The 144179-nt window shown below is 41.8% G+C and overlaps 6 protein-coding genes across 37 annotated transcripts in view; 2 read left to right on the forward strand and 4 right to left on the reverse strand.

The window, feature by feature from the left end:
* Positions 1 to 5159, reverse strand: part of insrb (insulin receptor b) — a 182239-nt gene extending 177080 nt beyond the window's left edge. For both annotated transcript variants that reach the window (XM_036978849.1, XM_036978848.1), the window contains exon 1: positions 3961 to 5159. In XM_036978849.1, the coding sequence (XP_036834744.1) occupies positions 3961 to 4039 (79 nt within the window). In that variant the 5' untranslated portion in view covers positions 4040 to 5159. The remainder of the gene's footprint in view (positions 1 to 3960) is intronic.
* A 12992-nt stretch (positions 5160 to 18151) lies between these two features.
* LOC118964735 (salivary glue protein Sgs-3-like) lies at positions 18152 to 20932 on the forward strand. The gene is made up of 2 exons (XM_036979083.1): positions 18152 to 18473; positions 20352 to 20932. The coding sequence occupies exons 1-2, from the start codon at positions 18152 to 18154 to the stop codon at positions 20930 to 20932; spliced, it is 903 nt and encodes a 300-aa protein (XP_036834978.1).
* Positions 20933 to 33183: 12251 nt separating this feature from the next.
* Positions 33184 to 45260, reverse strand: use1 (unconventional SNARE in the ER 1 homolog (S. cerevisiae)). Its single transcript, XM_021604762.2, has 8 exons — positions 44988 to 45260; positions 44131 to 44180; positions 40205 to 40283; positions 39873 to 40022; positions 39716 to 39731; positions 39596 to 39626; positions 39293 to 39455; positions 33184 to 34191 (listed from the first exon to the last, which is right to left on the reverse strand). Exons 1-8 carry the CDS (start codon positions 45087 to 45089, stop codon positions 34009 to 34011), a joined length of 774 nt encoding a protein of 257 aa, XP_021460437.1. The 5' UTR covers positions 45090 to 45260; the 3' UTR covers positions 33184 to 34008.
* A 322-nt stretch (positions 45261 to 45582) lies between these two features.
* LOC110524842 (uncharacterized protein YGR130C) lies at positions 45583 to 95265 on the reverse strand. Of its 22 annotated transcripts, none has more exons than XM_036978851.1 (14): positions 95069 to 95265; positions 94628 to 94900; positions 52917 to 53222; positions 52085 to 52132; positions 51908 to 51964; positions 50804 to 50851; positions 50627 to 50683; positions 49516 to 49572; positions 47989 to 48036; positions 47812 to 47868; positions 46860 to 46916; positions 46533 to 46580; positions 46343 to 46399; positions 45583 to 46069 (listed from the first exon to the last, which is right to left on the reverse strand). In XM_036978851.1, the coding sequence occupies exons 1-14, from the start codon at positions 95124 to 95126 to the stop codon at positions 45918 to 45920; spliced, it is 1323 nt and encodes a 440-aa protein (XP_036834746.1). In that variant the 5' UTR covers positions 95127 to 95265; the 3' UTR covers positions 45583 to 45917. The 22 variants fall into 22 exon arrangements, with proteins under 22 accessions (XP_036834746.1, XP_036834745.1, XP_036834747.1 ...); XM_036978850.1 differs by having other exon boundaries at positions 45583 to 46072; XM_036978852.1 differs by lacking the exon at positions 50804 to 50851 and having other exon boundaries at positions 45583 to 46072.
* A 3170-nt stretch (positions 95266 to 98435) lies between these two features.
* On the reverse strand, positions 98436 to 102657 carry si:dkeyp-82a1.6 (torsin-1A-interacting protein 2). 3 transcript variants are annotated; one of them, XR_002473667.2, is made up of 9 exons: positions 102434 to 102656; positions 101892 to 101990; positions 101611 to 101790; positions 100958 to 101119; positions 100712 to 100855; positions 100514 to 100636; positions 100370 to 100420; positions 99195 to 100239; positions 98436 to 99163 (listed from the first exon to the last, which is right to left on the reverse strand). XR_002473667.2 is itself a non-coding variant. In XM_021604800.2 (8 exons), the coding sequence occupies exons 1-8, from the start codon at positions 102501 to 102503 to the stop codon at positions 99440 to 99442; spliced, it is 1626 nt and encodes a 541-aa protein (XP_021460475.2). In that variant the 5' UTR covers positions 102504 to 102657; the 3' UTR covers positions 98436 to 99439. The 3 variants fall into 3 exon arrangements, 2 of the variants coding, with proteins under 2 accessions (XP_021460475.2, XP_021460474.2); XM_021604800.2 differs by having other exon boundaries at positions 98436 to 100239; positions 101892 to 101987; positions 102434 to 102657; XM_021604799.2 differs by having other exon boundaries at positions 98436 to 100239.
* A 12722-nt stretch (positions 102658 to 115379) lies between these two features.
* LOC110524846 (midasin) overlaps positions 115380 to 144179 on the forward strand; it is a 58282-nt gene continuing 29482 nt past the window's right edge. For 3 of the 8 annotated variants that reach the window (XM_036978872.1, XM_036978873.1, XM_036978877.1), the window contains exons 1-6: positions 115380 to 115502; positions 120934 to 121188; positions 127547 to 127801; positions 132688 to 132942; positions 137596 to 137850; positions 140856 to 141110. In XM_036978872.1, coding sequence (XP_036834767.1) covers positions 120972 to 121188; positions 127547 to 127801; positions 132688 to 132942; positions 137596 to 137850; positions 140856 to 141110 — 1237 coding nt within the window. In that variant the 5' untranslated portion in view covers positions 115380 to 115502; positions 120934 to 120971. The remainder of the gene's footprint in view (positions 115503 to 120933; positions 121189 to 127546; positions 127802 to 132687; positions 132943 to 137595; positions 137851 to 140855; positions 141111 to 144179) is intronic. The other 5 variants (XM_036978874.1, XM_036978875.1, XM_036978876.1 and 2 more) reach the window with 5 other exon arrangements.

Genomic DNA, 144179 nt, shown 5'->3' on the forward strand with positions numbered 1-144179 from the left:
CAGCATATTGCGCCAGAAAAACACACTATATTGTGTTATCGTTCAGACCCTTATGCACCTCGGTGTGGTTTAGATATCGATACACAATCTCTTCTGCATCAGAATTATGAGACAAATGACAATATAGACTACAGTAATATACATGCAACTACAGCTCAAAACATCCAGCTATTTTGTACTGTTTTTTTTGTGTTTCTTTTTTTTTACATTTAATGCCAAATATGGTCACTTCCCACAGAATTCAGTCAATCAGGAACAAAACAGCCCTTGACATATGCGCCAACCCCCCAGAAAGAGATAGCAGCCGTCCTCTAGCAGGGCCCCTCTCTGCAGAAGAAGCCGTTTTCTCTGCATACATGTGTAAAATACCCAGAAAAAAATATCCTTTGAACTATGGAGCAGTTTAAAGTGAGACAACAGTAATGGGATGAGGTTTTTGTCAAATAGCAGATACACCCCAACTGTCCCCGGTTTGGTTGTAACACAGAAAGAAAGAGGGCGCAACAGTAAAACAGAGAAGACTAAAAGTTAGAGACTACTTGTCAGATGCTTTGTTGGATCAGCAGAGAGATCCTTACTAGCCAAATGCTTGACATAACCTAAGCATGAGACACACCAAGACTGCCGATAGGTACTCAATCACAGTGAGAGGCGGTTCCTTCTCATGCTAGAACAAAAGCGGTACCTGATGTGTGACGACCCGATAGGTTTGTAGCTATCGCAATGCTCGTCTGTGGCCCAACAACTTGACTTTGAACCAATCAGAGAGCATGAACCTCAAACAAATAAAAAGGGGGGGGGGGGAATAGCATTTTCCCCATACATCCACGGATGAGCCAGTCACACTTCATATACACAATATAGCTAGCTGTACACAGACACAACAACAAAAAGACTTCATCCAAGATAGTTAACCACTGTTGCTAGTATTGACGTTATAATTCAATCACAATGGATTAGATAGCTTCCATGGAAGAGCTGCCATTGTTAGTGCAGTGTCCCTAACGTTAGCTAGCTGTCTAAACATTTGGCTATGGGCTGGCACTGTCAGTATGAGATAATGGAGAATGAATTAAATGGTTTCTTTGTTGTTATCTAGCTGTGGCCACCTGGCTGTTATCAACTAAATTAACAGAGATTGCTTAGACTCTAGACCATAAGCAATACGCATGGATATGCATTGCCAAACAACGCTACTGCCACCTTCTGGTTTGGAGTATTTTAAGAAGTGACTGACGACTTCCAAGGTCTTTGCTGTGTGAACACAAAAGAGATTTGACTGCCGACACTCTGTTAAGATGTGCTAAGTACTGTCGGGCAGGCAAACGTTTGACAATCGTGTGTGTGAGCTTTAAGTTTATCTAAATATAAAAAGAGAGACATTGAGATGTGTTCCCTTCATTGGGCCATCACAGTAATCCCTACTAGCCTAATGTTAACAAATGGACTCTTATGTTCTAGAATGTTCTAAAGTGGATATGTTAGTATTTATGTCTCGGCCTTGCGGAGAAGCAAACAGAGCATCGCTGGAACAGGGAAACCAGACTGGCCATGTTGAGTGCGGTTTACGGTACATTATTCAATCATTTAATTACACTGCAGTGTCAATGAACACCTGCGTTGCTGATAAGCTAAAATAAAACTTGGATCTATTTACGATGACCAACCAACCCACCCACCCCCCCCCCCCCCCCCCCCATCTACTCATTGGTTTTCACAAGCATATAAACCCACGTGAGTGATGAAAAATGAACAAAAGATTAATCAAAGTTAAAACTATGATTCTCCCATTTATCTATGGATTAATCGTCCTAGTAGAGAAAACCCAATTTTGTATGACTCCGGGTCAAAGGGTTAGGGTTATGACACTGAAGCTGATAGGACTCCAGGTCAAAGTTCGACAAATACCCAGCAACAAGAGGACAACATTCAGTCGAGGTAGATTAACAACCCAACAACCCAATGTTTTATCTCCCAGGACAAAATTGTTAGCCACAGCAAGCTAGCTAAAATGTCCATGAACATGTTTTTTGTTTCAAATCAACATACCAGGGTGTAACAGATAGCTATAGAGAAATGTGTAAAGATTGTAAGTTAGATATTTTCATGAGGTTACATTTTGGGTGTAGCACAACAACAAAAAACAATACCACAGCCAAGACTAAAAATAGCTACTTCAGATACACTTATCTAGGAAATATTCAATTTTACTAGAAAACTTTTGGGGAAAATATGTAGGGGGGGGGGGGGGGGGGGGGAGTCTGGTGAGGCACTTTATCTTGTACCATGTCATCATAATTGTGCATGGCTCCGAGTCATGCTAATAACATCTACTGAATGGAATGGTACATTTGACCACACTTATTTCACGGTTGTCTGGTAATCCACCTAATATGGTGTGCCTGTGTATGTTTTTTTTTTTACAAACATGTATTATTCTGGTGACTTCAGATGTTTAAAATGAAATAGTTCCAGTGAAGCTCGGAGTACAGTTAGCCATTAGCCAGCCTCTTTACATTATAAAGTAGGCCAAGTTCGCAGAGCAAAGGTAGTAAGTAACCTTAAATACAGCCTAAATACAACAGCAACAGTTGTAACGTTTTGTTTCTTCTTATTGTAATTACATAGTTGAGCAGTTCGATATATTGTTTTTATCCTGCAGTTCAATATTCAAACTATGCCATCTTTAGGATGAAACAACAACGTGTCACTTGTCACAGATTTTTAAAAAAATAAATAAAAAAAACATGTTGAAATAACATTTATTTAACTAGGCGAGCCAGTAAAGAACAAATTCTTATTTACAATCACGGCCTACCCCCGGCCAAAACGCTAACAACGCTGGGCCAATTGTGCATCGCCCTATGGGTCTCCCAATCACGGCTGGTTGAGATACGGTCTGGAATCGAACCAGGGTCTATAGTGACGCCTCCAGCACTGAGATGCAGTGCCTTAGACCGAGTGTGCCAAATACGGGAGCCCACTTAACTACAGGCATGGACTAAAGCCCAAAAGACTGCATTAAAGGACAGGATTATAGTGACATAAATATACGGTATGCTGTGAGAAATGTATTGAATCCTGAGCTGAAAAGGTTTGGATCAATACACAGGGAAAACGTACGACAGCTATGAAGGCACTACAGAGAGTGGGTTCTATATTTTTCTGCTGCAATAAAGCTAAAAGGATAGAGCCTGTATACTTTAAAAATGTAATGGTTGCACATGCCACCAAGATACGCCTCGTTTTTCAAACAAAGTGTATCATAAAACAAGAGATATAGTTAAAGGGTGCCTGGAATCTTGTTTTGTTTCCTCCATAGTAAACATCCTCACACTCACAGTAATTGTCCGACACATGGTGAGCGTGTGAATATGAACATTATTTCAGGCATTTCTTCTGAGAGATGGGCATAGTGTTTGTTATTAATCCTGCGTTTATGGTGATTTCATGGACCTTCATAACGTTGGCTAAATGTGTTTACATTTCCAGCTACAACGTGAGTGTGCGTAGCAAGTCGCCATGAAGGGGCCTACGCGTGCAAGCGAATTATACAATTTCCTGTTTAGATGTTCTGCAACAGACCACCCTAGTCCATATCAGGAGCTAATCTGGCCCTCGGGTTGACGCATCCATGACAGGCCTCAATAATATATTTTAAGAGTGGCCGTGGCTATTCTTTAATAACTTTGCTAACAAATATTTGTAAAAACACCATGGGACGCAAATGTGTTTACTATAATTTAGGCAAAAATCTCATGGTAAAATGGTCAAACAATCATATTGTTTCAGTGACCACTGCATTGAATCCCTCATTTAAATTAAAACCTATTTTTTTTCCATGGGAATAACAAACACATGAAATTCGGTGCCTACAATGATGGTAGGATGGGTGGTGTGTAGAGAGTGAGTCACATGAATCATTAACCAGTATTGCATTTAGAATATAGCTGTACTTACTTTCTCCATGTGTTAGCCCACCATGACACACCATGTAGATAAAAGTAACCAAAACAGCCGCTGAGGTCCCAAGCCGCATTGTGACTTCGATTGTTTTCTCTTATTTTTAGTGCATCCAAAAACGTGGGGGTTGTTTTGAAGATATCCAAAGTTTGTTTTAAAAAATGTGTTTCTAAGAAATGAAAACAAACAAATATTCAAAAAAAAGAGAGAGACGAGAACTAGTCCAGTTAGCCCCCCTTCAAAAGGGGCCGGGGGGGGGTCCAATGTGGTTGTAACGTTATCTTGATATCTTCCCAGCTAATTTTGGTGATTTTTGATTATCCCTGAAACAAATGACCACTAAATAACGTGATCTTGGGTTCTGGCGATACATTTGCGAATAAAAAGCTTCATTTTCTCCACAATTATAAGGGATAGGTCACTTTCATCTGTTCTATATAAAAAGTCTTCCGATTCGAGAAAAATAAATCCCACAGTGCAAACTAAACTAGTAAAGAGGAACACGTCGGGATACTAACTACGGGCTCATTCCACGACAAAAGAGGTTACAATGTTGAAAATACATGGAATTAGCTATGGGCGGTCGTGCTTTTGGTAAAACGCTCAGAGACCGTATTTTCATATAATAAAGCAAAAAAAATGTTTAAATGCTTAGTAATGTCGAAATATGTGTCCTCTTCTTTCCAAAAAAAAATCCCCAGTTGTTTTAGCCGAATGTCTATCAACCCAATAACCCAACTAGCTAACATGAACTAGTTATAGTAATGGGATCGAGTTGGCTATCTTGCTGTAATCCACAGGTCGCTGATTGAGTGGTTCATGCACCTCCCAAGTATTTCCCCTTCTTCGCAGTATCACAGCAAGACCACCTTTTAAGACGTGCGAATAAAAACATGAACACATCCCCAGGAACTCATTTGGATTCATGCAGGAAAAGGAAAAAACGCGGATAGCTTTTTCAACGACCTTCCTCTGAACTCCTTCAGTCACGCCACGACAAAAATGAAAACACCCATAAACAATAAACGTGATACAGCGAACGTTACTTTTAGCCATTAAACAAATAATATTCGCCGCTTCCAGCTCATAGCTTCGAAGTGTGGAAAAACTTCGATCCCCGTAAACGGTACCTCTTTCAGGTTCCCCCCTTTTCGTCTCTTTCTGTGTCTATCCACCAGTAAACAAGTACTGCCAGTCAGCTGGGGCAGATAGGGGACGTTGGAAAACACGGACTAGAGCTAGTGCGAGAACCGCTGGGTAGTGCGGATTGGAGTGTATTGCACTATACAAAGCCCATCCATGAGCCTAACAAAATTCTCTTTGTGTCACCCAACCAAAAATATTATTAGAACGACAAAAACGCAATCGTTCGGAGATGATAGACAATTTAAAATGAATGATTTGGAGTTATTTCTATTACTCCAGCCGGCACGTGTTCATAAAAATAAAAAAACATAAAAAAATGTTCATAGTAAATTGTAATTAAAAATCTTATCTGCCAAGTTGGCTTTAAAACTACCAGATAAAGTGATAGGCAGCAGATGCATCTTTAATTTATAATTTGTATCAATATTTATTCTAACTAATGATTTCCAAATTGCACAAATGAATTATAGTTTAATTTGTTTAAGTATAGTGTAGATTCAAAGTAATAATGGGATGGGTTTTTTTTAGCAGAGACTAGTATAAATAAATAGTCTTATCTCGACCCTGGAGGCAGGAAGGAAGCCTAGTATTGCCTTTAGCTTGGTACACAACAGTCCAGTCATTCAGTTTTGCATGACAAACACATCAGCATAACCCCAGTATTATCACCATGGATTTGACAACATTTTATGAGTGTGGGAGCTTGTTCATGATTAACATGGTGGTTGCATGCCTTGCATGCAGGACGTCTTTCTCTTCTGTGGTTGTTGTTTGAGGGCAAAGAAGTATTTCGAATCATCCAGGATCACATTTCGTCATCTTGTTGTTCAACCAAACCATTTGTCATGGTGGTGTTGTTCATTCAAATTGATCAATGACCAACATGTTAAATATACACCTTTTTTAAGTAATCCTCATCTCAGGAAATTACATTCAGGAAAATAAAGTACATGCACTTTTTGTTGTTGTTTCAGATTAATGCTCTCTGTGCCTGCAGCACTGCTTGTTCAGAGCGAGAGGCTGCTGCAGTACTTCTTCGTCCTCTCTCCAGCAACACACATACATGGAACATGAATTACATTGATTGGCCCTAAATCTTGAAATGTGAACACCACCACCCCCTTCCAAAAAAATAATTGAGGAGATACAGGATATATAACACATTTGTTATACCACCTTACAACACCTGTGCTGATTGGTGTTTAGTGCCCTGGTGTTTAGTACCCTAGTGTTTAGTGCCCTAGTGTTTAGTACCCTAGTGTTTAGTGCCCTAGTGTTTAGTACCCTAGTGTTTAGTATCCTAGTGTTTAGTGCCCTGGTGTTTAGTGCCCTGGTGTTTAGTGCCCTGGTGTTTAGTGCCCTAGTGTTTAGTGCCCTGGTGTTTAGTACCCTGGTGTTTAGTACCCTAGTGTTTAGTGCCCTGGTGTTTAGTACCTTGGTGTTTAGTACCCTGGTGTTTAGTACCCTAATGTTTAGTACCCTGGTGTTTAGTGCCCTGGTGTTTAGTGCCCTGGTGTTTAGTACCCTAGTGTTTAGTACCCTAGTGTTTAGTGCCCTGGTGTTTAGTACCCCATTGTTTAGTGCCCTGGTGTTTAGTGCCCTGGTGTTTAGTGCCCTGGTGTTTAGTACCCTAGTGTTTAGTGCCCTGGTGTTTAGTACCTTGGTGTTTAGTACCCTGGTGTTTAGTACCCTGGTGTTTAGAGCCCTGGTGTTTAGTGCCCTGGTGTTTAGTGCCCTGGTGTTTAGTGCCCCGGTGTTTACTACCCTGGTGTTTAGTACCCTAGTGTTTAGTGCCCTGGTGTTTAGTACCCTAGTGTTTAGTGCCCCAGTGTTTAGTGCCCCAGTGTTTAGTGCCCTGTTGTTTAGTGCCCTGTTGTTTAGTGCCCTGTTGTTTAGTGCCCTGGTGTTTAGTGCCCTGGTGTTTAGTGCCCTGGTGTTTAATGCCCTGGTGTTTAGTACCCTAGTGTTTAGTGCCCTGGTGTTTAGTGCCCTGGTGTTTAGTGCCCTGGTGTTTAGTACCCTAGTGTTTAGTACCCTAAAGTTTAGTACCCTAATGTTTAGTGCCCTAGTGTTTAGTACCCTAGTGTTTAGTACCCTAGTGTTTAGTGCCCTGGTGTTTAGTACCCCATTGTTTAGTGCCCTGGTGTTTAGTACCCTAGTGTTTAGTACCCTAGTGTTTAGTACCCTGGTGTTTAGTGCCCTGGTGTTTAGTGCCCTGGTGTTTAGTACCCTAGTGTTTAGTGCCCTGGCATTTAGTACCCTGGTGTTTAGTGCTTTAGTGTTTAGTGCCCTGGTGTTTAGTGTCCTGGTGTTTAGTGTCCCGGTGTTTAGTGCCCTGGTGTTTAGTGCCCTGGTGTTTAGTGCCCTGGTGTTTAGTGCCCTGGTGTTTAGTGCCCTGGTGTTTAGTGCCCTGGTGTTTAGTGCCCTGGTGTTTACTACTAAGGGGAAGGAAACAACTGGCAGTCAGTGGAATGTTGTGACTAAGGGGAAGGAAACAACTGGCAGTCAGTGGGATGTCGTGACTAAGGGGAAGGAAACAACTGGCAGTCAGTGGGATGTTGTGACTAAGGGGAAGGAAACAACTGGCAGTCAGTGGGATGTCGTGACTAAGGGGAAGGAAACAACTGGCAGTCAGTGGAATGTTGTGACTAAGGGGAAGGAAACAACTGGCAGTCAGTGGAATGTTGTAACTAAGGGGAAGGAAACAACTGGCAGTCAGTGGAATGTTGTGACTAAGGGGAAGGAAACAACTGGCAGTTAGTGGAATGTCGTGACTAAGGGGAAGGAAACAACTGGCAGTTAGTGGAATGAAAGGGGAAGGGAAGGAAAAGGAACAGAGAGTGAACGAGGACATTTAGGAATAGCTTTCACAAGGTCTGGAACGTCATGGATTTGAACACGGAAACCATGGAAACCTAAAAATACAGCAGCAGACAGTGCATCCGGAAAGTATTCAGACCCCTTGACATTATATAACATTTACATAAGTATTCAGACCCTTTATTCAGTACTTTGTTGAAGCACCTTTGGCAGCAATTACAGCCTCAAGTCTTCCTGGGTATAATGCTACAAGCTTGGCACACCTGTATTTGGGGAGTTTCTCCCATTCTTCTCTGCAGATCCTCTCAAGCTGTCAGGTTGGATGGGGAGCTTCGCTGCACAGCTATTTTCAGGTCTCTCCAGAGATGTTCGATCGGGTTCAAGTCCGGGCTCTGGCTGGGACACTCAAGGACATTCAGAGACTTGTCCCGAAGCCACTCCTGTGTTGTCTTGGCTGTGTGCTTAGGGTCGTTGCCCTGTTGGAAGGTGAACCTTTGCCCCAATCTTAGGTCCTGAGCGCTCTGGAGCACGTTTTCATCAAGGATCTCTCTGTACTTTGCTTCGTTCATCTTTCCCTCAATCCTGACTAGTCTCCCAGTCCCTGCCACTGAAAAACATCCCCACAGCATGATGCTGCCATCATAGTGCTTAACCGTAGGGATGGTGCCAGGTTTCCTCCAGACGTAACGCTTGGCATTCAGGCCAAAGAGTTCAATCTTGGTTTCATCAGACCAGAGAATCTTGTTTCTTTTGACAAACTCCAAGCAGGCTGTCGTGTGACTTTTACTGAGGAGTGGCTTCCGTCTTGCCACTCTACCATAAAGGCCTGATTGGTGGAGTGCTGCAGAGATGGTTGTCCTGGAAGTTTCTCCCATCTCCACAGAGGAACTCTGGATCTCTAACAGAGTGACCCTCGGGTTCTTCATCACCTCCCTGACCAAGACTCTTCTCTCCCGATTGCTCAGATTGGCCGGGCGGCCAGCTCTAGGAACCGTCTTGGTGGTTCCTAACTTCTTCCATTTAAGAATGATGGAGGCCACTGTGTTCTTGGGGACCTTCAATGCTGCAGAAATGTTTTGGTACCCTTCCCCAGATCTGTGCCTTGACACAATCCTGTCTCGGAGCTCTACGGACAATTCCTTCGACCTCATGGCTTGGTTTTTGCTCTGACATGCACTGTCAACTGTGGGACCTTATATAGACAGGTGTGTGCCTTTCCAAATCATGTCCAAACAATTGAATTTACCACAGGTGGACCAATCAAGTTGTAGAAACATCTCAAGAATGATCAATGGAAACAGGATGCACCGGAGCTCAATTTTGAGTCTCATAGCAAAGGGGCTGGATACTAATGTAAATAAGGTACTTCTGTTTTACATTTTTTATAAATTTGCGAACATTTCTACAAACATGTTTTCGCTTTGTCATTATGAGGTATTGTGATGTCATTATGGGGTATTGTGATGTCACTATGGGGTATTGTGATGTCATTATGGGGTATTGTGATGTCATTATGGGATATTGTGATGTCATTATGGGGTATTGTGATGTCACTATGGGGTATTGTTTGTAGATCGACAATGAAAAAAGTTTTTTAATCCATTTCGGAATAAGGCTGTAAGCTAACAAAATTTGGAAAAAGTCAAGGGGTCTGAATACTTTCCAAATCCACTGTACATGGCAAACAATAAGAAAACAGTCATGCATAATATGTTATTCCTATGCCTCAGACTCCTCTCGACTCGTGGCCTGGTTAGGGAGTTGGGACTCGTGGCCTGGTTAGGGAGTTGGGACCGAAGCTCCTCTCCTCTCGACTCGTGGCCTGGTTAGGGAGTTGGGACCGAAGCTCCTCTCCTCTCGACTCGTGGCCTGGTTAGGGAGTTGGGACCGGAGCTCCTCTCCTCTCGACTCGTGGCCTGGTTAGAGAGTTGGGTCTGGAGCGCATCAACTCTCGACTCGTGGCCTGGTTAGAGAGTTGGGACCGGAGCTCCTTTCCTCTCGACTCGTGGCCTGGTTAGGGAGTTGGGACTCGTGGCCTGGTTAGGGAGTTGGGACCGGAGCTCCTCTCCTCTCGACTCGTGGCCTGGTTAGGGAGTTGGGACTCGTGGCCTGGTTAGGGAGTTGGGACCGGAGCTCCTCTCCTCTCGACTCGTGGCCTGGTTAGGGAGTTGGGACCGGAGCTCCTCTCCTCTCGACTCGTGGCCTGGTTAGGGAGTTGGGACCGGAGCTCCTCTCCCCTCGACTCGTGGCCTGGTTAGGGAGTTGGGACTCGTGGCCTGGTTAGGGAGTTGGGACTCGTGGCCTGGTTAGGGAGTTGGGTCTGGAGTGCCTCTGTGGACTGTGATACGTCAGACCATGTGTTCTGATGGGAGGCTGGGATAGAGTTGTCCTGGTAACCTGACTACCTACCTGCAGCGCTGTTTCTGCAGCCTTTCCTTATGCTGCAGTGCAGTATCATTCTGGGTCAACAGGTGTCATGGGGGTGTCATTGAGGTCAGTCCCCACCCCAACACAGTTCCCCAGAAGGTGGGGATTCACATTTTTGGAGACCCCATACTACAAGAATCCTCACTCTGACCATCCACTGGGCTCACACACACACGCACACGCACACACACACACACGCACACGCACACGCACACGCACACACACACACACACACACACACACACACACACACACACACACACACACAGGGCTCCACCTCTGTCATCAGTCTCATCAGTGTGAGATAAGGAACACACACACACTCCCCAGCCCCGTTCCCCGAATCGCGTACACCGACCGTCTGCAAATTAAAGGATTAATATATTTGAATTGAGAGAAACGCTGCCCTTTGTTACAGTGGAAGGCAGTGTAATTAACCAGTAGCCAGGGGAGAGTGAGAGGCAGGAAGCTGAGCCCCTGTTTAGTGTCAGCCTCCATTCTGCCTCAGGGTGCTTCACAGAGGAGGGTCATCTGCAAAACAGACAAAACGCTCCAGGATGATCCTTTTTAAACTGCTCCCTCCATTAAGGGGGATGTACTCTTTGGCACTTGCTGTTCCCCGCTGTATAGACAGACTCAGAGTTAGACAAGGCAAACAGGGACACGTCTGTCAGTGTCTTTGTCACACGTGGCCATTCGCCAGAGTTATCTGGTTTATACCTATTAGTATCCTGGACCATAGAACATATCTATTAGTAGCCTGGACCATAGAACATATCTATTAGTAGCCTGGACCATAGAACATATCTATTAGTATCCTGGACCATAGAACATACCTATTAGTAGCCTGGACCATAGAACATATCTATTAGTATCCTGGACCATAGAACATATCTATTAGTATCCTGGACCATAGAACATATCTGTTAGTAGCCTGGACCATAGAACATATATATTAGTAGCCATAGAATAATCATCCCTATAGGAGTAGAGACTAGATATAATCATCCCTATAGGAGTAGAGACTAGATATAATCATCCCTATAGGAGTAGAGACTAGATATAATCATCCCTATAGGTGTAGAGACTAGATATAATCATCCCTATTGGAGTAGAGACTAGATATAATCATCCCTATAGGAGTAGGGACTATAAATAATCATCCCTATAGGAGTAGAGACTAGATATAATCACCCCTATAGGAGTTGAGACTAGAAATAATCACCCCTATAGGTGTAGAGACTAGATATAATCACCCCTATAGGAGTTGAGACTAGAAATAATCACCCCTATAGGAGTTGAGACTAGATATAATCATCCCTGTAGGTGTAGAGACTAGATATAATCATCCCTATAGTAGTAGAGACTAGATATAATCATCCCTGTAGGAGTAGGGACTATAAATAATCATCCCTATAGGAGTATAGACTAGATATATCATCCCTATAGGTGTAGAGACTAGATATAATCATCCCTATTGGAGTAGAGACTAGAAATAATCATCCCTATAGGAGTAGGGACTATAAATAATCATCCCTGTAGGAGTAGGGACTATAAATAATCATCCCTATAGGAGTATAGACTAGATATATCATCCCTGTAGGAGTAGGGACTATAAATAATCATCCCTATAGGAGTAGAGACTAGATATAATCATCCCTATAGGTGTAGAGACTAGATATAATCATCCCTATTGGAGTAGAGACTAGATATAATCATCCCTGTAGGAGTAGGGACTATAAATAATCATCCCTATAGGAGTATAGACTAGATATATCATCCCTATAGGTGTAGAGACTAGATATAATCATCCCTATTGGAGTAGAGACTAGATATAATCATCCCTATAGGAGTAGAGACTAGAAATAATCACCCCTATAGGAGTTGAGACTAGATATAATCATCCCTGTAGGTGTAGAGACTAGATATAATCATCCCTATAGTAGTAGAGACTAGATATAATCATCCCTGTAGGAGTAGGGACTATAAATAATCATCCCTATAGGAGTATAGACTAGATATATCATCCCTATAGGTGTAGAGACTAGATATAATCATCCCTATTGGAGTAGAGACTAGATATAATCATCCCTATAGGAGTAGAGACTAGAAATAATCACCCCTATAGGAGTTGAGACTAGATATAATCATCCCTGTAGGTGTAGAGACTAGATATAATCATCCCTATAGTAGTAGAGACTAGATTTAATCATCCCTGTAGGAGTAGGGACTATAAATAATCATCCCTATAGGAGTATAGACTAGATATATCATCCCTATAGGTGTAGAGACTAGATATAATCATCCCTATAGGAGTAGAGACTAGAAATAATCATCCCTATAGGAGTAGAGACTAGAAATAATCATCCCTATGGGTCGGAGGATAGAGGAAAATAAAACTTTGAAGACAACTTTAGCAAAGAGGCATAACCTGATTTCAGCCAAGTGTCTGTGTGGTGCCAGCAGACAAAAACACATTTCATAACCAGATAAATGTGTGTCTCCCTCTCAGACCAGGCCGACGTGTTGTAGACTCATCCTTCCATTCCTCAGACTCAGACGTGATAAGAAATCATATTGGATGGAGCTGGAGCCTGTTGGTTAACGAGAGAGAGAGAGAGAGAGAGAGAGAGAGAGAGAGAGAGAGAGAGAGAGAGAGAGAGAGAGAGAGAGAGAGAGAGAGAGAGAGAGAACGCACTGCAGAGACATTCTACTCACGTGGATCATCCGGCCACATGGCTGAAAACACAGGCAGCACACCATGTCCACGCTAGATATGCAGTCCACCCAGGATATCCCTGCGGTATATGCTACAGAATATTAAATACACCACACATTTGTTACACTGTCTTACACAAAAAGATACTATGTAGATACAATCTTTTGTTACACCTAATGGACTAGTTGCCGTCCTCGAAAATATCTTGCATAACAAAAGACAAGTGCTCAATTTGAGTTTATATCAATAACTTTGACTGCTGAGCACCTAAAATAGCATAGTTTCATGGTTTGGAAACTATGCCAGCAGGTGATGTCAAAGATGCTAGCAAAGACCCCCCCACCTCTCCACTCATCTCTCTCCCCCACCTCTCCACTCATCTCTCTCCCCCACCTCTCCACTCATCTCTCTCCCCCACCTCTCCACTCATATCTCTCCCCCACATCTCCACTCATCTCTCTCCCCCACCTCTCCACTCATCTCTCTCCCCCACCTCTCCATGCATCTCTGTGTACAGGTGCAGCTGTATGAGGGAGGAGGCTATGCCCACTGATCTACAGATGTGAGCCAGTTTCCTACAGCAGAAAAATGATCCTGCAGCAACAGGAAATTTGAATTATTATGTGGATTATAGTAAATTTATATTTTTGTAAGGGAAAATCAATTCTGAAAATTCAAAGTAGAAATTGTAAACTTCAGAATACTTTTTCTTCCCAATTTCAATCTTGTCTCATCGCTCCATCTCCCCAATGGGCTTGGGAGAGGCGAAGGTGGAGTCTTGTGTGTTCCCAAACCTTGACCCGCCTAACCTCGCTCCTTAACACTCCCCAGTTTAACCCGGAAGCCAGCCCCACCAATGTGTCGGAGGAAACACAGTTCAACTTTCAACCGGGGTCAGCTAGCAGGCGCCCGGCCCGCCACAAGGAGTCGCTAGAGCGCGATGAGCCAAGTAAAGTGCCCCGGTCAAACCCTCCCCTAAACCGGACGACGCTGGGCAAATTGTGCCTTTCTATGGGACTCCCGGCAACGGCCGGTTGTGGCACAGCCCGGGAATGAGCCCGGGTCTGTGGTAACGCCTCTAGCACTGCGATGCAGTGTTTTAAACCGCTGTGTCACTCAGGTGGCCCCTCAGAAGCCTTTTTAAACCTCAAATACACTACAGGTTTTACATTTCCCCTGCAACCGGGTGATCAAATTAAGTTTCTAGATCTGTATCTCTGGCTATATTCTCCTCCTCTCTCTCTCTCTCTGTATCTCTGGCTATATTCTCCTCTGCTGCACAGCAGGCTGGTGTCTGGTTACTCTCTCTCTCTCTGTATCTCTGGCTATATTCTCCTCTGCTGCACAGCAGGCTGGTGTCTGGTTACTCTCTCTCTCTGTATCTCTGGCTATATTCTCCTCTGCTGGTGTCTGGTTACTCTCTCTCTCTCTGTATCTCTGGCTGTATTCTCCTCTGCTGCACAGCAGGCTGGTGTCTGGTTACTCTCTCTCTCTCTCTGTATCTCTGGCTATATTCTCCTCTGCTGCACAGCAGGCTGGTGTCTGGTTACTCTCTCTCTCTGTATCTCTGGCTATATTCTCCTCCTCTCTCTCTCTCTCTGTATCTCTGGCTATATTCTCCTCTGCTGCACATCAGGCTGGTGTCTGGTTACTCTCTCTCTCTCTCTCTCTCTCTCTCTGCATCTCTCTCTCTCGCTCTCTCTGCATCTCTCTCTCTCTCTGCATTTCTCTCTCTCTGCATCTCTCTCTCTCTCTGCATCTCTCTCTCTATCTCTCTCTCTCTCCCTCTCCCTCTCTCTCTCTCTCTCTCTCTTGGGTGCTAGCATCAGGTGTATGTCTTATCTGGCTCAGACTGTGGGAGGAAGAGATATCTACATTCCTCTCTCTCTCTCTCTCTCTCTCTCTCTCGGGTGCTGGCATCAGGTGTACGTCTTATCTGGCTCAGACTGCGGAAGGAAGAGAGATCAGCGTTCCTCTCTCTATCTTATTCGCTTCAGTTTTTAATCAATAGCTCACTATGGTCTTTTCACATAGATATTACCATTCCTCTAACTCGGTTACCAAGCCATGTCAGTCTCACATGGAGTAAACAATGTCTCTATTTTATACATTTGACCTTTATGGACAGTAGGCGTCAGCAACTGTATGATACTACTCATTTATAATGGTTTGAGATAGACAGCTGTAGGACTGTTCAGCTCCTGTCTGGTGTCAGGGGTGAGCCAAGGTGAAGCAGACATCTTGTGGCAGACAGTGAACTACTGAACTACTTATCTGCAAGGAAGGAGTGTGATGAAAAATATTATCAAGCCTCTGAGAGGATGGCTAGGCTAAACCCTGCTGGAACATCTCTTCAGCACACATAATCCACTATGATATCTGTTCTATCTGCTCCTCTCAGATCCAGAAGTCTCCCTCTCTCCCTCTCTCCCTCTCTACCCTCTACCCTCTACCCTCTACCCTCTACCCTCTACCCTCCGTTTCCAAGGTTACAGTGTTTCCACTCCCTCCAAATAGCAGCTTGTGCTAAGAGGAGTATTTTCAGGTGAGCCGGTCGTGATTATGACAGGTTGGGTGCAATGTGTTAATTAATCTTTCTGTGGATCAAACTCAGGATCTGTGGATCCCCATACTGCCCATCTCTCTACTCTGCTTAACATTCCCTGTACTCTACATAATACCCAAACGTGTATGTATATACTGTACCCTATTGCATCATTATGTACAGTGCCTTGCGAAAGTATTCGGCCCCCTTGAACTTTGCGACCTTTTGCCACATTTCAGGCTTCAAACAAAGATATAAAACTGTATTTTTTTGTGAAGAATCAACAACAAGTGGGACACAATCATGAAGTGGAACGACATTTATTGGATATTTCAAACTTTTTTAACAAACAAAAACTGAAAAATTGGGCGTGCAAAATTATTCAGCCCCTTTACTTTCAGTGCAGCAAACTCTCTCCAGAAGTTCAGTGAGGATCTGTGAATGATCCAATGTTGACCTAAATGACTAATGATGATAAATACAATCCACCTGTGTGTAATCAAGTCTCCGTATAAATGCACCTGCACTGTGATAGTCTCAGAGGTCCGTCAAAAGCGCAGAGAGCATCATGAAGAACAAGGAACACACCAGGCAGGTCCGAGATACTGCTGTGAAGAAGTTTAAAGCCGGATTTGGATACAAAAAGATTTCCCAAGCTTTAAACATCCCAAGGAGCACTGTGCAAGCGATAATATTGAAATGGAAGGAGTATCAGACCACTGCAAATCTACCAAGACCTGGCCGTCCCTCTAAACTTTCAGCTCATACAAGGAGAAGACTGATCCAGAGATGCAGCCAAGAGGCCCATGATCACTCTGGATGAACTGCAGAGATCTACAGCTGAGGTGGGAGACTCTGTCCATAGGACAACAATCAGTCGTATATTGCACAAATCTGGCCTTTATGGAAGAGTGGCAAGAAGAAAGCCATTTCTTAAAGATATCCATAAAAAGTGTCGTTTAAAGTTTGCCACAAGCCACCTGGGAGACACACCAAACATGTGGAAGAAGGTGCTCTGGTCAGATGAAACCAAAATTGAACTTTTTGGCAACAATGCAAAACGTTATGTTTGGCGTAAAAGCAACACAGCTCATCACCCTGAACACACCATCCCCACTGTCAAACATGGTGGTGGCAGCATCACCTGCTTTTCTTCAGCAGGGACAGGGAAGATGGTTAAAATTGATGGGAAGATGGATGGAGCCAAATACAGGACCATTCTGGAAGAAAACCTGATGGAGTCTGCAAAAGACCTGAGACTGGGACAGAGATTTGTCTTCCAACAAGACAATGATCCAAAACATAAAGCAAAATCTACAATGGAATGGTTCAAAAATAAACATATCCAGGTGTTAGAATGGCCAAGTCAAAGTCCAGACCTGAATCCATTCGAGAATCTGTGGAAAGAACTGAAAACTGCTGTTCACAAATGCTCTCCATCCAACCTCACTGAGCTCGAGCTGTTTTGCAAGGAGGAATGGGAAAGAATTTCAGTCTCTCAATGTGCAAAACTGATAGAGACATACCCCAAGCGACTTACAGCTGTAATCGCAGCAAAAGGTGGCGCTACAAAGTATTAACTTAAGGGGGCTGAATAATTTTGCACGCTGACATGGAATTGTTATAAAAAAATATCTATAAAAAAATGATTTGATAAAATATTGAATTTGGCCTTTACTTCTATAGCCCAGAGAAACGCATTGAATAACACGTTCATAAATGGCAAAAAAAGACTATCTAGAATCTAGAAGATATAAGAAAACTTTTACACACAGTTAACCTCTTTTTTGGGTGGAACAAAACTACGTTCGTACTTCCATTCATTTTTTACAACCGGTACAGTTACCTTTAAACGAGTCCCGTGACACTTGTGGGGGTCGTAGAGCAGAACGGAGAACACCATCGTGTTTGTGAGAGTCTCGTCTTTTCACAGAGGGGTCATAATCATTTTTTTTGTTTGTGAGAAGACCGATTTTCAGGATGTCTCATGTTCTGACAAACAACCACCTTTCACCACAGACGTGGAAGTGCCACAAAGGTGGAGGAGGTGGATTGAGATGCAGCCAATGCAAAAAATAACACTAGTTTAAACTGACGGCTTTTTAATGTAGATTTAATGTAGATTTTTGTATTATGCTACTTAGATTGACACACCGGTGCGTCAATAGACTCGAGGGGGTTATTTACCCCTCGGCAGTCAGCACACCCCATTCTCCTCATGTTCAGTCTCATTAAAGTGTATTTACAACACTCTGAACAATCTTGAGTGTTTGAACAAGTGTACAAAACAGTATAGTTCATATACACCGAGTGGACAAAACATTAGGAACACCTGCTCTTTCCATGACATAGACACCAGGTGGAAGGTGTTCTTAATGTTTTGTACACTCAGTGTATAGAGGAGACTTTGTTTTAGTAATACCAGCTGTATTGTAGATTGTATGTAATGTATACAGACATGGGAAGCAGGGGACGCAGGGGACCTCATCAGCCAAATAAACAGTCAGAAGGTCAGGAAGGGGACTGTGTCCATGGTGAACCCCACCACCCACCCCTCCACCTCCAAATCTTCCAGCAACCCAGGGCCCCATTTCTTCCAGCCCCCCAGCCATCTACCCCTCCCCGCCCCCCCTCCCCCACCCATACAACTCCTCCAACCCCCAGGCCCTCATTCCTCCAGCCCCCCAGCCATCTACCCCCCCCCCCCCCCCCCACACCCATACAACTCCTCCAACCCACAGGCCCTCATTCCTCCAGCCCCCCACCCATCTACCCCCCCACACCCATACAACTCCTTCAAGCCCCAGGCCCTCATTCCTCCAACCCCCAGGCCCTCATTCCTCCAGCACACTTGCATACTCTTGCCTGCATCTAGCTGCTGCTATAGGGTGTAATCATTAGTTCAACAGTTGCAAACGAGAGTTTCTATTGGACAAATTCAAGTATGTTTATCTCCGTTTTGTTCCGTTTGCTTCTGTTTAAAAACCCTTTTTCCACTTGTGTTGATAGGAAGGATAGATATTTCCGTAGTTGGTAGACAACTTGTTTTTCTCCAAAGTGACCATCACCATTCAGACAGCCAGGGAGATGTGGTCGTTTGTTTAACTTGTCAATATCAAATCTGCTTTTCCAGTTGAAAATTAAACCTGTAACATTGTGAGTTTGTGATTAGAGATCGCAGAAGGGGAAAAACATTCTCAGGATTCCTACGACACTGGGACGTGACAATGACACCCTGTGTCCACTCGGGCCCGGGCCGGGCCTGGAAGATGTGCCTTGACAAGTCACCTACACTATCTGCTCCTCCATCTCTCTCTACCTTTTTTTCATGTTTCCCCTGTTCCCAGGGGGAGGAATGTCTCACTGGACTTAAGTCGTATTCTCTGGAACACTGCGGGACTAAATCGGAAAGCGGTACGACCAAATTGCTCCCTGTGGCTGTAAACTGTGTATGTGAGTATGTGTAGGAGGCGGCAGCATTGTATCAGTGTGTTTACAGTGGAAACTAGCCAAGCCCCCACACCACCACCACCACCACCCATCCTGAATGCATACAACAACACAACACAACGCCACATCCAAGGCGATAATTACGGCTGCTCTGTGTCCTTGTAAAGGGTCAGGTTGACAGTGATCTTAAAAAGGGACGACATTCTCTCTCCCACACAAAAAAAAATACAAAATTATAATATGGTATAAAATACTATAGTATTCACGGTAGTATTTACTGTAGTATTTACAGTAGTATTTACTGTAGTATTTACAGTTAACTATAGTTTAAATACTGTCGCAAAAGAATACTGTCGTATAAACTATAGTAATTAATACAGTGTTTTGCGGATCGTAGTATACTGTAGTATTTACTGTAATGTTTTTGCGGACATTACCGTAGTATTTACTGTAATGTTTTTGCGGACATTACCGTAGTATTTACTGTAATGTTTTTGCGGACATTACCGTAGTATTTACTGTAATGTTTTGCAGACAGATACTGTAGTACACTGTTGTATTTACTATAGTGTTTATGCAGACATTTCTGTAGTATTTAATAAAGTGTTTTTGTTTTATTATCTTTGACATAGAAGCGGAGGATATCTCCTCTAGGAAACCCCACTGGAGAAACACTAAAATAGCACCTTTTTCCATAACCTGTAAGTAAGTAAGTAAGTAAGTAGGTCTGCATTCTGAACAGAGAGTTCAGAGCTTCTGCTCTTCTCTATGACCTGTAAGTAAGTAAGTAAGTAGGTAGGTCTACATTCTGAACAGAGAGTTATAACCTGTAGGGAACACAATACGTGGTCTATACTTGGCGTGTAGTTTCTCACTTATGGGTGGCACAAATTACGATATGCGGGTGGGGAAAGGGCAGGGTATATGCAAATTAAAACCTGTATTATTTACTATAGTTTTCTGCAGTATACTACTGTTTACTCTAAAATTCTACATTACGTACTGTAGTATTCTATAGTAAACTGTAGTATTCTATAGTAAACTGTAGTATTCTATAGTAAACTGTAGTATTCTATAGTAAACTGTAGTATTTTATAGTAAACTGTAGTATTTTATAGTAAACTGTAGTATTCTATAGTAAACTGTAGTATTCTATAGTAAACTGTAGTATTTTTTTTCATGTCGGCTGTTAACCATCAATTACAGGGGGAACTAAGGCTCCACTAGTGCTGCCACTGTCGGACAAACTGTCAAACGTCGATTCATTTTATTTTCCTCCAGTCCCGGACCGAACCCTGTCAGAGAGGTGTTCCAGAGACAGCCAGGCGAGGTGTGTGTGGCCTGGACTCCTCAACCACAGCACCAAGCCCAACACCAGTACCAAGCACAGCACCAAGCCCAACACCAGTACCAAGCACAGCACCAAGCCCAGCACCAGCACCAAGCCCAGCACCAAGCCCAAAACCAGCACCAAGCCCAGCACTAAGCCCAGCACCAGCACCAAGCCCAGAACCAGCACCAAGCCCAACATCAGCACCAAGCCCAACACCAGTACCAACCACAGCGCCAAGCCCAGCACCAAGCTCAGCACCAGCACCAAGCCCAACACCAGCATCAAGCCCAACACCAAGCCCAGCACCAAGCCAAGCACCAAGCCCAGCACCAAGCCCAACACCAAGCCCAACACCAAGCCCAGCACCAAGCCCAACACCAAGCCCAGCACCAAGCCCAACCCCAGCGCCAAGTCCAACACCAAGCCCAGCACCAAGCCCAGCACCAGCACCAATCCCAGCACCAAGCCCAGCACCAAGCCCAGCACCAGCACCAATCCCATCTTCAGTCCCAGCCCAACCAGGAACTAGACCTCCAGCTGACCACAGCCCACTCTCAACCAGGAATCAGACCCCCAGCTGACCACAGCCCACTCTCAACCAGGAACCAGACCTCCAGCTGACCACAGCCCACTCTCAGACCCCCAGCTGACCACAGCCCACTTTCAACCAGGAACAAGACCCCCAGCTGACCACAGCCCACTCTCAGACCTCCAGCTGACCCCAGCCCACCAGGAAACAGACCTCCAGCTGACCACAGCCCAATCTCAACCAGGAAACAGACCTCTGCTCTGCTCCGCTCGCTTACCAAGAATAGGAGAGGAACTAACTGGGCCCATATTGTGTCTCCACATCCCAGAAGGACAATAAATAAATGAGTATGTTTATAATCTCACAGAGAGAACAATGAAGTTGGAGAGAGAGAGGGTCTCAACAGTGTGTTCAGTAAAGGGTCTCTGACTGTCAACAAACAGAAACCAGTAGTAGTCTATATGTCTACTGACACGATGAGGGCTGCCCTACAAGCAGCCGTGAGACTCAGCACTGCAAAAGCCAGCAGCTGCTATGAATAGACCTTTTAGAAAACATGGGAGAAAATAGCCCAAATTGGGACACGTGGTTTACGAGCGTCTGTATAAATAGTAAAAAAACACAATCAGATCCTAGTGAAAGACTAAACTTAGTGACCGGGACATGTGATATCTGCATCAGGGAAGGGAAGTGCTGGGACAGGACATGTGATATCTGCATCAGGGAAGGGAAGTGCTGGGACAGGACATGTGATATCTGCATCAGGGAAGGGAAGTGTTGTTCCCCTCGTTGACTAATGGGGGACAGGCATTTCTCACACGTCCTCTCTCCCTCAGCCTAGGTGACGTCCTCTCTCCCTCAGCCTAGGTGACGTCCTCTCTCCCTCAGCCTAGGTGACGTCCTCTCTCCGACAGCCTAGGTGACGTCCTCTCCCTCAGCCTAGGTGACGTCCTCTCCCTCAGCCTAGGTGACGTCCTCTCTCCCTCAGCCTAGGTGACGTCCTCTCTCCCTCAGCCTAGGTGACGTCCTCTCTCCCTCAGCCTAGGTGACGTCCTCTCTCCCTCAGCCTAGGTGACGTCCTCTCTCCCTCAGCCTAGGTGACGTCCTCTCTCCCTCAGCCTAGGTGACGTCCTCTCTCCCTCAGCCTAGGTGACGTCCTCTCTCCCTCAGCCTAGGTGACGTCCTCTCTCCCTCAGCCTAGGTGACGTCCTCTCTCCCTCAGCCTAGGTGACGTCCTCTCTCCCTCAGCCTAGGTGACGTCCTCTCTCCCTCAGCCTAGGTGACGTCCTCTCTCCCTCAGCCTAGGTGACGTCCTCTCTCCCTCAGCCTAGGTGACGTCCTCTCTCCCTCAGCCTAGGTGACGTCCTCTCTCCCTCAGCCTAGGTGACGTCCTCTCTCCCTCAGCCTAGGTGACGTCCTCTCCCTCAGCCTAGGTGACGTCCTCTCCCTCAGCCTAGGTGACGTCCTCTCCCTCAGCCTAGGTGACCTTATCTCTGACAGCCTAGGTGATGTCCTCTCCGACAGCCAAGGTGACGTCCTCTCTCTGACAGCCTAGGTGACGTCCTCTCTCTGACAGCCTAGGTGACGTCCTCTCTCTGACAGCCTAGGTGACGTCCTCTCCCTCAGCCTAGGTGACGTCTTCTCTCTGACAGCCAAGGTGACGTCCTCTCTCCCTCAGCCTAGGTGACTTCCTCTCTCCCTCAGCCTAGGTGACGTCCTCTCTCTGACAGCCTAGGTGACGTCCTCTCCCTCAGCCTAGGTGACGTCCTCTCCCTCAGCCTAGGTGACTTCCTCTCTCCCTCAGCCTAGGTGACGTCCTCTCTCTGACAGCCTAGGTGACGTCCTCTCCCTCAGCCTAGGTGACGTCCTCTCCCTCAGCCTAGGTGACGTCCTCTCTCTGACAGCCTAGGTGACGTCCTCTCCCTCAGCCTAGGTGACGTCCTCTCCCTCAGCCTAGGTGACGTCCTCTCCCTCAGCCTAGGTGACGTCCTCTCCCTCAGCCTAGGTGACGTTCTCTCTCTGACAGCCTAGGTGACGTCCTCTCTCTGACAGCCTATGTGACGTCCTCTCTCTGACAGCCTAGGTGACGTCCTCTCCCTCAGCCTAGGTGACGTCTTCTCTCTGACAGCCAAGGTGACGTCCTCTCTCCCTCAGCCTAGGTGACTTCCTCTCTCCCTCAGCCTAGGTGACGTCCTCTCTCTGACAGCCTAGGTGACGTCCTCTCTCCCTCAGCCTAGGTGATGTCCTCTCCCTCAGCCTAGTTGACGTCCTCTCTCTGACAGCCTAGGTGACGTCCTCTCCCTCAGCCTAGGTGACGTCCTCTCTCTGACAGCCTAGGTGACGTCCTCTCTCTGACAGCCTAAGTGACACATTCCTAACCATTTGTCGTTCCCGGTCGTTCCCGGTCGTACCCGGCCGTTCCCGGTCGTACCCGGACGTTCCCGGTCGTACCCGGCCGTTCCCGGTCGTACCCGGTCGTACCCAGTCGTACCCGGTCGTACCCGGTCGTACCCGGTCGTACCTGGTCGTACCCGTTCGTTCCCAGTCGTACCTAGTCGTACCCGTTCGTTCCCAGTCGTACCTGGTCGAACCCGTCTCTTTCTTCCTGTTCACTCAGATGGATTTTTTTCCCGCCGGCTCTGCCTGCAGTTCAAATCTGTGGTTGATTATCTGATAAGGGGAGTTAGTGAATCTACAATCCTTGCTGCTAGTTTTCCTCCCACGCAATTCAAATACAGACAATGACGGGAGAGAATGAATAACGGGAGAGAGAGAGAGAGAGAAAGAGAGAGAGAGAGGGGTAATATCTTTAAATAATGACTACATCCATAATAGACGTTTGAGTGTGTGATGATACCCTATAACAACCTCCCTCTCACTACAGAAATACAGATGGGATGCTACTGTCATCAAATACATTCATCACACAGTCGACTGCCTAGCATTCAATTGGCTTAAGAAATCCATGCTTTCATCATTGGAGAGTGGATGGAGTACCAGAGCTCCAGTCCAGTAAATGACTGGCAGTTAAATAAGTACAAATACGGGGCCTCCCGGGTGCTGCATCGCTAGCTGTGCTGCATCGCTAGCTCTGTCGCAACCGGCCGCGACCAGGAGGTCCGTGGGGCGATGCACAATTGGCCCAGCGTCTCCCGGGTTAGGGAGGGTTTGGCCGGTAGGGAAATCCTTGTCTCATCGCACACCAGCGACTCCTGTGGCGGGCCGGGCGCAGTGTGCGCTAACCAAGGTGGCCAGGTGCACGGTGTTTCCTCCGACACATTGGTGCGGCTGGCTTCCGGGTTGGATGCGCTGTGTTAAGAAGCAGTGCGGCTTGGTTGGGTTGTGTATCGGAGGACGCATGACTTTCAACCTTCGTCTCTCCCGAGCCCGTACGGGAGCTGTAGCGATGAGACAAGATAGTAGCTACTACAACAATTGGATACCACGAAATTGGGGAGAAAAAAGGGGTAAATAAAAAATAAGTACAAATATTGTCACATACACCAAATAGCTACAGTGAAATGTGGTGTTTTAACACGGTCAGTCATGGTATGAAGCAAATTAGGGTTAAGTGCCTTGCTCAAGAGCACATCAACATATTTTTTTTATCTTTTTATCTTTTTTATCTTATCTTTATCTCAAACCAGAGACCTTTCAGTTACTGGCCCAACACTCCCAATCTCTAGGCCACCTGCCGCCTCGTTACCATCATGTGCAATAGCTCACCCAGCCCTGGTCAGAGGGACTGTACACAGCTAACCTTCCTTCCTCCCAGGCAGCTGGAGAGAGAGAGATATTCACCCAGCCCTGGTCAGAGGGACTGTACAGCTAACCTTCCTTCCTCCCAGGCAGCTGGAGAGAGATATTCACTCAGCCCTGGTCAGAGGGACTGTACACCTTCCTTCCTCCCAGGCAGCTGGAGAGAGAGAGATATTCACCCAGCCCTGGTCAGAGGGACTGTACAGCTAACCTTCCTTCCTCCCAGGCAGCTGGAGAGAGATATTCACCCAGCCCTGGTCAGAGGGACTGTACACCTTCCTTCCTCCCAGGCAGCTGGAGAGAGAGATATTCACCCAGCCCTGGTCAGAGGGACTGTACACCTTCCTTCCTCCCAGGCAGCTGGAGAGAGAGAGATATTCACCCAGCCCTGGTCAGAGGGACTGTACACCTTCCTTCCTCCCAGGCAGCTGGAGAGAGAGATATTCACCCAGCCATGGTCAGAGAGACTGTACACCTTCCTTCCTCCCAGGCAGCTGGAGAGAGAGAGATATTCACTCAGCCCTGGTCAGAGGGACTGTACACCTTCCTTCCTCCCAGGCAGCTGGAGAGAGAGAGAGAGATTCACCCAGCCCTGGTCAGAGGGACTGTACACCTTCCTTCCTCCCAGGCAGCTAGAGAGAGAGATATTCACCCTCTCTCAGCCATCTCCCATATCTGAAGTGTTATTATATTTCACTATGAGAGATCAGAATAAAGGGAGAGAGAGAATGAGAGAACACGATAGAGAGCAGTATAGAGTGAGAGATAGAGAGAGAGAGAGAAAGGAGCGAGAGAGAGAGAGAGAGAAAGAGCGAGAGAGAGAAAGAGAGCAAGAGAGAGAGAGAAAGCAAGAGAGAGAGAAAGAGAGCGAGAGAGGGGGAGGGAGAAAGAGAGAGAGAAAGAGAGAGAGAGGGAGGGAGAAAGAGACAGAGAGAGAGAGAGAGAGAGAGAGAGAGAGAGGGGGGAGAGAGAGGGGGGGGGAGAGAGAGAGAGAGAGATAAGTGCTGAACCTCATCATCTACCTCTCTAAATGACAGTACTAGAGGGCAGCGTGACATTTACTGAGAAGGGTCATTTTTACAGAACACTGACATTTTCACACCGAGCTGTTTGGGAAACTGTACCAGAGAGCCAGAGCACTGTGCCCTGAGCTGAACCCATCCTGCCTGGCAGCGTGGCAGTGTTGCAGCGGTAGCTACGGCAACCTGCAAGGATATACCGTACACAAGGAAAGGCCATGCTCGAGCTCTTTTCCTCAGACGAGCAGCAACGGCTGTTTTTATCTCCATTTAACACTGTAGATACGACAATGGTTTCCTGCCACCTTCAACCCTGCTAAAATGGAGGATATACGGTCTCTTGGATCACTGTGTTCTGTTATGCTTTAACACAGAAAAGCTTGAGAGACTGCGATGCCAAAATATCTCATAGCTTTAAGTGGACCATACCTGAACGAATTCAACCAACAGTGATTCTTAAATGATTGACATGTTGTTTAAACATTTAAGTAACACAAGTTTGTAATGCAAAACAAAGGCTGTAGTAAAACGCAATGTTTATAACATTTTTTTTTTTAAACCTGGTATTACACACAAATACACTCTAGCCAGGTCCTTGAAGAAATCAGTAGAATTGGGAGCACAATTACCATACACTCAACTGTCCTCCATGACTGAAACCCTGCTGAGAGTGAACGGTGGAGGGAGGACTGTTTAAAAAATCCCAGCTACGGTACACTGTAAGGGCCATCTGTGCTCTCAGTATCACAGCCACAGCAGAGGGCCCAGAGCTGGATAAATCCATCCTCACAGACCAGAGGAGGCAGAGAGAGAGAGAGAGAGAGACACACCAGCAGAATAAATGACTTTGTAAAAAGGCAGACGGGCTTGATAATGAGCCTACTGACATTGCAGCCATTGATTTGTCTTCTTTTAAAGATGCCACAACGTAGGCCTATGAATGGACAGTTCAGTGCAGGTAGCTAAGAATCAAGTAATAAAAAAAATTAAAAACAAAAAAATGTAAAATGACATTATAAAAGATAATTGATTGCTACCTGACCAACCAGTCTTTTTTATAATCCTGTGTATCCTGTGTATCCTGTGTATGAGGGAACAGCTCGTCATCTCCCATCATAAAACACTTGATATGATCAGCTCAGTCAGAACATCAGGCTATCAGCACAGTTTTACAGTCCATGCAGTACAATGTAGTACTGTATTGACAGTCCAAGCCAAGGACAAAATGTAACCTATTGTAGTTTTGTTCTCCACTGCTGTTTTTTTCCCCTTGACATACCAAGTCCAGCATTCTCAAGGACGGACAAAACATCTGATGAATGACACCGACTCTGACCTTTGAAGAAAAAAAAGCCTTGGTAGAACAAACTGTTCTTTCAAGGATTCAGTCTTTTTTCCAATCTAGTGTAATTTTACTGACTGTACTAACTATGTCACAGTATATTCACAGCACCTGCTGGCCCCATGGATGTGTTCCTGCTCTCCCAATCCCAGTACACAGCCTCCTGCGTCAGCCATCGCTACACCTCAGCCTCCAGGCCCCTCCAGGGACCCACCATGCAGGCTTTAACCTCGAAAGGCTAAAAAGCAGGGGACCGAGAAATTAAACTCTCAGCCACATTGCTTTACCAAAGACAGATCTGAATCAGCTGGCGAGATTGCAGGGGACCCTTGTCAATGTCGCACAGGCTGAGGAATAGGGTGGATGCTTGAGACCTTAACCCACATGTTGACACTCTGGTGTGTGTGTGTGTGTGTGTGTGTGTGTGTGTGTGTGTGTGTGTATCCCAGTATCTCTACTTACACATTCATCTTCTGCACATCTACCATTCCAGTGTTTAATTGCTATATTGTAATTACTTCACCACCATGGCCTATTTATTGCCTTACCTCCCTTATCTTACCTCATTTGCACACACTGTATATAGACTTTTTCTACTGTATTATTGACTGTATGTTTTGTTCATTCCATGTGTAACTCTGTGTTGTTGTTTGTGTCGAACTGCTTTGCTTTATCTTGGCCAGGCCACAGTTGTTAATGAGAACTTGATCTCAACTAGCCTACCTGGTTAAATAAAGGTGTTCTCAACTGGCCTACCTGGTTAAATAAAGGTGTTCTCTCAACTAGCCTACCTGGCTAAATAAAGGTGTTCTCAACTAGCCTACCTGGTTAAATAAAGGTGTTCTCAACTTGCCTACCTGGTTAAATAAAGGTGTTCTCAACTAGCCTACCTGGCTAAATAAAGGTGTTCTCAACTAGCCTACCTGGTTAAATAAAGGTGTTCTCAACTTGCCTACCTGGTTAAATAAAGGTGTTCTCAACTAGCCTACCTGGTTAAATAAAGGTGTTCTCAACTAGCCTACCTGGTTAAATAAAGGTGTTCTCAACTAGCCTACCTGGTTAAATAAAGGTGTTCTCAACTTGCCTACCTGGTTAAATAAAGGTGTTCTCAACTTGCCTACCTGGTTAAATAAAGGTGAAATAAAAAAATAAAAAATAATAAAAAAAGACTACCCAGCTAACTAGCCAAGTCAGCTGCGTTCTTCTTTGCATGTGATTGGCTGTGGTTTTGGGGCAGCGAGGCAGACAGGGCTGACTGTCAGGCATCGTTCAGGGCTTAAATGCCACACGAGAGCATTGAGACCAACGCAGCCACAGGGCTCCTTGATGAATGAGGTGGTTATCGTGCATCTGGTACTTTTGATGATCTTCTGATCTTGACAAAACAACTTTTGTTATGTCGTTATCACAAGAAAATGATATTGTGACCTTGTCAAAACAACTTTTGTTATGTCGTTATCACGATAAAAATAAGTTGCGATAGACATAACGAGGGACATTCTATTTGGCTTCACATGTCCTCGATGGCCTTCCATAGCTGCTGAGAAACCACTATGAAACAAAAAAAAACGAAACAAAGATGACTCCTCCTGCCAGCCTCAGCAACACCGGTAGGCAGGGCACAGATTGGGATCGGTACCGGTACCAGTGCCCGGCAGTGTTTACCAGAGCCTATTGACCACCGGCTGCATTTCATAGGTAGGACTGCCAATGGTCCAATGGTTTGCAGGGCAACTAACATTACCTGTGAATCTTCAAGAGAGACTTGTGTGGTTCAGGCCAGAGCAGGTCTTCTAGCTTACAGGGGGGGGGGGGGGGGGGGGGGGGGGACCCAATAACTACACTGACCCAATAACAACACTGAACCAATAACAACACTGACCCAATAACAACACTGACCCAGTAACTACACTGACCCAATAACTACACTGACCCAATAACTACACTGACCCAGTAACAACACTGACCCAGTAACTACACTGACCCAGTAACAACACTGACCCAGTAACAACACTGAACCAATAACAACACTGACCAATAACAACACTGACCAATAACTACACTGACCCAGTAACTACACTGACCCAGTAACAACACTGACCCAGTAACAACACTGAACCAATAACAACACTGACCAATAACAACACTGACCAATAACTACACTGACCCAGTAACAACACTGACCCAGTAACAACACTCTAAAACTCAGCTAGAACTCATCCCTCTTCCACTCAGGGTGGCAGACGAGGGGAGAAAGCACAGCCTTTTAACTCCGTAGGCAATCCTAAACCCTCACTTCACTCGCTGTGCTGTAGCTCCAGCCAAGAAATACACTGAAAAGATTGGGTGTTCAAAAGCAACAGCATTGAGGAGGAAGGGAGATGCTTAACAACTTGTTCTTGTAGTCCAACTGTTAAAAGATCAACCCAATTAACAGCGTCTCCACCACAAACATCTGGAGTCGCAGGAGATGGACAGACGTGGTACTCAACGAACACAGACAGGAAACAGAGGTCAAACACACACTGCAGACTGAGGCCAAGGCAGTTATTAATTAAAATAGGACACTTTTATATAACAATGTTTCTGTCAGAACACGAAGTTCTCAACACTTTATTTTGAGCCCATCCCTATGGCAACTGTAGAATCTGTCTGCAAGAAGGGACCTAGTGGTGGAGGGAGGGAGGGAGGGACCTAGTGGTGGAGGGAGGGAGGGACCAAGTGGTGGAGGGAGGGAGGGACCTAGTGGTGGAGGGAGGGACCTAGTGGTGGAGGGAGGGACCTAGTGGTGGAGGGAGGGAGGGACCTAGTGGTGGAGGGAGGGAGGGACCTAGTGGTAGAGGGAGGGAGGGACCTAGTGGTGGAGGGAGGGAGGGACCTAGTGGTGGAGGGAGGGAGGGACCTAGTGGTGGAGGGAGGGAGGGACCTAGTGGTAGAGGGAGGGAGGGACCTAGTGGTGGAGGGAGGGAGGGACCTAGTGGTGGAGGGAGGGAGGGACCTAGTGGTAGAGGGAGGGAGGGACCTATTGGTAGAGGGGAGGGAGGGACCTAGTGGTGGAGGGAGGGAGGGACCTAGTGGTGGAGGGAGGGAGGGACCTAGTGGTAGAGGGGAGGGAGGGACCTAGTGGTAGAGGGAGGGAGGGACCTAGTGGTGGAGGGAGGGAGGGACCTAGTACTATTATACTGTAAATAAAAAGGGACTAGGACACTTTACACAATCAAACATCATCTGAACTTTTAAGGACTAATGTCATAACAATATGATCTCAGTTGGATGCCACCGTGATGACGTCAAGTGCCTTCATGTTGAAAATACCTCTTTTGGTCTCGTGGTAGCATTACATTCCTACTCTTCTGAGAATTAAAAATAACCACCAGGAGATCCCAGAATACTACAGCCCCACAGCCATCTGCTGCAGCAGGGTAGGGTAGGGCAGCAAGCCTGGACAAGTCAGCCAGCCCCCAGAATAGTCTCCTGTCCCAGTGACAACACCGGTGCGTTAAACACCGACACTGTGTCAGAGCCGGTGAATGACCTAGTGTTTTCCCTACCACATCTTTATTTGGGCAGCAGCCCAACCAGGCAAGGCCATCTCTCCCCCACTTTAAAGTATTTGAATATGATTGGTTTCAATTGGATATGTGGGTTCTTTGTGATCAGTCTACTGTATATAAAACCAAGGGGAAAACACTGCCCACAAAACAGTGTTTCTCTTGTGATTAACCATTGAGATTCAAGGAGGCCTGTGTTCCTAACAGTCCATTCTTCTATCTGGAATTGAGCGCGATCTGAATCCTCTACCTTGTTCTCTGAAGAGGGCACTTGGTCACCACCACCTTATGTAAGGATTCAAAAGCATGGGATTGGTGTAGGCATGGGCTAAAAAAAAATGGTTCCCAGTTCCCACCATATTTCCTTTCTCTCACCCCTTATCTTTTAATGCATACGGCAGACTGAAGGGTACAGACCGTCTTCAAAGAGCAGGGTGAAGGGTACAGACCGTCTTCAAAGAGAAGGGTGAAGGGTACAGACCGTCTTCAAAGAGAAGGGTGAAGGGTACAGACCATCTTCAAAGAGAAGGGTGAAGGGTACAGACCGTCTTCAAAGAGAAGGGTGAAGGGTACAGACCGTCTTCAAAGAGAAGGGTGAAGGGTACAGACCGTCTTCAAAGAGAAGGGTGAAGGGTACAGACCGTCTTCAAAGAGAAGGGTGAAGGGTACAGACCGTCTTCAAAGAGAAGGGTGAAGGGTACAGACCATCTTCAAAGATCAGGGTGAAGGGTACAGACCATCTTCAAAGATCAGGGTGAAGGGTACAGACCGTGTTCAAAGAGAAGGGTGAAGGGTACAGACCATCTTCAAAGAGAAGGGTGAAGGGTACAGACCGTCTTCAAAGATCAGGGTGAAGGGTACAGACCGTGTTCAAAGAGAAGGGTGAAGGGTACAGACCATCTTCAAAGAGAAGGGTGAAGGGTACAGACCGTCTTCAAAGAGAAGGGTGAAGGGTACAGACCGTCTTCAAAGAGAAGGGTGAAGGGTACAGACCGTCTTCAAAGAGAAGGGTGAAGGGTACAGACCGTCTTCAAAGAGAAGGGTGAAGGGTACAGACCGTCTTCAAAGAGAAGGGTGAAGGGTACAGACCGTCTTCAAAGAGAAGGGTGAAGAGTACAGACCGTCTTCAAAGAGAAGGGTGAAGGGTACAGACCGTCTTCAAAGAGAAGGGTGAAGGGTACAGACCGTCTTCAAAGAGAAGGGTGAAGGGTACAGACCGTCTTCAAAGAGAAGGGTGAAGGGTACAGACCGTCTTCAAAGAGAAGGGTGAAGGGTACAGACCGTCTTCAAAGAGAAGGGTGAAGGGTACAGACCGTCTTCAAAGAGAAGGGTGAAGGGTACAGACCGTCTTCAAAGAGAAGGGTGAAGGGTACAGACCGTCTTCAAAGAGAAGGGTGAAGGGTACAGACCGTCTTCAAGGAGAAGGGTGAAGGGTACAGACCGTCTTCAAAGAGAAGGGTGAAGAGTACAGACCGTGTTCAAAGAGAAGGGTGAAGGGTACAGACCGTCTTCAAAGAGAAGGGTGAAGGGTACAGACCGTCTTCAAAGAGAAGGGTACAGACCGTCTTCAAAGAGAAGGGTGAAGGGTACAGACCGTCTTCAAAGAGAAGGGTGAAGGGTACAGACCGTCTTCAAAGAGAAGGGTGAAGGGTACAGACCGTCTTCAAAGAGAAGGGTGAAGGGTACAGACCGTCTTCAAAGAGAAGGGTGAAGGGTACAGACCATCTTCAAAGAGCAGGGTGAAGGGTACAGACCGTCTTCAAAGAGAAGGGTGAAGGGTACAGACCGTCTTCAAAGAGAAGGGTGAAGGGTACAGACCATCTTCAAAGAGAAGGGTGAAGGGTACAGACCGTCTTCAAAGAGAAGGGTGAAGGGTACAGACCGTCTTCAAAGAGAAGGGTGAAGGGTACAGACCGTCTTCAAAGAGAAGGGTGAAGGGTACAGACCGTCTTCAAAGAGAAGGGTGAAGAGTACAGACCGTCTTCAAAGAGAAGGGTGAAGGGTACAGACCGTCTTCAAAGAGAAGGGTGAAGGGTACAGACCGTCTTCAAAGAGCAGGGTGAAGGGTACAGACCGTCTTCAAAGAGAAGGGTGAAGGGTACAGACCGTCTTCAAAGAGAAGGGTGAAGGGTACAGACCGTCTTCAAAGAGAAGGGTGAAGGGTACAGACCGTCTTCAAAGAGAAGGGTGAAGGGTACAGACCGTCTTCAAAGAGAAGGGTGAAGGGTACAGACCGTCTTCAAAGAGAAGGGTGAAGAGTACAGACCGTCTTCAAAGAGAAGGGTGAAGGGTACAGACCGTCTTCAAAGAGAAGGGTGAAGGGTACAGACCGTCTTCAAAGAGCAGGGTAATGAATTGGAATAGCAGCCCTACTCCCTCTTCCCAGGTCAAAGAGGTTGTTAGTAGCTGCTATGCAGAGAGAGCCTGCCACCTACTGGACTGTTCACAGCTGTAATTTCCCTTTCCTAGCATTACAGGGCACTAGTCAAACTACTGAACATACAGCTTCTTACAATGAGGCAAAGTGATCAGACTTCCTGAACAGAAAAAAATTATACATAACATAAAAGCTCAAATCTCTCCAGTTAAAAACATTTAATCACACAGTTCAACACAGACCACAGCGATAAAGGAGGGAGAAATTAGTTGGGAAGTAACACTCCTCCTTCCTAAGAGAGGGCCAATCATATTCTCAAATCAGGTCACCATAATGAATCAATCACTGTCACCCATTCATGCACATCAACAATGGCCAGATTCACACTATTACACTGAAAATTAACAATGAAAAAGGCATTGATGCAAGGGATTTTTTTAGGACCAAAGACCTTGTCAAGTGGTTAATTAATCAAATCAGACAAAATTAGAACATCTTACTTCCTTATATAGGACAGAATGCCTTAAATCTCCACTTGTTCCAAACATACAGATGACCAATGAGATTACTGATATTGTTTGCAGTCAATCAATGGTAACTTAATCTACGCGGTACAGACTGGGCCATGCTACTGTGTACTGCTGCCATACAGACATCCCTGGATTGAGATTAAGGCTCTTAGTCACATCCAATCTCCATCTGATTAGACTAGGCCCATCTCACTGTCCCTCACTCTAAATAAATATCTATATATATCTATCGCTAGCTATATTTGTGTGCATATTGGATACCCATAAAGGAGCAGGAGGAAGTTACCCCCTAGACAGTGATCTAAGGTCAATTGTACATTTCATTCCATCAAATAGGATTGGAGAAGCTGGTTGAAGGATGAGCTGATCGAAGATCTGTGCTTACTGGGCAACTTCTAACCCGGTTGGCGGTACGTATACACCTAGGCCTACATGTGAATATGTACAAGCAGCACAGCAGTTATTCTTCTATGCATGTCCAGTAGGTGTGCATCATCATCATCTGAGCTTGGGGAAGATCCTGATGAAGAGGATCATACTGATGAAAGTGAAGGAGACCAGGATGAGCATCAGCCACAGGGTCCAGTTGACAGACTTCTTGGTGTGCTGTTCCAAACGCTCCGACTCAACCTTCAGTTTCTCGAAGTTGGTGTCTGCCTGACGCATAGACTGGGTCAGGGTCTGAGTGAGAGAGGAGAAAAGCAGATAACTATTAGATCAGATCCTCAGCTGTGGCTGAAGGATAGCCTGGGTCAGAGAGACAGGATCCTATGAATATTTATACTGTGGCTGAAGGATAGACTGGATCAGGGTCAGAGAGACAGGATCCTATGAATATTTATACTGTGGCTGAAGGATAGACTGGGTCAGAGAGACAGGATCCTATGAATATTTATACTGTGGCTGAAGGATAGACTGGATCGGGGTCAGAGAGACAGGATCCTATGAATATTTATACTGTGGTTGAAGGATAGACTGGGTCAGGGTCAGAGAGAAAGGATCCTATGAATATTTCTGCTGTGGCTGAAGGATAGACTGGATCAGAGAGACAGGATCCTATGAATATTTATACTGTGGCTGAAGGATAGACTGGGTCAGAGAGACAGGATCCTATGAATATTTATACTGTGGCTGAAGGATAGACTGGGTCAGGGTCAGAGAGACAGGATCCTATGAATATTTCTGCTGTGGCTGAAGGATAGACTGGGTCAGGGTCAGAGAGACAGGATCCTATGAATATTTATACTGTGGCTGAAGGATAGCCTGGATCAGGGTCAGAGAGACAGGATCCTATGAATATTTATACTGTGGCTGAAGGATAGACTGGATCAGGGTCAGAGAGACAGGATCCTATGAATATTTCTGCTGTGGCTGAAGGATAGACTGGGTCAGAGAGACAGGATCCTATGAATATTTATACTGTGGCTGAAGGATAGACTGGGTCAGGGTCAGAAAGACAGGATCCTATGAATATTTATACTGTGGCTGAAGGATAGACTGGATCAGGGTCAGGGAGACAGGATCCTATGAATATTTATACTGTGGCTGAAGGATAGACTGGATCAGAGAGAGAGGATCCTATGAATATTTCTGCTGTGGCTGAAGGATAGACTGGATCAGGGTCAGAGAGACAGGATCCTATGAATATTTATACTGTGGCTGAAGGATAGACTGGGTCAGGGTCAGAGAGACAGGATCCTATGAATATTTATACTGTGGCTGAAGGATAGACTGGGTCAGGGTCAGAGAGACAGGATCCTATGAATATTTATACTGTGGCTGAAGGATAGACTGGATCAGAGAGACAGGATCCTATGAATATTTATACTGTGGCTGAAGGATAGACTGGGTCAGGGTCAGAGAGACAGGATCCTATGAATATTTATACTGTGGCTGAAGGATAGACTGGGTCAGGGAGACAGGATCCTATGAATATTTCTGCTGTGGCTGAAGGATAGACTGGGTCAGGGTCAGGGAGACAGGATCCTATGAATATTTATACTGTGGCTGAAGGATAGACTGGGTCAGAGAGACAGGATCCTATGAATATTTCTGCTGTGGCTGAAGGATAGACTGGATCAGGGTCAGAGAGACAGGATCCTATGAATATTTATACTGTGGCTGAAGGATAGACTGGATCAGGGTCAGAGAGACAGGATCCTATGAATATTTATACTGTGGCTGAAGGATAGACTGGATCAGGGTCAGAGAGACAGGATCCTATGAATATTTATAGTGTGGCTGAAGGATAGACTGGATCAGGGTCAGAGAGACAGGATCCTATGAATATTTATACTGTGGCTGAAGGATAGACTGGGTCAGAGAGACAGGATCCTATGAATATTTATACTGTGGCTGAAGGATAGACTGGATCAGGGTCAGAGAGACAGGATCCTATGAATATTTATACTGTGGCTGAAGGATAGACTGGGTCAGGGAGACAGGATCCTATGAATATTTATACTGTGGCTGAAGGATAGACTGGATCAGGGTCAGAGAGACAGGATCCTATGAATATTTATACTGTGGCTGAAGGATAGACTGGATCAGGGTCAGGGAGACAGGATCCTATGAATATTTATACTGTGGCTGAAGGATAGACTGGATCAGAGTCAGAGAGAAAGGATCCTATGAATATTTCTGCTGTGGCTGAAGGATAGACTGGATCAGAGAGACAGGATCCTATGAATATTTATACTGTGGCTGAAGGATAGACTGGGTCAGAGAGACAGGATCCTATGAATATTTATACTGTGGCTGAAGGATAGACTGGATCAGAGTCAGAGAGAAAGGATCCTATGAATATTTCTGCTGTGGCTGAAGGATAGACTGGATCAGAGAGACAGGATCCTATGAATATTTATACTGTGGCTGAAGGATAGACTGGGTCAGAGAGACAGGATCCTATGAATATTTATACTGTGGCTGAAGGATAGACTGGGTCAGGGTCAGAGAGACAGGATCCTATGAATATTTCTGCTGTGGCTGAAGGATAGACTGGGTCAGGGTCAGAGACACAGGATCCTATGAATATTTATACTGTGGCTGAAGGATAGACTGGGTCAGGGTCAGAGAGACAGGATCCTATGAATATTTATACTGTGGCTGAAGGATAGACTGGATCAGAGAGACAGGATCCTATGAATATTTATACTGTGGCTGAAGGATAGACTGGGTCAGGGTCAGAGAGACAGGATCCTATGAATATTTATACTGTGGCTGAAGGATAGACTGGGTCAGGGAGACAGGATCCTATGAATATTTCTGCTGTGGCTGAAGGATAGACTGGGTCAGGGTCAGGGAGACAGGATCCTATGAATATTTATACTGTGGCTGAAGGATAGACTGGGTCAGAGAGACAGGATCCTATGAATATTTCTGCTGTGGCTGAAGGATAGACTGGATCAGGGTCAGAGAGACAGGATCCTATGAATATTTATACTGTGGCTGAAGGATAGACTGGATCAGGGTCAGAGAGACAGGATCCTATGAATATTTATACTGTGGCTGAAGGATAGACTGGATCAGGGTCAGAGAGACAGGATCCTATGAATATTTATACTGTGGCTGAAGGATAGACTGGGTCAGAGAGACAGGATCCTATGAATATTTATACTGTGGCTGAAGGATAGACTGGGTCAGAGAGACAGGGTCCTATGAATATTTATACTGTGGCTGAAGGATAGACTGGATCAGGGTCAGAGAGACAGGATCCTATGAATATTTATACTGTGGCTGAAGGATAGACTGGGTCAGGGAGACAGGATCCTATGAATATTTATACTGTGGCTGAAGGATAGACTAGATCAGGGTCAGAGAGACAGGATCCTATGAATATTTATACTGTGGCTGAAGGATAGACTGGATCAGGGTCAGGGAGACAGGATCCTATGAATATTTATACTGTGGCTGAAGGATAGACTGGGTCAGAGAGACAGGATCCTATGAATATTTATACTGTGGCTGAAGGATAGACTGGATCAGAGTCAGAGAGACAGGATCCTATGAATATTTCTGCTGTGGCTGAAGGATAGACTGGATCAGGGTCAGAGAGACAGGATCCTATGAATATTTCTGCTGTGGCTGAAGGATAGACTGGATCAGGGTCAGAGAGACAGGATCCTATGAATATTTCTGCTGTGGCTGAAGGATAGACTGGATCAGGGTCAGAGACAGGATCCTATGAATATTTCTGCTGTGGCTGAAGGATAGACTGGGTCAGAGAGACAGGATCCTATGAATATTTATACCGTGGCTGAAGGATAGACTGGGTCAGAGAGACAGGATCCTATGAATATTTCTGCTGTGGCTGAAGGATAGACTGGATCAGGGTCAGGGAGACAGGATCCTATGAATATTTCTGCTGTGGCTGAAGGATAGACTGGGTCAGGGTCAGGGAGACAGGATCCTATGAATATTTATACTGTGGCTGAAGGATAGACTGGGTCAGGGTCAGGGAGACAGGATCCTATGAATATTTATACTGTGGCTGAAGGATAGACTGGATCAGGGTCAGGGAGACAGGATCCTATGAATATTTCTGCTGTGGCTGAAGGATAGACTGGGTCAGGGTGAACATAGACAACACTTCTTCTGTTAAACTTTTAAGGGGCTGTCGTCAAACACTTGCACTTTTCATAAGAGACTTCATTGGCCTTTGAAATGCATAGTGATGCATATTTTTTATCCAAAAATGGATTGAGCCTGAAAAGAATCCATCCTTCCATTTAGACTAGTGGAATTCCAGGCCTCATAGCAGCAGCTGTTAAATCATATATCCCACAAGTTGTTCAAACGCTTTAGTTCTGGAATGTTTCTTATGTAATACCGCCACCTTCTGGACGGACACCAAAACACTTTTCTGTCAACCAGAATAGAAGCTTATGTAATACCGCCACCTTCTGGACAGACACCAAAACCCTTTTCTGTCAACCAGAATAGAAGCTTATGTAATACCGCCACCTTCTGGACGGACACCAAAACCCTTTTCTGTCAACCAGAATAGAAGCTCTTGTTGAATTCCAAGGCTCATATAAATTATTAAGTAAGTCATATGGAAATAGCTTCAACTTGTTTTTCCTGATAAGTGTGGTCAAATTCTCGCCATATTGGATACACCTGTCCAATCCTTTGAGATCTACAGGAGTGTTAGGCGGCAGCGTTGGCCTAGTGGTTAGAGCGTTGGCCTAGCGGTTAGAGCGTTGGCCTAGCGGTTAGAGCGTTGGCCTAGTGGTTAGAGCGTTGGCCTAGTGGTTAGAGCGTTGGCCTAGTGGTTAGAGCGTTGGCCTAGTGGTTAGAGCGTTGGCCTAGTGGTTAGAGCGTTGGCCTAGTGGTTAGAGCGTTGGCCTAGTGGTTAGAGCGTTGGCCTAGTGGTTAGAGCGTTGGCCTAGTGGTTAGAGCGTTGGCCTAGTGGTTAGAGCGTTGGCCTAGTGGTTAGAGCGTTGGCCTAGTTACCGAAAGGTTGCAAGATCGAATCCCTCAAGCTGCCAAGTTAAAAATCTGTTGTTCTACCCCTGAACAAGGAATTTAACCCACTGTTCCTCGGAAGGCCGTCATTGAAAATAAGAATTTGTTCTTAACTGACTTGCCTAGTTAAAGGTTTAAAAAAATATATATAATTACCAAGTGTTAGGCGCTAAAACCCCAGGGGGATTATCCTCACTTTTCTAACTCTACAAGGGCAGAGAGAGTCTTCCTGTTGTCTGACCTGAGAATGAGGCTAAAAGGTGGAATTGTAATTCAGCATAGAAACTGTTCAAGCAGAGCTCGTCTTCTTCCACACCTGGTTGTCCTGTTTGATAATGTTCTGGGCCACCAGCGTGTTGTTCTTCAGGTTGCGCGCCAGGTTCAGCATGTCTTCAGCCAACTTTTCCTGTAGGTTGTGATGGTGCTGCAACACTGCATCCAGCTCGGCTGCTGACTGCCGTTCATCCAGAACCAAACCCCTTTCGAAGCGGAGAGGGAGGGATTGGTTTTATTGATTGATTTGATTGTGGGTATAAAAAAAAAAAAAACTGTATCGTACATTTGGTAAGTCGGGTTTCACATTTTAGAGCAGAGCGAGAGGAAATTAGGTTAATGTTACCTTCTGTTTCTCAAGTCTGTTTCCAAGTTTCCTGTTTAATTACAGAGAAAATAATTACACTTTAAAATGACGCTATTGTACATCGGAATATATTAAAATAAAATAAAAACGAGTGTTTACCTTTGTTCGACAGACCCTATAAAGAAACGCAATAAAACAGTTAGCAGAAATAGCCCTTTATAAAGAAGACCGATCATGTCCATTAAAACAAACTATAACATTTTCTAAGTAAAATACACACTATTGAGACCCATCCAACAGTATGAGGTTATCTTACAGTGCCTAACAGCTCGTTCCTCATCTCCCCTGTGCACCGGGCTTTGGTCTGCATGTGAACTGTCTTACTGGCTGGCATCCTCTCATTGGCTATGGTGGGGGTGCGTCCAGGAGCTAGGAACTGATTGGCCAGGGCTTTCTCTGTCCCCGACTATAAAAGAAGAACATAGGACAGGCCAGCGTCTCATTGGCTCAAGTGAAGAAAACATTAAAAACAAACTGGTGAGAAGAAAACGTTTCTATAATGTAATGCTAATGGCTTCAAACAGAATTTAAAAATCAGTTGTTTTAGCTACGTATCAGAATGAAATCCTTGAGGGTAATTATACTAACCAGTTTCTCTGCTTCTAGAAGTCCTTTCAAGAAGTCCACCTTCCGTGTGTAGTCTGTCATCACCTCTACTGTGGGTTTGCTGAAGGGAGAGATGGAAAATAATGAATTAATATTTGAAAACAACGATTGCCTCAGGAGGACATGAATTCGGCTAATACAGATCATTCGGAAAGTATTGAGTCCCTGATTCTTTCCACATTTTGTTACTTAACAGCCTTATTCTAAAAATGGTTTAAATAATCCACCCAATCGACACACGATACCCCATAATGGCAAAAGTGAAAACAGGTTGACAAACGTATTAAAAATAAACAGAATTACCTTATTTACCTAAGTATTCAGACCCTTTGCTATGAGACTTGAAATTGATCTCAGGTGCATCCTGTTTCCATTGATCATCCTTGAGATGTTTCTACAACTTGATTGGAGTCAACCTGTGGTAAATTCAATTGATTGGACATGATTTGGAAAGGCAAACACCCGTCTATATAAGGTCCCACAGTTGACAGTGCATGTCTTGGTTTTTGCTCTGTTGAAGGAATTGTCCGTAGAGCTCTGAGACAGGATAGTGTTGAGGCACAGATCTGGGGAAGGGTACCAAAAAAATGTCTGCCGCATTGAAGGTCCCCAAGAACACAGTGGCCTCCATCATTCTTAAATGGAAGAAGTTTGGAACCACAAAGACTCTTCCTAGAGCTGGCAGCCCGGCCAAACTGAGCAATCGGGGGAGAAGGGCCTTGGTCAGGGAGGTGACGAAGAACCCAACAGTCACTCTGACAGAGCTCCAGAGTTCCTCTGTGGAGATGGGAGAATCTTCCAGAAGGACAACCATCTTTGCAGCATTCCACCCAGCAGGCCTTTATGGTAGCGTGACCAGACAGAAGCCACTCCTCAGTAAAAAGGCCCCTAAAGCAGGGGTTCTTAAACTTTTTCAGCCTGGGACCCAAATTAAAAATGCTGTGTTTAGGAACATATGCAACTATACGTAAATATTGGTCCATATCATTGCCCTTATGCCTAAAACAAATGCAATATAGACAAAAACGAATAACGAAATTAAAATGGTCATATAAATATCTATTCATGTTTATTTTCCTCTCTTACGTATCTGTCTAGGTTGGAACTGTTGATGTTAAAATACAATACATCATTTTCATTCTGAACTGGAACAAACGGATTGATCACGTCACACAGATGCAGGCTCTTTGATGCAACACCAAGTAACAGTACAGATGAAAAATGATCAGGCCTACTGTACCTCTTACTGTAGAAATGATTGTCAAAAGCAAAGTCTAGTTTGGAACTGTTGCTGTTAAAATAGAAATCATAGGTTTTTATTCTGAACTGGAATAAACTGATTGATCCAGGCTGAATCACATCCGGACATGAGTCCCATAGGGCGGCGCACAATTATCCCAGTGTCGTCTAGGTTCGTCCGGGGCAGGCCGTCACTGTAAATAAGTATTTGTTCTTAACAGACTTGCCTAGTTAAATAAAAAAGGTTCAATTGAAATAAATATAAATATTTCAAAAGAACAAATCACATGGATGTAGATCAGAAAACACAAAACTCTCTCCTAATGAGAGGTGTGTGGCTGGTTCAAGTTGTCAACACGCATGTCTCTTCTGGGATCCGTTTTTGACAGTACAACACTGCTCAGCATTGAGACGGTTTCTGTACTTGTTTTTTTTTTCATTAAGTAACCCAGAGTTGAAAACCCTGACTGACATAGGTATGTGGGGCTGTACTGGACCAGGACATCTACTGCTTTCTCAGTCAGGCTGGTGACCGCTTCATGCTGTAGATGAGCAACCCAGAACTGCGTGTGTGTATGCCTCAAAAAGCATCTTGCTTCAATAAAAATGACGTATTTTAACAGCAACGGTTCCAACCTAGACTTGCTTTCAACAATAATTTCTACTGTAAAATGTAACTAGTTAGCTAACATTCGCCAAAGCAAGCTATTAGCTGTGTACAAGGCCAGGGGATTGTTTGAAAGAGAAACTCACATATACTACTATGAGATAGTACTCCCCTATTTCTGCTTACGTGACGATTGAGCTCAGTCAGAACGTGTTGCTAGCATGAGTCTATTTGGTGACGTCGGTGAGTGGGAATGACAAGTCCGTGGCTGACAGCGCATCATCTGCTGCTGAACCACAGCGCGTGTCACCGAGGGATCTTTAAAAAAATTTTTTTTAAAAACTCCTGGAAAAAAAGATCCGGTAAACCGCGTAGCACACGGGCATCTCCTTCTCCCACTCGCGCAGCTGCCAAACTGAGCAGAGACCGCTGCTAAGCAGAGCGCGCACTGAACAGAGACCTCTGGTAAGCAGAGAGCGCAATGAACAGAGACCGCTGGTAAGCAGAGAGCGCAATGAACAGAGACCGCTGGTAAGCAGAGCGCGCACTGAACAGAGACCTCTGGTAAGCAGAGCGCGCACTGAACAGAGACCTCTGGTAAGCAGAGCGCGCACTGGACAGAGACCTCTGGTAAGCAGAGCGCGCTCTGAACAGAGACCGCTGCTAAGCAGAGCGCGCACTGGACAGAGACCTCTGCTAAGCAGAGCGCGCACTGGACAGAGACCTCTGCTAAGCAGAGCGCGCACTGGACAGAGACCTCTGCTAAGCAGAGCGCGCACTGGACAGAGACCTCTGCTAAGCAGAGCGCGCACTGGACAGAGACCTCTGCTAAGCAGAGCGCGCACTGGACAGAGACCTCTGCTAAGCAGAGCGCGCACTGGACAGAGACCTCTGCTAAGCAGAGCGCGCACTGGACAGAGACCTCTGCTAAGCAGAGCGCGCACTGGACAGAGACCTCTGCTAAGCAGAGCGCGCACTGGACAGAGACCTCTGCTAAGCAGAGCGCGCACTGGACAGAGACCACAGTTGCACTTGGCCAAATCAATTCCAGTAATTCATTAAATAATTATACATTTACTCTGACACTTTGCGACCCATACTTTAAGAAATGCTGGCCTGAAGGACTCTCAGACAATGAGAAACAAGATTCTATTCTCTGGTCTGATATAAGCAAGAGGGAACTCTTTGGCATGAATGCCAAGTGTCACATCTGGAGGGAACATGGCATCATCCCTACGGTGAAGCATGGTGCTGGCGGAGTCATGCTGTGGGGATGTTTTCAGCCGCAGACAAGTCAGGATCGAGGGAAAGATGAATGGAGAAAAGTACAGAGAGCTCCTTTATGAAAACCTGCTTCAGAGGGCTCAGGACCTGAGACTGGCGCAAAGTTTCATCTTCCAACAGGACAACGACCCTAAGCATACAGTCAAGACAGAGAGACCCTTTATGAAAACCTTTGGGACAAGTCTCTGAATGTCCTTGAGTTGCACAGCCAGAGCCCAGAATTGAACATATCTGTCAAAGACCTGAAAATAGCTGTGCAGTGAAGCTCCCCTGATAGAGCTTGAGAGGATCTGCAGAGAAGAACGGGAGAAACTCCCCTAATTCTGGTGTCCCATTTTTTATTTGTGTAATTAGCAGAAAATTCTTAACCTGTTTTTGCTTTGTCATTATTTGAATACTGTGTGTAGATTGAGTGTGGAAAAAAAACAATTGAATCCATTTTAGAATAAGGCAGTAACATAACAAAATGTGAAAAAGTCAAGGGGCCTGAATACTTTCAGAATGCACTATAAGTTAAATGCAGCTCCCTTCAAGTACAAGCCTATCAATTATATATTTAAAAAAAATCATAAATCTGCATTATCATTAAAGCAGTTTATCTGACCGCTTGATTGAGGTGAAAGTATCACCTTTATATAAAATCTGAAACAATAAATCCATGTAAGATTTAGTTGAGAGAGAGGAGGTTTATTATGTAAGTATTAAGTAAATGCAAAGTCTGGCATTGCCCTGTTTTAAGAATGTTACTCATAGGTAAAAGGCCTCAGTTTAGATATACCTTGGACTTTTCCTCAAAGCCACCAACATCTCTTCAAGAGCACCAACATACTAGAAGAGAAAGAGCAAAAGTCAAGACCTACAGTTTGGTAGAGTCATAATAGGGATGGAATTTAGAGACACGACAATTTCCAAGCTTCTTAAAAGCATGGGGACACAGTTTGAGCAGCTATGCAGAAAACAACTAGTAAGCAAACGAAAAAAATATATATATTTTTTGCAAACGATGACAAAGGCAGACTATTGGGGGGGGGGGGGGGGGGTGTATCTGTTAGCGGTAACGTTAACTAGTTAGGCTTTTCTGAAAGGGGGGGTCAGCTGTAACGTTAGCTAGTTGCCATCAAAACATGACTGATTGGAAAGGCCTGAATGTAAATCTTCTAGCGAACACAAACAGATACAATTTAACCTGGGAAAATAAATGTAGCTTATAACTACTGTAGTTAGTTACACAACCTTGTCAAATGATCTAACGTTAGCTTGCCAACTTAACCTAGGTGTGAGATGATGATCATGGCTATCTACATACACCTTTCGCAAGATTCATTGACCTGTCGTATTTGGATTATAGCTGATTTAATAATATAAAATGGTGTAAATAAGTAATGTGCGCTTGCATTAGCTAATACTGTTAACTACTACGAAGAGCTACTGATTTGCTAGAAAATACAGTCAGTTGTAGTATAGTTAACCAACTTGCTCGTTCCAAGCTGCTGGCGACGTGGCTATCTAGCATGCTAACCCACTGACAAGCTAACGTAACGTTAGCAGACACTGTCAACATCATTTGACCGGACATTCGTTTCTCATCGACTGCGTTTGATGAAGGTTGCATTGGTCAACGTCTAAATGTCTTACCTTTTCCAACCTCCATTCCGTTTCCACTCGCTTCTCTGAAGCTATAGATTCGCAGCGGGACAATAATCGGATAAAATTTATTTCTAATCTAGACGAAGCCATGTTTGAATATGACAAGGTGTCGCAAAGATTTTCCGGAAGTAGTTCCGTTTCCACTAGTTACCACATATATATCGGAAACATTAATTAAAGTAAAAAATAAATTAAAAATGTAAGTTTACGGTTAGACATAAGGTTAACAGAGGGGTTTGGGTTTAACATATTTTAAACATTGAAATTATTGTTCTTCTGTGGATTTTTTTTAATGGCGATTTACCAGGATAAATTGTAGACATAGGCGGGGTTTATGAGTTTGTGTCTGTGGTAACTAGTGACGACCATTACAAAACCCCAGAAAAAAGGTTCCACATTTACCACGTTATGTCTTTAAAATAAAATCTTGAATATTTTGAGAAAAATTTTATCAAATATATTTACAATTACAATATATAAATCAAAATGTATTGACAACATTGTAATATATAACACATTGGTCTGTTTTACAAGAGAAACACAGTATACAGGCTGGCCTAAATAAACAGAAAAATCAAAAAAATCCTGTTTCTCAAGAGGTTTATTATGAACATATGATATTAATCAAACAGTATGCTTTATGTTAGTCACAATGTTTCTGTTTGACTGTTCTTCTTTGGCATTTTCCCAGTACATTATTATTTGTAGGATATATGTTTGCTTTAATTTTAATAGCTAGTTTAAAAATATATATATTTATACAGCAGGCATTACATGAGGAGATCAGATTCAGTATACATTACTTTTGACTTGTTATAGGAAGTTGCATGTAGGCAGGCTAGAGTCCTACATTGGCGTTTAACACATAGGAACAAAACAAAAACTTGAGAACATAAAATGAAGCTGATGTCATGGTGGTCAGCAGCCATCAGGATGGTTCTCGGGACCACTGGAAGGTGACTTGCATTTACTCCGTTTGATCAGGCAAACCAGGAAGCAGAAAATGGATAGGAATCCCACTATGGAGCCCAGTACAACCATGGCCGTGGTGGTGGAGCTGGAGGCCTCCACTGCTGGAGAACACAGTCAAACCATCATCACACTGATGAAGAGGTGGAAACTCAACCAACCCCTTGTCAAATCGGCTTTACTCAACACCATGTAGATAACTGGTCTTCTATTGAGTTTGAAAAGTCATGCATGATATATGAATAAGTAGCCTAATATTTACTTGAGTGATGAGTAGAATGTCTTACTATATATATATTTTTTATGGCATTCAGACCTCAATCTCATCCATTAAATATACTGTAGAACTGCCTGCTCAGATGTATCTATCTCACCTTGACCTTTGCCTTCTGTACTGACAGGTTCTGACGTTTGTGTTTCCATCTGTTCAGCTGACAAAGGAATAACAGCACAGTAAAAAAATAAGTAGGAAAAAATATTCTATTCGTTTTATCTTCAGTTTGAAATGTGGAGATGCCCAAAAGATGGCGTTCAATTCTATTACATTTTATATAACATACTCACGAGACATGGCAGTGCTTCTGGGATCATTATAGTCATCACCAGCATCACCTGATAACAACAAATCAACACAGTCAAACCATCATCACACTAATGAAGAGGTGGAAACTCAACCAACCCTTTGTCAAATTATCTTTACTCAAAACCATGTAGATCACTGGTCTTCTATTGAGTTTGAAAAGTCATGCATGTTATATGAATAAGTAGCCTAATATTTACTTGAGTGTTAAGTAGAATGTCTTACTATATATATTTTTTTATGGCATTCAGACCTCAATCTCCTCCATTAAATATACTGTAGAACTGCCTGCTCAGATTTATCTATCTCACCTTGACCTTTGCCTTCCGTACTGACAGGTTCTGACGTTTGTGTTTCCATCTGTTCAGCTGACAAAGGAATATCAGTACAGTAAAAAAATAAGTAGAATGTATTACTATCATTTTTAATGGCATTCAGACCTCAATCTCATTCATTAAATATCGAACTTCGTGCTCAGATTGATCTTCGTATTTCACATTGACCTCCGACAACATTATTTAACATTTCTGCATTTACATTTTAGTCATTTAGCAGAAGCACTTACGACTTACAGTAGTTAGGAAATACATTTTCTTACTTTTTTATACTGAGCAGGCAGTATTTAACAGATGAGATTGAGGTCTGAATGCCATTTAAAATTATAGTAATACATTCTACTTATCACTAAAATAAATATTAGGCTACTCAAGTCAAATCATGACGTCGGTGATCTTCAGGTCGCAACGTTGGAACTCCAGAATGATGGCAGAGTTTCCGACTCGGAATTTCGAGCTCGTATTTTTCAGAGTTACCACTTGTCTTGAACCCACTGAAGTCAAAAGTTGGAAATATCTGTGTTCACAGTTCCCAGTTGCTTTGAATGCAGCAAAGGTCAAACCATCATCAAAATTGCCATGTTCAAAACAACTGGGAACTCAGAACTCTCTGACTTTAGTGCCTTCAAAACAACTGGGAACTCAACTGGGAGCTCCGACAGGGAAAAATAGTTTTGAACGGTCTTCCAACTCGGAAACTCAGGCATGTTTCTAGAGCTCCCCTTGTCAAATTGGCTTTACACAACACCATGTAGATCACTGGTCTTTCATTGAGTTTGAAAAGTCATGCATGCTATATGAATAAGTAGCCTAATATTTACTTTAGTGATAAGTAGAATGTATTACTATCACTTTAAATGGCATTCAGACCTCAATCTCCTCCATTAACTATACTGTAGAACTGCCTGCTCAGATTTATCTATCTCACCTTGACCTTTGCCTTCCGTACTGACAGGTTCTGACGTTTGTGTTTCCATCTGTTCAGCTGACAAAGGAATAACAGTACAGTAAAAAAAATATTCTATTCGTTTTATCTTCAGTCTGAAATGTGGAGACGCCCAAAAGATGACATTCAATTCTATTACATTTTATATAACATACTCACGAGACATGGCAGTGCTTCTGGTATCATTATAGTCATCACCAGCCTCACCTGACAACAACAAATCAATCAACCGTCATCAAACTAATGAAGAGGTGGAAACTCATTTTGAATGGCATTCAGACCTCAATCTCATTCATTAAATATAGAACTTCGTGCTCAGATTGATCTACGTATCTCACATTGATTTTCACCTTCCTTATTTTAAATATCTGCATTTACATTTTAGTCATTTAGCAGAAGATCTTATCCAGAGCGACTTACAGTAGTTAGGAAATACATTTTCTTACTTTTTATACTGAGCAGGTAGTATTTAACGGATGAGATTGAGGTCTGAATGCCATTTAAAATTATAGTAATACATTCTACTTATCACTAAAATAAATATTAGGCTACTCATTAATATACCATGCATAACTTTGAAAAGTAAATTAAAAACCAGTGATCTACATGGTGTAGAGTAATGCCAATTTGACAAGGGGTTGGTTGATTTTCCATCTCTAAATCAGTAGATGCTTTCAAGACAACTGGAAAATCAACAAAAAAAACGAAGTCAAATCATGACGTCAGTGATATTCAGGTCGCAACGTTGGAACTCAGATCTGAACTTGACTGACTCAGACCTGAACATGACTGAGTTGTCATGAAAGTGTAACGGTGTAAATTTAGACCGTCCCCTCGCCCATACCCGGGCGCGAACCAGGGACCATCTGCACACATCAACAGTTACCCACGAAGCATCGTTTACCCATCGCTCCACAAAACCCGCGGCTCTTGCAGAGCAAGGGGAACTACTACTTCAAGGTCTCAGAGCAAGTGACGTCGCCGATTGAAACGCTATTTTAGCGCGGACCACCGCTAACTAAGCTAGCCGTTTCACATCCGTTACAAAAGCCCCATCGGAACTCTAAAATCTCTGACTTCCTACTTCACTGCCTTCAAGACAACTGGGAAATCCCCCAAAAAACAGGTCAAATCATGACTTCAGTGATCTTCAGGTCGGAAAGTAGGAACACTAGAAAGATGCCCGGAGTTTCCGACTTGGAATTCCAAGCTCATATTTATCAGAGTTACCAGTTGTCTTGAACCCACTGAAGTCAGAAGTTGGAGATATCTGTGTTCCCAGTTCCCAGTTGCATTGAATGCAGCAACAGTCGAACCATCATCAAAGTTGCCACATTCAAAACAACTGGCAACTCGGAACTCAGAACTCTCTGACTTTAGTGCCTTCAAAACAACTGGGAAAAAAAATGAGCTCCGACAGGGAAAAATAATTTTGAACGGTCATCCAACTCAGAAACTCAGGTATTTTTCTAGGGCTCCCCTTGTCAAATTGGCTTTACACAACACCATGTAGATCACTGGTCTTTCATTGAGTTTGAAAAGTCATGCATGCTATATGAATAAGTAGCCTAATATTTACTTGAGTGATGTGTAGAATGTATTACTATAATTTTAAATGGCATTCAGACCTCAATCTCCTCCATTAAATATACTGTAGAACTGCCTGCTCAGATTTATCTATCTCACCTTGACCTTTGCCTTCCGTACTGACAGGTTCTGACGTTTGTGTTTCCATCTGTTCAGCTGACAAACGAATATCAGTACAGTAAAAAAATAAGTAGAATGTATTACTATCATTTTTAATGGCATTCAAACCTCAATCTCATGCATTAAATATAGAACTTCGTGCTCAGATTGATCTTCGTATTTCACATTGACCTCCGACAACATTATTTAACATTTCTGCATTTACATTTTAGTCATTTAGCAGAAGCTCTTACGACTTACAGTAGTGAGGAAATACATTTTCTTACTTTTTTATACTGGCAGGCAGTATTTAACGGATGAGATTGAGGTCTGAACGGCATTTAAAATTATAGTAATACATTCTACTTATCACGAAAATAAATATTAGGCTACTCATTAATATACCATGCATAACTTTGAAAAGTAAATAAAAAAACAGTGATTTACATGGTATAGAGTAATGCCAATTTGACAAGGGGTTGGTTGATTTTCCATCTCTAAATCAGTAGCTGCTTTCAAGACAACTGGGAAATCAACAAAAAAAACGAAGTCAAATCATGACGTCAGTGATCTTCAGGTCGCAACGTTGGAACTCCAGAAAGATGGCAGAGTTTCCGACTCGGAATTTCGAGCTCGTATTTTTCAGAGTTACCACTTGTCTTGAACCCACTGAAGTAAAAAGTTGGAGATATCTGTGTTCAAAGTTCCCAGTTGCTTTGAATGCAGCAAAGGTCAAACCATCATCAAAATTGCCACGTTCAAAACAACTGGGAACTCAGAACTCTCTGACTTTAGTGCCTTCAAAACAACTGGGAACTCAGAAAAAAAAAACAGCTCCGACAGGGAAAAATAGTTTTGAACGGTCTTCCAACTCGGAAACTCAGGCATGTTTCTAGAGCTCCCCTTGTCAAATTGGCTTTACACAACACCATGTAGATCACTGGTCTTTCATTGAGTTTGAAAAGTAATGCATGCTATATGAATAAGTAGCCTAATATTTACTTGAGTGATAAGTAGAATGTCTTACTATATATTTTTTTATGGCATTCAGACCTCAATCTCCTCCATTAAATATACTGTAGAACTGCCTGCTCAGATTTATCTATCTCACCTTGACCTTTGCCTTCCGTACTGACAGGTTCTGACGTTTGTGTTTCCATCTGTTCAGCTGACAAAGGAATAACAGTACAGTAAAAAAAATATTCTATTCGTTTTATCTTCAGTCTGAAATGTGGAGACGCCCAAAAGATGACATTCAATTCTATTACATTTTATATAACATACTCACGAGACATGGCAGTGCTTCTGGTATCATTATAGTCATCACCAGCCTCACCTGACAACAACAAATCAATCAACCGTCATCACACTGATGAAGAGGTGGAAACTCATTTTGAATGGCATTCAGACCTCAATCTCATTCCTTAAATATAGAACTGCCTGCTCAGATTGATCTACGTATCTCACATTGATTTTCACCTTCCTTATTTTAAATATCTGCATTTACATTTTAGTCATTTAGCAGAAGATCTTATCCAGAGCGACTTACAGTAGTTAGGAAATACATTTTCTTACTTTTTATACTGAGCAGGTAGTATTTAACGGATGAGATTGAGGTCTGAATGCCATTTAAAATTATAGTAATACATTCTACTTATCACTAAAATAAATATTAGGCTACTCATTAATATACCATGCATAACTTTGAAAAGTAAATTAAAAACCAGTGATCTACATGGTGTAGAGTAATGCCAATTTGACAAGGGGTTGGTTGATTTTCCATCTCTAAATCAGTAGATGCTTTCAAGACAACTGGGAAATCAACAAAAAAAACGAAGTCAAATCATGACGTCAGTGATATTCAGGTCGCAACGTTGGAACTCCAGAAAGATGGCAGAGTTTCCGACTCGGAATTTCGAGCTCGTATTTTTCAGAGTTACCACTTGTCTTGAACCCACTGAAGTCAAAAGTTGGAGATATCTGTGTTCAAAGTTCCCAGTTGCTTTGAATGCAGCAAAGGTCAAACCATCATCAAAATTGCCACGTTCAAAACAACTGGGAACTCAGAACTCTCTGACTTTAGTGCCTTCAAAACAACTGGGAACTCAGAAAAAAAAAACAGCTCCGACAGGGAAAAATAGTTTTGAACGGTCTTCCAACTCGGAAACTCAGGCATGTTTCTAGAGCTCCCCTTGTCAAATTGGCTTTACACAACACCATGTAGATCACTGGTCTTTCATTGAGTTTGAAAAGTCATGCATGCTATATGAATAAGTAGCCTAATATTTACTTGAGTAGAATGTCTTACTATATATTTTTTTATGGCATTCAGACCTCAATCTCCTCCATTAAATATACTGTAGAACTGCCTGCTCAGATTTATCTATCTCACCTTGACCTTTGCCTTCTGTACTGACAGGTTCTGACGTTTGTGTTTCCATCTGTTCAGCTGACAAAGGAATAACAGTACAGTAAAAAAAATATTCTATTCGTTTTATCTTCAGTCTGAAATGTGGAGACGCCCAAAAGATGACGTTCAATTCTATTACATTTTATATAACATACTCACGAGACATGGCAGTGCTTCTGGTATCATTATAGTCATCACCAGCATCACCTGACAACAACAAATCAACACAGTCAAACCATCATCACACTGATGAAGAGGTGGAAACTCATTTTGAATGGCATTCAGACCTCAATCTCATTCCTTAAATATAGAACTGCCTGCTCAGATTGATCTACGTATTTCACATTGATTTTCACCTTCCTTATTTTAAATATCTGCATTTACATTTTAGTCATTTAGCAGAAGATCTTATCCAGAGCGACTTACAGTAGTTAGGAAATACATTTTCTTACTTTTTATACTGAGCAGGTAGTATTTAACGGATGAGATTGAGGTCTGAATGCCATTTAAAATTATAGTAATACATTCTACTTATCACTAAAGTAAATATTAGGCTTCAACTTACTTCATATAGCATGAATGACTTTTCAAACTCAAACTCTACTAACATAGAGCCTACTAACATAGAGCCTACTAACATAGTCTACTAACATAGAGCCTACTAACATAGAGTCTACTAACATAGAGCTTACTAACATTCAGCCTAATAACAAAGTCAACTAACATAGAGACTACTAACATAGAGTCAACTCACATAGAACCTGCTAACATAGAGTCTACTAACATAGAGTCTACTAACATAGAGTCTACTAACATAGAGCCTACTAACATAGAGCTTACTAACATTCAGCCTACTAACATAGAGCAAACAAACATAGAGTTAACTAACATAGAGTCTACTAACATAGAGCTGACTAACACAGAACCGACTAACATAGAGTCTACTGTATTAAATATACTGTATGAAATACCTCAAATTGAAACAACTTACCCTGGAAATGTATGGTAAGACGAGCCTTTTCAGTAAAGCTGTTAGGGCCAATAGTAAGATTGGTTTCACATTGATAATCTGTTTTGCTAGTGCCCATCTGATTCTTAGAAGACCACGTATGATCACAAAATCTGTCATCATTACAGTTTTTGGAGTGTTCTGTTTCAAGCCTCTCAAGGTGCAAGAGAAGCATCTCAACGTTGTCATATTCTCCGTGGTAAACGTTTGTCAGTGTGCATTTCACCTTAAAAGGTTGACCAGAGACAGGGTTCTCTGGCACTGTGGACAGGACAGGCACCGGGAAAGCTAGAGGAGTAGAGACCATGATAGATATCAGTTAAGGAGCATAGAGAATAAAGTATTTTAGCAGGTAGAGAAGAGAGTATCTGAGCCGATATGTTTTTTTAATTTTTTTATTTCACCTTTATTTAATGTACCTTTACCTTATGTAATCATTAAGGGGTAGAGAAGAGAGTATCTGAACCGATATGTAATCATTAAGGGGTAGAGAAGAGAGTATCTGAGCCGATATGTAATCATTAAGGGGTAGAGAAGAGAGTATCTGAGCCGATATGTAATCATTAAGGGGTAGAGAAGAGAGTATCTGAGCCGATATGTAATCATTAAGGGGTAGAGAAGAGAGTATCTGAGCCGATATGTAATCATTAAGGGGTAGAGAAGAGAGTATCTGAGCCGATATGTAATCATTAAGGGGTAGAGAAAAGAGTATCTGAGCCGATATGTAATCATTAAGGGGTAGAGAAGAGAGTAACTGAGCAGATATGTAATCATTAAGGGGTAGAGAAAAGAGTATCTGAGCCGATATGTAATCATTAAGGGGTAGAGAAGAGAGTATCTGAGCCGATATGTAATCATTAAGGGGTAGAGAAGAGAGTATCTGAGCCGATATGTAATCATTAAGGGGTAGAGAAGAGAGTATCTGAGCCGATATGTAATCATTAAGGGGTAGAGAAGAGAGTATCTGAGCCGATATGTAATCATCAAGGGGTAGAGAAGAGAGTATCTGAGCCGATATGTAATCATCAAGGGGTAGAGAAGAGAGTATCTGAGCCGATATGTAATCACCAAGGGGTAGAGAAGAGAGTATCTGAGCCGATATGTAATTATTAAGGGGTAGAGAAGAGAGTATCTGAGCCAATATGTAATCATTAAGGGGTAGAGAAGAGAGTATCTGAGCCGATGTGTAATCATTAAGGGGTAGAGAAGAGAGTAACTTTAACTAGCCAATATGTAATCATTAAGGGGTAGAGAAGAGAGTAACTTTAACTAGCTGATATGTAATCATTAAGGGGTAGAGAAGAGAGGATCTTTAACTAGCCGATATGTAATCATTAAGGGGTAGAGAAGAGAGTAACTTTAACTAGCCGATATGTAATCATTAAGGGATACAGAAGAGAGTAACTTTAACTAGCCGATATGTAATCATTAAGGGGTAGAGAAGAGTGTAACTGAGCCAATATGTAATCATCAAGGGGTAGAGAAGAGAGTATCTGAGCCGATATGTAATCATTAAGGGGTAGAGAAGAGAGTATCTGAGCCGATATGTAATCATTAAGGGGTAGAGAAGAGAGTAACTGAGCCGATATGTAATCATTAAGGGGTAGAGAAGAGAGTATCTGAGCCGATATGTAATCATTAAGGGGTAGAGAAGAGAGTATCTGAGCCGATATGTAATCATTAAGGGGTAGAGAAGAGAGTATCTGAGCCGATATGTAATCATTAAGGGGTAGAGAAGAGAGTATCTGAGCCGATATGTAATCATTAAGGGGTAGAGAAGAGAGTAACTGAGCCGATATGTAATCATTAAGGGGTAGAGAAGAGAGTATCTGAGCCGATATGTAATCATTAAGGGGTAGAGAAGAGAGTAACTGAGCAGATATGTAATCATTAAGTGGTAGAGAAAAGAGTATCTGAGCCGATATGTAATCATTAAGGGGTAGAGAAGAGAGTAACTGAGCAGATATGTAATCATTAAGGGGTAGAGAAAAGAGTATCTGAGCCGATATGTAATCATTAAGGGGTAGAGAAGAGAGTATCTGAGCCGATATGTAATCATTAAGGGGTAGAGAAGAGAGTATCTGAGCCGATATGTAATCATTAAGGGGTAGAGAAGAGAGTAACTTTAACTAGCTGATATGTAATCATTAAGGGGTAGAGAAGAGAGGATCTTTAACTAGCCAATATGTAATCATTAAGGGGTAGAGAAGAGAGTATGTGAGCCGATATGTAATCATTAAGGGGTAGAGAAGAGAGTATCTGAGCCGACATGTAATCATTAAGGGGTAGAGAAGAGAGTATCTGAGCCGATATGTAATCATTAAGGGGTAGAGAAGAGAGTATCTGAGCCGATATGTAATCATTAAGGGGTAGAGAAGAGAGTATCTGAGCCGATATGTAATCATTAAGGGGTAGCGAAGAGAGTAACTTTAACTAGCCGATATGTAATCATTAAGGGGTAGCGAAGAGAGTAACTTTAACTAGCCGATATGTAATCATTAAGGGGTAGAGAAGAGAGTAACTTTAACTAGCCGATATGTAATCATTAAGGGGTAGAGAAGAGAGTATCTGAGCCGATATGTAATCATTAAGGGGTAGAGAAGAGAGTAACTTTAACTAGCCGATATGTAATCATTAAGGGGTAGAGAAGAGAGTATCTGAGCCGATATGTAATCATTAAGGGGTAGAGAAGAGAGTATCTGAGCCGATATGTAATCATTAAGGGGTAGAGAAGAGAGTATCTGAGCCGATATGTAATCATTAAGGGGTAGAGAAGAGAGTAACTTTAACTAGCCGATATGTAATCATTAAGGGGTACAGAAGAGAGTAACTTTAACTAGCCGATATGTAATCATTAAGGGGTAGAGAAGAGAGTAACTTTAACTAGCCGAAATGTAATCATCAAGGGGTAGAGAAGAGAGTATCTGAGACGATATGTAATCATCAAGGGGTAGAGAAGAGAGTATCTGAGCCGATATGTAATCATTAAGGGGTAGAGAAGAGAGTATCTGAGCCGATATGTAATCATTAAGGGGTAGAGAAGAGAATAACTTTAACTAGCCGATATGTAATCATTAAGGGGTAGAGAAAAGAGTATCTGAGCCGATATGTAATCATTAAGCGGTAGAGAAGAGAGTAACTTTAACTAGCCGATATGTAATCATTAAGGGGTAGAGAAGAGAGTATCTGAGCCGATATGTAATCATTAAGGGGTAGAGAAGAGAGTAACTGTAACTAGCTGATATGTAATCATTAAGGCGTAGAGAAGAGAGTATCTGAGCCGATATGTAATCATTAAGGGGTAGAGAAGAGAGTATCTGAGCCGATATGTAATCATTAAGGGATAGAGAAGAGAGTATCTGAGCCGATATGTAATCATTAAGGGGTAGAGAAGAGAGTATCTGAGCCGATATGTAATCATTAAGGGGTAGAGAAGAGAGTATCTGAGCCAATATGTAATCATTAAGGGATAGAGAAGAGAGTATCTGAGCCGATATGTAATCATTAAGGGGTAGAGAAGAGAGTAACTTTAACTAGCCGATATGTAATCATTAAGGGGTACAGAAGAGAGTAACTTTAACTAGACGATATGTAATCATTAAGGGGTAGAGAAGAGAGCATCTGAGCCGATATGTAATCATTAAGGGGTAGAGAAGAGAGTAACTTTAACTAGCCGATATGTAATCATTAAGGGGTAGAGAAGAGAGTAACTTTAACTAGCCGATATTTAATCATTAAGGGGTAGAGAAGAGAGTATCTGAGCCGATATGTAATCATTAAGGGGTAGAGAAGAGAGTATCTGAGCCGATATGTAATCATTAAGGGGTAGAGAAGAGAGTATCTGAGCCGATATGTAATCATTAAGGGGTAGAGAAGAGAGTAACTTTAACTAGCCGATATGTAATCATTAAGGGGTACAGAAGAGAGTAACTTTAACTAGCCGATATGTAATCATTAAGGGGTAGAGAAGAGAGTAACTTTAACTAGCCGAAATGTAATCATCAAGGCGTAGAGAAGAGAGTATCTGAGCCGATATGTAATCATCAAGGGGTAGAGAAGAGAGTATCTGAGCCGATATGTAATCATTAAGGGGTAGAGAAGAGTGTATCTGAGCCGATATGTAATCATTAAGGGGTAGAGAAGAGAATAACTTTAACTAGCCGATATGTAATCATTAAGGGGTAGAGAAGAGAGTATCTGAGCCGATATGTAATCATTAAGCGGTAGAGAAGAGAGTAACTTTAACTAACCGATATGTAATCATTAAGGGGTAGAGAAGAGAGTATCTGAGCCGATATGTAATCATTAAGGGGTAGAGAAGAGAGTAACTTTAACTAGCTGATATGTAATCATTAAGGCGTAGAGAAGAGAGTATCTGAGCCGATATGTAATCATCAAGGGGTAGAGAAGAGAGTATCTGAGCCGATATGTAATCATTAAGGGGTAGAGAAGAGAGTATCTGAGCTGATATGTAATCATCAAGAGGTAGAGAAGAGAGTATCTGAGCCGATATGTAATCATTAAGGGGTAGAGAAGAGAGTATCTGAGCCGATATGTAATCATTAAGGGGTAGAGAAGAGAGTATCTGAGCCGATATGTAATCATTAAGGGGTAGAGAAGAGAGTAACTTTAACTAGCCGATATGTAATCATTAAGGGGTACAGAAGAGAGTAACTTTAACTAGCCGATATGTAATCATTAAGGGGTAGAGAAGAGAGTAACTTTAACTAGCCGAAATGTAATCATCAAGGGGTAGAGAAGAGAGTATCTGAGACGATATGTAATCATCAAGGGGTAGAGAAGAGAGTATCTGAGCCGATATGTAATCATTAAGGGGTAGAGAAGAGAGTATCTGAGCCGATATGTAATCATTAAGGGGTAGAGAAGAGAGTATCTGAGCCGATATGTAATCATTAAGGGGTAGAGAAGAGAGTAACTGTAACTAGCTGATATGTAATCATTAAGGCGTAGAGAAGAGAGTATCTGAGCCGATATGTAATCATTAAGGGGTAGAGAAGAGAGTATCTGAGCCGATATGTAATCATTAAGGGATAGAGAAGAGCGTATCTGAGCCGATATGTAATCATTAAGGGGTAGAGAAGAGAGTATCTGAGCCGATATGTAATCATTAAGGGGTAGAGAAGAGAGTATCTGAGCCGATATGTAATCATTAAGGGATAGAGAAGAGAGTATCTGAGCCGATATGTAATCATTAAGGGGTAGAGAAGAGAGTAACTTTAACTAGCCGATATGTAATCATTAAGGGGTACAGAAGAGAGTAACTTTAACTAGCCGATATGTAATCATTAAGGGGTAGAGAAGAGAGCATCTGAGCCGATATGTAATCATTAAGGGGTAGAGAAGAGAGTAACTTTAACTAGCCGATATGTAATCATTAAGGGGTAGAGAAGAGAGTAACTTTAACTAGCCGATATTTAATCATTAAGGGGTAGAGAAGAGAGTATCTGAGCCGATATGTAATCATTAAGGGGTAGAGAAGAGAGTATCTGAGCCGATATGTAATCATTAAGGGGTAGAGAAGAGAGTATCTGAGCCGATATGTAATCATTAAGGGGTAGAGAAGAGAGTAACTTTAACTAGCCGATATGTAATCATTAAGGGGTACAGAAGAGAGTAACTTTAACTAGCCGATATGTAATCATTAAGGGGTAGAGAAGAGAGTAACTTTAACTAGCCGAAATGTAATCATCAAGGCGTAGAGAAGAGAGTATCTGAGCCGATATGTAATCATCAAGGGGTAGAGAAGAGAGTATCTGAGCCGATATGTAATCATTAAGGGGTAGAGAAGAGTGTATCTGAGCCGATATGTAATCATTAAGGGGTAGAGAAGAGAATAACTTTAACTAGCCGATATGTAATCATTAAGGGGTAGAGAAGAGAGTATCTGAGCCGATATGTAATCATTAAGCGGTAGAGAAGAGAGTAACTTTAACTAACCGATATGTAATCATTAAGGGGTAGAGAAGAGAGTATCTGAGCCGATATGTAATCATTAAGGGGTAGAGAAGAGAGTAACTTTAACTAGCTGATATGTAATCATTAAGGCGTAGAGAAGAGAGTATCTGAGCCGATATGTAATCATCAAGGGGTAGAGAAGAGAGTATCTGAGCCGATATGTAATCATCAAGGGGTAGAGAAGAGAGTATCTGAGCTGATATGTAATCATCAAGAGGTAGAGAAGAGAGTATCTGAGCCGATATGTAATCATTAAGGGGTAGAGAAGAGAGTATCTGAGCCGATATGTAATCATTAAGGGGTAGAGAAGAGAGTATCTGAGCCGATATGTAATCATTAAGGGGTAGAGAAGAGAGTATCTGAGCCGATATGTAATCATTAAGGGGTAGAGAAGAGAGTATCTGAGCCGATATGTAATCATTAAGGGGTAGAGAAGAGAGTATCTGAGCCGATATGTAATCATTAAGGGGTAGAGAAGAGAGTAACTTTAACTAGCCGATATGCAATCATTAAGGGGTACAGAAGAGAGTAACTTTAACTAGCCGATATGTAATCATTAGGGGGTAGAGAAGAGAGTAACTTTAACTAGCCGAAATGTAATCATCAAGGGGTAGAGAAGAGAGTATCTGAGCCGATATGTAATCATCAAGGGGTAGAGAAGAGAGTATCTGAGCCGATATGTAATCATTAAGGGGTAGAGAAGAGAGTATCTGAGCCGATATGTAATCATTAAGGGGTAGAGAAGAGAGTATCTGAGCCGATATGTAATCATTAAGGGGTAGAGAAGAGAGTATCTGAGCCGATATGTAATCATTAAGGGGTAGAGAAGAGAGTAACTTTAACTAGCCGATATGTAATCATTAAGGGGTACAGAAGAGAGTAACTTTAACTAGCCGATATGTAATCATTAAGGGGTAGAGAAGAGAGTAACTTTAACTAGCCGAAATGTAATCATCAAGGCGTAGAGAAGAGAGTATCTGAGCCGATATGTAATCATCAAGGGGTAGAGAAGAGAGTATCTGAGCCGATATGTAATCATTAAGGGGTAGAGAAGAGTGTATCTGAGCCGATATGTAATCATTAAGGGGTAGAGAAGAGAATAACTTTAACTAGCCGATATGTAATCATTAAGGGGTAGAGAAGAGAGTATCTGAGCCGATATGTAATCATTAAGCGGTAGAGAAGAGAGTAACTTTAACTAACCGATATGTAATCATTAAGGGGTAGAGAAGAGAGTATCTGAGCCGATATGTAATCATTAAGGGGTAGAGAAGAGAGTAACTTTAACTAGCTGATATGTAATCATTAAGGCGTAGAGAAGAGAGTATCTGAGCCGATATGTAATCATCAAGGGGTAGAGAAGAGAGTATCTGAGCCGATATGTAATCATCAAGGGGTAGAGAAGAGAGTATCTGAGCTGATATGTAATCATCAAGAGGTAGAGAAGAGAGTATCTGAGCCGATATGTAATCATTAAGGGGTAGAGAAGAGAGTATCTGAGCCGATATGTAATCATTAAGGGGTAGAGAAGAGAGTATCTGAGCCGATATGTAATCATTAAGGGGTAGAGAAGAGAGTATCTGAGCCGATATGTAATCATTAAGGGGTAGAGAAGAGAGTATCTGAGCCGATATGTAATCATTAAGGGGTAGAGAAGAGAGTATCTGAGCCGATATGTAATCATTAAGGGGTAGAGAAGAGAGTAACTTTAACTAGCCGATATGTAATCATTAAGGGGTACAGAAGAGAGTAACTTTAACTAGCCGATATGTAATCATTAGGGGGTAGAGAAGAGAGTAACTTTAACTAGCCGAAATGTAATCATCAAGGGGTAGAGAAGAGAGTATCTGAGCCGATATGTAATCATCAAGGGGTAGAGAAGAGAGTATCTGAGCCGATATGTAATCATTAAGGGGTAGAGAAGAGAGTATCTGAGCCGATATGTAATCATTAAGGGGTAGAGAAGAGAATAACATTAACTAGCCGATATGTAATCATTAAGGGGTAGAGAAGAGAGTATCTGAGCCGATATGTAATCATTAAGGGGTAGAGAAGAGAGTAACTTTAACTAGCCGATATGTAATCATTAAGGGGTAGAGAAGAGAGTATCTGAGCCGATATGTAATCATTAAGGGGTAGAGAAGAGAGTAACTTTAACTAGCTGATATGTAATCATTAAGGCGTAGAGAAGAGAGTATCTGAGCCGATATGTAATCATCAAGGGGTAGAGAAGAGAGTATCTGAGCCGATATGTAATCATCAAGGGGTAGAGAAGAGAGTATCTGAGCTGATATGTAATCATCAAGAGGTAGAGAAGAGAGTATCTGAGCCGATATGTAATCCTTAAGGGGTAGAGAAGAGAGTATCTGAGCCGATATGTAATCATTAAGGGGTAGAGAAGAGAGTATCTGAGCCGATATGTAACCATTAAGGGGTAGAGAAGAGATTAACTTTAACTAGCCGATATGTAATCATTAAGGGGTAGAGAAGAGAGTATCTGAGCCGATATGTAATCATCAAGGGGTAGAGAAGAGAGCATCTGAGCCGATATGTAATCATCAAGGGGTAGAGAAGAGAGTATCTGAGCCGATATGTAATCATCAAGGGGTAGAGAAAAGAGTAACTTTAATTAGCCGATATGTAATCAATCATTAAGGGGTAGAGAAGAGAGTATCTGAGTCGATATGTAATCATTAAGAGGTAGAGAAGAGAGTAACTTTAACTAGCCGATATGTAATCATTAAGGGGTAGAGAAGAGATAATCATTAAGGGGTAGAGAAGAGAGTATCTGAGCCGATATGTAATCATCAAGGGGTAGAGAAGAGAGTATCTGAGCCGATATGTAATCATTAAGGGGTAGAGAAGAGTGTATCTGAGCCGATATGTAATCATTAAGGGGTAGAGAAGAGAATAACTTTAACTAGCCGATATGTAATCATTAAGGGGTAGAGAAGAGAGTATCTGAGCCGATATGTAATCATTAAGCGGTAGAGAAGAGAGTAACTTTAACTAACCAATATGTAATCATTAAGGGGTAGAGAAGAGAGTATCTGAGCCGATATGTAATCATTAAGGGGTAGAGAAGAGAGTATCTGAGCCGATATGTAATCATCAAGGGGTAGAGAAGAGAGTATCTGAGCTGATATGTAATCATCAAGAGGTAGAGAAGAGAGTATCTGAGCCGATATGTAATCATTAAGGGGTAGAGAAGAGAGTATCTGAGCCGATATGTAATCATTAAGGGGTAGAGAAGAGAGTATCTGAGCCGATATGTAATCATTAAGGGGTAGAGAAGAGAGTATCTGAGCCGATATGTAATCATTAAGGGGTAGAGAAGAGAGTATCTGAGCCGATATGTAATCATTAAGGGGTAGAGAAGAGAGTATCTGAGCCGATATGTAATCATTAAGGGGTAGAGAAGAGAGTAACTTTAACTAGACGATATGTAATCATTAAGGGGTACAGAAGAGAGTAACTTTAACTAGCCGAAATGTAATCATCAAGGGGTAGAGAAGAGAGTATCTGAGCCGATATGTAATCATCAAGGGGTAGAGAAGAGAGTATCTGAGCCGATATGTAATCATTAAGGGGTAGAGAAGAGAGTATCTGAGCCGATATGTAATCATTAAGGGGTAGAGAAGAGAATAACTTTAACTAGCCGATATGTAATCATTAAGGGGTAGAGAAGAGAGTATCTGAGCCGATATGTAATCATTAAGGGGTAGAGAAGACAGTAACTTTAACTAGCCGATATGTAATCATTAAGGGGTAGAGAAGAGAGTATCTGAGCCGATATGTAATCATTAAGGGGTAGAGAAGAGAGTAACTTTAACTAGCTGATATGTAATCATTAAGGGGTAGAAAAGAGAGTATCTGAGCCGATATGTAATCATCAAGGGGTAGAGAAGAGAGTATCTGAGCCGATATGTAATCATCAAGGGGTAGAGAAGAGAGTATCTGAGCTGATATGTAATCATCAAGAGGTAGAGAAGAGAGTATCTGAGCCGATATGTAATCCTTAAGGGGTAGAGAAGAGAGTATCTGAGCCGATATGTAATCATTAAGGGGTAGAGAAGAGAGTATCTGAGCCGATATGTAACCATTAAGGGGTAGAGAAGAGATTAACTTTAACTAGCCGATATGTAATCATTAAGGGGTAGAGAAGAGAGTATCTGAGCCGATATGTAATCATCAAGGGGTAGAGAAGAGAGTATCTGAGCCGATATGTAATCATCAAGGGGTAGAGAAGAGAGTATCTGAGCCGATATGTAATCATCAAGGGGTAGAGAAAAGAGTAACTTTAATTAGCCGATATGTAATCATTAAGGGGTAGAGAAGAGTGTATCTGAGCCGATATGTAATCATTAAGGGGTAGAGAAGAGAGTATCTGAGTCGATATGTAATCATTAAGGGGTAGAGAAGAGATAATCATTAAGGGGTAGAGAAGAGAGTATCTGAGCCGATATGTAATCATTAAGGGGTAGAGAAGAGAGTAACTTTAACTAGCCGATATGTAATCATTAAGGGGTAGAGAAGAGAGCTTCTGAGCCGATATGTAATAATTAAGGGGTACAGAAGAGAGTAACTTTAACTAGCCGATATGTAATCATTAAGGGGTAGAGAAGAGAACATCTGAGCCGATATGTAATCATTAAGGGGTAGAGAAGAGAGTAACTTTAACTAGCCAATATGTAATCATTAAGGGGTAGAGAAGAGAGTAACTTTAACCAGCCAATATGTAATCATTAAGGGGTAGAGAAGAGAGTATCTGAGCCGATATGTAATCATTAAGGGGTAGAGAAGAGAGTATCTGAGCCGATATGTAATCATTAAGGGGTAGAGAAGAGAGTATCTGAGCCGATATGTAATCATTAAGGGGTAGAGAAGAGAGTATCTGAGCCGATATGTAATCATTAAGGGGTAGAGAAGAGAGTAACTTTAACTAGCCGATATGTAATCATTAAGGGGTACAGAAGAGAGTAACTTTAACTAGCCGATATGTAATCATTAAGGGGTAGAGAAAAGAGCAACTTTAACTAGCCGAAATGTAATCATCAAGGGGTAGAGAAGAGAGTATCTGAGCCGATATGTAATCATTAAGGGGTAGAGAAGAGTGTATCTGAGCCGATATGTAATCATCAAGGGGTAGAGAAGAGAGTATCTGAGCTGATATGTAATCATTAAGGGGTAGAGAAGAGAGTATCTGAGCCGATATGTAATCATTAAGGGGTAGAGAAGAGAGTATCTGAGCCGATATGTAATCATTAAGGGGTAGAGAAGAGAGTATCTGAGCCGATATGTAATCATTAAGGGGTAGAGAAGAGAGTATCTGAGCAGATATGTAATCATTAAGGGGTAGAGAAGAGAGTATCTGAGCCGATATGTAATCATTAAGGGGTAGAGAAGAGAGTATCTGAGCCGATATGTAATCATTAAGGGGTAGAGAAGAGAGTATCTGAGCCGATATGTAATCATTAAGGGGTAGAGAAGAGAGTATCTGAGCAGATATGTAATCATTAAGGGGTAGAGAAGAGAGTATCTGAGCCGATATGTAATCATTAAGGGGTAGAGAAGAGAGTAACTTTAACTAGCCGATATGTAATCATTAATGGGTACAGAAGAGAGTAACTTTAACTAGCCGATATGTAATCATTAAGGGGTAGAGAAGAGAGCATCTGAGCCGATATGTAATCATTAAGGGGTAGAGAAGAGAGTAACTTTAACTAGCCAATATGTAATCATTAAGGGGTAGAGAAGAGAGTAACTTTAACTAGCCAATATGTAATCATTAAGGGGTAGAGAAGAGAGTATCTGAGCCGATATGTAATCATTAAGGGGTAGAGAAGAGAGTAACTTTAACTAGCCGATATGTAATCATTAAGGGGTAGAGAAGAGAGTATCTGAGCCGATATGTAATCATTAAGGGGTAGAGAAGAGAGTATCTGAGCCGATATGTAATCATTAAGGGGTAGAGAAGAGAGTATCTGAGCCGATATGTAATCATTAAGGGGTAGAGAAGAGAGTAACTTTAACTAGCCGATATGTAATCATTAAGGGGTACAGAAGAGAGTAACTTTAACTAGCCGATATGTAATCATTAAGGGGTAGAGAAGAGAGTAACTTTAACTAGCCGAAATGTAATCATCAAGGGGTAGAGAAGAGAGTATCTGAGCCGATATGTAATCATCAAGGGGTAGAGAAGAGAGTATCTGAGCCGATATGTAATCATTAAGGGGTAGAGAAGAGAGTAACTTTAACTAGCCGATATGTAATCATTAAGGGGTAGAGAAGAGAGTATCTGAGCCGATATGTAATCATTAAGGGGTAGAGAAGAGAGTAACTTTAACTAGCTGATATGTAATCATTAAGGCGTAGAGAAGAGAGTATCTGAGCCGATATGTAATCATTAAGGGGTAGAGAAGAGAGTATCTGAGCCGATATGTAATCATCAAGGGGTAGAGAAGAGAGTATCTGAGCTGATATGTAATCATCAAGAGGTAGAGAAGAGAGTATCTGAGCCGATATGTAATCATTAAGGGGTAGAGAAGAGAGTATCTGAGCCGATATGTAATCATTAAGGGGTAGAGAAGAGAGTATCTGAGCCGATATGTAATCATTAAGGGGTAGAGAAGAGAGTAACTTTAACTAGCCGATATGTAATCATCAAGGGGTAGAGAAGAGAGTATCTGAGCCGATATGTAACCATTAAGGGGTAGAGAAGAGATTAACTTTAACTAGCCGATATGTAATCATTAAGGGGTAGAGAAGAGAGTATCTGAGCCGATATGTAATCATCAAGGGGTAGAGAAGAGAGTATCTGAGCCGATATGTAATCATCAAGGGGTAGAGAAGAGAGTATCTGAGCCGATATGTAATCATCAAGGGGTAGAGAAAAGAGTAACTTTAATTAGCCGATATGTAATCATTAAGGGGTAGAGCAGAGAGTAACTTTAACTATCCGATATGTAATCATTAAGGGGTAGAGAAGAGAGTATCTGAGTCGATATGTAATCATTAAGGGGTAGAGAACAGAGTAACTTTAACTAGCCGATATGTAATCATTAAGGGGTAGAGAAGAGATAATCATTAAGGGGTAGAGAAGAGAGTATCTGAGCCGATATGTAATCATTAAGGGGTAGAGAAGAGAGTATCTGAGCCGATATGTAATCATTAAGGGGTAGAGAAGAGAGTAACTTTAACTAGCCGATATGTAATCATTAAGGGGTAGAGAAGAGATAATCATTAAGGGGTAGAGAAGAGAGTATCTGAGCCGATATGTAATCATTAAGGGGTAGAGAAGAGAGTATCTGAGCCGATATGTAATCATCAAGGGGTAGAGAAGAGAGTATCTGAGCCGATATGTAATCATCAAGGGGTAGAGAAGAGAGTATCTGAGCCGATATGTAATCATCAAGGGGTAGAGAAAAGATTAACTTTAATTAGCCGATATGTAATCATTAAGGGGTAGAGCAGAGAGTATCTGAGCCGATATGTAATCATTAAGGGGTAGAGAAGAGAGTAACTTTAACTAGCCGATATGTAATCATTAAGGGGTAGAGAAGAGAGTATCTGAGCCGATTTGTAACCATTAAGGGGTAGAGAAGAGATTAACTTTAACTAGCCGATATGTAATCATTAAGGGGTAGAGAAGAGAGTATCTGAGCCGATATGTAATCATTAAGGGGTAGAGAAGAGAGTATCTGAGCCGATATGTAATCATCAAGGGGTAGAGAAGAGAGTATCTGAGCCGATATGTAATCATCAAGGGGTAGAGAAGAGAGTATCTGAGCCGATATGTAATCATTAAGGGGTAGAGAAGAGAGTATCTGAGCCGATATGTAATCATTAAGGGGTAGAGAAGAGAGTAACTTTAACTAGCTGATATGTAATCATTAAGGGGTAGAGAAGAGAGTATCTGAGCCGATATGTAATCATTAAGCGGTAGAGAAGAGAGTAACTTTAACTAACCGATATGTAATCATTAAGGGGTAGAGAAGAGAGTATCTGAGCCGATATGTAATCATTAAGGGGTAGAGAAGAGAGTAACTTTAACTAGCTGATATGTAATCATTAAGGCGTAGAGAAGAGAGTATCTGAGCCGATATGTAATCATCAAGGGGTAGAGAAGAGAGTATCTGAGCCGATATGTAATCATTAAGGGGTAGAGAAGAGAGTATCTGAGCTGATATGTAATCATCAAGAGGTAGAGAAGAGAGTATCTGAGCCGATATGTAATCATTAAGGGGTAGAGAAGAGAGTATCTGAGCCGATATGTAATCATTAAGGGGTAGAGAAGAGAGTATCTGAGCCGATATGTAATCATTAAGGGGTAGAGAAGAGAGCAACTTTAACTAGCCGATATGTAATCATTAAGGGGTACAGAAGAGAGTAACTTTAACTAGCCGATATGTAATCATTAAGGGGTAGAGAAGAGAGTAACTTTAACTAGCCGAAATGTAATCATCAAGGGGTAGAGAAGAGAGTATCTGAGACGATATGTAATCATCAAGGGGTAGAGAAGAGAGTATCTGAGCCGATATGTAATCATTAAGGGGTAGAGAAGAGAGTATCTGAGCCGATATGTAATCATTAAGGGGTAGAGAAGAGAATAACTTTAACTAGCCGATATGTAATCATTAAGGGGTAGAGAAGAGAGTATCTGAGCCGATTTGTAACCATTAAGGGGTAGAGAAGAGATTAACTTTAACTAGCCGATATGTAATCATTAAGGGGTAGAGAAGAGAGTATCTGAGCCGATATGTAATCATTAAGGGGTAGAGAAGAGAGTATCTGAGCCGATATGTAATCATCAAGGGGTAGAGAAGAGAGTATCTGAGCCGATATGTAATCATCAAGGGGTAGAGAAGAGAGTATCTGAGCCGATATGTAATCATTAAGGGGTAGAGAAGAGAGTATCTGAGCCGATATGTAATCATTAAGGGGTAGAGAAGAGAGTAACTTTAACTAGCTGATATGTAATCATTAAGGGGTAGAGAAGAGAGTATCTGAGCCGATATGTAATCATTAAGCGGTAGAGAAGAGAGTAACTTTAACTAACCGATATGTAATCATTAAGGGGTAGAGAAGAGAGTATCTGAGCCGATATGTAATCATTAAGGGGTAGAGAAGAGAGTAACTTTAACTAGCTGATATGTAATCATTAAGGCGTAGAGAAGAGAGTATCTGAGCCGATATGTAATCATCAAGGGGTAGAGAAGAGAGTATCTGAGCCGATATGTAATCATTAAGGGGTAGAGAAGAGAGTATCTGAGCTGATATGTAATCATCAAGAGGTAGAGAAGAGAGTATCTGAGCCGATATGTAATCATTAAGGGGTAGAGAAGAGAGTATCTGAGCCGATATGTAATCATTAAGGGGTAGAGAAGAGAGTATCTGAGCCGATATGTAATCATTAAGGGGTAGAGAAGAGAGCAACTTTAACTAGCCGATATGTAATCATTAAGGGGTACAGAAGAGAGTAACTTTAACTAGCCGATATGTAATCATTAAGGGGTAGAGAAGAGAGTAACTTTAACTAGCCGAAATGTAATCATCAAGGGGTAGAGAAGAGAGTATCTGAGACGATATGTAATCATCAAGGGGTAGAGAAGAGAGTATCTGAGCCGATATGTAATCATTAAGGGGTAGAGAAGAGAGTATCTGAGCCGATATGTAATCATTAAGGGGTAGAGAAGAGAATAACTTTAACTAGCCGATATGTAATCATTAAGGGGTAGAGAAAAGAGTATCTGAGCCGATATGTAATCATTAAGCGGTAGAGAAGAGAGTAACTTTAACTAGCCGATATGTAATCATTAAGGGGTAGAGAAGAGAGTATTTGAGCCGATATGTAATCATTAAGGGGTAGAGAAGAGAGTAACTGTAACTAGCTGATATGTAATCATTAAGGCGTAGAGAAGAGAGTATCTGAGCCGATATGTAATCATTAAGGGGTAGAGAAGAGAGTATCTGAGCCGATATGTAATCATTAAGGGATAGAGAAGAGAGTATCTGAGCCGATATGTAATCATTAAGGGGTAGAGAAGAGAGTATCTGAGCCGATATGTAATCATTAAGGGGTAGAGAAGAGAGTATCTGAGCCGATATGTAATCATTAAGGGATAGAGAAGAGAGTATCTGAGCCGATATGTAATCATTAAGGGGTAGAGAAGAGAGTAACTTTAACTAGCCGATATGTAATCATTAAGGGGTACAGAAGAGAGTAACTTTAACTAGCCGATATGTAATCATTAAGGGGTAGAGAAGAGAGCATCTGAGCCGATATGTAATCATTAAGGGGTAGAGAAGAGAGTAACTTTAACTAGCCGATATGTAATCATTAAGGGGTAGAGAAGAGAGTAACTTTAACTAGCCGATATTTAATCATTAAGGGGTAGAGAAGAGAGTATCTGAGCCGATATGTAATCATTAAGGGGTAGAGAAGAGAGTAACTTTAACTAGCCGATATGTAATCATTAAGGGGTACAGAAGAGAGTAACTTTAACTAGCCGATATGTAATCATTAAGGGGTAGAGAAGAGAGTAACTTTAACTAGCCGAAATGTAATCATCAAGGGGTAGAGAAGAGAGTATCTGAGACGATATGTAATCATCAAGGGGTAGAGAAGAGAGTATCTGAGCCGATATGTAATCATTAAGGGGTAGAGAAGAGAGTATCTGAGCCGATATGTAATCATTAAGGGGTAGAGAAGAGAATAACTTTAACTAGCCGATATGTAATCATTAAGGGGTAGAGAAAAGAGTATCTGAGCCGATATGTAATCATTAAGCGGTAGAGAAGAGAGTAACTTTAACTAGCCGATATGTAATCATTAAGGGGTAGAGAAGAGAGTATCTGAGCCGATATGTAATCATTAAGGGGTAGAGAAGAGAGTAACTGTAACTAGCTGATATGTAATCATTAAGGCGTAGAGAAGAGAGTATCTGAGCCGATATGTAATCATTAAGGGGTAGAGAAGAGAGTATCTGAGCCGATATGTAATCATTAAGGGATAGAGAAGAGAGTATCTGAGCCGATATGTAATCATTAAGGGGTAGAGAAGAGAGTATCTAAGCCGATATGTAATCATTAAGGGGTAGAGAAGAGAGTATCTGAGCCGATATGTAATCATTAAGGGATAGAGAAGAGAGTATCTGAGCCGATATGTAATCATTAAGGGGTAGAGAAGAGAGTAACTTTAACTAGCCGATATGTAATCATTAAGGGGTACAGAAGAGAGTAACTTTAACTAGCCGATATGTAATCATTAAGGGGTAGAGAAGAGAGCATCTGAGCCGATATGTAATCATTAAGGGGTAGAGAAGAGAGTAACTTTAACTAGCCGATATGTAATCATTAAGGGGTAGAGAAGAGAGTAACTTTAACTAGCCGATATTTAATCATTAAGGGGTAGAGAAGAGAGTATCTGAGCCGATATGTAATCATTAAGGGGTAGAGAAGAGAGTATCTGAGCCGATATGTAATCATTAAGGGGTAGAGAAGAGAGTATCTGAGCCGATATGTAATCATTAAGGGGTAGAGAAGAGAGTAACTTTAACTAGCCGATATGTAATCATTAAGGGGTACAGAAGAGAGTAACTTTAACTAGCCGATATGTAATCATTAAGGGGTAGAGAAGAGAGTAACTTTAACTAGCCGAAATGTAATCATCAAGGCGTAGAGAAGAGAGTATCTGAGCCGATATGTAATCATCAAGGGGTAGAGAAGAGAGTATCTGAGCCGATATGTAATCATTAAGGGGTAGAGAAGAGTGTATCTGAGCCGATATGTAATCATTAAGGGTTAGAGAAGAGAATAACTTTAACTAGCCGATATGTAATCATTAAGGGGTAGAGAAGAGAGTATCTGAGCCGATATGTAATCATTAAGCGGTAGAGAAGAGAGTAACTTTAACTAACCGATATGTAATCATTAAGGGGTAGAGAAGAGAGTATCTGAGCCGATATGTAATCATTAAGGGGTAGAGAAGAGAGTAACTTTAACTAGCTGATATGTAATCATTAAGGCGTAGAGAAGAGAGTATCTGAGCCGATATGTAATCATCAAGGGGTAGAGAAGAGAGTATCTGAGCCGATATGTAATCATCAAGGGGTAGAGAAGAGAGTATCTGAGCTGATATGTAATCATCAAGAGGTAGAGAAGAGAGTATCTGAGCCGATATGTAATCATTAAGGGGTAGAGAAGAGAGTATCTGAGCCGATATGTAATCATTAAGGGGTAGAGAAGAGAGTATCTGAGCCGATATGTAATCATTAAGGGGTAGAGAAGAGAGTATCTGAGCCGATATGTAATCATTAAGGGGTAGAGAAGAGAGTATCTGAGCCGATATGTAATCATTAAGGGGTAGAGAAGAGAGTATCTGAGCCGATATGTAATCATTAAGGGGTAGAGAAGAGAGTAACTTTAACTAGCCGATATGTAATCATTAAGGGGTACAGAAGAGAGTAACTTTAACTAGCCGATATGTAATCATTAGGGGGTAGAGAAGAGAGTAACTTTAACTAGCCGAAATGTAATCATCAAGGGGTAGAGAAGAGAGTATCTGAGCCGATATGTAATCATCAAGGGGTAGAGAAGAGAGTATCTGAGCCGATATGTAATCATTAAGGGGTAGAGAAGAGAGTATCTGAGCCGATATGTAATCATTAAGGGGTAGAGAAGAGAGTATCTGAGCCGATATGTAATCATTAAGGGGTAGAGAAGAGAGCATCTGAGCCGATATGTAATCATTAAGGGGTAGAGAAGAGAGTAACTTTAACTAGCCGATATGTAATCATTAAGGGGTAGAGAAGAGAGTAACTTTAACTAGCCGATATTTAATCATTAAGGGGTAGAGAAGAGAGTATCTGAGCCGATATGTAATCATTAAGGGGTAGAGAAGAGAGTATCTGAGCCGATATGTAATCATTAAGGGGTAGAGAAGAGAGTATCTGAGCCGATATGTAATCATTAAGGGGTAGAGAAGAGAGTAACTTTAACTAGCCGATATGTAATCATTAAGGGGTACAGAAGAGAGTAACTTTAACTAGCCGATATGTAATCATTAAGGGGTAGAGAAGAGAGTAACTTTAACTAGCCGAAATGTAATCATCAAGGCGTAGAGAAGAGAGTATCTGAGCCGATATGTAATCATCAAGGGGTAGAGAAGAGAGTATCTGAGCCGATATGTAATCATTAAGGGGTAGAGAAGAGTGTATCTGAGCCGATATGTAATCATTAAGGGTTAGAGAAGAGAATAACTTTAACTAGCCGATATGTAATCATTAAGGGGTAGAGAAGAGAGTATCTGAGCCGATATGTAATCATTAAGCGGTAGAGAAGAGAGTAACTTTAACTAACCGATATGTAATCATTAAGGGGTAGAGAAGAGAGTATCTGAGCCGATATGTAATCATTAAGGGGTAGAGAAGAGAGTAACTTTAACTAGCTGATATGTAATCATTAAGACGTAGAGAAGAGAGTATCTGAGCCGATATGTAATCATCAAGGGGTAGAGAAGAGAGTATCTGAGCCGATATGTAATCATCAAGGGGTAGAGAAGAGAGTATCTGAGCAGATATGTAATCATCAAGAGGTAGAGAAGAGAGTATCTGAGCCGATATGTAATCATTAAGGGGTAGAGAAGAGAGTATCTGAGCCGATATGTAATCATTAAGGGGTAGAGAAGAGAGTATCTGAGCCGATATGTAATCATTAAGGGGTAGAGAAGAGAGTATCTGAGCCGATATGTAATCATTAAGGGGTAGAGAAGAGAGTATCTGAGCCGATATGTAATCATTAAGGGGTAGAGAAGAGAGTATCTGAGCCGATATGTAATCATTAAGGGGTAGAGAAGAGAGTAACTTTAACTAGCCGATATGTAATCATTAAGGGGTACAGAAGAGAGTAACTTTAACTAGCCGATATGTAATCATTAGGGGGTAGAGAAGAGAGTAACTTTAACTAGCCGAAATGTAATCATCAAGGGGTAGAGAAGAGAGTATCTGAGCCGATATGTAATCATCAAGGGGTAGAGAAGAGAGTATCTGAGCCGATATGTAATCATTAAGGGGTAGAGAAGAGAGTATCTGAGCCGATATGTAATCATTAAGGGGTAGAGAAGAGAGTATCTGAGCCGATATGTAATCATTAAGGGGTAGAGAAGAGAGCATCTGAGCCGATATGTAATCATTAAGGGGTAGAGAAGAGAGTAACTTTAACTAGCCGATATGTAATCATTAAGGGGTAGAGAAGAGAGTAACTTTAACTAGCCGATATTTAATCATTAAGGGGTAGAGAAGAGAGTATCTGAGCCGATATGTAATCATTAAGGGGTAGAGAAGAGAGTATCTGAGCCGATATGTAATCATTAAGGGGTAGAGAAGAGAGTATCTGAGCCGATATGTAATCATTAAGGGGTAGAGAAGAGAGTAACTTTAACTAGCCGATATGTAATCATTAAGGGGTACAGAAGAGAGTAACTTTAACTAGCCGATATGTAATCATTAAGGGGTAGAGAAGAGAGTAACTTTAACTAGCCGAAATGTAATCATCAAGGCGTAGAGAAGAGAGTATCTGAGCCGATATGTAATCATCAAGGGGTAGAGAAGAGAGTATCTGAGCCGATATGTAATCATTAAGGGGTAGAGAAGAGTGTATCTGAGCCGATATGTAATCATTAAGGGTTAGAGAAGAGAATAACTTTAACTAGCCGATATGTAATCATTAAGGGGTAGAGAAGAGAGTATCTGAGCCGATATGTAATCATTAAGCGGTAGAGAAGAGAGTAACTTTAACTAACCGATATGTAATCATTAAGGGGTAGAGAAGAGAGTATCTGAGCCGATATGTAATCATTAAGGGGTAGAGAAGAGAGTAACTTTAACTAGCTGATATGTAATCATTAAGGCGTAGAGAAGAGAGTATCTGAGCCGATATGTAATCATCAAGGGGTAGAGAAGAGAGTATCTGAGCCGATATGTAATCATCAAGGGGTAGAGAAGAGAGTATCTGAGCTGATATGTAATCATCAAGAGGTAGAGAAGAGAGTATCTGAGCCGATATGTAATCATTAAGGGGTAGAGAAGAGAGTATCTGAGCCGATATGTAATCATTAAGGGGTAGAGAAGAGAGTATCTGAGCCGATATGTAATCATTAAGGGGTAGAGAAGAGAGTATCTGAGCCGATATGTAATCATTAAGGGGTAGAGAAGAGAGTATCTGAGCCGATATGTAATCATTAAGGGGTAGAGAAGAGAGTATCTGAGCCGATATGTAATCATTAAGGGGTAGAGAAGAGAGTAACTTTAACTAGCCGATATGTAATCATTAAGGGGTACAGAAGAGAGTAACTTTAACTAGCCGATATGTAATCATTAGGGGGTAGAGAAGAGAGTAACTTTAACTAGCCGAAATGTAATCATCAAGGGGTAGAGAAGAGAGTATCTGAGCCGATATGTAATCATCAAGGGGTAGAGAAGAGAGTATCTGAGCCGATATGTAATCATTAAGGGGTAGAGAAGAGAGTATCTGAGCCGATATGTAATCATTAAGGGGTAGAGAAGAGAGTATCTGAGCCGATATGTAATCATTAAGGGGTAGAGAAGAGAGTATCTGAGCCGATATGTAATCATTAAGGGGTAGAGAAGAGAGTAACTTTAACTAGCCGATATGTAATCATTAAGGGGTACAGAAGAGAGTAACTTTAACTAGCCGATATGTAATCATTAAGGGGTAGAGAAGAGAGTAACTTTAACTAGCCGAAATGTAATCATCAAGGCGTAGAGAAGAGAGTATCTGAGCCGATATGTAATCATCAAGGGGTAGAGAAGAGAGTATCTGAGCCGATATGTAATCATTAAGGGGTAGAGAAGAGAATAACTTTAACTAGCCGATATGTAATCATTAAGGGGTAGAGAAGAGAGTATCTGAGCCGATATGTAATCATTAAGCGGTAGAGAAGAGAGTAACTTTAACTAACCGATATGTAATCATTAAGGGGTAGAGAAGAGAGTATCTGAGCCGATATGTAATCATTAAGGGGTAGAGAAGAGAGTAACTTTAACTAGCTGATATGTAATCATTAAGGCGTAGAGAAGAGAGTATCTGAGCCGATATGTAATCATCAAGGGGTAGAGAAGAGAGTATCTGAGCTGATATGTAATCATCAAGAGGTAGAGAAGAGAGTATCTGAGCCGATATGTAATCATTAAGGGGTAGAGAAGAGAGTATCTGAGCCGATATGTAATCATTAAGGGGTAGAGAAGAGAGTATCTGAGCCGATATGTAATCATTAAGGGGTAGAGAAGAGAGTATCTGAGCCGATATGTAATCATTAAGGGGTAGAGAAGAGAGTATCTGAGCCGATATGTAATCATTAAGGGGTAGAGAAGAGAGTATCTGAGCCGATATGTAATCATTAAGGGGTAGAGAAGAGAGTAACTTTAACTAGCCGATATGTAATCATTAAGGGGTACAGAAGAGAGTAACTTTAACTAGCCGATATGTAATCATTAGGGGGTAGAGAAGAGAGTAACTTTAACTAGCCGAAATGTAATCATCAAGGGGTAGAGAAGAGAGTATCTGAGCCGATATGTAATCATCAAGGGGTAGAGAAGAGAGTATCTGAGCCGATATGTAATCATTAAGGGGTAGAGAAGAGAGTATCTGAGCCGATATGTAATCATTAAGGGGTAGAGAAGAGAATAACATTAACTAGCCGATATGTAATCATTAAGGGGTAGAGAAGAGAGTATCTGAGCCGATATGTAATCATTAAGGGGTAGAGAAGAGAGTAACTTTAACTAGCCGATATGTAATCATTAAGGGGTAGAGAAGAGAGTATCTGAGCCGATATGTAATCATTAAGGGGTAGAGAAGAGAGTAACTTTAACTAGCTGATATGTAATCATTAAGGCGTAGAGAAGAGAGTATCTGAGCCGATATGTAATCATCAAGGGGTAGAGAAGAGAGTATCTGAGCCGATATGTAATCATCAAGGGGTAGAGAAGAGAGTATCTGAGCTGATATGTAATCATCAAGAGGTAGAGAAGAGAGTATCTGAGCCGATATGTAATCCTTAAGGGGTAGAGAAGAGAGTATCTGAGCCGATATGTAATCATTAAGGGGTAGAGAAGAGAGTATCTGAGCCGATATGTAACCATTAAGGGGTAGAGAAGAGATTAACTTTAACTAGCCGATATGTAATCATTAAGGGGTAGAGAAGAGAGTATCTGAGCCGATATGTAATCATCAAGGGGTAGAGAAGAGAGCATCTGAGCCGATATGTAATCATCAAGGGGTAGAGAAGAGAGTATCTGAGCCGATATGTAATCATCAAGGGGTAGAGAAAAGAGTAACTTTAATTAGCCGATATGTAATCAATCATTAAGGGGTAGAGAAGAGAGTATCTGAGTCGATATGTAATCATTAAGGGGTAGAGAAGAGAGTAACTTTAACTAGCCGATATGTAATCATTAAGGGGTAGAGAAGAGATAATCATTAAGGGGTAGAGAAGAGAGTATCTGAGCCGATATGTAATCATCAAGGGGTAGAGAAGAGAGTATCTGAGCCGATATGTAATCATTAAGGGGTAGAGAAGAGTGTATCTGAGCCGATATGTAATCATTAAGGGGTAGAGAAGAGAATAACTTTAACTAGCCGATATGTAATCATTAAGGGGTAGAGAAGAGAGTATCTGAGCCGATATGTAATCATTAAGCGGTAGAGAAGAGAGTAACTTTAACTAACCAATATGTAATCATTAAGGGGTAGAGAAGAGAGTATCTGAGCCGATATGTAATCATTAAGGGGTAGAGAAGAGAGTATCTGAGCCGATATGTAATCATCAAGGGGTAGAGAAGAGAGTATCTGAGCTGATATGTAATCATCAAGAGGTAGAGAAGAGAGTATCTGAGCCGATATGTAATCATTAAGGGGTAGAGAAGAGAGTATCTGAGCCGATATGTAATCATTAAGGGGTAGAGAAGAGAGTATCTGAGCCGATATGTAATCATTAAGGGGTAGAGAAGAGAGTATCTGAGCCGATATGTAATCATTAAGGGGTAGAGAAGAGAGTATCTGAGCCGATATGTAATCATTAAGGGGTAGAGAAGAGAGTATCTGAGCCGATATGTAATCATTAAGGGGTAGAGAAGAGAGTAACTTTAACTAGACGATATGTAATCATTAAGGGGTACAGAAGAGAGTAACTTTAACTAGCCGAAATGTAATCATCAAGGGGTAGAGAAGAGAGTATCTGAGCCGATATGTAATCATCAAGGGGTAGAGAAGAGAGTATCTGAGCCGATATGTAATCATTAAGGGGTAGAGAAGAGAGTATCTGAGCCGATATGTAATCATTAAGGGGTAGAGAAGAGAATAACTTTAACTAGCCGATATGTAATCATTAAGGGGTAGAGAAGAGAGTATCTGAGCCGATATGTAATCATTAAGGGGTAGAGAAGACAGTAACTTTAACTAGCCGATATGTAATCATTAAGGGGTAGAGAAGAGAGTATCTGAGCCGATATGTAATCATTAAGGGGTAGAGAAGAGAGTAACTTTAACTAGCTGATATGTAATCATTAAGGCGTAGAGAAGAGAGTATCTGAGCCGATATGTAATCATCAAGGGGTAGAGAAGAGAGTATCTGAGCCGATATGTAATCATCAAGGGGTAGAGAAGAGAGTATCTGAGCTGATATGTAATCATCAAGAGGTAGAGAAGAGAGTATCTGAGCCGATATGTAATCCTTAAGGGGTAGAGAAGAGAGTATCTGAGCCGATATGTAATCATTAAGGGGTAGAGAAGAGAGTATCTGAGCCGATATGTAACCATTAAGGGGTAGAGAAGAGATTAACTTTAACTAGCCGATATGTAATCATTAAGGGGTAGAGAAGAGAGTATCTGAGCCGATATGTAATCATCAAGGGGTAGAGAAGAGAGTATCTGAGCCGATATGTAATCATCAAGGGGTAGAGAAGAGAGTATCTGAGCCGATATGTAATCATCAAGGGGTAGAGAAAAGAGTAACTTTAATTAGCCGATATGTAATCATTAAGGGGTAGAGAAGAGTGTATCTGAGCCGATATGTAATCATTAAGGGGTAGAGAAGAGAGTATCTGAGTCGATATGTAATCATTAAGGGGTAGAGAAGAGATAATCATTAAGGGGTAGAGAAGAGAGTATCTGAGCCGATATGTAATCATTAAGGGGTAGAGAAGAGAGTAACTTTAACTAGCCGATATGTAATCATTAAGGGGTAGAGAAGAGAGCTTCTGAGCCGATATGTAATCATTAAGGGGTACAGAAGAGAGTAACTTTAACTAGCCGATATGTAATCATTAAGGGGTAGAGAAGAGAACATCTGAGCCGATATGTAATCATTAAGGGGTAGAGAAGAGAGTAACTTTAACTAGCCAATATGTAATCATTAAGGGGTAGAGAAGAGAGTAACTTTAACCAGCCAATATGTAATCATTAAGGGGTAGAGAAGAGAGTATCTGAGCCGATATGTAATCATTAAGGGGTAGAGAAGAGAGTATCTGAGCCGATATGTAATCATTAAGGGGTAGAGAAGAGAGTATCTGAGCCGATATGTAATCATTAAGGGGTAGAGAAGAGAGTATCTGAGCCGATATGTAATCATTAAGGGGTAGAGAAGAGAGTAACTTTAACTAGCCGATATGTAATCATTAAGGGGTAGAGAAGAGAGTAACTTTAACTAGCCGATATGTAATCATTAAGGGGTAGAGAAAAGAGCAACTTTAACTAGCCGAAATGTAATCATCAAGGGGTAGAGAAGAGAGTATCTGAGCCGATATGTAATCATTAAGGGGTAGAGAAGAGTGTATCTGAGCCGATATGTAATCATTAAGGGGTAGAGAAGAGAATAACTTTAACTAGCCGATATGTAATCATTAAGGGGTAGAGAAGAGAGTATCTGAGCCGATATGTAATCATTAAGGGGTAGAGAAGAGAGTATCTGAGCCGATATGTAATCATTAAGGGGTAGAGAAGAGAGTATCTGAGCCGATATGTAATCATTAAGGGGTAGAGAAGAGAGTATCTGAGCAGATATGTAATCATTAAGGGGTAGAGAAGAGAGTATCTGAGCCGATATGTAATCATTAAGGGGTAGAGAAGAGAGTAACTTTAACTAGCCGATATGTAATCATTAATGGGTACAGAAGAGAGTAACTTTAACTAGCCGATATGTAATCATTAAGGGGTAGAGAAGAGAGCATCTGAGCCGATATGTAATCATTAAGGGGTAGAGAAGAGAGTAACTTTAACTAGCCAATATGTAATCATTAAGGGGTAGAGAAGAGAGTAACTTTAACTAGCCAATATGTAATCATTAAGGGGTAGAGAAGAGAGTATCTGAGCCGATATGTAATCATTAAGGGGTAGAGAAGAGAGTAACTTTAACTAGCCGATATGTAATCATTAAGGGGTAGAGAAGAGAGTATCTGAGCCGATATGTAATCATTAAGGGGTAGAGAAGAGAGTATCTGAGCCGATATGTAATCATTAAGGGGTAGAGAAGAGAGTATCTGAGCCGATATGTAATCATTAAGGGGTAGAGAAGAGAGTAACTTTAACTAGCCGATATGTAATCATTAAGGGGTACAGAAGAGAGTAACTTTAACTAGCCGAAATGTAATCATTAAGGGGTAGAGAAGAGAGTATCTGAGCCGATATGTAATCATTAAGGGGTAGAGAAGAGAGTATCTGAGCCGATATGTAATCATTAAGGGGTAGAGAAGAGAGTAACTTTAACTAGCCGATATGTAATCATCAAGGGGTAGAGAAGAGAGTATCTGAGCCGATATGTAATCATTAAGGGGTAGAGAAGAGAGTATCTGAGCCGATATGTAACCATTAAGGGGTAGAGAAGAGATTAACTTTAACTAGCCGATATGTAATCATTAAGGGGTAGAGAAGAGAGTATCTGAGCCGATATGTAATCATCAAGGGGTAGAGAAGAGAGTATCTGAGCCGATATGTAATCATCAAGGGGTAGAGAAGAGAGTATCTGAGCCGATATGTAATCATCAAGGGGTAGAGAAAAGAGTAACTTTAATTAGCCGATATGTAATCATTAAGGGGTAGAGCAGAGAGTAACTTTAACTATCCGATATGTAATCATTAAGGGGTAGAGAAGAGAGTATCTGAGTCGATATGTAATCATTAAGGGGTAGAGAACAGAGTAACTTTAACTAGCCGATATGTAATCATTAAGGGGTAGAGAAGAGATAATCATTAAGGGGTAGAGAAGAGAGTATCTGAGCCGATATGTAATCATTAAGGGGTAGAGAAGAGAGTATCTGAGCCGATATGTAATCATTAAGGGGTAGAGAAGAGATTAACTTTAACTAGCCGATATGTAATCATTAAGGGGTAGAGAAGAGAGTATCTGAGTCGATATGTAATCATTAAGGGGTAGAGAAGAGAGTAACTTTAACTAGCCGATATGTAATCATTAAGGGGTAGAGAAGAGAGTATCTGAGTCGATATGTAATCATTAAGGGGTAGAGAACAGAGTAACTTTAACTAGCCGATATGTAATCATTAAGGGGTAGAGAAGAGATAATCATTAAGGGGTAGAGAAGAGAGTATCTGAGCCGATATGTAATCATTAAGGGGTAGAGAAGAGAGTATCTGAGCCGATATGTAATCATCAAGGGGTAGAGAAGAGAGTATCTGAGCCGATATGTAATCATCAAGGGGTAGAGAAGAGAGTATCTGAGCCGATATGTAATCATCAAGGGGTAGAGAAAAGATTAACTTTAATTAGCCGATATGTAATCATTAAGGGGTAGAGCAGAGAGTATCTGAGCCGATATGTAATCATTAAGGGGTAGAGAAGAGAGTAACTTTAACTAGCCGATATGTAATCATTAAGGGGTAGAGAAGAGAGTATCTGAGCCGATTTGTAACCATTAAGGGGTAGAGAAGAGATTAACTTTAACTAGCCGATATGTAATCATTAAGGGGTAGAGAAGAGAGTATCTGAGCCGATATGTAATCATTAAGGGGTAGAGAAGAGAGTAACTTTAACTAGCCGATATGTAATCATTAAGGGGTAGAGAAGAGAGTATCTGAGCCGATATGTAATCATTAAGGGGTAGAGAAGAGAGTATCTGAGCCGATATGTAATCATTAAGGGGTAGAGAAGAGAGTATCTGAGCCGATATGTAATCATTAAGGGGTAGAGAAGAGAGTAACTTTAACTAGCCGATATGTAATCATTAAGGGGTACAGAAGAGAGTAACTTTAACTAGCCGATATGTAATCATTAAGGGGTAGAGAAGAGAGTAACTTTAACTAGCCGAAATGTAATCATCAAGGGGTAGAGAAGAGAGTATCTGAGCCGATATGTAATCATCAAGGGGTAGAGAAGAGAGTATCTGAGCCGATATGTAATCATTAAGGGGTAGAGAAGAGAGTAACTTTAACTAGCCGATATGTAATCATTAAGGGGTAGAGAAGAGAGTATCTGAGCCGATATGTAATCATTAAGGGGTAGAGAAGAGAGTAACTTTAACTAGCTGATATGTAATCATTAAGGCGTAGAGAAGAGAGTATCTGAGCCGATATGTAATCATTAAGGGGTAGAGAAGAGAGTATCTGAGCCGATATGTAATCATCAAGGGGTAGAGAAGAGAGTATCTGAGCTGATATGTAATCATCAAGAGGTAGAGAAGAGAGTATCTGAGCCGATATGTAATCATTAAGGGGTAGAGAAGAGAGTATCTGAGCCGATATGTAATCATTAAGGGGTAGAGAAGAGAGTATCTGAGCCGATATGTAATCATTAAGGGGTAGAGAAGAGAGTAACTTTAACTAGCCGATATGTAATCATCAAGGGGTAGAGAAGAGAGTATCTGAGCCGATATGTAATCATTAAGGGGTAGAGAAGAGAGTATCTGAGCCGATATGTAACCATTAAGGGGTAGAGAAGAGATTAACTTTAACTAGCCGATATGTAATCATTAAGGGGTAGAGAAGAGAGTATCTGAGCCGATATGTAATCATCAAGGGGTAGAGAAGAGAGTATCTGAGCCGATATGTAATCATCAAGGGGTAGAGAAGAGAGTATCTGAGCCGATATGTAATCATCAAGGGGTAGAGAAAAGAGTAACTTTAATTAGCCGATATGTAATCATTAAGGGGTAGAGCAGAGAGTAACTTTAACTATCCGATATGTAATCATTAAGGGGTAGAGAAGAGAGTATCTGAGTCGATATGTAATCATTAAGGGGTAGAGAACAGAGTAACTTTAACTAGCCGATATGTAATCATTAAGGGGTAGAGAAGAGATAATCATTAAGGGGTAGAGAAGAGAGTATCTGAGCCGATATGTAATCATTAAGGGGTAGAGAAGAGAGTATCTGAGCCGATATGTAATCATTAAGGGGTAGAGAAGAGATTAACTTTAACTAGCCGATATGTAATCATTAAGGGGTAGAGAAGAGAGTATCTGAGTCGATATGTAATCATTAAGGGGTAGAGAAGAGAGTAACTTTAACTAGCCGATATGTAATCATTAAGGGGTAGAGAAGAGAGTATCTGAGTCGATATGTAATCATTAAGGGGTAGAGAACAGAGTAACTTTAACTAGCCGATATGTAATCATTAAGGGGTAGAGAAGAGAGTATCTGAGTCGATATGTAATCATTAAGGGGTAGAGAACAGAGTAACTTTAACTAGCCGATATGTAATCATTAAGGGGTAGAGAAGAGATAATCATTAAGGGGTAGAGAAGAGAGTATCTGAGCCGATATGTAATCATTAAGGGGTAGAGAAGAGAGTATCTGAGCCGATATGTAATCATCAAGGGGTAGAGAAGAGAGTATCTGAGCCGATATGTAATCATCAAGGGGTAGAGAAGAGAGTATCTGAGCCGATATGTAATCATCAAGGGGTAGAGAAAAGATTAACTTTAATTAGCCGATATGTAATCATTAAGGGGTAGAGCAGAGAGTATCTGAGCCGATATGTAATCATTAAGGGGTAGAGAAGAGAGTAACTTTAACTAGCCGATATGTAATCATTAAGGGGTAGAGAAGAGAGTATCTGAGCCGGTTTGTAACCATTAAGGGGTAGAGAAGAGATTAACTTTAACTAGCCGATATGTAATCATTAAGGGGTAGAGAAGAGAGTATCTGAGCAGATATGTAATCATTAAGGGGTAGAGAAGAGAGTATCTGAGCCGATATGTAATCATCAAGGGGTAGAGAAAAGAGTAACTTTAATTAGCCGATATGTAATCATTAAGGGGTAGAGCAGAGAGTAACTTTAACTATCCGATATGTAATCATTAAGGGGTAGAGAAGAGAGTATCTGAGTCGATATGTAATCATTAAGGGGTAGAGAACAGAGTAACTTTAACTAGCCGATATGTAATCATTAAGGGGTAGAGAAGAGATAATCATTAAGGGGTAGAGAAGAGAGTATCTGAGCCGATATGTAATCATTAAGGGGTAGAGAAGAGAGTATCTGAGCCGATATGTAATCATTAAGGGGTAGAGAAGAGATTAACTTTAACTAGCCGATATGTAATCATTAAGGGGTAGAGAAGAGAGTATCTGAGTCGATATGTAATCATTAAGGGGTAGAGAAGAGAGTAACTTTAACTAGCCGATATGTAATCATTAAGGGGTAGAGAAGAGAGTATCTGAGTCGATATGTAATCATTAAGGGGTAGAGAAAAGAGTAACTTTAATTAGCCGATATGTAATCATTAAGGGGTAGAGCAGAGAGTAACTTTAACTATCCGATATGTAATCATTAAGGGGTAGAGAAGAGAGTATCTGAGTCGATATGTAATCATTAAGGGGTAGAGAACAGAGTAACTTTAACTAGCCGATATGTAATCATTAAGGGGTAGAGAAGAGATAATCATTAAGGGGTAGAGAAGAGAGTATCTGAGCCGATATGTAATCATTAAGGGGTAGAGAAGAGAGTATCTGAGCCGATATGTAATCATTAAGGGGTAGAGAAGAGAGTAACTTTAACTAGCCGATATGTAATCATTAAGGGGTAGAGAAGAGATAATCATTAAGGGGTAGAGAAGAGAGTATCTGAGCCGATATGTAATCATTAAGGGGTAGAGAAGAGAGTATCTGAGCCGATATGTAATCATCAAGGGGTAGAGAAGAGAGTATCTGAGCCGATATGTAATCATCAAGGGGTAGAGAAGAGAGTATCTGAGCCGATATGTAATCATCAAGGGGTAGAGAAAAGAGTAACTTTAATTAGCCGATATGTAATCATTAAGGGGTAGAGCAGAGAGTAACTTTAACTATCCGATATGTAATCATTAAGGGGTAGAGAAGAGAGTATCTGAGTCGATATGTAATCATTAAGGGGTAGAGAACAGAGTAACTTTAACTAGCCGATATGTAATCATTAAGGGGTAGAGAAGAGATAATCATTAAGGGGTAGAGAAGAGAGTATCTGAGCCGATATGTAATCATTAAGGGGTAGAGAAGAGAGTATCTGAGCCGATATGTAATCATTAAGGGGTAGAGAAGAGATTAACTTTAACTAGCCGATATGTAATCATTAAGGGGTAGAGAAGAGAGTATCTGAGTCGATATGTAATCATTAAGGGGTAGAGAAGAGAGTAACTTTAACTAGCCGATATGTAATCATTAAGGGGTAGAGAAGAGAGTATCTGAGTCGATATGTAATCATTAAGGGGTAGAGAACAGAGTAACTTTAACTAGCCGATATGTAATCATTAAGGGGTAGAGAAGAGAGTATCTGAGTCGATATGTAATCATTAAGGGGTAGAGAACAGAGTAACTTTAACTAGCCGATATGTAATCATTAAGGGGTAGAGAAGAGATAATCATTAAGGGGTAGAGAAGAGAGTATCTGAGCCGATATGTAATCATTAAGGGGTAGAGAAGAGAGTATCTGAGCCGATATGTAATCATCAAGGGGTAGAGAAGAGAGTATCTGAGCCGATATGTAATCATCAAGGGGTAGAGAAGAGAGTATCTGAGCCGATATGTAATCATCAAGGGGTAGAGAAAAGATTAACTTTAATTAGCCGATATGTAATCATTAAGGGGTAGAGCAGAGAGTATCTGAGCCGATATGTAATCATTAAGGGGTAGAGAAGAGAGTAACTTTAACTAGCCGATATGTAATCATTAAGGGGTAGAGAAGAGAGTATCTGAGCCGGTTTGTAACCATTAAGGGGTAGAGAAGAGATTAACTTTAACTAGCCGATATGTAATCATTAAGGGGTAGAGAAGAGAGTATCTGAGCAGATATGTAATCATTAAGGGGTAGAGAAGAGAGTATCTGAGCCGATATGTAATCATCAAGGGGTAGAGAAAAGAGTAACTTTAATTAGCCGATATGTAATCATTAAGGGGTAGAGCAGAGAGTAACTTTAACTATCCGATATGTAATCATTAAGGGGTAGAGAAGAGAGTATCTGAGTCGATATGTAATCATTAAGGGGTAGAGAACAGAGTAACTTTAACTAGCCGATATGTAATCATTAAGGGGTAGAGAAGAGATAATCATTAAGGGGTAGAGAAGAGAGTATCTGAGCCGATATGTAATCATTAAGGGGTAGAGAAGAGAGTATCTGAGCCGATATGTAATCATTAAGGGGTAGAGAAGAGATTAACTTTAACTAGCCGATATGTAATCATTAAGGGGTAGAGAAGAGAGTATCTGAGTCGATATGTAATCATTAAGGGGTAGAGAAGAGAGTAACTTTAACTAGCCGATATGTAATCATTAAGGGGTAGAGAAGAGAGTATCTGAGTCGATATGTAATCATTAAGGGGTAGAGAAAAGAGTAACTTTAATTAGCCGATATGTAATCATTAAGGGGTAGAGCAGAGAGTAACTTTAACTATCCGATATGTAATCATTAAGGGGTAGAGAAGAGAGTATCTGAGTCGATATGTAATCATTAAGGGGTAGAGAACAGAGTAACTTTAACTAGCCGATATGTAATCATTAAGGGGTAGAGAAGAGAGTATCTGAGCCGATATGTAATCATTAAGGGGTAGAGAAGAGAGTATCTGAGCCGATATGTAATCATTAAGGGGTAGAGAAGAGAGTAACTTTAACTAGCCGATATGTAATCATTAAGGGGTACAGAAGAGAGTAACTTTAACTAGCCGATATGTAATCATTAAGGGGTAGAGAAGAGAGTAACTTTAACTAGCCGAAATGTAATCATCAAGGGGTAGAGAAGAGAGTATCTGAGCCGATATGTAATCATCAAGGGGTAGAGAAGAGAGTATCTGAGCCGATATGTAATCATTAAGGGGTAGAGAAGAGAGTAACTTTAACTAGCCGATATGTAATCATTAAGGGGTAGAGAAGAGAGTATCTGAGCCGATATGTAATCATTAAGGGGTAGAGAAGAGAGTAACTTTAACTAGCTGATATGTAATCATTAAGGCGTAGAGAAGAGAGTATCTGAGCCGATATGTAATCATTAAGGGGTAGAGAAGAGAGTATCTGAGCCGATATGTAATCATCAAGGGGTAGAGAAGAGAGTATCTGAGCTGATATGTAATCATCAAGAGGTAGAGAAGAGAGTATCTGAGCCGATATGTAATCATTAAGGGGTAGAGAAGAGAGTATCTGAGCCGATATGTAATCATTAAGGGGTAGAGAAGAGAGTATCTGAGCCGATATGTAATCATTAAGGGGTAGAGAAGAGAGTAACTTTAACTAGCCGATATGTAATCATCAAGGGGTAGAGAAGAGAGTATCTGAGCCGATATGTAATCATTAAGGGGTAGAGAAGAGAGTATCTGAGCCGATATGTAACCATTAAGGGGTAGAGAAGAGATTAACTTTAACTAGCCGATATGTAATCATTAAGGGGTAGAGAAGAGAGTATCTGAGCCGATATGTAATCATCAAGGGGTAGAGAAGAGAGTATCTGAGCCGATATGTAATCATCAAGGGGTAGAGAAGAGAGTATCTGAGCCGATATGTAATCATCAAGGGGTAGAGAAAAGAGTAACTTTAATTAGCCGATATGTAATCATTAAGGGGTAGAGCAGAGAGTAACTTTAACTATCCGATATGTAATCATTAAGGGGTAGAGAAGAGAGTATCTGAGTCGATATGTAATCATTAAGGGGTAGAGAACAGAGTAACTTTAACTAGCCGATATGTAATCATTAAGGGGTAGAGAAGAGATAATCATTAAGGGGTAGAGAAGAGAGTATCTGAGCCGATATGTAATCATTAAGGGGTAGAGAAGAGAGTATCTGAGCCGATATGTAATCATTAAGGGGTAGAGAAGAGATTAACTTTAACTAGCCGATATGTAATCATTAAGGGGTAGAGAAGAGAGTATCTGAGTCGATATGTAATCATTAAGGGGTAGAGAAGAGAGTAACTTTAACTAGCCGATATGTAATCATTAAGGGGTAGAGAAGAGAGTATCTGAGTCGATATGTAATCATTAAGGGGTAGAGAACAGAGTAACTTTAACTAGCCGATATGTAATCATTAAGGGGTAGAGAAGAGAGTATCTGAGTCGATATGTAATCATTAAGGGGTAGAGAACAGAGTAACTTTAACTAGCCGATATGTAATCATTAAGGGGTAGAGAAGAGATAATCATTAAGGGGTAGAGAAGAGAGTATCTGAGCCGATATGTAATCATTAAGGGGTAGAGAAGAGAGTATCTGAGCCGATATGTAATCATCAAGGGGTAGAGAAGAGAGTATCTGAGCCGATATGTAATCATCAAGGGGTAGAGAAGAGAGTATCTGAGCCGATATGTAATCATCAAGGGGTAGAGAAAAGATTAACTTTAATTAGCCGATATGTAATCATTAAGGGGTAGAGCAGAGAGTATCTGAGCCGATATGTAATCATTAAGGGGTAGAGAAGAGAGTAACTTTAACTAGCCGATATGTAATCATTAAGGGGTAGAGAAGAGAGTATCTGAGCCGGTTTGTAACCATTAAGGGGTAGAGAAGAGATTAACTTTAACTAGCCGATATGTAATCATTAAGGGGTAGAGAAGAGAGTATCTGAGCAGATATGTAATCATTAAGGGGTAGAGAAGAGAGTATCTGAGCCGATATGTAATCATCAAGGGGTAGAGAAAAGAGTAACTTTAATTAGCCGATATGTAATCATTAAGGGGTAGAGCAGAGAGTAACTTTAACTATCCGATATGTAATCATTAAGGGGTAGAGAAGAGAGTATCTGAGTCGATATGTAATCATTAAGGGGTAGAGAACAGAGTAACTTTAACTAGCCGATATGTAATCATTAAGGGGTAGAGAAGAGATAATCATTAAGGGGTAGAGAAGAGAGTATCTGAGCCGATATGTAATCATTAAGGGGTAGAGAAGAGAGTATCTGAGCCGATATGTAATCATTAAGGGGTAGAGAAGAGATTAACTTTAACTAGCCGATATGTAATCATTAAGGGGTAGAGAAGAGAGTATCTGAGTCGATATGTAATCATTAAGGGGTAGAGAAGAGAGTAACTTTAACTAGCCGATATGTAATCATTAAGGGGTAGAGAAGAGAGTATCTGAGTCGATATGTAATCATTAAGGGGTAGAGAAAAGAGTAACTTTAATTAGCCGATATGTAATCATTAAGGGGTAGAGCAGAGAGTAACTTTAACTATCCGATATGTAATCATTAAGGGGTAGAGAAGAGAGTATCTGAGTCGATATGTAATCATTAAGGGGTAGAGAACAGAGTAACTTTAACTAGCCGATATGTAATCATTAAGGGGTAGAGAAGAGATAATCATTAAGGGGTAGAGAAGAGAGTATCTGAGCCGATATGTAATCATTAAGGGGTAGAGAAGAGAGTATCTGAGCCGATATGTAATCATTAAGGGGTAGAGAAGAGAGTAACTTTAACTAGCCGATATGTAATCATTAAGGGGTAGAGAAGAGATAATCATTAAGGGGTAGAGAAGAGAGTATCTGAGCCGATATGTAATCATTAAGGGGTAGAGAAGAGAGTATCTGAGCCGATATGTAATCATCAAGGGGTAGAGAAGAGAGTATCTGAGCCGATATGTAATCATCAAGGGGTAGAGAAGAGAGTATCTGAGCCGATATGTAATCATCAAGGGGTAGAGAAAAGAGTAACTTTAATTAGCCGATATGTAATCATTAAGGGGTAGAGCAGAGAGTAACTTTAACTATCCGATATGTAATCATTAAGGGGTAGAGAAGAGAGTATCTGAGTCGATATGTAATCATTAAGGGGTAGAGAACAGAGTAACTTTAACTAGCCGATATGTAATCATTAAGGGGTAGAGAAGAGATAATCATTAAGGGGTAGAGAAGAGAGTATCTGAGCCGATATGTAATCATTAAGGGGTAGAGAAGAGAGTATCTGAGCCGATATGTAATCATTAAGGGGTAGAGAAGAGATTAACTTTAACTAGCCGATATGTAATCATTAAGGGGTAGAGAAGAGAGTATCTGAGTCGATATGTAATCATTAAGGGGTAGAGAAGAGAGTAACTTTAACTAGCCGATATGTAATCATTAAGGGGTAGAGAAGAGAGTATCTGAGTCGATATGTAATCATTAAGGGGTAGAGAACAGAGTAACTTTAACTAGCCGATATGTAATCATTAAGGGGTAGAGAAGAGAGTATCTGAGTCGATATGTAATCATTAAGGGGTAGAGAACAGAGTAACTTTAACTAGCCGATATGTAATCATTAAGGGGTAGAGAAGAGATAATCATTAAGGGGTAGAGAAGAGAGTATCTGAGCCGATATGTAATCATTAAGGGGTAGAGAAGAGAGTATCTGAGCCGATATGTAATCATCAAGGGGTAGAGAAGAGAGTATCTGAGCCGATATGTAATCATCAAGGGGTAGAGAAGAGAGTATCTGAGCCGATATGTAATCATCAAGGGGTAGAGAAAAGATTAACTTTAATTAGCCGATATGTAATCATTAAGGGGTAGAGCAGAGAGTATCTGAGCCGATATGTAATCATTAAGGGGTAGAGAAGAGAGTAACTTTAACTAGCCGATATGTAATCATTAAGGGGTAGAGAAGAGAGTATCTGAGCCGGTTTGTAACCATTAAGGGGTAGAGAAGAGATTAACTTTAACTAGCCGATATGTAATCATTAAGGGGTAGAGAAGAGAGTATCTGAGCAGATATGTAATCATTAAGGGGTAGAGAAGAGAGTATCTGAGCCGATATGTAATCATCAAGGGGTAGAGAAAAGAGTAACTTTAATTAGCCGATATGTAATCATTAAGGGGTAGAGCAGAGAGTAACTTTAACTATCCGATATGTAATCATTAAGGGGTAGAGAAGAGAGTATCTGAGTCGATATGTAATCATTAAGGGGTAGAGAACAGAGTAACTTTAACTAGCCGATATGTAATCATTAAGGGGTAGAGAAGAGATAATCATTAAGGGGTAGAGAAGAGAGTATCTGAGCCGATATGTAATCATTAAGGGGTAGAGAAGAGAGTATCTGAGCCGATATGTAATCATTAAGGGGTAGAGAAGAGATTAACTTTAACTAGCCGATATGTAATCATTAAGGGGTAGAGAAGAGAGTATCTGAGTCGATATGTAATCATTAAGGGGTAGAGAAGAGAGTAACTTTAACTAGCCGATATGTAATCATTAAGGGGTAGAGAAGAGAGTATCTGAGTCGATATGTAATCATTAAGGGGTAGAGAAAAGAGTAACTTTAATTAGCCGATATGTAATCATTAAGGGGTAGAGCAGAGAGTAACTTTAACTATCCGATATGTAATCATTAAGGGGTAGAGAAGAGAGTATCTGAGTCGATATGTAATCATTAAGGGGTAGAGAACAGAGTAACTTTAACTAGCCGATATGTAATCATTAAGGGGTAGAGAAGAGATAATCATTAAGGGGTAGAGAAGAGAGTATCTGAGCCGATATGTAATCATTAAGGGGTAGAGAAGAGAGTATCTGAGCCGATATGTAATCATTAAGGGGTAGAGAAGAGAGTAACTTTAACTAGCCGATATGTAATCATTAAGGGGTAGAGAAGAGATAATCATTAAGGGGTAGAGAAGAGAGTATCTGAGCCGATATGTAATCATTAAGGGGTAGAGAAGAGAGTATCTGAGCCGATATGTAATCATCAAGGGGTAGAGAAGAGAGTATCTGAGCCGATATGTAATCATCAAGGGGTAGAGAAGAGAGTATCTGAGCCGATATGTAATCATCAAGGGGTAGAGAAAAGATTAACTTTAATTAGCCGATATGTAATCATTAAGGGGTAGAGCAGAGAGTATCTGAGCCGATATGTAATCATTAAGGGGTAGAGAAGAGAGTAACTTTAACTAGCCGATATGTAATCATTAAGGGGTAGAGAAGAGAGTATCTGAGCCGATTTGTAACCATTAAGGGGTAGAGAAGAGATTAACTTTAACTAGCCGATATGTAATCATTAAGGGGTAGAGAAGAGAGTATCTGAGCCGATATGTAATCATTAAGGGGTAGAGAAGAGAGTATCTGAGCCGATATGTAATCATCAAGGGGTAGAGAAGAGAGTATCTGAGCCGATATGTAATCATCAAGGGGTAGAGAAGAGAGTATCTGAGCCGATATGTAATCATTAAGGGGTAGAGAAGAGAGTATCTGAGCCGATATGTAATCATTAAGGGGTAGAGAAGAGAATAACTTTAACTAGCCGATATGTAATCATTAAGGGGTAGAGAAGAGAGTATCTGAGCCGATATGTAATCATTAAGGGGTAGAGAAGAGAGTAACTTTAACTAGCCGATATGTAATCATTAAGGGGTAGAGAAGAGAGTATCTGAGCCGATATGTAATCATTAAGGGGTAGAGAAGAGAGTAACTTTAACTAGCTGATATGTAATCATTAAGGCGTAGAGAAGAGAGTATCTGAGCCGATATGTAATCATCAAGGGGTAGAGAAGAGAGTATCTGAGCCGATATGTAATCATCAAGGGGTAGAGAAGAGAGTATCTGAGCTGATATGTAATCATCAAGAGGTAGAGAAGAGAGTATCTGAGCCGATATGTAATCATTAAGGGGTAGAGAAGAGAGTATCTGAGCCGATATGTAATCATTAAGGGGTAGAGAAGAGAGTATCTGAGCCGATATGTAATCATTAAGGGGTAGAGAAGAGAGTAACTTTAACTAGCCGGTATGTAATCATCAAGGGGTAGAGAAGAGAGTATCTGAGCCGATATGTAATCATTAAGGGGTAGAGAAGAGAGTATCTGAGCCGATATGTAATCATTAAGGGGTAGAGAAGAGAGTATCTGAGCCGATTTGTAACCATTAAGGGGTAGAGAAGAGATTAACTTTAACTAGCCGATATGTAATCATTAAGGGGTAGAGAAGAGAGTATCTGAGCCGATATGTAATCATTAAGGGGTAGAGAAGAGAGTATCTGAGCCGATATGTAATCATCAAGGGGTAGCGAAGAGAGTATCTGAGCCGATATGTAATCATCAAGGGGTAGAGAAAAGAGTAACTTTAATTAGTCGATATGTAATCATTAAGGGGTAGAGCAGAGAGTATCTGAGCCGATATGTAATCATTAAGGGGTAGAGAAGAGAGTAACTTTAACTAGCCGATATGTAATCATTAAGGGGTAGAGAAGAGAGTATCTGAGTCGATATGTAATCATTAAGGGGTAGAGAAGAGAGTAACTTTAACTAGCCGATATGTAATCATTAAGGGGTAGAGAAGAGATAATCATTAAGGGGTAGAGAAGAGAGTATCTGAGCCGATATGTAATCATTAAGGGGTAGAGAAGAGAGTATCTGAGCCGATATGTAATCATTAAGGGGTAGAGAAGAGAGTATCTGAGCCGATATGTAATCATTAAGGGGTAGAGAAGAGAGTAACTTTAACTAGCTGATATGTAATCATTAAGGCGTAGAGAAGAGAGTATCTGAGCCGATATGTAATCATCAAGGGGTAGAGAAGAGAGTATCTGAGCCGATATGTAATCATCAAGGGGTAGAGAAGAGAGTATCTGAGCTGATATGTAATCATCAAGAGGTAGAGAAGAGAGTATCTGAGCCGATATGTAATCATTAAGGGGTAGAGAAGAGAGTATCTGAGCCGATATGTAATCATTAAGGGGTAGAGAAGAGAGTATCTGAGCCGATATGTAATCATTAAGGGGTAGAGAAGAGAGTAACTTTAACTAGCCGATATGTAATCATCAAGGGGTAGAGAAGAGAGTATCTGAGCCGATATGTAATCATTAAGGGGTAGAGAAGAGAGTATCTGAGCCGATATGTAATCATTAAGGGGTAGAGAAGAGAGTATCTGAGCCGATTTGTAACCATTAAGGGGTAGAGAAGAGATTAACTTTAACTAGCCGATATGTAATCATTAAGGGGTAGAGAAGAGAGTATCTGAGTCGATATGTAATCATTAAGGGGTAGAGAAGAGAGTAACTTTAACTAGCCGATATGTAATCATTAAGGGGTAGAGAAGAGAGTATCTGAGTCGATATGTAATCATTAAGGGGTAGAGAAGAGAGTAACTTTAACTAGCCGATATGTAATCATTAAGGGGTAGAGCAGAGAGTATCTGAGCCGATATGTAATCATTAAGGGGTAGAGAAGAGAGTAACTTTAACTATCCGATATGTAATCATTAAGGGGTAGAGAACAGAGTAACTTTAACTAGCCGATATGTAATCATTAAGGGGTAGAGAAGAGATAATCATTAAGGGGTAGAGAAGAGAGCATCTGAGCCGATATGTAATCATTAAGGGGTAGAGAAGAGAGTATCTGAGCCGATATGTAATCATTAAGGGGTAGAGAAGAGAGTAACTTTAACTAGCCGATATGTAATCATTAAGGGGTAGAGAAGAGAGTATCTGAGCCGATTTGTAACCATTAAGGGGTAGAGAAGAGATTAACTTTAACTAGCCGATATGTAATCATTAAGGGGTAGAGAAGAGAGTATCTGAGCCGATATGTAATCATTAAGGGGTAGAGAAGAGAGTATCTGAGCCGATATGTAATCATCAAGGGGTAGAGAAGAGAGTAACTTTAATTAGTCGATATGTAATCATTAAGGGGTAGAGCAGAGAGTATCTGAGCCGATATGTAATCATTAAGGGGTAGAGAAGAGAGTAACTTTAACTAGCCGATATGTAATCATTAAGGGGTAGAGAAGAGATAATCATTAAGGGGTAGAGAAGAGAGTATCTGAGCCGATATGTAATCATTAAGGGGTAGAGAAGAGAGTATCTGAGCCGATATGTAATCATTAAGGGGTAGAGAAGAGAGTAACTTTAACTAGCCGATATGTAATCATTAAGGGGTAGAGAAGAGAGTATCTGAGCCGATTTGTAACCATTAAGGGGTAGAGAAGAGATTAACTTTAACTAGCCGATATGTAATCATTAAGGGGTAGAGAAGAGAGTATCTGAGCCGATATGTAATCATTAAGGGGTAGAGAAGAGAGTATCTGAGCCGATATGTAATCATCAAGGGGTAGAGAAGAGAGTAACTTTAACTAGCCGATATGTAATCATTAAGGGGTAGAGAAGAGAGTATCTGAGCCGATATGTAATCATTAAGGGGTAGAGAAGAGAGTATCTGAGCCGGTATGTAATCATCAAGGGGTAGAGAAGAGAGTATCTGAGCCGATATGTAATCATTAAGGGGTAGAGAAGCTGACTTTGAAACCCATGGACCTACATAAATGATCCCAGGTCAGTAACTTACAGTAAACTCTGAGCTGGATTGTTTCCTTCCTCTGTGTCCTACATTTTTCTTCTGTGCAGGTATACTTTCCCTCGTGATTCGGGTGTACATTTGCAATATGGAGATAACTTCTGTTTTTTGTGGTATTCTGAGTGACATCGCTCTCGTCTAGTTTCATCCAGCGTGGTTTGCCTTGGGAGCAGGTTGTCTCACAGATCAAGGTCACAGCATCTCCCACCTTGACAACGGGTTTGGCTGGGCTAACAGTGATCTCTTTAGCACAGAGTGCAGGATCTAAATAAAAGTTATAACCGGCAACAGTAAATGACATGGTGTATTGAATGTGGATTTTTTTTTTTTTTACAGTCTTATAGATATCTTTGTTTTACAAAAATCTTAAATTAGTTATTACATTATTGTTAATACATGTATTTAAGAAAAAGTAGAATGGAGGATGGGTACCTCTAAGAGCCAGCAGAAGGTAGCAGAGTAAACAGTGATAGGATTGCAGGTACTCCATTGTCCTCTTCAGTAGTCTCCTGTGACTGTAGTCTGCAAGAGCTCCAGTGGAACTGACGACTGAGATGAGGGGGAATTCACGTCAGTTCATACACTCTACAGCAGGCCAGGCAGTTCTTGGCCCCACTGCAGGGCACTCTTCAGCAGACTCCTTCCTGTCTTCCCAGGCCTGCCAACATCCTCACACGCAAACCCAGGAACAATGACATTGGGACATGTTTTAATCTGTAGACACACACAAACATACACACACTGATATAACATACAGAATAACAATGGCTGTGTTTTTGTTCAAATGTTTTGCAATTTTGTAAAAAAAATTAAGTTAAATTAAGCTCTTATGTAGAAATGATAATCTTTCAGATGGCACAGATGAGCATATTTCATAATCTAAAGAATAAAAATATTGAAATAATATTTAGAATTTGTCTGGCCTAATTTTAATTAACAGGAAATGGAGTAATGCAAACATATCTGTTTGGCTTGTTTCATGTTCAGACAAAACAACTAAAACACTCTTTTGAGATCTGAGGTAAATTAGTAGATTTAATATATGAGTCTATCATGACATTAATTCAACAACCTAATCAACAGGGAAACAGCCTTACTGAGAAGGAAAGTGACGGACAGGTTAAAACAAGAGGCTGGAGATCCCCTCTATCAAACCGGATGATTAAAAAAAATGTTTATTTAACCTTTAAGTCAGTTGGGGTGGCAGGGTAGCCTAGTGGTTAGAGCGGTGGACTAGTAACCGGAAAGTTGCAAGTTCAAATCACCACCGCTGACAAGGTACAAATCTGTCATTCTGCCACTGAACAGGCAGTTAACCCACTGTTCCTAGGCCACCATTAAATAGAAATATGGCTTTCCATATCTGGTGGGGTGTGACTATTCCATAAAAAGAGTCTCCTGGGTAGTTAATAATCACTCTATACCAAGGTCGGGACCCCAACCTCAGACAAATTCTAAATATTATTTCAAAGGAACATTCTACAATAAAGTCATTTCTGTGATAGGCTTGTTGAATAAATAAAGTGTTACCTAATTTCACAGCCCCGCCCCATTTCATAAAAAGTCAATGGTGCAGAAACTCGAACATAACCTCTGACCCCTTCTCTCAGTGAAGGACAGATATTTTTGTTTTGTAATACATATTTAAACCAGTGGAGCAGAAATATAATGACCAGAGTTTTATACAAAGTGGAGAAGTCTTGATTTATTAAAATGTCTTCCTCCTTCAACATCAGCATGTTTCTGTTTATTTTTGCCTTATCAACAGGAAACATCTTATGAGAACAGCTATTGTTTCTACTTTCTACTCAACACCAAGGTCAGGTTTTTTTTACCGCTTTTTGTGATAGTCTCATTGCGGCAACTCTTCAATGAGCTCGGGAGAGGGGAGCGGCAAGTCATGCATCCTCCGAAAACATGACCCGCCAAGCCATGCTTCTTAACACCCGCTCGCTTGACTCGGATGCCAGCCGCACCAATGTGTCGGAGGAAACACCGTTCTACTGACAACTGAAGTCAGCCTGCAGGAGCCCGGCCCGCCACAAGGAGTCGCTAGAGCGCGATGAACCAAGGGAAAACTCTCCCTTCACCAGGACGACGCAGGGCCAATTGTACATCGCCCTATGGGACTCCCGGTCACGGCCGGTTCTGACATGGTCTGGGATCGAACCCCAGGCTGTAGTGAGGGTACAACACTGCGATGCAGTGCCTTAGACCGCTGCGCCACTCGGAAGGCCCCACCAAGTTTAGTTTTAACCTCCATCATTGAAAGCCTCCTGTTCCCAAAGATTGGTTCTGGAGGTAGGGCTGCCATAACCCTACCCACAGGATAACTGCTAGAGAAAGAGTCAACTGGTGGATGAGAATAGGGCTGTCATAACCTTACTCACAGGATAACTGCTGGATGAGTCAACTGGTGGATGAGAATAGGGCTGTCATAACCCTACCCACAGGATAACTGCTAGAGAAAGAGTCAACTGGTGGATGAGAATAGGGCTGTCATAACCCTACCCACAGGATAACTGCTAGAGAAAGAGTCAACTGGTGGATGCGAATAGGGCTGTCATAACCTTACTCACAGGATAACTGCTGGATGAGTCAACTGGTGGATGAGAATAGGGCTGTCACGGTGCGTGATATCACGACATGTACAAGAGTCACAAAGTTAAATGAGGTTACGATAACGTCGCCATAGGATGTCAGTTGAGAAAAATCCCCTTTCGGTAACTGCCTTGGAAGATTGTCTGTTGTTCTGTTACTCCACAAGATACTGTAGGTTTTATTCAGGGAAAGACAGTTTATTTTCTACCGATGTCACTGTTCAAGTGTTCACATATTTGACATTCAGCTCTTCCTTTTGACACTCAACCCTCAATGAGCGATTCTAAAAATAAGCCATCATTACCAGCCCATTAGTGAGGGGAACTGGCCACAGATAATATAAAATGAAGAGACTTCCTGCAAAAAGACCACTAGTAACGCTCTTGGAAGTGCTTCCCTGTGGATAACATGTGAATAATCGTATCATGACACCATAACTTTGTTCCTCAAGCTAAGAAAAACATATCCCCTCAGATTAATAAAGTCAATAAGCAACTATTAAAAAATATTTTATTATTATAGGACAACCAAAAACAAATCAAAGAGAACATACTTATTCAGGGGAAAGCAAAATACAAAATATCTTAGTTACAACAACAGAGCATAAACTAGAAAATATTTCTCAGTGGAAAGAAAATAGTTGGTTCTGGGACATTGTTGTTCAATTACTTGGTTCAATATTCATCTTCATCACCGAGTAATTTGGTACAACGTATCAAATATAATCTAAATCTCACCAATTAAAATATTCTATATAAAAAAAGGCACAATGTCTGACTGGCAATACCAGTTATGTAATATCCATTTTTTGATTGACTGTTTCAATCAGTTCAGATTATACTGCTAAATTATGCCAACACTTATTCTGGAATAATCTAGAATTGTTTACTTCATTAAGACACACAAGCATTTTGGAAAAAAAAAAAAAAGCATCATAGCAGTAAGAATCTCTGATAAATTACAGCGATCCCTCTCCTCACAGAATTATTGGAATTTCCATGTGAAAATATCATATTCAACATCTCTTCTCTGTAACCCCCCTCCCCCCCCCCCCCCCCGTCCAACTTGTCCTATAAAAATAGAACTACCACTTAACAATTATTTCAAAATATTCCCAATATAGTCATCTAATAATATTTTTCATTAAGCAAATACTACACTATAACACACACACACACACACACACACACACACACACACACACACACACACACACACACACACACACACACACACACACACACACACAGAGAGAGAGAGCGAGAGAGATAGATAGAGAGAGACAAACCTAACGCAGCATCCCAAATTACGATTATTTCCGTCTTCATGTCTGCCAATCCTCGAGGTGAGCTGGTTGGTTGAAAATGTAAAACCAGAGAATTAGTGCAAGACATTTCAGCCAAATATGCAGGGAATGGAGGTATTGAAATGATATTTTTAAAATATGTATACATGAGCGTTGAACAGCAGAAAAGGAACTCAGTTAGTCATTTTACCAATGCGTGGATCAGTGGTGAAATCCTGGAATTTAGACTCAGATTAAATTTCATGCATCAACAAAACACTTTAAATTGAATAGCAAAAGGAATCTTTTTTTCAAGGTAACGATTTCATTTCATTTTCAGTAGAAAAGACAAAACAAGAAAAACGTGAAATTAGACATCATATTATAAAAATCAATGCTGTACATCTTCCCTATAAAGCAAACTTTGGGTCTGAAATAAAAACCACCCACAACAAACTGATGTCCTCAACCCAGACCGTCACTCTGTAATTACTTCCCGATTTCTCAACCCAGACCGTCACTCTGTAATTACTTCCCGATTCCTCAACCCAGACCGTCACTCTGTAATTACAGCAGCTGGCAGTTGTGAAATGATCAGAAATATGACAAGAGGACCAGAAAGAGAGGACATCTCAGTTAAAACTAAACAGTGCAGTTGGGCAGAATATTAAATGTTGGTTTGGATCTGTCAGCATAGAAATCTCTATTAAGAGCATATGACCTCTGGAAGATATCACCTCTAGGTCCTAGAGTTCACCTGTGAAGTCTAAAAACCCCACAGAGCACCTGGGTGTGTCTTCATACCATCACCCCTCAGCTACAGAGCCACAGCTTCTCCAGAGCTCCATAAAGACGGAGAGGAGCCCAGCCCAGCGAGCCTGCTCCTACCTAGCCAGACGTCTCCTGTAGCTGCCAGTTCAGTCCATGCATCCTCCCTGCTCTATCCTCTCCTCTACTGCCACAGGCAGGACCAGGTGGGAGATACGGCTCCATAGTCCACTCAGCTTGTCCAGGTCCATCCGATTATAGGAACCAGGCTTGTCTGAGCTGTTACTTTCCACAAAGGTGTCTGTAATATAATCCTGGACCCTCTCCTCAACCTCATTCAGACTGAGCTCCTTCCCTAACTCCTCCTCAGGCAGCAGCACGGTGAAGAGCAGGAACACCTCTTTGTAGGCTGCGTTCTCGTGGTCACAGTAGCGGTAGAATATGATCGTGGAACCTGGGGGCAGCTCCTCGAAGCGGTGGATGACGGCTACGGGCTGGTCCCCCTCGAAGGCTTCCCCCAGCTGGGTGTCGATGTCCAGCTTGACCTGGTCGCTGTCCTGGCCAGCTTTGCTGGCCCCGTCGATGTGGATGGAGGAGGCGTTGAGGGCAGAGGAGAAGGCGGAGGCCAGATGCAGGGCAAGGCAGTGCAGCGTCTTCTCCCCCCTGCGGCCTGCTGTCAGCATCAGGCTGACTGGCTCCGTTGGCCGGGCCGTCTGGAGGTGCCTCTCCAGGTGGATCCTGCTCCTCCTCCACAGCTCAGAGCGCTGCCCGGGGAACAGGGCCTCCAGAGCAGATAACTGAGAAACAAACTTCCCCTCTCTCACAGGCCAGGCTGGATGATCTCCACCCCCTGAAGGTCCGAAGGGCAGTGAGAAGTGCTGGTAGGCCAGGAGACCCAGAACACCAGAGACAAGCAGCACCAGAGCCTGACACAGTTTCCACATGTACCCTGCAGGGATGAGAAGATGACCATGTTTAATTCCAGAAACAAATGCAAATATAAATAATATTAAAATGACTCCTACTTTAAGACAATTCAAGGAGAGATTTTTAAAAAATATATAAATTTTTTAACTTACCCCCAAAAGCTTTCCCAGGAATTGCCTTGATAACAGCTGATTTCTTAATATCTTAAAATAGAAGAATATTCATATTGAAATAATACTGAAATAATCTCAAACACTACTTCCTCAATAAAACTGCACCAGTATACATAACGGTACCTTGTTTTCTGAGTTTGGTAGTTTGTTTTCGAGTAGGAATATTGTTCACCCGACAGCTCGATGTGTAGGACTCTTCAGAGGTGGGGTAACCTCTCATGCTATAATGGTTAGCGCTGGGCAATCCTACACAGAAGACAATGTTAAAATACACAACACTTTAGATTGACTAGGAAAACTACATTAGCTCTGTCCTCTTACCAGTTTTTTTGCCTTTCCTCTCCATATTCTCCTTGTACTGTGCCATGCTGCTAGTCTTGTAAATCAAAACCTCTGGTCGGTTCTCCAGGGGTCTGAGTTGGGTTGCAGTCTTGGTACCAGACGCAGCTCTTCTTGACATGTCCACTGAAAACAAAACACATGAAAAGCCCTTTAGAGAAAAATCTCAGTTTGATATTCTCTGATCTTTAGAGATCGTTAAGATTACAAGTTAAAATGAGGTCCTACTTCTCTTGGTTTTAAACAGATCTGTTTTCAGCTCCTCGGTTGTATGAATGGAACTGCGACTCAGTAGGTACAACCTGGGATCTACAATCTCTTGGGAGCCAACACCGACCGTCTTCGGTACGTTCACATTCATGTGCCCCATCAAAGTTGTATCAAAGGGACCTGTTACAGGATGGGTAAGCCACAGGACAACCATCAAGCCTAGAATGCACCATTAAAGCTGCAATATGTAACTTTTTGGGCATACCAATCAAAATCACATAGAAATGTGAGTTATAGATCTGTCTTCCCCAATGAAAGCATTTCTATGCTTCCCGTTATTACGTTTTTGTGTGTGTGTGTGTGTGTGTGTCTTTTACTTTGGGGTTTGTACACCAGCTTCAAACAGCTGAATATACAATATTTGTGGTTATTGAAATTATATTTCATAGCAGTTTAGATGATACAATGATTCTCTACACTATAACTGCTTTTTTTTGTCACAAACTGAAATATGGCAAACTAGTTTTTTCAACCAGGAAATGGTGGAGCGATTTTTGCATACTGCACCTTTAAGTGGGCTAAGGAAAAATAGCATCAAGAATCAGTTATGTTTCCTATTTGTGAATTTGGTCGGGTTGGGGTGAACGGTAATGTGGTCCTCCTAAACTCACGTTTATGCTGTGTGACATTGTGATGGGAGGAGTCTTCCTCGGCACTCATCTCCTGTTCCTCGTTCTGCTCCGAGTCCAGATCTTCATCCCCAGTGGTCTCCTGGACATCCATCTCATCCTCATCACAACTGCCATCCCCTGCCACTCCAATCTCTGACTTATTCTTCTTGCCAGGGGACTCTGAGTTGGGAAAGGAAAGCAGTAGATAAAGAAGTACTACAATCTCAATCATCTGTTTAACCTCCGCAAGCCTTTACGACTAGTAGCCTATTGACTTTTACCATCGTCCTCCATGGAGCCATTGACAGGTGTGGATGGGAGCTTGATCTCTTCCCTCCTCCTCTTCAGCGGACCTCTGGGTGCCAACTCTAAAGTAACTGCTGGCAAGGGCGAGAAAAGGAGTTTAGTGAGTGACAATAACGTCAGCTAAAAGTTACATCCAAGCTGGATATATCGGACTGCTGACTTCCAAATTATTGACTGGTTAACCATTAACTTAGCTAGTTAACTCATAACTAATTAAATCGGAAAGGCTAAGTTTGTAATGAATGAGAAACGTTAGCTCCGGTTAGGCTATTTAATGAGGACCATGTTAATTATTTTAATAAATGCTAATAAAGAGATAGCTAAGTTAACTAGCTAACTAACATGTTAAAACATCGTGTTAACTAGCAAATGTTTGTTTTCATGCATTTTTACGATATAGCCCATTTTTACTTGTGGGTGTGTTATCTAGTTTGCGGAAACAGCTAGAGGAAACGGAAGACTGGCTAGCTAGCTCGGTTATGTAGATAGGATTAGGGTAGCAGCCTGGCTGACAAACCTTTCATCGATTGCCTTGTCGACCTCCTCGCTGGTTGAGCAGAGTTGTTTCGTAAAATCTCAGGATCCATGGTTCCACTCTAAATTATACCTTATAGCGCAAATTAAATATTCACCCTATAGCGCAACTTCTCAAACGCATTTCCTAGGATGGGTCGTTTTTTTTTTTTTAACAAAACAGGAAATAAGTTGTACGTTCAACAGATTTCGTTGGAAACACATAGCTGGCGAATCTATGTTCCGGATATAAACGGTCATTCTGCCACTCCACATCTGTCACATTTCTTATTGCTCCTCTGCAACAAGGGGCACATTCAAAGCTGGTATTTATCTGAGGAATACGATACAGTGGGTATGTTCATAACACTATAGAAATGCAAATAATGCTGGTAAATTACCACTACAGGGTTTATATGAATAACGTTAGCTAGCTAGCCCAAGGATGTACTCTCACATAACACTTCAAATTCTAATAGGAGGGGGGGGGGGTCTGAGTTTATGCGACAAAATAAGCACTCAGAGTGTAGTACAGAATCATTGTACTATGTCAGGGGTTCCCACAGTTTTTCACTCAGGCCCCACTTCCAGAACTCTCTAAGGTATACAATGACTAAACATCACAAGAGGAACTGATGATGCACTACCCGATTTCGGAATTGCACCTTGTGCATTCTACTATTACAACTTAGGGGGGGGGGCCTCCTTGCCGACTCCTCGGCCCCATAGTTTGGGAGCCACGGTACTATGTAAACCGGTGTTAAATATATTTTCAATAAGCCAAAAATTGTATTTACAGTTGTTTGAAACTGTGTACAAAACCAACATTTTATGGGCTACTTTGTGATTTTGGCAATTAAGTCCTTTATCGACTTCTCAAGAGTCAGATGAACTCATGGATACCATTTTTTTGTCTCTGCATCCAGTATGAAGGAAACTAGTCAGCAATTGTGCTAACGCTAGTTAGCAATCTCCTTCAGACTCCAAGAAAAATACATTATAATGGAATCCACGGGTTCAATTGACTCTGTGGGAAGTCGATAAAGGGCTTCATTGACAAAATCCTGGAAGTATCCCTTTAAGAACAGGAAGCATAGCAATAGCTCACATTGAGTGGCTCAGCAGTCAAAGGCACTGCATCTCAGTGCTAGAGGCGTCACTACAGACTCTGGTTTGATCCCGGGCTGTGTCACAACCGGCCGTGATCGGGAGTCTCATAGGGCGGCGCACAATTGGCACAGCATCGTCCGGGTTAGGGGAGGGTTTGGCCGGGGTAGGCCATCAATGTAAATAAGAATTTGTTCTTAACTGACTTGCCTCGTTAAATAAAGGTTAAATAAAATATTTAAAAATGTAGTTTAACAGATCTAGAGATTTTTAGACTTGCTTTCAATTTGTGACAGATCTATAACTCACATTTCTATGTGAATTTGGTTGGGTCACCCAAGAAGTTACATATTAAAGATTTAAGCCAGAGTGTAGGCGAGCCTACCGCGTTACTCCTTCGTTCAAGGACCTTGTGTTATATTCAGAGGTAGACTGGCTCTGATAAAATACAGCCAAATACTCCATCTAAATGTGAATCAATTTTCAATTGCGTTCTAGAAACATAAAGCCCTATACATTAATATCACATCAAAATAATTTCACAAATGCTAAATATTCACTTACTGTACACAGTTTTAACCGGCTTAAACTAATTAAACGAATCAAATCTAATCTTTATCACAGTTGCCGCCGACAGTATTTTTCAGTGAAAACACGTTTCAGGCAGCCTTCTTCCATTACACACAGGTGTTCGGAGCATGCTAGATAGCTAATTAGCACAGATGGTTGCCTTTTGTCTTCCGTCCGTCTTCTGTAAAAATTGAGATATGGTGTACCCCAAGAAATTGTGACAGATCTAGGTACAACCTTCTTATCCAAGGTATCTATTAGGTAACAGATGTATTAGGACCACTCCCTACCACTCACAGACAGATGATCTTGTGGAGAGGTACAACCAGACGTTGAAATCCACGTTGAGAAAGTTTGTGACAGAAAATGGAAAGGACTGGGACCATTGGCTGCCTTACCTGTTGTTTTCATACAGAGAGGTTCCCTAAGCATCCACCTTTCGAACTCCTGTATGGAAGACAGGTCAGAGGAGCCCCGAATGTCCTCATAAACACCTGGGACAAGCCAAAGATCCCAGAGCCAGAATCCATTCCTCAACTACGTACTGCAAATGGAGAGAAAAGACAGCCATGGAAACATGGAGACAAAAAGGTTGGTTTGACAAGAAAGATAAAGAAAGGGTCTTTGAGCCAGGACAACAGGTTATGCTGCTCTTACCTACCTTAGAAATCAATCGGTTAGCCCAATGGCAGTTGCCCTTTAAAGTCCTTTGCAATATGGGTCCGTCCTTCCACCTGTGAAATTTAAATGCCGGGGCGCCGAAAGACAAAAACAGACCTTCAATGTCAATCCACTGAAAGAATGGAGGTAAAGAGATGTTCCTGTCAGTCAGCAACTGTTTGTCAGGGCAGTGAAGGAAGACAAAGACGAAATTGAACAGGTCTTCCCTTCAAAGTCTAATCGAACAGTTGAAGATCTGGACTTATCTAATTTGTCTCCATAGCAGAAGGAGTTGGAGGCCATCTCCAACTGGGGCTGCAGGTAGCCCAGTGGTTAGAGCGTTGGACTAGTAACCTGAAGGTTGCAAGATCAAAATCTCCTGAGCTGACAAGGTAAAAATCTGTCGTTCTGCCCCTGAACAAGGCAGTTAACCCACTGTTCCTAGGCTGTCGTTGAAAGTAAGAATTTGTTCTTAACTAACTTGCCTAGTTAAATAAAGGTCAAAGGAAAGAGAGAACTGTACTGAACTGTTTTCAGACAAGACAGCTTACACTGGTGGAGCACAAGATCCCACTCAAACACTCCACTCCAGTTCACCAGATTTGATTTGATTTGATTTGAAACACTCCAGTTCACCAGATTTGATTTGATTTGGATTTGAAACACTCCACTCCAGTTCACCAGAGAATGTACAGTATTCCAGAGCGGCTGGTCCCGGTACTCAAGAAAGAGCTTGGTGTGATGAAGTCTCTAGGGGTCGTTGAAAGGTCAAACATTGAGGGGAGTAGGCCTGTTGTTCTTGACCCCAAGAATTCAGTGCGCTCGTATTTTTGAATGTTGTGTGGGAACCGCCAAGTTCAAAGGGAAGGCCTAGTGCTGTATCTATTGAAAATCATGTTAATGAATAATGTATTGAGCGCTATTATTATGCCATTGATGTTGTGGGAAACTGTTTACCAATAGTTATCAGGTTTGAAAGCATTTATCTGAACTTCCAGTTGTGTAGCATACCCTCATTTTAATTGCAGTACTGGTTCAGTGCAAGCTGGGTAGGGCTCCATGTATGTATAGTATATAGCTGGGTAGGGCTCCATGTATGTATAGTATATAGCTGGGTAGGGCTCCATGTATGTATAGTATATAGCTGGGTAGGGCTCCATGTATGTATAGTATATAGCTGGGTAGGGCTCCATGTATGTAGAGTATATAGCTGGGTAGGGCTCCATGTATGTATAGTATATAGCTGGGTAGGGCTCCATGTATGTAGAGTATATAGCTGGGTAGGGCTCCATGTATGTATAGTATATAGCTAGGTATTTGACCTCAGACGGTTGGTTGGTTGGTTGGTTAACTGCTTGTTCTGAGGCTGTGGAGACTTTTGTACGTTCCTTTGTTCTAATTAATTATGCTTTCTTTTGTCATTCTCATATCCTGGCACCCTTAAGGGGAATTTCACCCTGGGGGGAATATGGGCCTGTTTTCATCATGTCCGAGGCATTTCTAGGACAGTGAGATGTGTTTCACACATAATGGCCCAGGAGGAAGGCAGGTCTGGGCTTCGCTCGCTGAATTATACACCCTATGACGGCTTCCGGTGGATTGATGAGGATTTTCCTGCGTGTAGATATGGTTTTCCTTTGTTCGATAGAGCCTTTGGATGTCTTTCATCAAAGTTTCTATCAGCGGATTCATTGCTAAATATACAAGCAGACACATTGTGTTCAGTCTCTGAAAGACTACAACTTGAGGTGGGCGGTGCTTTGTGCTCTGGCCCCGTCCCTCTCCCAAGTCAGGCTTTCTTTTAAAAAAGGAGGCGAACACTAACAACACAATCCTTTGGGCAAAACTGAAAGAACTGACCGGACGCAATGGCTTCAAGTGACGCCTCTCATCAACACAAATTTGGCGATGGAGCACTTTTTTTTATGTTCTATTAGCTACTCGGTGACTTTCCAACGGAATATAGCAAAGAGAATTTGAAACAAAGAGTTGGATTTAGCTAATGTTAGAAGCTCAGCTACAGTCGATGCTGTAGAGGGCAGATGACAAATATGGTGCCTAGCTAAGTAAGTTATTTTTCCTGCAAGCCACCTACCTGCCTAGCTATCTAGCTAACTTTAGTTTATCTACTGAAACCCATATTGTGTATTGCTAACATACTACTGTGTTACAGTGGGGGAGAAATCTAATTATTTTTCTGTTTGCTAACTTAGCTACGTAGCTAGCTAGGTAGCTAGCTAAGTTAGCTAAACAACTACCGGTATCCATATCTATGACTAAAAATCTTTAGTATCTCGATTGTAAAACCTGTTCTCTTTTTAGTAGATATGGATATTAAACAGCGAGCTACAATGTTACAACCAGCCACCAAATGCTAGGTTTCCCAGCAAACTAGATGGCTAGCTAGTTAGCCTGGCGCCTGCTAACTTGTTATGCGCCACGCCACACATTTGTCACTTGTTAGCAAACGTGTAAGATCAGCAACTGTAAATTATTTTTCACGAGCTAGCTATGTAACATAACTGACGAGGGTTGACGTTGGTAATGATTATGATCGTGGATGCATTTCAGTCTCACAAAATTATAGGCATGACGCAAGATGGGATTCCAAACAGATGTAAATAACATGTATATCAAGCTAGCTAGCTAGCTACATTTACTAGCAACCAGTGACAAGAAACAATAATACAACAATTTAGTGTTGTAAATCTCTGAAACTGAAGCTGGTTTTATTGCACAACTATTTGCCTAAGCATGCTTAATAGACATGGCTGTAGGTAGATACTGTCTGCCTACCTACATAGGTACATTTGTACAGTCTGGTCACTGTGCAAAGCTTGAGGGTTATGCCACATTTCTTTCTATTAGGCTAAATATTGTTGTAAATGTAATCTCTGTGCCTGTGCACATGTATGCATGTTCATCTAGTCTACTATAATGTTGATGTTATGCTGGCACAATTCAACTGTCGTTCACAAAGTACAATAGAGTATAATTTATTATCTTATTTTTGTCTAACAGACAATACAGTGTGGCGCCTGGCTTCATTCTTGATTTCTAGTTGAGTCTAGATACAGAAACAGAATTCCTTTGCCTGCGTGGGTCATTGTAGCGGAATTGTATCCCGTGAACTGTATCTTTCTCTCTCTCTCTCTCTGTATCTCTCTCTCTCTTTCTATCTCTCTCTCTCTCTCTCTGTATCTCTCTCTTTCTCTCGGGATTAGACATTATGCTAGATTTCAAGCAGATGACTCGGGAATGGCAGTTAGATCATGATAACACTCCTTCCACAGCTTTACAAGTCAAAGTCCCTGAACTTTACTGATCATACTGTGTTGTCTTACTGTATGTTTCTTTGTGAATGGCAATTTCATCATGACCACCAGTTCTATTAGCTACAGGTTGGTACATCAGATAATGTGATTTAACCAAAGATTTGTGGTATATATTACTGGGAGTTACAGGATATGTACTGCTTGGTGTAGCACATCGAATTTTCGACCAACTTTAGCGATGAGGTCTTCGCCCTCAATTTGGGGAGACCGGACTCTCAAAATGTCAGTGTCCAGTTGCAGGGGTTCAGTTTGAATGTAGAAAATGCTCCGTTCTTAAAATATAGATTTATTTTATCCGTTAAGGAATCCAACGATGTGTACTCCAGCTGACCAAGAACAGAGCGGAATGTCTTGCTCTTCATTGTAATCAGAGGGCTGATATAAATACGATGCATGCCAGTCTCTCTTGGCTATGAGTTGAGGAGAGACTGACTGCATCACTTCTGATGTTTATAAGAAATATTAATGTGTTGAAAATCCCAAATTATTTGCATAGTCAACATACACACAGCTCTGACACACACACTTACCCCACCAGACATGCACCAGGGGTCTTTTCACAGTCCCCAAATCCAGAAAAATTCAAGAAAGCGTACAGTATTATATGGAGCCATTGTTGAATGGAACTCTGTTCCATCTCATATTGCTCAAATAAACAGCAAATCTGGTTTCAAAAAACGTCTCTCCCCTATTTGACATAGTTTGTATGTATTGTGTGTATGTATTGATATATAGGCTATGTGTGCCTTTTAAAAACTATTTATGGAACATTTCGGGGATTTTTATTTTCAGCTCATGAAACATGAGACAAATACTTTACATGTTGCGTTTATATTTTTGTTCAATATAGAACTGAATCGACTGGGGAAAATCGTTGTGAACGGTCATCCAACTCGGAGACTCAGGCATCTTTCTAGAGCTCCTCTTGTCAAATTATCTTTACTCAAAACCATGTAGATGTAGGTCTTTCATTGAGTTTGAAAAGTCATGCATGCTATATGAATAAGTAGCCTAATATTTACTTTAGTGATTAGTAGAATGTACTTTATCCCGTTCCGTTTGATTCCGTTGAAGAAAAGTTTTTCAACAGAATCAGCGGAATGAATACACAGTTCACTTTTCAAAACAGCACGATAATTTTGCTCGTTGTATTTATAATTCCTTCTCACAACTTTCTAAGCGCTCTCCACCTATCACCTTTCCCTTCGCTTGTGGACTTCAGTGCACAACACATCAGCTGTCTGTGACCAGGCAAAAAAACACTTTCCAAGCCAAACCCTCATAACGTGACTGCTATAACTGCTACACACAGCCTACATCGTTGTCACATCATAGTCAACATAGCTACTAGAACTAACACGTTAGTAAACCCGCTACCAATCACACAGCACAGTATACAGTCAGAAAGCAGTTTAGCAGTTACACCAGTGGGCCCCGGTGGCAATAAATGTATGAAATTCAGTGAGGAGGATGTTCCTCCCCTTTCTCCTCTAAGGAGACTACACTGACCCAAACATACACACAATCAGTTGTCTGCTTGTGTTGAACATTGAGAGGATTCTACTGTTGATACCTTGATCCAAAGACAAAACAAAACATTACAATTGACAGGGATTGACTGATATAACAAACAGAATAACAATGGCTGTGATTTTGTTCAAATTTTTTGCAATTTTGTAAAAAAAATAAAGTTAAAATAAAGCTCTTATCTAGAAATGATAACCTTTCAGATGTCACAGATTAGCATTTTTCATATTCTAAGTATAAAAATATGGAAATAATATACATTTTTTTTTTGTCTGGCCTAATTTTAATTAACAGGAAAAGGAGTAACGCAAATTATCTGTTTGGCTTGTTTCATGTTCAGACAAAACAACTAAAACACTCTTTTGAGATCTGAGGTAAATAAGTAGATGTAATATATGAGTCTATCATGACATTAATTCAACAACCTAATCAACAGGGAAACAGCCTCACTGAGAAGGAAAGCTGGAGATCCCCTCTATCAAGCATATCAAGACTGACGTATGTCCTGCAAGGAAGAGACAGGAGTTTGTCATTCCATATCTGGGGGGGTTATATCAGGGTGTGACTATAAGATAGAAAGTCTCCTGGGTAGTTAATCAACACACTACACAGAGGTTAGGAGGAAGTTCTTGACAAAGAACATTCCAGACTAAAGTCATTTCTGGGAAACGCTTGTTGAATAAATAAAACATTTCCATCCCCCGTTTCCAATACGGTCTATGGTGCGGACACTAATATAACCTCTGACCCCTTCTCTCAGTGAAGGACAGATATTTTTTTTTGTAATAAATATGTACAGTGGGGAGAACAAGTATTTGATACACTGCCTATTTTGCAGGTTTTCCTACTTACAAAGCATGTAGAGGTCTGTCATTTTTATCATAGGTGAGAGACGGAATCTAAAACAAAAATCCAGAAAATCACATTGTATGATTTTTAAGTAATTAATTTGCATTGTATCTGGAGCATCAGCATTTGTGAGTTAGATTACAGTCTCAAAATGGCCAGAAACAAATAACTTTCTTCTGAAACTTGTCAGTCTATTATTGTTCTGAGAAATGAAGGCTATTCCATGTGAGAAATTGCCAAGATACTGAAGATCTCGAACAACGCTGTGTACTAATCCTTTCACAGAACAGTGCAAACAGGCCCTGACCAGTATAGAAAGAGGAATGAGGCCCCGGTACACAACTGAGCAAGAGGACAAGTACATTAGTGTCTAGTTTGAGAAACAGACGCCTCACAAATCCTCAACTGGCAGCTTCATTAAGTAGTACCCGCAAAACACCAGTCTCAACGTCAACAGTGAAGAGGTGACTCCGGGATGCTGGCCTTCTAGGCAGAGTTCCTCTGTCCAGTGTCTGTGTTCTTTTGCCCATCTTAATCTGTTATTTTTATAGGCCAGTCTGAGATGTGGCTTTTTCTTTGCAACTCTGCTTTGGCCATCGACAGGTGAGGATGGGATCTTGTTCTCTTCCCTCCTCCTCTTCAGCGGGTGGGTGTCAACTTTACAGTAACTGTTGGCGAAGGTGAGAAAAGGAGTTTAGTGAGTGACAATAACGCAAGCGAAACATTACATCCAAGATGGATACATATATATCTCTATATACTGTATATCTCTCTCTTTCTATATATATATTTATATATCCTTCTCACAACTATATATATATTTATATCTCTATATCTGACCGCCAACTTCCACATTTTTGACTGGTTAACCATTAACTTAGCTAGCTACTAGCTAACTCATAAATTAAATTGAAACTCTAAATTCTTAGCTAGGTATGTAGCTTCAACAAGCTAATTAATGAGTAACGTTAGCGCCGGGTTAAGCTAATTAATGAGTAACGTTAGCGCCGGGTTAAGCTAATTAATGAGTAACGTTAGCGCCGGGTTAAGCTAATTAATGAGTAACGTTAGCGGCGGGTTAAGCTAATTAATGAGTAACGTTAGCGCCGGGTTAAGCTAATTAATGAGTAACGTTAGCGGTGGGTTAAGCTAATTAATGAGTAACGTTAGCGGTGGGTTAAGCTAATTAATGAGTAACGTTAGCGCCGGGTTAAGCTAATTAATGAGTAACGTTAGCGCCGGGTTAAGCTAATTAATGAGTAACGTTAGCGGTGGGTTAAGCTAATTAATGAGTAACGTTAGCGCCGGGTTAAGCTAATTAATGAGTAACGTTAGCGCCGGGTCAAGCTAATTAATGAGTAACGTTAGCGCTGGGTTAAGCTAATTAATGAGTAACGTTAGCACCGGGTTAAGCTAATTAATGAGTAACGTTAGCGCTGGGTTAAGCTAATTAATGAGTAACGTTAGCGCCGGGTTAAGCTAATTAATGAGGACCATGTGAATACTTTTAATGACTGCTAATGAAGAGATAGCATATTTTTTGATTTCATGAGTTTTTACGATATATCAATTTTTGACTTGTGGGTGCGTATCTAGACAAGTTAGCGGAAACAGTTAGCTCAGGGGATCGCAAACTTTAATTCGGGCCCTCATTCCAGCAATGGAGAACATCCCCCCCGCGCCACGGCTACATCTATGGGCACAAGCACTGTTCATGACCCAAACTGTTCACACCCCTATTGTTGGTTGGTGGAGAGAATTTTGCAGGTTTAAAGCTTATTTCCTGCAATTTGACACATTTTGTCATGGGCTGCAAAGAAAATGTTGCAGTTTTAAAGCAAATTTTCTTGCAGTTCCATACATGCGTAATGTGTATTCATGTGCTATTTCAGTGAGAGAGAAAACAATTACAACAATATCTATGGGCTGAAAAACCTAAATAAACATAAGCTGAAATGGGCTAGTTGATCTGGATATTTCAGGCAAGTTATAAATGGCTCTCTAAGGTATGCAATGACTAACATGAAAGAAGAACTGATGACGCAATACCCAATGCATTCTACTATTACAACTTTCACAAGTAAGTTTAAAGCTGGATTGAGCTCAAAAAATATATACAGTACAAGTCAAAAGTTTGGACCCACCTACTCATTCAAGGTTTTTTCTTTATTTTTTACTATTTTCTACATTGTAGAATAATAGTGAAGACAACAAAACTATGAAATAACACATATGGAATCATATAGTAACCAAAAAAAGTGTTAAACAAATCAAAATATATTTTATATTTGAGATTCTTCCATGTAGCCACCCTTTGCCTTGATGAAAGCTTTGCACACTCTTGGCATTCTCTCAACCAGCTTCATGAGGATGCATTTCAATTAACAGGTGTGCCTTGTTAAAAGTCAATTTGTGGAATTTCTTTCCTTCTTAATGCGTTTCAGCCAATCAGTTGTGTTGTGACAAGGTAGGGGTGGTATACAGAAGATACCCCTATTTGGTAAAAGACAAAGTCCATATTATGGCAAGAACAGCTCAAATAAGCAAAGAGAAACAACAGTCCATCATTACTTTAAGACATGAAGGTCAGTCAATCCGGAACATTTCAAGAACTTTGAAAGTTATTTCAAGTGCAGTTGCAAAAACCATCAAGTGCTATGATGAAACTGGCTCTGATGAGGACCGCCAAAAGAAAAGAAGACCCAGAGTTACCTCTGCCGCAGAGGATAAATGCATTAGAGTTAACTGCACCTCAGATTGCAGCCCAAATAAATGCTTCACAGAGTTCAAGTAACAGACGCATCTCAACATCAACTGTTCAGAGGAGACTGTGTGAATCTTTCCTTCATGGTTGAATTTCTGCAAAGAAACCACTACTATAGGACACCAATAAAAGAAGAGACTTGCTTGGGCCAAGAAATACGAGCAACGGACATTAGACCGGTAGGAAATCTGTCCTTTGGTCTGATGAGTCCAAATGTGAGATTTTTGGTTCCAACCACCGTGTTTTTGAGACACAGAGTAGGTGAACGGATGATCTCTGCATGTGTGGTTCCCACCGTGAAGCATAGAGGAGGAGGTGTGATGGTGCTTTGCTGCTGACACTGTCTGTGATTTATTTAGAATTCAAGGCACCCTTAACCAGCATGGCTACCACAGAATTCTGCAGCAATATGCCATCCCATCTGGTTTGCGCTTAGTGGGACTATCATTTGTTTTTTTAACAGGACAATGACTCATAACACACCTCCAGGCTGTGTAAGGGCTATTTGACCAAGGATGGATGGAGTGCTGCGTCAGATGACCTGGCCTCCACAATCATCCGACCTCAACCCAACTAAGATGGTTTGGGATGAGTTGGACCGCAGAGTGAAGGAAAAGCAGCCAAATGCTCAGCATATGTGGGAACTCCTTCAAGACTGTTGGAAAAGCATTACTCATGAAGCTGGTTGAGAGAATGCCAAGAGTGTGCAAAGCTTTCAAGGCATCATCTGCTTTGAAGAATCTCAAATAACATATTTTGATTTGTTTTACACTTTTTTGGTTACTACATGATTACATATGTGTGATTTCATAGTTTTGATGTCTTCGCTATTAGTCTGCAACGTAGAAAATAGTAAAAAATAAAGAAAAACCCTTGAATGAGTAGGTGTGTCCAAACTTTTGACTATTACTGTATATGTATAATAATAATAAATATATATATATTTTTTGGTGGGGGGGTGGACACACGGACAGATGATGAAACTCTGGGTTTCCACAACCAATTCATTTCTGTACAAAACCGTCTCAGGGAAGCTCATTTGCGTGCTCATCGTCCTCACCAGGGTCTTGACCTGACTGCCGATCAGCATCTTAACCGACTTCAGTGGGCAAATGCTCACCTTCCTGGCCTGCTGGACAAGTGTGCTTTTCACTGATGAATCCCAGTTTCAATTGTACTGGGAATATGGCAGACAGTGTGAATGGTGTCGTGTGGGTGAGTGGATTTGCTGATGTCAACATTGTGAACAGACTGCTCCATGGGGAATGGTGGGGTTATGGTATGGCTAAGCATAACCTACGGACAACAAACACAATTGCATTTTATTGATGGCACAGAGATACCGTGACACGATCCTGAGGCCCATTGTCGTGCAATTCATCCACCGACATCCTCATGTTTCAGCATGATAATGCACAATGCCATGTCGCAAGGATCTGTACACAATTCCTGGAAGCTTAAAATGTCCCAGTTCTTCCATGCCTTGCATACTTGCAGTCACACATTAAACATGTTTGGGATGCTCTGGATCATCGTGTACAACAGTGTGCTACAGTTCCCGCCAATATCCAGCAACTTTGCACATCAATTGAAGAGGAGTGGGACAACATTCCACAGGCAACAATCAACAACCGGATGTGGCGCTGCATGAGGCAAATGTTGGTCACACCAGATACTGACTGGTTTTCTGATATACATCCCTACTTATGTTTTTTTACTATCAATCTGTGACCAACAGATGCATATCTGTATATTCCCAGGCATTTGAAATCTATAGAATAGGCCCTAATGAATTTATTTCAAGTGTCTGATTTACTCATTTGAACTGTAACTCTATAAAATCTTTGAAATTGTTGCATGTTGCGTTTATATTTTTGCTCAGTGTAGATGGAATTAGGTATAGCTGCCTGTTTGACAAAACATTCGTCAATTGTTTTTGTCGACCCGACCTCCTCGCTGGTTGAGTAGGGTTGTTTAGTAAAATGTTAGGATCCATGGTTCCACTATAAATTATACCGTATAGCGCAAATGAAATATTTAGACTAGCTAGCTACATAGTTCTCAGAAGCGTTTTCTAGGAGGGGCCGTTTCGACAGAACACCGGAAATAAGTGACACGTTCCATACATTTCGTTGGAAAAAAAATAGCTAACGAATCTATGTTCCGGCTATAAGCGGTCATTCTGCGACATTTCCTATTGCTCCTCTGTACCAAGAGGCAAATTTAAAGCGGATATTTATCTGAGGAAGGCGATACAGTGGGTAAGTATACTCATAACACTATAGAAATGCAAACAATTATGTTAAATAACCACAACAGTGTTTATACTAATAGTTAGCAACACTAACTTAATATCACTTCAGGTAAACAGAAATCGTTCCGCCATTTTCTGTTTGCTAAAATTCTAACAGTTTGCCTAATTTAAGTTAATGTGACAGAACAAGCACTAAGTGTACAGAATCATCGCACCATCTAAACCGCTGTGAAATATGTATCCAAAAACATTGTATTTTCAGCTTTTTGAAGCTGGTGTACAAAACCTAAAGTAGAAGAGCAAAACAAAAATTAAAGGGACACTTCGGGACTTTGGCCATTAAGGCCTTTATCTACTTCCCTAATGTCAGATGAATTTATGGTTACCACTTTTGTGTCTGCATCCAGTATGAAGGAAGCTAGTTAACAACTACCTTCAAACAGCAAACGGAATCCATGGTTCATCTTATGAGGAAGTAGATAAAGGGCTTTATTGTCAAAATCCCGAAGAATCTCTAAGAACGGGGAAGCATAGAACAGATATACCGCTTCCTAAACTTGCGTTCAATGACTGACAGATCTATAACACACTATGTGTATTTTATTGGGTCGTCCAAAAAGTGACATTAAATCTTTAAACCAGAGTATAGGCGTGCCTACTGCGTTACTCCTTGGTCCAAGGACATTGTGTTATTTTCAGAGGTAGATTAGCTCTGGCAAAATAGAATAACTCCATCTAAACGTAAATCGATTCTCAATTGTGATACGGTTCTAGAAACATGAAGCCCTTTACTTTCATATCACATCAAAATAATTTCACAAATGCTAAATATACACTTACTGTACACTGTTTTAACAGGCTTAAACGAATTAAACAAATCAAGTCTAATCTTTAACACAGTTGCAGCTGACAGTTTTTATTACATATTTCTGGCATCTTTTCATTACACACAGGAGCATTCTAGATAACTAATTAGCACAGGAGCATTCTAGATAACTAATTAGCACAGGAGCATTCTAGATAACTAATTAGCACAGGAGCATTCTAGATAACTAATTAGCACAGGAGCATTCTAGATAACTAATTAGCACAGGAGCATTCTAGATAACTAATTAGCACAGGAGCATTCTAGAGAGCTAATTAGCACAGGAGCATTCTAGAGAGCTAATTAGCACAGGAGCATTCTAGAGAGCTAATTAGCACAGGAGCATTCTAGAGAGCTAATTAGCACAGGTGGTTGCCTCTGTCTTCTGCCTGTCTTCTGTATACACGCTGTAACATGGAGATATGGTGTCGTAATTTAACCTTGGTTTTAGGAAAAATTATTTCTTGCTGATATGAAAGAGGTGTGTGTCTCTCTCTCTCTCTCGCTCTTTCTCTCTTTCTCTCTTTCTCTCTTTCTTTCTCACACACACATATATGTTTCCAAAACTGTACCTCAAGCAATGTGTGTTAACATTCAGACCGAGCGTTGGGGCTGTTAACAGAACTCGGGAAGAAGATGCCTTCATCATAGGCACTATGAATGGGGTGAACTTTATCTAGGGAAAGGCTGTATGGACACGCCTGGTGCCAATTACCTAACTTAACAACAAGCCTGAGGAGGCTGAAAAGATTTGGCGTGGGCACTCAGATCCTCAAAGTTCTACAGCTGCACCATTGAGAGCATCTTGACTGGCTGCATCACCGTTTGGTATAGCAACTGCTCTGCATCCAACCGCAAGGCACTTCCTGCCATCCAGGACCTCTATACCAGGCGGTGTCACAGGAAGGCCTTACAAATGGTCAGACTCCAGCCAGCCAAGTCATAGACTGTTCTCTCTGCTACCACCTGGCAAGTGGTACCCCTACCTTTTTTTTTTGTAAGGTTTCTGTGACCATCTGTTGCAAATCTGTATTCCCCGTCATTTGAAATCCACAGATTAGGGCCTAATGATTTCCACAACCAATTTATTTCAAATTGACTGATTTCCTCATATGAATTGTAAAATCGTAGAAATTGTTGCATGTTGCGTTTTTTTATATTTTTGTTCAGTTCTAAATTGATCCGTTTCTTATCGATCATGATTTCCAAAATCAAATTGTATTGGTCACATACACATTTAGCAGATGTTATTGGTTGCATACACATTTAGCAGATGTTATTGGTCGCATACACATTTAGCAGATGTTATTGGTCGCATACACATTTAGCAGATGTTATTGGTCGCATACACATTTAGCAGATGTTATTGGTCGCATACACATTTAGCAGATGTTATTGGTCGCATACACATTTAGCAGATGTTATTGGTCGCATACACATTTAGCAGATGTTATTGGTCGCATACACATTTAGCAGATGTTATTGGTCGCATACACATTTAGCAGATGTTATTGGTCGCATACACATTTAGCAGATGTTATTGGTCGCACACACATTTAGCAGATGTTATTGGTCCATACACATTTAGCAGATGTTATTGGTCGCACACACATTTAGCAGATGTTATTGGTCGCACACACATTTAGCAGATGTTATTGGTCGCACACACATTTAGCAGATGTTATTGGTCGCATACACATTTAGCAGATGTTATTGGTCGCACACACATTTAGCAGATGTTATTGGTCGCACACACATTTAGCAAATGTTATTGGTCGCACACACATTTAGCAGATGTTATTGGTCGCACACACATTTAGCAGATGTTATTGGTCGCACACACATTTAGCAGATGTTATTGGTCCATACACACGGTTAGCAGATGTTATTGGTCGCATACACATTTAGCAGATGTTATTGGTCACATACACATTTAGTAGATGTTATTGGTCGCATACACATTTAGCAGATGTTATTGGTCGCATACACATTTAGCAGATGTTATTGGTCGCACACACATTTAGCAGATGTTATTGGTCGCATACACATTTAGCAGATGTTATTGGTCGCACACACATTTAGCAGATGTTATTGGTCGCACACACATTTAGCAGATGTTATTGGTCGCACACACATTTAGCAGATGTTATTGGTCGCATACACATTTAGCAGATGTTATTGGTCGCACACACATTTAGCAGATGTTATTGGTCGCACACACATTTAGCAGATGTTATTGGTCGCACACACATTTAGCAGATGTTATTGGTCGCACACACATTTAGCAGATGTTATTGGTCGCACACACATTTAGCAGATGTTATTGGTCGCACACACATGGTTAGCAGATGTTATTGGTCGCACACACATTTAGCAGATGTTATTGGTCGCACACACATTTAGCAGATGTTATTGGTCGCATACACATTTAGCAGATGTTATTGGTCGCACACACATTTAGCAGATGTTATTGGTCGCACACACATTTAGCAGATGTTATTGGTCGCACACACATTTAGCAGATGTTATTGGTCGCACACACATTTAGCAGATGTTATTGGTCGCACACACATTTAGCAGATGTTATTGGTCCATACACACGGTTAGCAGATGTTATTGGTCGCATACACATTTAGCAGATGTTATTGGTCACATACACATTTAGCAGATGTTATTGGTCGCATACACATTTAGCAGATGTTATTGGTCGCATACACATTTAGCAGATGTTATTGGTCGCATACACATTTAGCAGATGTTATTGGTCGCATACACATTTAGCAGATGTTATTGGTCGCACACACATTTAGCAGATGTTATTGGTCCGCACACACATTTAGCAGATGTTATTGGTCCATACACACGGTTAGCAGATGTTATTGGTCGCACACACATTTAGCAGATGTTATTGGTCGCATACACATGGTCAGCAGATGGTATTGGTCGCATACACATGGTCAGCAGATGTTATTGGTCACATACACATTTAGCAGATGTTATTGGTCGCACACACATTTAGCAGATGTTATTGGTCGCACACACATTTAGCAGATGTTATTGGTCGCACACACATTTAGCAGATGTTATTGGTCGCACACACATTTAGCAGATGTTATTGGTCACATACACATTTAGCAGATGTTATTGGTCGCATACACATTTAGCAGATGTTATTGGTCGCATACACATTTAGCAGATGTTATTGGTCGCACACACATTTAGCAGATGTTATTGGTCGCATACACATGGTCAGCAGATGTTTTTGGTCACATACACATTTAGCAGATGTTATTGGTCGCACACACATTTAGCAGATGTTATTGGTCCATACACATTTAGCAGATGTTATTGGTCGCATACACACGGTTAGCAGATGTTATTGGTCGCATACACACGGTTAGCAGATGTTATTGTGGGTGTAGCAAAATGCTTGTGTTTCTAGCTCCAAAAGTCAACTAATATCTAACAATTCACAACAAACGCATAAATCTAAAAAGTCAAAGAATGTAATTAAGAACGAGCAATGTCGGTGTGTGTGTGTGTGGGGGATGATTTATAGACAGTATGTGGATTGAATATGTAGCAAATCTGGAAAAACACATAGAATAGTATATGGACAGCAAACATTAAGTAGAATGAGCTAGAATACAGTATATACATATGAAGTGGCTAAAACAATATGTCAACATTATTAAAGTTGACCAGTGTTCCATGTCTGTAAATAAGACGGCAGCGTTTAAGGTTCAGGATTGAGTAACCGGTTGATAGCCGGCTAATGACAGGGACTAAAGTTCACGGCAAGGTACTGGGCGGACTATTTAACAGTCTGATGGCCTTGAGATAGAAGCTGTTTTTCAGTCTCTCTGTCCCAGCATTGATGCACCTGTACTTACCTTGCCTTCTGTATGGTGGTGGGATGAATGTGCTGTGGCTCGGGTAGCAGGGGTCCTTGATCTTCTTGGCCTTCCTGTGACACCGGGCGCTGTAGTTGTTCTGGAGGGCAGGCAGTGTGCCCCTGGTGACTCGTTGGGCAGGCCGCACCAATGTGTCGGGCTGTATCACTGCCTGGTACGACAACTGCACCGTTCACAACCGCAGGGCTCTCCAGAGGGTGGTGCGGCCTGCCCAACGAGTCACCAGGGGCACATCAAATCCCTTTTTATATGTCATGTTTTGTACACTGTATGTTGCCCTAAGAGTTGTGCGAGGTTTGTAGAATCTTATTCAAAATTATTTACTTTTGTAATGGCTGCCAACGATGCCTCCGCCAAGTATAAACTCTGGGGTATAAAGACAGACACAATCAAGACAGCTCCATATAAAATCTGTCATTTCTTTACCTTTGAAAATGTGGAGTAGGTTGTGTAGATCGGTAGGAAAAACATCTAATTTAATCTATTTTTGTTATTTAAATTGATGGCAGTAAAATGGGAAAGGGGGGTACCTAGTCAGTTGTACAACTGAAGTGTATCTTCCACATTTAACCCAACCCCTCTGAATCAGAGAGGTGCTAGAGGTGTGTATACTTTCACCAGGCACTGCTTATTGTGTCCGTCCTCTGTGTTTCCTGTAGCTCTAGTAAAAAAGGAGACGGGGCCTTCTGCTGCAGTGATGGAACAGCCAGGCCGTGATCCAGAGGATAACAACACCACTGCCCAAGTGGAGAGCAGTGAGAGAGGCTCTGAAGAGGAAGATGCTCAGGCAGAGCAGAGAACCGCAGATATAGATACTCCTGCAGAGCAGAGCAACCAGAACCAGGATTCCTCTTTACCCCCAAATACATCAAGTGGTCAGGGGAGCCAGAACTTGGAGGATCTTGATACCGAAGGTGAGAAAAGTGGAATGTTTCTCCCCCAAACAATGGTACCATCTAATTCCCTGATTCTGTCTTATTGCAAGTCTTGACATTAACACTTGTCCTCTTTCCAGGCCAAGTTTTTAAAAATGTTGGACCCAAAAAATATAGATTTCAGTTTTCCAAATGGTTATGTAAAAAAAGAAAATGACACTTCACAATCTCAAGGAATTTCTACGATCAGCGAGGCCAACATTGGAATCCTATTTAAATACTTTTAAAATAATATCCTACATGACAAAGTGTATGTGATATGCATATTGGCTATGGCCTCATGTCCAAAACCAGTGATGCACAAAACATTAAGAACATCTTCCTAGTATTGATACACTGATTGAAGTGGATTTAACTAGTGACATCAATAAGGGATCAAAGCCTTCACCTGGTCAGTCTGTCATGAAAAGAGCAGGTGTTCCTAATGATTCACCTGGTCAGTCTGTCATGAAAAGAGCAGGTGTTCTTAATGATTCACCTGGTCAGTCTGTCATGAAAAGAGCAGGTGTTCTTAATGATTCACCTGGTCAGTCTGTCATAAAAAGAGCAGGTGTTCCTAATGATTCACCTGGTCAGTCTGTCATGAAAAGAGCAGGTGTTCCTAATGATTCACCTGGTCAGTCTGTCATGAAAAGAGCAGGTGTTCCTAATGATTCACCTGGTCAGTCTGTCATGAAAAGAGCAGGTGTTCTTAATGATTCACCTGGTCAGTCTGTCATGAAAAGAGCAGGTGTTCTTAATGATTCACCTGGTCAGTCTGTCATGAAAAGAGCAGGTGTTCCTAATGATTCACCTGGTCAGTCTGTCATGAAAAGAGCAGGTGTTCCTAATGATTCACCTGGTCAGTCTGTCATGAAAAGAGCAGGTGTTCTTAATGATTCACCTGGTCAGTCTGTCATGAAAAGAGCAGGTGTTCTTAATGATTCACCTGGTCAGTCTGTCATGAAAAGAGCAGGTGTTCCTAATGATTCACCTGGTCAGTCTGTCATGAAAAGAGCAGGTGTTCCTAATGATTCACCTGGTCAGTCTGTCATGAAAAGAGCAGGTGTTCCTAATGATTCACCTGGTCAGTCTGTCATGAAAAGAGCAGGTGTTCTTAATGATTCACCTGGTCAGTCTGTCATGAAAAGAGCAGGTGTTCCTAATGATTCACCTGGTCAGTCTGTCATGAAAAGAGCAGGTGTTCCTAATGATTCACCTGGTCAGTCTGTCATGAAAAGAGCAGGTGTTCCTAATGATTCACCTGGTCAGTCTGTCATGAAAAGAGCAGGTGTTCCTAATGATTCACCTGGTCAGTCTGTCATGAAAAGAGCAGGTGTTCCTAATGATTCACCTGGTCAGTCTGTCATGAAAAGAGCAGGTGTTCCTAATGATTCACCTGGTCAGTCTGTCATGAAAAGAGCAGGTGTTCCTAATGATTCACCTGGTCAGTCTGTCATGAAAAGAGCAGGTGTTCCTAATGATTCACCTGGCCAGTCTGTCATGAAAAGAGCAGGTGTTCCTAATGATTCACCTGGTCAGTCTGTCATGAAAAGAGCAGGTGTTCTTAATGATTCACCTGGTCAGTCTGTCATGAAAAGAGCAGGTGTTCTTAATGATTCACCTGGTCAGTCTGTCATGAAAAGAGCAGGTGTTCTTAATGATTCACCTGGTCAGTCTGTCATGAAAAGAGCAGGTGTTCCTAATGATTCACCTGGTCAGTCTGTCATGAAAAGAGCAGGTGTTCCTAATGATTCACCTGGTCAGTCTGTCATGAAAAGAGCAGGTGTTCCTAATGATTCACCTGGTCAGTCTGTCATGAAAATAGCAGGTGTTCCTAATGATTCACCTGGTCAGTCTGTCATGAAAAGAGCAGGTGTTCCTAATGATTCACCTGGTCAGTCCTTCATGAAAAGAGCAGGTGTTCCTAATGATTCACCTGGTCAGTCTGTCATGAAAAGAGCAGGTGTTCCTAATGATTCACCTGGTCAGTCTGTCATGAAAAGAGCAGGTGTTCCTAATGATTCACCTGGTCAGTCTGTCATGAAAAGAGCAGGTGTTCCTAATGATTCACCTGGTCAGTCTGTCATGAAAAGAGCAGGTGTTCCTAATGATTCACCTGGTCAGTCTGTCATGGACAGAGCAGGTGTTCCTAATGATTCACCTGGTCAGTCTGTCATGAAAAGAGCAGGTGTTCCTAATGCTTCACCTGGTCAGTCTGTCATGAAAAGAGCAGGTGTTCCTAATGCTTCACCTGGTCAGTCTGTCATGAAAAGAGCAGGTGTTCCTAATGATTCACCTGGTCAGTCTGTCATGAAAAGAGCAGGTGTTCCTAATGATTCACCTGGTCAGTCTGTCATGAAAAGAGCAGGTGTTCCTAATGATTCACCTGGTCAGTCTGTCATGAAAAGAGCAGGTGTTCCTAATGATTCACCTGGTCAGTCTGTCATGAAAAGAGCAGGTGTTCCTAATGATTCACCTGGTCAGTCTGTCATGAAAAGAGCAGGTGTTCTTAATGATTCACCTGGTCAGTCTGTCATGAAAAGAGCAGGTGTTCCTAATGATTCACCTGGTCAGTCTGTCATGAAAAGAGCAGGTGTTCCTAATGATTCACCTGGTCAGTCTGTCATGAAAAGAGCAGGTGTTCCTAATGATTCGCCTGGTCAGTCTGTCATGAAAAGAGCAGGTGTTCCTAATGATTCACCTGGTCAGTCTGTCATGAAAAGAGCAGGTGTTCCTAATGATTCACCTGGTCAGTCTGTCATGAAAAGAGCAGGTGTTCCTAATGATTCACCTGGTCAGTCTGTCATGAAAAGAGCAGGTGTTCCTAATGATTCACCTGGTCAGTCTGTCATGAAAAGAGCAGGTGTTCCTAATGATTCACCTGGCCAGTCTGTCATGAAAAGAACAGGTGTTCCTAATGATTCACCTGGTCAGTCTGTCATGAAAAGAGCAGGTGTTCTTAATGATTCACCTGGTCAGTCTGTCATGAAAAGAGCAGGTGTTCTTAATGATTCACCTGGTCAGTCTGTCATGAAAAGAGCAGGTGTTCTTAATGATTCACCTGGTCAGTCTGTCATGAAAAGAGCAGGTGTTCCTAATGATTCACCTGGTCAGTCTGTCATGAAAAGAGCAGGTGTTCCTAATGATTCACCTGGTCAGTCTGTCATGAAAAGAGCAGGTGTTCCTAATGATTCACCTGGTCAGTCTGTCATGAAAATAGCAGGTGTTCCTAATGATTCACCTGGTCAGTCTGTCATGAAAAGAGCAGGTGTTCCTAATGATTCACCTGGTCAGTCCTTCATGAAAAGAGCAGGTGTTCCTAATGATTCACCTGGTCAGTCTGTCATGAAAAGAGCAGGTGTTCCTAATGATTCACCTGGTCAGTCTGTCATGAAAAGAGCAGGTGTTCCTAATGATTCACCTGGTCAGTCTGTCATGAAAAGAGCAGGTGTTCCTAATGATTCACCTGGTCAGTCTGTCATGGACAGAGCAGGTGTTCCTAATGATTCACCTGGTCAGTCTGTCATGAAAAGAGCAGGTGTTCCTAATGCTTCACCTGGTCAGTCTGTCATGAAAAGAGCAGGTGTTCCTAATGATTCACCTGGTCAGTCTGTCATGAAAAGAGCAGGTGTTCTTAATGTTTTTTTTACTGTGTATATCTATAGTTTTTGTCAAATTTGCTCCAGCTCAGTTCATTTGGTTAGGAATCATTGTTGCTGTCCTTGGTTAGGAATCATTATTGCTGTCCTTGGTTAGGAATCATTGTTGCTGTCCTTGGTTAGGAGTCATTGTTGCTGTCCTTGGTTAGGAATCATTATTGCTGTCCTTGGTTAGGAATCATTGTTGCTGTCCTTGGTTAGGAATCATTGTTGCTGTCCTTGGTTAGGAGTCATTGTTGCTGTCCTTGGTTAGGAGTCATTGTTGCTGTCCTTGGTTAGGAATCATTATTGCTGTCCTTGGTTAGGAATCATTATTGCTGTCCTTGGTTAGGAATCATTGTTGCTGTCCTTGGTTAGGAATCATTGTTGCTGTCCTTGGTTAGGAGTCATTGTTGCTGTCCTTGGTTAGGAATCATTGTTGCTGTCCTTGGTTAGGAATCATTGTTGCTGTCCTTGGTTAGGAATCATTGTTGCTGTCCTTGGTTAGGAATCATTGTTGCTGTCCTTGGTTAGGAATTATTATTGCTGTCCTTGGTTAGGAATCATTATTGCTGTCCTTGGTTAGGAATCATTATTGCTGTCCTTGGTTAGGAATCATTATTGCTGTCCTTGGTTAGGAATCAATGTTGCTGTCCTTGGTTAGGACAGCAATATTGAAACTCTGATTTTTAAGCAATTTTAAGTCAGGACTGAGACCGGAACACTCACAACCTACTGGAAAGCCATTCTGGTGTGTCCTTGGCAATATACACTGCTCAAAAAAATAAAGGGAACACTTAAACAACACAATGTAACTCCAAGTCAATCACACTTCTGTGAAATCAAACTGTCCACTTAGGAAGCAACACTGATTGACAATAAATTTCACATGCTGTTGTGCAAATGGAATAGACAACAGGTGGAAATTATAGGCAATTAGCAAGACACCCCCAATAAAGGAGTGGTTCTGCAGGTGGGGACCACAGACCACTTCTCAGTTCCTATGCTTCCTGGCTGATGTTTTGGTCACTTTTGAATGCTGGCGGTGCTTTCACTCTAGTGGTAGCATGAGACGGAGTCTACAACCCACACAAGTGGCTCAGGTAGTGCAGCTCATCCAGGATGGCACATCAATGCGAGCTGTGGCAAGAAGGTTTGCTGTGTCTGTCAGCGTAGTGTCCAGAGCATGGAGGCGCTACCAGGAGACAGGCCAGTACATCAGGAGACGTGGAGGAGGCCGTAGGAGGGCAACAACCCAGCAGCAGGACCGCTACCTCCGCCTTTGTGCAAGGAGTAGCAGGAGGAGCACTGCCAGAGCACTGCAAAATGACCTCCAGCAGGCCACAAATGTGCATGTGTCTGCTCAAACTGTTTCTGACCATTTGAGCAGACTCCATGAGGGTGGTATGAGGGCCCGACGTCCACAGGTGGGGGTGGTGCTTACAGCCCAACACCGTGTAGGACGTTTTTCATTTGCCAGAGAACACCAAGATTGGCAAATTCGCCACTGGCGCCCTGTGCTCTTCACAGATGAAAGCAGGTTCACACTGAGCACATGTGACAGACGTGACAGTCTGGAGACGCCGTGGAGAACGTTCTGCTGCCTGCAACATCCTCCAGCATGACCGGTTTGGCGGAGGGTCAGTTATGGTGTGGGGTGGCATTTCTTTGGGGGGCCGCACAGCCCTCCATGTGCTCGCCAGAGGTAGCCTGACTGCCATTAGGTACCGAGATGAGATCCTCAGACCCCTTGTGAGACCATATGCTGGTGCGGTTGGCCCTGGGTTCCTCCTAATGCAAGACAATGCTAGACCTCATGTGGATGGAGTGTGTCAGCAGTTCCTGCAAGAGGAAGGCATTGCTGCTATGGACTGGGCCGCCCGTTCCCCAGACCTGAATCCAATTGAGCACATCTGGGACATCATGTCTCGCTCCATCCACCAACGCCACGTTGCACCACACACTGTCCAGGAGTTGGCGGATGCTTTAGTCCACGTCTGGGAGGAGATCCCTCAGGAGACCATCCGCCACCTCATCAGGAGCATGCCCAGGCGTTGTAGGGAGGTCATACAGGCACGTGGAGGCCACACACACTACTGAGCCTCATTATGACTTGTTTTAAGGACATGACATCAAAGTTGGATCAGCCTGTAGTGTGGTTCTCCAAATCCAGACCTCCATGGGTTGATAAATTTGATTTCCATTGATCATTTTTGTGTGATTTTGTTGTCAGCACATTCAACTATGTAAAGAGAAAATGATTTAATAAGAATATTTCATTCATTCAGATCTTGGATGTGTTTTTTTAGTGTTCCCTTTATTTTTTTGAGCAGTGTATTTAGTTTAATTCTAAACCTGGGATAGTTTTAGTTTTCAGAAGACTGAGGTGGGTTTTTCTCAACGTTTTACCTGGGCTTTGTTCCTTTCATATTTCTTCTGATCCTGACAAACTCCCCAGTCCCTGCTGGTGACAAGCATACCCATAACATGATGCTGCCATCACAATACTTGAACATGCAGAGGGTTTTACTCTGTTGTATTGTATTTGACCCAATCTAGTTTGTAATTTAGGCCAAAAAGTAAATGTCATCTGAATGTATTCAACTGAAGTGTATCTTCCACATTTAACCCAACCCCTCTGAATCAGAGAGGTGCAAGAGGTGTGTATACTTTCACCAGGCACTGCTTATTGTGTTCATCCTCTGTGTTTCCCGTAGCTCTAGTAAAAAAGGAGACGGGGCCTTCTGCTGCAGTAATGGAACAGCCAGGTCGTGATCCAGAGGAGAACAACACCACTGCCCAAGTGGAGAGCAGTGAGAGAGGCTCTACAGAGAAAGATGCTCAGGTAGAGCAGAGAACCGCAGATATAGATACTCCTGCAGAGCAGAGCAACCAGAACCAGGATTCCTCTTTACCCCCAAATACATCAAGTGGTCAGGGGAGCAAGAACTTGGAGGATCTTGATACTGAAGGTGAGAAAAGTTGAATGTTTCTCCCCCAAACAATGGTACCATCTAATTCCCTGATTCTGTCTTATTGCAGGTCTTGACATTAACACTTGTCCTCTTTCCAGGCCAAGTTTAAAAAAAATGTTGGGCACAAAAAAATATAGATTTCAGTTTTCCAAATGCATATGTAAAAAAAGAAAATGACACTTCACAATCTCAAGGAATTTCTACGATCAGCGAGGCCAACATTGGAATCCTATTTAATAACATGTTTAATGTAGCCTACATAAATAATATCCTACATGACAAAGTGTATGTGATATGCATATTGGCTATGGCCTCATGTCCAAACCAGTGATGCACAAAACATTAAGAACATCTTTCTAGTATTGATACACTGATTGAAGTGGATTTAACTAGTGACATCAATAAGGAATCAAAGCCTTCACCTGGTCAGTCTGTCATGAAAAGAGCAGGTGTTCCTAATGATTCACCTGGTCAGTCTGTCATGAAAAGAGCAGGTGTTCCTAATGATTCACCTGGTCAGTCTGTCATGAAAAGAGCAGGTGTTCCTAATGATTCACCTGGTCAGTCTGTCAAATCAAATCAAATTTTATTTGTCACATACATATGGTTAGCAGATGTTAATGCGAGTGTAGCGAAATGCTTGTGCTTCTAGTTCCGACAATGCAGTAATAACCAACAAGTAATCTAGCTAACAATTCCAAAACTACTACCTTATAGACACAAGTGTAAGGGGATAAAGAATATGTACATAAAGATATATGAATGAGTGATGGTACAGAGCGGCATAGGCAAGATACAGTAGATGATATAGAGTACAGTATATACATATGAGATGAATAATGTAGGGTATGTAAACATTATATTAGGTAGCATTGTTTAAAGTGGCTAGTGATATATTTTACATTTCCCATCAATTCCCATTATTAAAGTGGCTGGAGTTTAGTCAGTATGTTGGCAGCAGCCACTCAATGTTAGTGGTGGCTGTTTAACAGTCTGATGGCCTTGAGATAGAAGCTGTTTTTCAGTCTCTCGGTCCCTGCTTTGATGCACCTGTACTGACCTCGCCTTCTGGATGATAGCGGGGTGAACAGGCAGTGGCTCGGGTGGTTGTTGTCCTTGATGATCTTTATGGCCTTCCTGTGACATCGGGTGGTGTAGGTGTCCTGGAGGGCAGGTAGTTTGCCCCCGGTGATGCGTTGTGCAGACCTCACTACCCTCTGGAGAGCCTTACGGTTGTGGGCGGAGCAGTTGCCGTACCAGGCGGTGATACAGCCCGACAGGATGCTCTCGATTGTGCATCTGTAGAAGTTTGAGTGCTTTTGGTGACAAGCCGAATTTCTTCAGTCTCCTGAGGTTGAAGAGGCGCTGCTGCGCCTTCTTCACCATGCTGTCTGTGTAGGTGGACCAATTCAGTTTGTCCGTGATGTGTACGCCGAGGAACTTAAAACTTACTACCCTCTCCACTATTGTTCCATCGATGTGGATAGGGGGGTGCTCCCTCTGCTGTTTCCTGAAGTCCACAATCATCTCCTTAGTTTTGTTGACGTTGAGTGTGAGGTTATTTTCCTTGACACCACACTCCGAGGGCCCTCACCTCCTCCCTCGTCGTTGTTGGTAATCAAGCCTACCACTGTTGTGTCGTCCGCAAACTTGATGATTGAGTTGGAGGCGTGCGTGGCCATGCAGTCGTGGGTGAACAGGGAGTACAGGAGAGGGCTCAGAACGCACCCTTGTGGGGCCCCAGTGTTGAGGATCAGCGGGGTGGAGATGTTGTTGCCTACCCTCACCACCTGGGGGCGGCCCGTCAGGAAGTCCAGTACCCAGTTGCACAGGGCGGGGTCGAGACCCAGGGTCTCGAGCTTGATGACGAGCTTGGAGGGCACTATGGTGTTAAATGCCAAGCTGTAGTTGAACAGCATTCTCACATAGGTATTCCTCTTGTCCAGATGGGTTAGGGCAGTGTGCAGTGTGGTTGAGATTGCATCGTCTGTGGACCTATTTGGGCGGTAAGCAAATTGGAGTGGGTGTAGGGTGTCAGGTAGGGTGGAGGTGATATGGTCCTTGACTAGTCTCTCAAAGCACTTCATGATGACGGTAGTTGTTTAGCTCAGTTACCTTAGCTTTCTTGGGAACAGGAACAATGGTGGCCCTCTTGAAGCATGTGGGAACAACAGACTGGGATAGGGATTGATTGAATATGTCCGTAAACACACCAGCCAGCTGGTCTGCGCATGCTCTGAGGGCGCGGCTGGGGATGCCGTCTGGGCCTACAGCCTTGCGAGGGTTGACACGTTTAAATGTTTTCCTCACGTCGGCTGCAGTGAAGGAGAGTCCGCATGTTTTGGTTACGGGCCGTGTCAGTGGCACTGTATTGTCCTCAAAGCGGGCAAAAAAGTTATTTAGTCTGCCTGGGAGCAAGACATCCTGGTCCGTGACGGGACTGGTTTTCTTTTTGTAATCCGTGATTGACTGTAGACCCTGCCACATACCTCTTGTGTCTGAGCCGTTGAATTGAGCTTCTACTTTGTCTCTATACTGACACTTGGCTTGTTTGATTGCCTTGCGGAGGGAATAGTTACACTGTATTCGGTCATGTTTCCGGTCACCTTGCCCTGATTAAAAGCAGTGGTTTGCGCTTTCAGTTTCACGCGAATGCTGCAATCAATCCACGGTTTCTGGTTTGGGAATGTTTTAATCGTTGCTATGGGAACGACATCTTCAACGCACGTTCTAATGAACTCGCTCACCGAATCAGCGTATTCGTCAATGTTGTTGTCTGACGCAATACGAAACATATCCCAGTCCACGTGATGGAAGCAGTCTTGGAGTGTGGAATCAGATTGGTCGGACCAGCGTTGAACAGACCTCAGCGTGGGAGCTTCTTGTTTTAGTTTCTGTCTGTAGGCAGGGATCAACAAAATGGAGTCGTGGTCAGCTTTTCCGAAAGGAGAGCGGAGCAGGGCCTTATATGCGTCGCGGAAGTTAGAATAGCAATGATCCAAGGTTTTTCCAGCACTGGTCGCGCAATCGATATGCTGATAAAATTTAGGGAGTCTTGTTTTCAGATTAGCCTTGTTAAAATCCCCAGCTACAATGAATGCAGCCTCCGGATATATGGATTCCAGTTTGCAAAGAGTCAAATAAAGTTTGTTCAGAGCCATCGATATGTCTGCTTGGGGGGGAATATATACGGCTGTGATTATAATCGAAGATAATTCTCTTGGTAGATAATGCGGTCGACATTTGATTGTGAGGAATTCTAAATCAGGTGAACAGAAGGACTTGAGTTCCTGTATGTTGTTGTGGCCACACCACGTCACGTTAACCATGAAGCATACGCCCCCGCCCCTCTTCTTACCAGAAATATATTTGTTTCTGTCGGCGCGATGCGTGGAGAAACCAGCTGGCTGCACCGACTCCGATAGCGTCTCTCCAATGAGCCATGTTTCTGTGAAGCAAAGAACGTTAGTCTCTGATGTCCCTCTGGAATGCTACCCTTGCTCGGATTTCATCAACCTTGTTGTCAAGAGACTGGACATTGGCGAGAAGAATGCTAGGGAGTGGTGCACAATGTGCCCGTCTCCGGAGTCTGACCAGAAGACCGCTCCGTTTCCCCCTTTTACGAAGTCGTTTTTTTGGGTCGCCGGCTGGGATCCATTCCGTTGTCCTGGGTGAAAGGCAGAACACAGGATCCGCTTCGCGAAAGTCATATTCTTGGTCGTACTGATAGTGAGTTGACGCTGCTCTTATGTACAGTAGTTCTTCTCGACTGTATGTGATGAAACCTAAGATGACCTGGGGTACTAATGTAAGAAATAACACGTAAAAAACCAAAAAACTGCATAGTTTCCTAGGAGCGCGAAGCGAGGCGGCCATCTCTGTCAGCGCTGAAAAGAGCAGGTGTTCTTAATGTTTTTTTTACACTGTGTATATCCATAGTTTTTGTCCAATTTGCTCCAGCTCAGTTCATTTGGTTAGGAATCACTGATGGACAGCAATATTGAAACTGGTCTCTGATTTTCAAGCAATTTTAAGTCAGGACTGAGACTGGAACACTCAAAACCTACTGGAAAGCCATGCTGGTATGTCCTTGGCAATATATTTAGTTTAATTCTAAGCCTGGGATAGTTTTCAGAAGACTGAGGTGAGTTTTTCTCTTAACGTTTTACCTGGGCTTTGTTCCTTTCATATTTTTTCTGATCCTGACAAACACCCCAGTCCCTGCTGGTGACAAGCATACCCATAACATGATGCTGCCATCACAATACTTGAACATGCAGAGGGTTTTACTCTGTTGTATTGGATTTGACCCAATCTAGTTTGTAATTTAGGCCAACAAGTAAATGTCTTTTCAGTGTTGTCTTGCAGTATTACTTTACGTCTTTGTTGCAAACAGAATGGATGATTTGGAGTGGATTTTGTTTCACTTTGTGAATGTGGAGTAGATCTGTAGGGTAAAACAATCAAATGTAGTCCCTTTTTATATGTCATGTTTTGTACACTGAATGTTGTGCGATCTTGGTAGAATCTTATTCAAAATGATTTACTTCTGTAATGGCTGCCAACGATGCTTCCACCAAGCATGAACTCTGGGGTATAAAGACAGACACAATCAAGACGGCTCCATCTAAAATCTGTCATTTCTTTACCTTTGAAAATGGGGAGTAGGTTGTGTAGATCGGTAGGAAAAACATCTAATTTCATCTATTTTTGTTATTTAAATTAATGGCAGTAAAATGGGAAAGGGGGATACCTAGTCAGTTGTACAACTGAAGTGTATCTTCCACATTTAACCCAACCCCTCTGAATCAGAGAGGTGCTTAGAGGTGTGTATACTTTCACCAGGCACTGCTTATTGTGTCCGTCCTCTGTGTTTCCTGTAGCTCTAGTAAAAAAGGAGACGGGGCCTTCTGCTGCAGTAATGGAACAGCCAGGTCGTGATCCAGAGGATAACAACACCACTGCCCAAGTGGAGAGCAGTGAGAGAGGCTCTACAGAGGAAGATGCTCAGGTAGAGCAGACAACCGCAGATATAGATACTCCTGCAGAGCAGAGCAACCAGAACCAGGATTCCTCTTTACCCCCAAATACATCAAGTGGTCAGGGGAGCCAGAACTTGGGGGATCTTGATACCGAAGGTGAGAAAAGTGGAATGTTTCTCCCCCAAACAATGGTACCATCTAATTCCCTGATTCTGTCTTATTGCAGGTCTTGACATTAATACTTGTCCTCTTTCCAGGCCAAGTTTTTAGAAATGTTGGACCCAAAAAATATAGATTTCAGTTTTCCAAATGCATATGTAAAAAAAGAAAATGACACTTCACAATCTCAAGGAATTTCTACGATCAGCGAGGCCAACATTGGAATCCTATTTAAATACATTTAAAATAATATCCTACATGACAAAGTGATGTGATATGCATATTGGCTACGGCCTCATGTCCAAAACCAGTGATGCACAAAACATTAAGAACATCTTCCTAGTATTGATACACTGATTGAAGTGGATTTAACTAGTGACATCAATAAGGGATCAAAGCCTTCACCTGGTCAGTCTGTCATGAAAAGAGCAGGTGTTCCTAATGATTCACCTGGTCAGTCTGTCATGAAAAGAGCAGGTGTTCTTAATGATTCACCTGGTCAGTCTGTCATGAAAAGAGCAGGTGTTCTTAATGATTCACCTGGTCAGTCTGTCATGAAAAGAGCAGGTGTTCCTAATGATTCACCTGGTCAGTCTGTCATGAAAAGAGCAGGTGTTCCTAATGATTCACCTGGTCAGTCTGTCATGAAAAGAGCAGGTGTTCTTAATGATTCACCTGGTCAGTCTGTCATGAAAAGAGCAGGTGTTCCTAATGATTCACCTGGTCAGTCTGTCATGAAAAGAGCAGGTGTTCCTAATGATTCACCTGGTCAGTCTGTCATGAAAAGAGCAGGTGTTCTTAATGATTCACCTGGTCAGTCTGTCATGAAAAGAGCAGGTGTTCTTAATGATTCACCTGGTCAGTCTGTCATGAAAAGAGCAGGTGTTCTTAATGATTCACCTGGTCAGTCTGTCATGAAAAGAGCAGGTGTTCTTAATGATTCACCTGGTCAGTCTGTCATGAAAAGAGCAGGTGTTCTTAATGATTCACCTGGTCAGTCTGTCATGAAAAGAGCAGGTGTTCTTAATGATTCACCTGGTCAGTCTGTCATGAAAAGAGCAGGTGTTCTTAATGATTCACCTGGTCAGTCTGTCATGAAAAGAGCAGGTGTTCCTAATGATTCACCTGGTCAGTCTGTCATGAAAAGAGCAGGTGTTCCTAATGATTCACCTGGTCAGTCTGTCATGAAAAGAGCAGGTGTTCCTAATGATTCACCTGGTCAGTCTGTCATGAAAAGAGCAGGTGTTCCTAATGATTCACCTGGTCAGTCTGTCATGAAAAGAGCAGGTGTTCCTAATGATTCACCTGGTCAGTCTGTCATGGACAGAGCAGGTGTTCCTAATGATTCACCTGGTCAGTCTGTCATGAAAAGAGCAGGTGTTCTTAATGATTCACCTGGTCAGTCTGTCATGAAAAGAGCAGGTGTTCCTAATGATTCACCTGGTCAGTCTGTCATGAAAAGAGCAGGTGTTCTTAATGATTCACCTGGTCAGTCTGTCATGAAAAGAGCAGGTGTTCCTAATGATTCACCTGGTCAGTCTGTCATGAAAAGAGCAGGTGTTCCTAATGATTCACCTGGTCAGTCTGTCATGAAAAGAGCAGGTGTTCTTAATGATTCACCTGGTCAGTCTGTCATGAAAAGAGCAGGTGTTCCTAATGATTCACCTGGTCAGTCTGTCATGAAAAGAGCAGGTGTTCCTAATGATTCACCTGGTCAGTCTGTCATGAAAAGAGCAGGTGTTCTTAATGATTCACCTGGTCAGTCTGTCATGAAAAGAGCAGGTGTTCTTAATGATTCACCTGGTCAGTCTGTCATGAAAAGAGCAGGTGTTCCTAATGATTCACCTGGTCAGTCCTTCATGAAAAGAGCAGGTGTTCCTAATGATTCACCTGGTCAGTCTGTCATGAAAAGAGCAGGTGTTCCTAATGATTCACCTGGTCAGTCTGTCATGAAAAGCGCAGGTGTTCCTAATGATTCACCTGGTCAGTCTGTCATGGACAGAGCAGGTGTTCCTAATGATTCACCTGGTCAGTCTGTCATGAAAAGAGCAGGTGTTCTTAATGATTCACCTGGTCAGTCTGTCATGAAAAGAGCAGGTGTTCCTAATGATTCACCTGGTCAGTCTGTCATGAAAAGAGCAGGTGTTCTTAATGATTCACCTGGTCAGTCTGTCATGAAAAGAGCAGGTGTTCTTAATGATTCACCTGGTCAGTCTGTCATGAAAAGAGCAGGTGTTCCTAATGATTCACCTGGTCAGTCTGTCATGAAAAGAGCAGGTGTTCTTAATGTTTTTGTTACACTGTGTATATCCATAGTTTTTGTCCAATTTGCTCCAGCTCAGTTCATTTGGCTAGGAATCATTGATGGACAGCAATATTGAAACTCTCTGATTTTCAAGCAATTTTAAGTCAGGACTGAGACCGGAACACTCAAAACCTACTGGAAAGCCATTCTGGTGTGTCCTTGGCAATATATTTAGTTTAATTCTAAACCTGGGATAGTTTTAGTTTTCAGAAGACTGAGGTGGGTTTTTCTCTTAACGTTTTACCTGAGCTTTGTTCCTTTCATATTTCTTCTGATCCTGACAAACACCCTAGTTTCTGCTGGTGACAAGCATACCCATAACTGCTGCCAACACAATACTTGAACATGCAGAGGGTTTTACTCGTGTTGTATTGGATTTGACCCAATCTAGTTTGTAATTTAGGCCAACAAGTAAATGTCTTTTCAGTGTTGTCTTGCAGTATTACTTTACGTCTTTGTTGCAAACAGAATGGATGATTTGGAGTGGATTTTGTTTCACTTTGTGAATGTGGAGTAGATCTGTAGGGTAAAACAATCAAATATAATCCCCTTTTAGATGTAATGTTTTGTACACTGAATGTTGTGCGATCTTGGTAGAATCTTATTCAAAATGATTTACTTTTGTAATGGCTGCCAATGATGCCTCTGCCAAGTATAAATCAAATCTGAGGGTCTGTTGTCCGGACCTCTGGCAGTCTCTATGGGGGTGCCACAGGGTTCAATTCTTGGACCGACTCTCTTCTCTGTATACATCAATGAGGTCGCTCTTGCTGCTGGTGAGTCTCTGATCCACCTCTACGCAGACGACACCATTCTGTATACTTCCGGCCCTTCTTTGGACACTGTGTTAACAACCCTCCAGGCAAGCTTCAATGCCATACAACTCTCCTTCCGTGGCCTCCAACTGCTCTTAAATACAAGTAAAACTAAATGCATGCTCTTCAACCGATCACTACCTGCACCTACCCGCCTGTCCAACATCACTACTCTGGACGGCTCTGACTTAGAATACGTGGACAACTACAAATACTTAGGTGTCTGGTTAGACTGTAAACTCTCCTTCCAGACCCATATCAAACATCTCCAATCCAAAGTTAAATCTAGAATTGGCTTCCTATTTCGCAACAAAGCATCCTTCACTCATGCTGCCAAACATACCCTTGTAAAACTGACCATCCTACCAATCCTCGACTTTGGCGATGTAATTTACAAAATAGCCTCCAATACCCTACTCAACAAACTGGATGCAGTCTATCACAGTGCAATCCGTTTTGTCACCAAAGCCCCATACACTACCCACCATTGCGACCTGTACGCTCTCGTTGGCTGGCCCTCGCTTCATACTCGTCGCCAAACCCACTGGCTCCATGTCATCTACAAGACCCTGCTAGGTAAAGTCCCCCCTTATCTCAGCTCGCTGGTCACCATAGCATCTCCCACCTGTAGCACACGCTCCAGCAGGTATATCTCTCTAGTCACCCCCAAAACCAATTCTTTCTTTGGCCGCCTCTCTTTCCAGTTCTCTGCTGCCAATGACTGGAACGAACTACAAAAATCTCTGAAACTGGAAACTCTTATCTCCCTCACTAGCTTTAAGCACCAACTGTCAGAGCAGCTCACAGATTACTGCACCTGTACATAGCCCACATATAATTTAGCCCTATCAACTACCTCTTTCCCAACTGTATTTAATTAATTTATTTATTTTGCTCCTTTGCACCCCATTATTTTTATTTCTACTTTGCACATTCTTCCATTGCAAAACTACCATTCCAGTGTTTTACTTTCTATATTGTATTTACCTTGCCACCAAGGCCTTTTTTTTGCCTTTACCTCCCTTCTCACCTCATTTGCTCACATTGTATATAGACTTGTTTATACTTTATTATTGACTGTATGTTTGTTTTACTCCATGTGTAACTCTGTGTTGTTGTATCTGTCGAACTGCTTTGCTTTATCTTGGCCAGGTCGCAATTGTAAATGAGAACTTGTTCTCAACTTGCCTACCTGGTTAAATAAAGGTAAAATAAATAAAATAAATAAAAATAAACTCTGGGGTATAAAGACAGACACAATCAAGACAGCTCCATCTAAAATCTGTCATTTCTTTACCTTTGAAAATGGGGAGTAGGTTGTGTAGATCGGTAGGAAAAACATCTAATTTCATATATTTTTGTTATTTAAATTGATGGCAGTAAAATGGGAAAGGGGGATACCTAGTCAGTTGTACAACTGAAGTGTATCTTCCACATTTAACCCAACCCCTCTGAATCAGAGAGGTGCAAGAGGTGTGTATACTTTCACCAGGCACTGCTTATTGTGTTCATCCTCTGTGTTTCCCGTAGCTCTAGTAAAAAATGAGACGGGGCCTTCTGCTGCAGTGATGGAACAGCCAGGCCGTGATCCAGAGGAGAACAACACCACTGCCCAAGTGGAGAGCAGTGAGAGAGGCTCTACAGAGGAAGATGCTCAGGTAGAGCAGACAACCGCAGATATAGATACTCCTGCAGAGCAGAGCAACCAGAACCAGGATTCCTCTTTACCCCCAAATACATCAAGTGGTCAGGGGAGCCATAACTTGGAGGATCTTGATATCGAAGGTGAGAAAAGTTGAATGTTTCTCCCCCAAACGATGGTACCATCTAATTCCCTGATTCTGTCTTATTGCAGGTCTTGACATTAACACTTGTCCTCTTTCCAGGCCAAGTTTAAAAAAAATGTTGGACCCAAAAAATATAGATTTCAGTTTTCCAAATGCATATGTAAAATAATATAATTGACACTTCACAATCTCAAGGAATTTCTACGATCAGCGAGGCCAACATTGGAATCCTATTTAAATACATTTAAAATAATATCCTACATGACAAAGTGATGTGATATGCATATTGGCTACGGCCTCATGTCCAAAACCAGTGATGCACAAAACATTAAGAACATCTTCCTAGTATTGATACACTGATTGAAGTGGATTTAACTAGTGACATCAATAAGGGATCAAAGCCTTCACCTGGTCAGTCTGTCATGAAAAGAGCAGGTGTTCCTAATGATTCGTCTGGTCAGTCTGTCATGAAAAGAGCAGGTGTTCCTAATGATTCACCTGGTCAGTCTGTCATGAAAAGAGCAGGTGTTCCTAATGATTCACCTGGTCAGTCTGTCATGAAAAGAGCAGGTGTTCCTAATGATTCACCTGGTCAGTCTGTCATGAAAAGAGCAGGTGTTCCTAATGATTCACCTGGTCAGTCTGTCATGGACAGAGAAGGTGTTCCTAATGATTCACCTGGTCAGTCTGTCATGAAAAGAGCAGGTGTTCTTAATGATTCACCTGGTCAGTCTGTCATGAAAAGAGCAGGTGTTCCTAATGATTCACCTGGTCAGTCTGTCATGAAAAGAGCAGGTGTTCTTAATGATTCACCTGGTCAGTCTGTCATGAAAAGAGCAGGTGTTCCTAATGATTCACCTGGTCAGTCTGTCATGAAAAGAGCAGGTGTTCCTAATGATTCACCTGGTCAGTCTGTCATGAAAAGAGCAGGTGTTCTTAATGATTCACCTGGTCAGTCTGTCATGAAAAGAGCAGGTGTTCCTAATGATTCACCTGGTCAGTCTGTCATGAAAAGAGCAGGTGTTCCTAATGATTCACCTGGTCAGTCTGTCATGAAAAGAGCAGGTGTTCTTAATGATTCACCTGGTCAGTCTGTCATGAAAAGAGCAGGTGTTCTTAATGATTCACCTGGTCAGTCTGTCATGAAAAGAGCAGGTGTTCTTAATGATTCACCTGGTCAGTCTGTCATGAAAAGAGCAGGTGTTCTTAATGATTCACCTGGTCAGTCTGTCATGAAAAGAGCAGGTGTTCCTAATGATTCACCTGGTCAGTCTGTCATGAAAAGAGCAGGTGTTCCTAATGATTCACCTGGTCAGTCTGTCATGAAAAGAGCAGGTGTTCTTAATGATTCACCTGGTCAGTCTGTCATGAAAAGAGCAGGTGTTCTTAATGATTCACCTGGTCAGTCTGTCATGAAAAGAGCAGGTGTTCTTAATGATTCACCTGGTCAGTCTGTCATGAAAAGAGCAGGTGTTCCTAATGATTCACCTGGTCAGTCTGTCATGAAAAGAGCAGGTGTTCCTAATGATTCACCTGGTCAGTCTGTCATGAAAAGAGCAGGTGTTCCTAATGATTCACCTGGTCAGTCCTTCATGAAAAGAGCAGGTGTTCCTAATGATTCACCTGGTCAGTCTGTCATGAAAAGAGCAGGTGTTCCTAATGATTCACCTGGTCAGTCTGTCATGAAAAGCGCAGGTGTTCCTAATGATTCACCTGGTCAGTCTGTCATGGACAGAGCAGGTGTTCCTAATGATTCACCTGGTCAGTCTGTCATGAAAAGAGCAGGTGTTCTTAATGATTCACCTGGTCAGTCTGTCATGAAAAGAGCAGGTGTTCCTAATGATTCACCTGGTCAGTCTGTCATGAAAAGAGCAGGTGTTCTTAATGATTCACCTGGTCAGTCTGTCATGAAAAGAGCAGGTGTTCCTAATGATTCACCTGGTCAGTCTGTCATGAAAAGAGCAGGTGTTCTTAATGATTCACCTGGTCAGTCTGTCATGAAAAGAGCAGGTGTTCTTAATGTTTTTGTTACACTGTGTATATCCATAGTTTTTGTCCAATTTGCTCCAGCTCAGTTCATTTGGTTAGGAATCATTGATGGACAGCAATATTGAAACTCTCTGATTATCAAGCAATTTTAAGTCAGGACTGAGACCGGAACACTCAAAACCTACTGGAAAGCCATTCTGGTGTGTCCTTGGCAATATATTTAGTTTAATTCTAAACCTGGGATAGTTTTAGTTTTCAGAAGACTGAGGTGGGTTTTTCTCTTAACGTTTTACCTGAGCTTTGTTCCTTTCATATTTCTTCTGATCCTGACAAACACCCTAGTTTCTGCTGGTGACAAGCATACCCATAACTGCTGCCATCACAATACTCGAACATGCAGAGGGTTTTACTCTGTTGTATTGGATTTGACCCAATCTAGTTTGTAATTTAGGCCAACAAGTAAATGTCTTTTCAGTGTTGTCTTGCAGTATTACTTTACGTCTTTGTTGCAAACAGAATGGATGATTTGGAGTGGATTTTGTTTCACTTTGTGAATGTGGAGTAGATCTGTAGGGTAAAACAATCAAATGTAATCCCTTTTTAGATGTAATGTTTTGTACACTGTATGTTGCCCTAAGAGTTGTGTGAGGTTGGTAGAATCTTATTCAAAATGATTTACTTCTGTAATGGCTGCCAACGATGCCTCCGCCAAGTATAAACTCTGGGGTATAAAGACAGACACAATCAAGACAGCTCCATCTAAAATCTGTCATTTTTTTACCTTTGAAAATGTGGAGTAGGTTGTGTAGATCGGTAGGAAAAACATCTAATTTCATCTATTTTTGTTATTTAAATTAATGGCAGTAAAATGGGAAAGGGGGATACCTAGTCAGTTGTACAACTGAAGTTTATCTTCCACATTTAACCCAACCCCTCTGAATCAGAGAGGTGCAAGAGGTGTGTATACTTTCACCAGGCACTGCTTATTGTGTCCGTCCTCTGTGTTTCCCGTAGCTCTAGTAAAAAAGGAGACGGGGCCTTCTGCTGCAGTAATGGAACAGCCAGGTCGTGATCCAGAGGAGAACAACACCACTGCCCAAGTGGAGAGCAGTGAGAGAGGCTCTACAGAGGAAGATGCTCAGGTAGAGCAGACAACCGCAGATATAGATACTCCTGCAGAGCAGAGCAACCAGAACCAGGATTCCTCTTTACCCCCAAATACATCAAGTGGTCAGGGGAGCCATAACTTGGAGGATCTTGATACCGAAGGTGAGAAAAGTGGAATGTTTCTCCCCCAAACAATGGTACCATCTAATTCCCTGATTCTGTCTTATTGCAGGTCTTGACATTAATACTTGTCCTCTTTCCAGGCCAAGTTTTTAAAAATGTTGGACCCAAAAAATATAGATTTCAGTTTTCCAAATGCATATGTAAAAAAAGAAAATGACACTTCACAATCTCAAGGAATTTCTACGATCAGCGAGGCCAACATTGGAATCCTATTTAAATACTTTTAAAATAATATCCTACATGACAAAGTGATGTGATATGCATATTGGCTATGGCCTCATGTCCAAAACCAGTGATGCACAAAACATTAAGAACATCTTCCTAGTATTGATACACTGATTGAAGTGGATTTAACTAGTGACATCAATAAGGGATCAAAGCCTTCACCTGGTCAGTCTGTCATGAAAAGAGCAGGTGTTCCTAATGATTCACCTGGTCAGTCTGTCATGAAAAGAGCAGGTGTTCTTAATGATTCACCTGGTCAGTCTGTCATGAAAAGAGCAGGTGTTCTTAATGATTCACCTGGTCAGTCTGTCATGAAAAGAGCAGGTGTTCTTAATGATTCACCTGGTCAGTCTGTCATGAAAAGAGCAGGTGTTCTTAATGATTCACCTGGTCAGTCTGTCATGAAAAGAGCAGGTGTTCCTAATGATTCGTCTGGTCAGTCTGTCATGAAAAGAGCAGGTGTTCCTAATGATTCACCTGGTCAGTCTGTCATGAAAAGAGCAGGTGTTCCTAATGATTCACCTGGTCAGTCTGTCATGAAAAGAGCAGGTGTTCTTAATGATTCACCTGGTCAGTCTGTCATGAAAAGAGCAGGTGTTCTTAATGATTCACCTGGTCAGTCTGTCATGAAAAGAGCAGGTGTTCTTAATGATTCACCTGGTCAGTCTGTCATGAAAAGAGCAGGTGTTCCTAATGATTCACCTGGTCAGTCTGTCATGAAAAGAGCAGGTGTTCCTAATGATTCACCTGGTCAGTCTGTCATGGACAGAGCAGGTGTTCCTAATGATTCACCTGGTCAGTCTGTCATGAAAAGAGCAGGTGTTCTTAATGATTCACCTGGTCAGTCTGTCATGAAAAGAGCAGGTGTTCCTAATGATTCACCTGGTCAGTCTGTCATGAAAAGAGCAGGTGTTCTTAATGATTCACCTGGTCAGTCTGTCATGAAAAGAGCAGGTGTTCCTAATGATTCACCTGGTCAGTCTGTCATGAAAAGAGCAGGTGTTCCTAATGATTCACCTGGTCAGTCTGTCATGAAAAGAGCAGGTGTTCTTAATGATTCACCTGGTCAGTCTGTCATGAAAAGAGCAGGTGTTCCTAATGATTCACCTGGTCAGTCTGTCATGAAAAGAGCAGGTGTTCCTAATGATTCACCTGGTCAGTCTGTCATGAAAAGAGCAGGTGTTCTTAATGATTCACCTGGTCAGTCTGTCATGAAAAGAGCAGGTGTTCTTAATGATTCACCTGGTCAGTCTGTCATGAAAAGAGCAGGTGTTCTTAATGATTCACCTGGTCAGTCTGTCATGAAAAGAGCAGGTGTTCCTAATGATTCACCTGGTCAGTCTGTCATGAAAAGAGCAGGTGTTCCTAATGATTCACCTGGTCAGTCTGTCATGAAAAGAGCAGGTGTTCCTAATGATTCACCTGGTCAGTCCTTCATGAAAAGAGCAGGTGTTCCTAATGATTCACCTGGTCAGTCTGTCATGAAAAGAGCAGGTGTTCCTAATGATTCACCTGGTCAGTCTGTCATGAAAAGCGCAGGTGTTCCTAATGATTCACCTGGTCAGTCTGTCATGGACAGAGCAGGTGTTCCTAATGATTCACCTGGTCAGTCTGTCATGAAAAGAGCAGGTGTTCTTAATGATTCACCTGGTCAGTCTGTCATGAAAAGAGCAGGTGTTCCTAATGATTCACCTGGTCAGTCTGTCATGAAAAGAGCAGGTGTTCTTAATGATTCACCTGGTCAGTCTGTCATGAAAAGAGCAGGTGTTCCTAATGATTCACCTGGTCAGTCTGTCATGAAAAGAGCAGGTGTTCTTAATGATTCACCTGGTCAGTCTGTCATGAAAAGAGCAGGTGTTCTTAATGTTTTTGTTACACTGTGTATATCCATAGTTTTTGTCCAATTTGCTCCAGCTCAGTTCATTTGGTTAGGAATCATTGATGGACAGCAATATTGAAACTCTCTGATTATCAAGCAATTTTAAGTCAGGACTGAGACCGGAACACTCAAAACCTACTGGAAAGCCATTCTGGTGTGTCCTTGGCAATATATTTAGTTTAATTCTAAACCTGGGATAGTTTTAGTTTTCAGAAGACTGAGGTGGGTTTTTCTCTTAACGTTTTACCTGAGCTTTGTTCCTTTCATATTTCTTCTGATCCTGACAAACACCCTAGTTTCTGCTGGTGACAAGCATACCCATAACTGCTGCCATCACAATACTCGAACATGCAGAGGGTTTTACTCTGTTGTATTGGATTTGACCCAATCTAGTTTGTAATTTAGGCCAACAAGTAAATGTCTTTTCAGTGTTGTCTTGCAGTATTACTTTACGTCTTTGTTGCAAACAGAATGGATGATTTGGAGTGGATTTTGTTTCACTTTGTGAATGTGGAGTAGATCTGTAGGGTAAAACAATCAAATGTAATCCCTTTTTAGATGTAATGTTTTGTACACTGTATGTTGCCCTAAGAGTTGTGTGAGGTTGGTAGAATCTTATTCAAAATGATTTACTTCTGTAATGGCTGCCAACGATGCCTCCGCCAAGTATAAACTCTGGGGTATAAAGACAGACACAATCAAGACAGCTCCATCTAAAATCTGTCATTTTTTTACCTTTGAAAATGTGGAGTAGGTTGTGTAGATCGGTAGGAAAAACATCTAATTTCATCTATTTTTGTTATTTAAATTAATGGCAGTAAAATGGGAAAGGGGGATACCTAGTCAGTTGTACAACTGAAGTTTATCTTCCACATTTAACCCAACCCCTCTGAATCAGAGAGGTGCAAGAGGTGTGTATACTTTCACCAGGCACTGCTTATTGT

This window comes from Oncorhynchus mykiss, chromosome 5, assembly GCF_013265735.2.
Source record: "Oncorhynchus mykiss isolate Arlee chromosome 5, USDA_OmykA_1.1, whole genome shotgun sequence".
Lineage (NCBI taxonomy): Eukaryota > Metazoa > Chordata > Actinopteri > Salmoniformes > Salmonidae > Oncorhynchus > Oncorhynchus mykiss.

What these genes read in the sequence shown, in the direction of transcription:
- LOC110524842 (XM_036978850.1), bottom strand. Translation starts at nt 95,126, where the DNA reads ATGGAGTACCTGCAATCCTATCACTGTTTACTCTGCTACCTTCTGCTG. An exon ending in TCTTACCATACATTTCCAGG is followed by an intron (nt 52,133 to 52,916) that starts GTAAGTTGTTTC and finishes TGTTGTTGTCAG; the next exon opens with GTGATGCTGGTGATGACTAT. An exon ending in TACGGAAGGCAAAGGTCAAG is followed by an intron (nt 46,581 to 46,859) that starts GTGAGATAGATA and finishes TGTTGTTATCAG; the next exon opens with GTGATGCTGGTGATGACTAT.
- use1 (XM_021604762.2), bottom strand. Translation starts at nt 45,089, where the DNA reads ATGGCTTCGTCTAGATTAGAAATAAATTTTATCCGATTATTGTCCCGC. An exon ending in ACAGACTTGAGAAACAGAAG is followed by an intron (nt 39,456 to 39,595) that starts GTAACATTAACC and finishes CCGCTTCGAAAG; the next exon opens with GGGTTTGGTTCTGGATGAAC. An exon ending in TTATCAAACAGGACAACCAG is followed by an intron (nt 34,192 to 39,292) that starts GTGTGGAAGAAG and finishes TCTCTCACTCAG; the next exon opens with ACCCTGACCCAGTCTATGCG.
- si:dkeyp-82a1.6 (XM_021604799.2), bottom strand. Translation starts at nt 102,503, where the DNA reads ATGGATCCTGAGATTTTACGAAACAACTCTGCTCAACCAGCGAGGAGG. An exon ending in CAATGTCACACAGCATAAAC is followed by an intron (nt 101,120 to 101,610) that starts GTGAGTTTAGGA and finishes ATCCTGTAACAG; the next exon opens with GTCCCTTTGATACAACTTTG. An exon ending in TCCTGGGAAAGCTTTTGGGG is followed by an intron (nt 100,240 to 100,369) that starts GTAAGTTAAAAA and finishes TCATCCCTGCAG; the next exon opens with GGTACATGTGGAAACTGTGT.
- LOC118964735 (XM_036979083.1), top strand. Translation starts at nt 18,152, where the DNA reads ATGGTGAACCCCACCACCCACCCCTCCACCTCCAAATCTTCCAGCAAC. An exon ending in CTCATTCCTCCAGCACACTT is followed by an intron (nt 18,474 to 20,351) that starts GCATACTCTTGC and finishes ATTTTCCTCCAG; the next exon opens with TCCCGGACCGAACCCTGTCA.